We start from the raw sequence: 115,268 nt of genomic DNA, 5'->3' as shown, positions 1-115,268 counted from the left end.
TTCTTTCTCTCTCTCTCTCTCTCTCTCTTTCTTTCTTTCTTTTTTTCCTCTCTTTCCTTCCTTCCTTTCTTTCTCCAAGATTTCTTCTCTTTTCTTTCTACAAGTTTCTGCTCTGTCACCCAGGCTGCAGTGCAGTGGCATGAACCTTGAATTCCTGGGCTCAAACAATCTTTCTTCCTCAGCTTCTGGGTAGCTGGGACTACAGGCACATGCCACGACACCCCACTAATTTATTTTATTTTCTTCTTCATTTCTTAAAGTAGAGGCAGGGTTTTGCTGTGTTGCTCAGGCTAGTCCCGAACCTCTGGCCCTCCCACTTTGGCCTCCCAAAGTGCTGGGCTTGCAGGCATGAGCCACCATGCCCATCCTCCAGTTCCAATTCTGCCTTGGTTTCCCCATCTGCAAAAGAAGTATTCTGTAGTGAATGTTTTTATGCTTCTTTCAATCCCAGGCTCTGATCTGTTCTGGCATCTAAACGGATATCAGCTAGCTCACATTCAAAAACCTCAGAGAAGAAAATTCTGGAGTCCATGATTTCTTTTCTTTAATTTTTTACGCCTAGTAACTCTGTAAAAATTTCTTCCTCTCATCGCATATATCCTTTTCCATTCAATCAAATGTCCCTGAAGCAGAAACACACGCCTACTTGTGTGGCCACACAGATACTTGGCCTTTGCACACTGGTTGATATAGGGTTTTACTCCTCTTGTTCATGAATGTTGGCTACCATAATATTCGGATTTTCCCAGAATAAAGATTATAGGTGTAATGGTATGAAGCAAGGAGGCTAGGCTTCAGCTGGGGCGGCTGGCCCTTCATTTTCAAGGTGATCTTGGCTCTCTGAGTTTCTCTTTCTCCAGGGCTAAGGTGGGGGCCTGCCTCCTGGGCCGCAGGGCTGTTGTGGGGATGAACGGAGATGCACCAGAAACGTGGCTGTCTTCACGGTATGTGATGATGTTGCAGCCTGTCACCTGCTGGTCCAAGGACAGGGATCTAACTGTGTACTGAGACCCCTTGGGAAGTGCTTTTAGATCCTTATGGAATCCTTGGTGGAATGTGATGGGCTATAAATACATGAAGAAAATAGGTAGAATGAAAATAGAGACTTCCAGAGAATCTGGCTTCGTGACTTGTTTGGGGTGCTTGGCGGGAGTGCTTATTCAGAGCACGGAGAATTTCCTTGTGCCTCCCCTCATTCCCTCATTCCCCTATTCCCCAGGGTAAAAAAAAAAAGAAAGAAAAAAAAAAAGAACTTTCCCCAAACTTTCCCATTCCTCTGCCCTGGCTGCAAATGCTGAAATTCCATCTTGTGTTTGTTGTCACCCGCAGGTCTGTTTCCATGGTTACCCAAATTCCAGGCACTGGCCCCAGGCCCACCACAACGCATCCCTCAAAGTCTCTTTGGCAGAGAAAAACATTTCTCCTTGCCTCGGCAAGTCAGAGCCAGAAACTCGGGCTCTCCTGCTTCCAAAGCCCCCACTACACTCTCATTCGTGTGTGATTTGCGTGTTTAGGTGGCTCTGCTCAGTGTTGTTTTGGGGGGAGGTGAGTAAGCACAATATAACAGTTTTCTTCATTTCTCTTCTCATTTGAGCTAAGAAATTACTTTTTTGTACCAAATGTTACACCCTTGGAAAACACTCCAGATGGTTCTTATTAAAATTCCAATTCCTTTTTTTGCAATTCATTTTTCCCCATTCTCCTCAAACTACTATCTCAAAAATGAACACAGGCTGAGGGGCAAGTGAGGGGTTTGTGAATAGCAGCTCCAGTGAATGGGATCTTTCAGAGACCCCTGGTGTGACCCTGAAGGGGCTTGCAGCTCCTCTTTTTGCCAAGGGTCACCTGGCTCTTCATAGGGATGCCAGGGGTAGCAACCTCATGCGCTGTCACCAAGGAGAGTACAAACACACGTGGGGGTGTGTTCATACGGATGAGCATGAACACAGGGATGCCAAGTGCAGCAGCCCCGTGCACTATCACCAGGGAGTGTCCAAACACACATGGGGGACATGTTCAATGGCAAAGGTGCCCTAAAGGGGCCATGGGCTCTGCTGCCTCTGCAGGAAGAGGGGCAGAGGACCAGCCAGGACTCTGTTCTCCAGTAGTCTGGGGCCTGACTGTGCCTTGAAGAAGGGCTGTCCACCTTCTTTAGTGTACAGTGAGGCTTCTATGGATTTCTAAAGATATTGGCCACAGGAGAGAGGCGATACTTAGTCTAAAAAGCAGACAAGGAGAGATTGCCAATGGCTTTTGGCCATAATTGCAGCTGAGTAAGCCACAGGCGTTGCTCCCACATCTGGAAAAATCTGCTTGCACAGGAAAAGTATGTGTGTATCCAAGGATGTGTATTTGATGTGTTTTTACTTCCAACTTTATGTTATAAAAATTTTTAAAAATACAGAAAAGATGTAAGAATCGTACAATGAACAGGCATATCACCTAGATCCAATAAATGTTACGTTTTGTCATATTTCCTTTCCCCCCTCTCTTTCCAGATACACAGAGAGATAAATACATAACCTCGCTTAGACATTTGAAAGTTGGGATCTTGTCCCTATAGCATTTTATAACCTGGTAATTTATTCATTAAAGCAGTCATATAATGTAGTCATGCACTGCATAACAATGTTTTGGTAAATGACAGACTACGTGTACAAGGGTGGTCCCATAAGACGATAATACCAGGCCAGGAGCAGTGGTTCACACCTGTCATCCCAACACTTTGGGAAGCCGAGGTGGGATCACCTGAGGTCAGGAGTTTGAGACCAGCCTGGCCAACGTGGTGAAACCCTGTCTCAATTAAAAAAAAAAAATTAGCTGGACATGGTGCTGTGCACCTGTAATCCCAGCTACTGTAATCCCAGGCAGGAGAACTGCTTGAACCCGGGAGGTGAAGGTTGTGGTGAGCCAAGATCACCTCACTGCACTCCAGCCAGGGTGACAGAACAAGACTAAGTCTCAAAAAAATAAAATAAAATACCTTTTCATGTTTAGATATATTTAGATACACAAGTAATTACCATTGTGCTACAACTGCCTGCAGTATTCAGTACAGTAACATGAGGTGCAGGTTTGCAGCCAGGAGCAAGAGGCTTTACACAGTGCCCAGGTTATGTAGCGGGTTCTAGCACCTACGTGTGTGTAAGTGCACTGTGTGATATTTGCACAACAAAATCACCTAATAATGCAAATTCATTTCTCAGAACATATCCCTGTCATTAAGTAACACGTGACTGTATATGAATATATTCTTATGGTAAAATATTCTAACATCCGAATAGTACAGACACGTAGAGTATAAGCAAAAGCCAGGCGTGAGCCCTTCCTCCTCTCACCTTTCCACACCCCAGGGTTGCTTGGCTTGTGTCTCTCCTGAACTGTGTGTTTATTTAGACATGTGCGTGTTTAGACAGAAATATATATTTTTGTTACATGTGTTTTTAAACATAAATGAGATAATATTATGTGTGCTGTTTTGCGGCTTATTTTCCACTGGGAAATATGTCTGGGATCTTTCCATATTAGTACTTGGAGCTCTGCCTCATTCTTTGACTACTGCAGAACATGCCAAAGTATGGTTGTATAATAATTTTCTTAAATATTCCCTCTTGATGGGCATTTCAGCTACTTAGTATTATTTTTCCATTACTCACAATGATGCATTTAATATCCTTGAGAAATGCTGTCTTAAGGACATGTACCAATATGTCTCTTTGACAGATATCTAGAAGTGGGATTGCTGAGTTAGATGAGATGCATATTTTACACTTGGATAGATACTGCCAAACTGCCTTCAAAATGTTCTCCAGGCTGAGTCTGGTGGCACATGTCTGTAATATCAGCACTTTGGGAGGTCGAGGCAGGTGGGTTGCTTGAGCCCGGCAGTTTGAGACTAGCCTGGGCAACGTGGTAAAACTCTGCCTTTATTAAAAATATAAAACAGAAGTTAGCCCGGCATGGTGGCTTCTGCCTGTAGTCCCAGCTACTTGGAAGGCTGAGGTGGGAGGACTGCTTGAACCCGGGTAGTCAAAGGTGCAGTGAGCTGTGATTGCACCACTGCACTCCAGCCTGGGTGACAGAGCAGGACCCTGTCTCAAAAAAAAAAAAAAGGCTTTCTGAGACAGCCCATTTCCATTTCCCCACATCCTCACCAATGTTGAATTTTATCAGTCATTTTAAGTGTTGACTTTGTAATGAATGAGAAATAATATAGCATTGCTGGTTTAGTTTGAATTTCTTTGATTATTATTAAGGTGTCAGAGTTCAGCTAGAGACGACAAAAGCCACTCCCTTAGTTTATGCAGAAAGTGATTTAATATAGGGAATTGAGTGTTAAACATTTTGTCAGATAAGGTGGAATAGCAGGTTCAGGATAAGCTTCGAGGACTGACTCCCAGAACTCGCGCTCAGAACAGACCCACCAAGGGAGCTTTCCCTTCCCTCATGACCTGAAAGCTGGGGATTTGGGAAGCTGGGCCCCAACTGCTAGCTCGGCAATCCGGAAACCAGGAAGCCTCAGCCATACCTGGTCTCCAGAATGATACTGCCTCAGCTGTGTGGCAGATGCCCCACGTCCTGGCCACGACGCCCATGAAGCTGGAGACTGGATATAGACACTGAAGTCTTTGCCGTTGTTAATGCAGGAAAAAAACAAAAACAAAAAAAACCTCAATCAAAACACAAAAAGCAAAGACCTTCTCAACTCTGTCTGCCAGTGGAGTTAGTAGCTTTCTCCAGGTTACATCCAGTCAGAAGCCAGGTCACAGGCAGAAGCTCAGCTCTAGGTGAGCCAGGACGCTACAGGCTGACGCTTTCCAGGCTCCAACATGCAGCGAGGCAAGCTGCAAGGCGGCAGCATGGAAAGTGGGGAAGTTAGCCTGAAATATCTGCCACCATCGTGTTTTCAGGTCTTCTTTTTTCTATGAATTGCCTGATGGTGCTCATTGCCTATTTTTCTATTGGGGTTATATTTTTCTTGTTAATTTATAATTTTATGGGTTATCTGGAACTTTTTTTGCCTTTAAATATGTTATGAATACCTTCTATTCTTTTAAATTTATATTTTTTGTCATGCAGAAACTTAGTTGATCTATTTTTATGCTTTCTGCTTCCTGGGTTTTGTAACTTACTTAAGAAGGCTTCTCCTACCTCAAGGCTCCTAAAGTATTCAACTACATTTCCCTCTAACACCTTTAACCATTTTTTCATGTTTAATTCGTGAAACCCTAACTTGGGTTCTTGATTTTTCCTAAATGGAAAGCCAATTGTCTCAGCATAATTTGTTGAATAATTTGTCTTTCAAATTATCAAATATTTTAAAAATTAAATTTTAAAAAATTTAAAGGAGAGTTTTAAAAAATATAGGATGAATTATTTCTGCTTTCTGAAGCAAAGCCAGGGTGAAGCTTTAAAAAATAAACTTGTTATCATTTCACATTTTGGCTCCATAACAGGCTCAAAAACTAGGGGTTTGATATTCCCTCAAGTACAGATATGACAAGACTATTCCCTTAATTACAAGCCTTGACTGGGCCCCTTTTCCTGAAGACCAAAGTTCAGTCTCTGTAGACTGGTCCTCTCTCTGCTCAGCACTGCTCCCGCCCCCATTATGGGCCTTTGCAATCTTATTTCCTTGCTCTTTTGCCTAGAAAAGAGATCACATCATCTGAACTGGCCAACAAAAGCGGAAAACTTGTAAAGATATATATGTCAGCAATTTTTTTAAAATGACATTGCAATAATCTATTTATGATGCTTCTCTCACTTACTGGCGTTTCTGAATGTGGTCACCATCAGTGTTTTGGATAGAACAATTCTTCTTTGCAGTGTATTTTATAACCCTGGCCAACATCTCATTAAATGTAGCAGCATTCTCTGATACATCCCCTCAACCAAAAATGTGTGACAGCCAAAAAAATGCTCCCATATGTTTCTAAATACATCAGCCACACCCCTTAGTTGAAAAGAAGGGAGAGAGGAGAAAGAAAATCAGAAATGACAGAATGTCACTCCCATAAAGTAGTGTCCTAACTCATCTTCTAACCTCCAGATGTTCAGATCTGGCCTTTATTTCAAAAGGCTACCTTCTCCACAAAGCTTTCCTAAATTCCTTCAGCTGCAAGAGATCTATTTCTCTTCTGACTTCCCTCTTCCACGTTATTACCATCCATCCATCCATCTCTCCATCCATCCATCTCTCCATCCATCCATCCATCCATCCATCCATTAAATCATCCATCTCTTTGCCTATCTATTCCGTATTTCTTTAGCATTTATTGTGCACTGGGCACACACCACTTTCTTCTTACATTTTGGCTTTTTATATGAGTGTCTTACCTGGTCTAACATAGTGTAATCTCAGGCAGAATTCAGACTTAGTTTGAGACCAACCTGACCAACATGGCAAAACCACATCTCTACTAAAAATACAAAAAGTAGCCAAGTGTGGTGGCGCATGCCTGTAATCCCAGCTACTCAGGAGGCTGAGAGAGGAAAACTGCTTAAACCCGGGAGGCGGAGGTTGTAGTGAGCTGAGATCGTGGCACTGCACTCCAGCCTGGGCGACAGAGCAAGACTCTGCCACAAAACAAACAAACAAACAAAAAAACAGCTTTTCTGACTTTCAGAATATCGACATTATTATTTGAAAAAATTATCCACAACCTCATCACTTTTTCAGAAGGATATAAAGATGGGACGATTTCCTTCCTCATCAGTTTAATCTTGTCCCTAGAAGTAACTACTGCCAATAGTTTCTTTTCTTTTCTTCCAGACTTTATAAAACATGTTTATGCAGATTCACATACAGATACGCCCATGTGTACATTTCTTAGGTTTAAATTAGCACATATATTAAACACTACAGGAAACATGAATTTAAGAATAAAATTACACACTTATCTAAGTAAATAAATCATGTTTAACTTAAACATGTAAAGTTCTTTATAACTACAAGACAGTTTTAAATATGTTTTTCCTCTCTAACCCTAGGAAGTAGGCTCAGTGAAGTTAATAATCAGGCTCCTGGTCACACAGTCAGTAAAGGATGGAGCCAGAACCAGAACCCAGGTCTTCCGTTTCCTAATTCACTGCTGTTTCTGCTGTGTAAAAGAATCCCTAAAGATTATCTGGAAGTTACTTTTTATATAATAAAATTATTCTTTGCTTGACTTCAGAGTGTCAATGTAAGCTTCTTTGAAATACTTACTGTATTACATTGAAAACAAAGGCTAATATTTACCAAGTGCTACCATGTGCCAGAAACTGTTCTAAGCACTTTATTTGCATTGTCTCATTTACTCCTTCAAGAAGCCTTTCATGTAAGCAGTATTATCAACCCCATTTTCAATGAGGAAATTGAGGTTCAGAAAGGCAAATAACCTGTTTGGGAATGGACTGGTGTGTTGCCTGGCTGGGTTTTCAACCTAGGTCTTTCTTGTCTCAAAGGTATGTACTCTTAGTTTTTTTTTGAGACTACTTTGAAGCAGCCTATATACGTTTTACTTATACATAATTTTAAGTAAATAACTATTATGTAAAACAAAATGAGATGTGAATTTGATGTAAGTTCTACTTTAGAGACAATTGCAATTTGAATGACATAAGAGAAGTCAAATGTGTAGAGTAAGATATTTAGATAAATGCTTCAATAAGAGCAAGGGAGAAAACACAGTAAACAAGAGGGAAACAGAAACATACATGGACTGACTGACTGAGAGAACCTGGGTGAAAGAGGCAGGCAGCAGAGTCAACACGAGGGAGAGGGACTAGAGCTTCGGCCCTGTCCACCTCTGCCTCGAGTCCATCTGGGACTCTCCAAGCCAGCCTGGGACTCATTTTTCTTGCACTCCTGGAGCCCTTGCTGCCTGCATGCCTGGACTAAGATATCAGACTAATAGGCACCTAATCTCCCGGCCCAGAGGAGAGCAGTAGGGTAAGTGGGGAGAATATCCGTAACACCTACCCATCCCTGAGAGTACAGGCTGGGAGGCAAGAGTGGTAACAATGAGGCCAGGAAGAAGAGCCTCATCAGGAAGACCCACGCCTCCTGTCTGTCTGTCTGAGTACAGGGAGGCTGCATGGCTGAGTAATGGGGTCTTAGTCAATCACAGGTGTCAGGCATCCTCACTGGCCAAGAGGCAGGGATGCAGCCACCTCACTCTCCCTCTAGAAGCCCTGCCCCATTAGACTGTGTACCACTTAGAGTGAGTACCACTCTGTCGGCATGGTGGAGGGGAATAGGGGAACTGCTGGAGACTAAGATGACAGATGGGTAGGAGGCACAGGCAGAGATGCCAAGAAGGTAGAGGAGTGCACGGATGGGCAGAGGAAAACCCCTTTTGCCCTTGAGTGGTAGCAGCATGATAAAGGGGATCTGAGTCACCAGGGAAGGCGTGGAATAACTGGGATGGGTCTGTACGTCAACCTCTCCGCCACTTCCTTTGGAGTCATTTGGTTGTTTTCAAACTCTCCACCCTTTGCCTGTCCCCCTCCCACCCCCGTCAAATCCAGTTTATGTGTATTATGTGTGTTTTTGTATACATGCACAATTGGCTCTTGGTAAGAATATTATCTGAAAACACAGGAAATAGCATTTATCTATTTTTGATTTATAAAAACAGCTTTTTCATATGGTTCAACCCAGTTGGTAAACTAAAATAAAAATCTAGGTGGAAATCCTTATAGTAATGAGCAGAACTAATGAACGAATGGGGTTCATCAGTCCCAGCTCTGTAGTTGTGCTTCTCACACCTCACAGCACTCAGAGGCTCGATTCTGAGACAACTGCATTGCTGTGACCAGGGTGATAGAGTACATATAATAGTTGGCTGAGAGCCAGAGGGTGGAGGGAGGGAGGGGATCAGGAGAAATAACTACTGGGTACTAGGCTCAGTGCCTGAGTGATGAAATGATCTGTACACCAAACTCCTGCGACCAGAGCGTGCCCGTATTAACAAACCTGCATGTGAACTCCTGATCCTAGGAGTCTTTTTTCTTTTTTTTTTTTTTTTAAGAAAAATAGTCATTTTAGAGCCTAATGGATTGTTCCTGGATGATGCCTAGATTATCCAAATGATTTAATACAAAGATCTGGGAAATAGCTTAATGAAAGGGCCCCAGGTCTGACTATAAGTTCGGGGCACAGGTGGGCAAAATTCCTGGTTCTAGACCTTTTTAACCAAAGTGCTAAACTGCTCCCCCCACCTTTTGGGTGCCCTCACTTTGCCCCCCAACAAAGCATGAGTGAGAAGCCTATTAGGTGAGCTGCCCAGTCCAAGCCTGGCTGGCCAGAATCCCAGGGAGACTGTGCTTTCCTCACATAAGCCCCTACCCAGCATATTTGGGCAGCCCAAGTATCCAGAATCACTTTCAAGCAAAAGATCACATGTATTCAGAATCTTAGTATCCAGAATCACTTTCAAGCAAAAGATCACATGTATTCAGAATCTTCGGTGTTCAGAGCAGAGAATGAGTCAGTGATTCAAACTTTCTAAAAGGAATTGGGCGCCCCCTACTGGGTATTGTAGCATTGACATTAAACTATCCTCTCCAATACACCAAAAATCTGAAACTGCAGATTTATCTGGTATAAAACCCAGTGGCAACAGGACTTATGGTGACAACATTATATATGAGTTTGATAAAAGGTTGAATCTTTAAATGTTTCATGACTCCCATACTCCTATTAAAAATGCTTCTAGTTCTTTGTCTCAATTTTAGAAACAAGGTACATATTTTAAAGTTCTAAGTATTCTGATAGGATTTTCTTCCCACGTCACAGAAAGTTTTACAGGAAAGGTAACATGGTCCAGGGAGAGGACATGGGTTTTGGGATCAGAAAACCTAGGCTGGAATTCATTTACTATTTGAATGACTTGGAATACGGCTTTTGTTTTGAGACGGAGTCTCTCTCTGTCACCCAGGCTGGAGTGCAGTAGCACCATGTTGGCTCATGGAAACCTCCAGCTCCTGGGTTCAAGCAGTTCTCCTGCATCAGCCTCCTAAGTAGCTGGGATTACAGGCACCCACCACCATGCCCAGCTGATTTTGTTTTTAATATATTTTTAGTAGAGACGGGGGTTTCACCATGTTGGCCAGGCTGGTCTCGAACTTCTGACCTCAGGTGATCTGCCCACCTTGGCTTCCCAAAGCACTGGGATTACAGCACCCGGCCTGGAATAAGTCTTTTAATGTTAACTTGGAGTAAGTCATTTAAGTCACCATCTCCTGATCAATGACGACAATGCTATCTACCTAAAGGGTGAATGTCACGGCTGGAACTCATGTGTGTAAAGTGCATAGAAGTGCTTGATTAACCATGGTGTCATTGTTGCGATACTATTACAATGTGAGTCTGAGTTGGGCTTCAAAGGATGGGCATACCCTGCACTCAGACCCTGTTTCTAGAGAATAGGGGCTATATCTTCAGTCCTGTGTCTTGCTCAGAGATCTAACACCTGGGTCACGAGGGCAGTGCTCAAACCGGACAAGTCTGGGCAATTCCATCTGTTCTCATATTGAACAGATATTCCAAGTCCTTCTACTTCTAGCTCTATCTTGCCAATCCAAGTCACCATCATCTCTCATTTGAGCCAATGCAAAGCTCTTCTCATTTGTCTTTCCACTTCTGTTCTTACCTCCAAAGTGACATAAATATCTCAAAAAATCCAATCTGATCAGGCCACTCTCTAGTTAGAACCTTTCAATAACTTAGAAAAACTTTTTTAACCAGACACCTGCCTACCCACCTTGCTTATAATGCCAGTCCTACCTCCTGGCTTTATGCAGTTTGCTCTTTCCGTAAGCAATCCTCATTTCCCAATTCTTTCCCTTGCTACTACTACCCATCCTTCAGGTGTGGGTTCACACGCTCAAGGAGGGTACAAGAGATAGCACATTTTCTTTCCTTCAAAGCAAATTAAGTCCATCTGGCCTCATTCTGCTGCACTGCAAGCAGAAATTAATTCTGTGGTCATTGGGACGTCCTTTCCCCTTCTTAAGGCCTTGCAAGTATTTAGGATACTCATGAATGACCTGGAAAAATGGGTAAAGACCTCCACTCTTCAGTCTATCTGGGTCGTTGCTATTATCTTCACTGGCAAGTCTGTGGAGGCCCTTAAAAGAGGTGGCTCCAAGCTCGGAGGTCTTTGCCTTGTCTGGAAGACCTAGTGTTGAGGTGCAGGTTTCCTCTGCAGCACACAACAAACCATGAAACTCTGAAGTTCACCATCTCACTGTGGTACAAACAAGTGGCACACGGCTTTCCACTACTCCTGAGGCTCCTGTCTGCAGACCCTCTTCTCTCCCACTCTCCTCTGCTTCCCAAACAAGGGCTAGGGTCATTATTAAGCATGTCCGCTTCCTGCCATGCATGAGAAGCACACAGGAGCTGGTTACTTCCTTGGAGAGTGAAAAAAATTCAGAGACAAAATTAATATTTCAAATTGCTATAAAAGCTGCTAATCACAAGGTCTCCCCTGGATTATTCAATATAAATCAGGTTCCGTCCAGTCACATTCTCCTATACTGCAGTAGCACTGTTGGTACCCATTCCCAGCTACTGTGTATTGGTTGCCAAAGGTTCACAGCTGTACTGTCCTCTGGAGAGGCGCAACACCTGGCAATACCTGGGAGGTTTCGCTCTCACTGGGGAATTGTGGCAGGGGCCAAGCTAATGACTGACCAATTCATACTCAGTACAAAGGCCTAATCCCTTGCCTCAAGGTGGGAAAACTCAATGTCTTCATGGTCCAGAACTCACATGGGATCAGATGGAAGCTAGACTTCAGCTCAAATCAAATCTTGGTTCAGCTTCTTTCCCTGCCCTATCCTGTTTCCCTCGCAGGTTTCTTGTGAAAGCACCTCAAGAAATCACTTGCACAAGAAGTCCCTGCCTCAGGCTTGGCTTCTGGGAACCCAACCTAAGTCACATCTTTATTTTTCTTTCCTAGCATATGCCCCAAATTGAAATCATGTGCTTGTATGGCTATTGGTTTAATGCCTATCTCCCCAACTAAAGGCTCCATGAAGGCAGAGGCCATGCTTACTTTGTTCACTGCTACATTTCCAGTGCCAGGCATGGTGCCTCCCACAGAGAAAAGCGATACGCAGGCTCTGACCTGGAAGGCTGGCAAGACCAGTGGGTCACACAGCCTCTTGGTCTCCCTCTGCAGAGACTTTCCTTTCTGTGTATTTTGGTACAGACGGTTGAAGAAAGCTACCCTGTAACAGCAACTTAGCATTTCTTGTGCCCATCTCCTCAAGCCAGTCCTAGATAGATTTCAAAGCCCTCGTTGACAAAATCTGACTAGCCCAGATTAGGTCACCTAATTCCTGATACGATGAGCTACAGTTCTGGCACCATAATGCAAGTTACGAACTTGCCCAAAGAGGCTATTCCTGGGGGTGGGGCAGTTCTAAGATGAGTGTCATAGACACAAACCAGCCGCTGTCTTACAGGCATCACATTCTGATTCAGCAGAAATCAAGAATAGCTTTCATATTTTACTGGCCTACTAATATTCCAGGGAAAGGCTGGGCAGAATTCACATGAACATTTGTCAAGTTCCTAGATGTTAGTGTCTGAGAGATTACATACCACAGGTAAGCTATAAAATCTCCATTTCACAAGAATGTGAAAGAATGGTAGCATTCTAGGTACTTTAATTGTTTGAAAAGCTTTTCCTGTTGGTATAATTTTATTTTTTAAACATCATAATTCTCTTTTCTATTAGGTTGTCTTTCTTTGCTTATTGAAGGGACTGGTGCCTTGGGGCCTTGATTCTGAAGATGAATGCCTTCCAGGGAGAACTACTGATGCGGAGAGAAGAAATCAGCTTGGATGTGTTTGCACTATAGGATAGCTGTGAAAATTATGTTTCTGATTGAAAACATGAAATAAGCTCATTTGTTTTTTCAGGTACCTTTTCCTCCTAAAGGCTAGGTAAACAAAAAGACCCAGCATAAAAAGGATGAGAAGAGATTTTAGTTATTTAGTATTTTCAGAGTTTCAACAAGGGATACAGATACAAGCAGCCAGGGCTGCTTCTCACAGAGTTTAAATCTAGGCAGAGAACATGAAAAACACTGTTTACCAGGCAAATAATTCCAGGAAATAAATATACATGAATGTGTTTTTCAAAATACAGGTTCTTATACAAATATGTAACTAAATGCTGATTCCACAGTGGTGTGGTTATATCTGAACGGGCTTTGAGAAAATAAGAAATGCCATTACTGAATAAAACTAGTGGTTCACCTAGCCAAAGATCCTTTCCAGCAGCATAAAAGGAAGTTGTAGGGAGGACAGAGGTAACTGTCAGCTATCTTTCTAATCTGTAAATTCATCCAAAGTTTGAAAACACCATGAAGAATCTTAGGAATGCCAGTAACCAAAGATTGGAATATCTGCATATCACAACAACTACAGGCTAAATCCACTCCGAATGCTTCTCAATGTGGGGGAGTATGAGAAGTTAATAATTCTCTTAGTGTCTGCTTCCTTTTTCTTTGCCTTTCCCTCTCATACCTCCAATCACCTGTGTTACAGGACACACCTAAGTAGCTGGTAGGTGTTAAACTTTGACGGCAAAGCAAAATCAGAGGTAAAGGCAAATGTTTAACTAATCATGTTCAAATACAAGCTACTCAAGGAAGAGTTTTTAAAGAGCCAAATATTCAGCATTACTGAGAAATCTATTTCTCATTCTGGTGAACATTTTCACATTGTACTTTGCTACCACAAACTAAAAGGGTATACATTTTTGAGTGCTGATTTATTACTCAAAGATTTGAAGTAGGAGACTGAAACAAAACATTTTTTAATCTGTGTACTTTTAGAAAATTCGTCAGCAAGAAAGGAGCCAAGTGTCAGTTTCCAATGGGGGGCACGTTCTCATGGAGGTACTGTAAAGCTAAGTCTGTCCACTTCATTTCTTGTTCTTTGACAGATTCTGTGGTGCCACCATTGTCTTGTTCAGGTTCAGGAAGCTCATTCTGAAAAGGTACAATGGAAATTCGGAACAGCAATTTATTCTGCATTTTCTTGGAACTCAAGAACACTTAGAATTAAAGCTTGTGAGTTCCTAGGAACAGGCAATATCATTGATACACGTATTCTAAAGAAAGAGCTGAAATCATACATGTGAGAAAAATATCAGAAGTATCATTCAAACATGGCCTGGGCCTTCTTCAGTAGGGGATGATGGGCATTTTGACTCTGACATTTGTGAAGGAGGCAGTGTGGGAGAAGGGTTAAGGGCAGAGGCTTTTGGAAGCCAACTTAGGATACAAGACCACAACTTTCCCATTTGCTGGGTTACTTGGGCAAGGTATACAAACCCTTGGGGACTTTGTTTCCTCCTTGGCAAATGGGAGAAAAAAAGGGCCATCACTTCATAGGACTGCTGTAAGGATTAAGTGAGGTAATCTAGATAAGTGCTGAGCACTGTGTAGAGTATCCAGTGCTCAAGGAATATTTGCTATTATTAGTAGTGGCTAGGAACACTGAGAAGAGCCAATACTAAATCTTCTTTTGGGGGAATGTGCTTTAAAAGAATACTAGTTTGTTGGCATATTCCTTAGACACAAGAAATGTATCAAAAAAAATTACCCTGGACCTCCCACATCTGTATTATAATTAAAATGGAGGTGGCGCAGGAAATACTGAAAATGCAACTACTGTAATAGATGAGACCTCCCCCTAGTGGTGGAGAACGGAAACAAAATAACACAAGTGACCAATTCACACCCTACCAGTAATTTTCTGAAAATGGTTAAGTCATGGGGTACACTTGCTGTAGAATCTGGAATCAATTACTTACTGTATTACTACTGAAGCTCTACTTTGTAACAGAGTTCACTGATACCAATATATTTCAATTATCTTAATTTATGTTTTGTTTCATGGTTAGCAAACTATTAGGTAATATCCAGACTTAAAATTTTCCACTAGATTCTAATTTTCAGTATGTGAATATGTTCTCCCCTTTAAAATTATGCTCAATATAAATTAAATGATATTTACTTATCTATATTTGAATCACATACATCTTGTTCTATAAGACAGATTCAGACATACTTGAACAGATTGAAAAGAGCTATCATTTATTGTAAAGCAGTAATATATTATCTTAAACTTAACAAGAAAGTTCAGTCCTAATAATTACTTATAGATGACAAAAATTAATTAGGTCCTTGGTTAATGAATTATTTAATTCAGAAGCAGGCAACTTGGCTTAATTTCTTCCTATCTGTGGTATGCTTTCTAAAATAATGTGTCTTTCATTTGGTGTCTATTGTTCTTTGCAATAAATGCCAACATATAAAATTGCATATATGACCGGGAAACAAAAATAAATGTATCATAAACACAATGCATCTGTTATGGTGTACTGTAAAAATGCCCTTAGTTCTCTGCAGCTACTCATATCAAAAGGTGAAATCTATTTCCCCAGTTTTGGATTTGGACTGGCCCTGTGAGTTGTTTTGGCCAAAAGAATGAAGCTGTAATGCCAGTGGGCCAGTTCTTGGCCTAAGCTCCATGAAGCTCTATGGTTTCCTCTCAGGCTGCTCTTGGAACCCTGAGACTGAGAAGTCTGGGCCGGCCTGCTGGATACCAGAGACCATGGCCTAGTCACCTCATCACCCAGCGGACAGCTTGCTAACTGCCAGATGTGAGACAGACCTAGATTACCCAGCCTCCAGACAGTCTGCTGGCTGCCTGCACAACACAAGCAGGCCCGACAGGGATCCACCGAGCTGGCACAGACTAGAAGTCCCTCCCAGCTGAGCTATACAATAATGAAATAAACAGTTATTCTTTTAAGCCACAATTTTTGGGGTGATTTGTTATGCAGCAAACCTTACTGGCATACACATAGCCTTAGAATCACAAGACAAGTGAAAGGTATGAATTAGCAGCAGGGCCAAGCCAAGTGCACCTGGAAGTCAGCAGGGAAACTTCCCTCTCCTTCATCCCCTGCCACACAAATGTTCCCCAGTCTGTGTGGTAAACTTCTCCAGAATTGGATGTCTCCTTTATTTTCTTGACTTTGTTCAGGCCCTCCTCCCTTGCCTAGACCACTATAATAGCTTGTCAATTGGTCTCAATTGCTCCTTTCTCCATGTCACACCATCTCTAACAATGCTGCTAAACTGATTTTCCAAAAGCCAAATCTGAGCATAACACTCTTGTTTTTTTTTTTTTTTTTTTTTAGATGGAGTCTATCGCCCAGGCTGGAGTGAAGCGGCATGATCTTGACTCACTGCAACCTCTGCCACCTGGGTTCAAGTGATTCTCCTACCTCAGGCTCCTGAGTAGCTGGATTACACCGTGCCTGTCTAATTTCTCTATTTTTAGTAGACGGGGTTTCCTCATCTCACACCCAGCGCTTTGGGTGGCCTCATGATCCACCTGCCTCAGCCTCCCAAAGCACTGGGATTACAGGTGTGAGACACTGTGCCCAGCCCAGTCTTGCTTTTAAGACCATTCATCCTGAGGATGAGGTCTAAGTGTGGTATCAAATACCACTTTCAATCTGATCCAAGCCCAACTTTTCAGCCTACTTATGTGACAAATGTATTCTACATCCACACTGAATGACTCACCATCTCCCAAAGCCTTTCAAACCTCTGGGCCTTTACACATATGTCCCCTCTGCTGCAGTACCCTTGTCTACCTCCACAAAACTTCTGGTCCTTCCTTATGACCCAGCTTAAACTTGACATTCTCTCAGAAGCCTTTCTGATGCCCACCAGGCAATCAGCCACTTCCTATATGATGTGGCTGTTCATGCCCCCACTTACAATATTTATTATTATAATTACTTATCTATAAATGTTGCCTTTCTAGACTCCTCAGGAGCAGGAACGATATCTTATGTTCACAAAGTCTTATGGCACACAGTAGGCTTCAAAAAAATGCTTGTCAAATAAATGAATGAACAAAAGTTCACAAGACAGGATTTGGAACTTCCCAGACCTAGGCATATGATATAGGAAGTCCTAGTTATCTGCTACCAGACTTTGGGCAATTTCCCCTTTCTGATCCTATTCTTTTCCTATAAAATGGGAATAATAGCACCTCTGTCACATAGTTGTTTTAAGAATTGGAGATAATGTATATTTTCAACCTCAGTCCATGGCATAAAACTGGTATTCAATAAATGACACCTATAATTCTTATTATGCTCTCTCTTTTGACTATTTTCCTAGGCTTGAACTAAGCTATGACTTGTTGTTTGCTATGTATATTTTTCATTGAACATATTACTATGTCTTATTCTTAAATGAAAAATATGGGTGAACTCTCATTTCTTTGGAAACAGCAGCAGCAGATATTCTAACTGTAAATTATATTTTATTTAATACTAACTACTCTTCTCAGGGCAGCTGGCATGCTTTAAAGTCCCTTGTTTTCCTTTTTTTAGGTCTCTATGACATAAATGGGATTTTTAATAAACATTTGTATAAACAACTTTTGGATCACTTATTACATGACGTTTAACAAACTCCTTGCAGCAGGTTTTCCAAAGATAAAGAAGAGTATTCCAGAATGCTGCTGGCCTAAATGCAAAAGAGTACCCAGGTATCTTCTGAATATTTTCCAGGGATCCTAAGATAGGTATATGCTCCAAGAATGTGAGTTTCTAAAAATGACAAGGGACTGATGAGCCACAGGCAGCAAAGTAAGAAACAGAGCTCATATGCTGCTGCTTCTTGCTCCTCCCATCTTGTGCATTAAACTCTTATTATTTGGTTTCTCTGGTTTTCGTGTGGTGGACAGAACATGGCTCAGAAAATCTGGGATCTATCCTGGCATGACTCCTAACTGGCCTGGCCATGTGAGCTCCCTGAACCACAATTTTTCTTCAAATAAAACACATGACTAGATGCTCTCCAGAGACTTCTAGAGTTAGAGAACTCCACAGCTTTGATTTCTTTGCCACACTAGTTTATCTTCCATTGATATCCCTCCTCCACTAGTTACTGCCAGATCAATACCTTTAACCCAACCTCAGCTCAAATCATAACCTACCAGTGGTATTGCGACATCCTCATAAGGCAGCTTGTCTTCTCGCCAAGCATCATCAATCAAATCCAAGATCCTTCCATCTCTCTGAACCTCACTGTCCATTTTCCTGCAGCTTTGATCTTGTCAAATTCTGAAAGCCAAAGAGGTTATTTCTTAAAGATGAAGACTGAGGAGATGGTATAACCCACTATTAGGATTCTCCAGGCTTCTTAGCCTGAGGCCATCTTTGGAAAGAGGTTCATTTTCTCATATGGGCTGGGTGACTACTTTGATCACAGTTCTTCTCTCCAAGCCCAGCTGATATGTACTTTATAGTGTTTGCTGGACAGACATGGCCCAATTGACAGACCAGTGTCATAGAGTGTGACAGGAGAACAACACATTCGTAACTGAGGCCCTGAAATATGAATATGTTGCATCCAAATGTAGCTCTTCTCTACTAACTTGAACATTCACCTTTTCCTGTTTGTGATGCCTTTGATGAGTCCCTGATTGATAATGGCCTGCTAAGTTTCCTTTCTAGCCCTTGGCTCAAACCTCCGCATTCTTAGGCACAGGAGCCACATGAACACATTGGAAAGGAAACTGCTTCCTTTCCTAAAACAGCACCCTGGCTGAGATCTGAACAAAGCACTTTTAGGTGAACAACAGTGGTAGAACCTGGCATTGCTCGTTTCTCGTTTCTGCTTCCCTATGGGGTAGCTCCTTCCTCTAATTCTTAACGTTACACTCCCTTCAATTTCTGGCCCAAATGGTCAGGCTGCTTATTTAGCTCTTTGGCCATGGCTGATACCCCATTTTTCTCCAAAACTGCTATAATCTAATCCAAAAAGCTGGCTAGCCTGGAGGATACTTTTGGATTCCCTGTTTCCAAAGTTGGGCCCTGACTCATCACAGGCATCATCCTATGGGTGCTCCCTGCTACTAAGTGACAATCCAAAAACCCTGGAAGCCACTGGCACCAAAGGTATTCTCAGTTTCTGAGACTATGGAGACTCACAGAAGAAGCAATTTTGGGGAAGCAGGGTGGAACCCACTACCTGGAGGTACTCTTTTCAGAGCTCAGCCTGGATGCTCTTTTAAGGAATAAAGCCATTTCCTTTACAAGCTCAACTTCAGACATTGTCTTGCCTTGAGGATTTGTGTCAGGTCTGTAGTTGGTCCCTTGGTATACTCCAGTGTTATCTCAGTATGTTCATGAGCTCCTGTGCTTAAGAATGCTGAGGTTTGGGCCAAAGCAGGTGGAAGCTTTTGTAAAAATGGCTCACAGATGTCCCCCATAGGATAACTGCAAGATATTCCTACTCCTTGGCAAAAATTGTACACAAATTGGTGTGGGAAAGGGTTCTTACCCCCATGATAAGGATCTGGGCAAAAGTTCAGCAAAATATGTCCTGCTACTTCTATCACTGGTGAGCCAGGTGAGGCCTTAATTAATCCAATACTCAGTAATTAACCCAGTACTACCCAGTGGATAACTCAAAGCAAGATGAAGTTTCGGTTATACTTTTGAAGTCCCTGTCTTACAAAAGCTCCCCACGTTCCTGCTGCTACTCCTTCGTCCTTGCTGCTCTGTCTCCTGGGATACCCTTCTCACTTTCCTCAGCTGATCCAAATCTGATTTCCCCAGGCCCACACAGATTTTCCACCTTTTAATAAAATTTTCTCAAATCACTTGAGCTTCATAGGTCTTCTATCCTTGAACTCTTGTTTCTTGTCCTAACTTAATCTTCTAAACAAGCTAGGTCAGCTTTGTGATCAACTATTCAGGTATTATTGTCTCCAAATGTTACGGGTACATTTTTTACCCATGATTTCTTAGATCTTTCCAGTTTGGCCTCAATCTTTTTCACCTGTCCCTTCTCCAAACACCTCCAACCGTGTCACATTTTCCAGCCTTGGCAATTAAAACCCCCTTTTCCACGTCACTAATGCTACTCTTCCTTTCAAGATCAACGCAGGCGTCAGCTCTTGGAGGTCAACATCCCATTTCCAGGGTTAAACGCAAAGGTGCCTTCACTCATAAGGGACCGGATGGATTGGAAGCATCAAGACAATCAATGCCCAGGGCACAGCCACCGTCCCAAGTACTCGTCACACAGTACGACCACTGTGTCCTGAACAAACTTTTCTTACGTTACAGTCCCAATGCCTGCAATGTTCTTTTCTCTCTTCCTTTTTATTCCAGTGAACCCAGTCTAAAAATCTTAGGTCCCAGGGAGCTTCCTGTAGGAGGCCGCCTCCAAACCCCAGGTTGAGCGCGGTCCCGGTACCTACCCCTCCTAGGGTCGCACAGTTCCCTGAGCACACAGCAGGGCACAAACTGGGGAGCTTGTCACACAGCCCAGCTGTATTTCTTTCCAAACACGCGGTGCCTGCGTTTCCCGGAACAGGAGTATGTCTTATCAATCTCTATGTATTATATATACAGCTTTATAAACATGTATTTACAAGGTCAAGGCAGGAAAGCCTTGTTCCTCGCTAGAAATGAGCCTCGCAGGCCACCACCGTCAGCACCGTACGTGAGGCCGCCCGTCAGCCGCGGCTTCCGGCCAAAGGCAGGAGGTGCCAAACGTGGAAGCGCGAATGGGGAGGTCTGGAGGCGCCACCCAATTCCCTTTCCTCCCGACGCAACGTGCAGTAAGGGAAATGGCTATGAGTTTAAAGTGACGACCTCAGCCGATGGGAATAAGGGAAAGTCTGACACTGAGGAACGAACGCATTTCTGCGCCCCTAAGACCTAGACCGGGGTCGCTGGAAACCCTTACCGCTATCCAGCACAAGCGGCTGACGCTTCCTGAGGCCACTCCCTCAGCATCACTAATCCCCACGCTTTTCCCTCGGATTCCCGGATGTGGGTGAGTCCATTTTCTTGCGGGCAGGGGAAGTCTGAAGAAGAGTTTCAATTAAAAGTGTGGGGGCAGTGGGCGGGACGAACGCGCCGACAGCAGAGGCTAGTTGTCTGCTTGGCGGTGGCGCGCGTGCGCTGCGCCGGTCCGAGGTAACGGCGGGAAAAGCTCGGGGGCGCGCTTGTGGCAGCCTTGTAACCGCTTGTGCGCACGTCGGACGGGCAAGGGGCGGGCGTATCCTGGTCTGGAGGCGGCCCATGCTGCCGTGGTGACCCTGGCTGCGTGGCCTCATGGCTTGCGGCCGGTTCCCGCCACAGCTTGCGAGTCACCAGGCGCGTCCCCGCCGGCTCGGGTCCGCCTCCGAGCCCCGCCCCTCGACCTCGTCTGCTGCGCCCCGCAGACCGGCGGAGTCTGGCTTGGCGCTGTCGGGCATGGTGCGGTCCGGCGCGCGGGTTCGGCTCCGTCAGGTGGTCAGCCCTTCCGCAGAGGCCGGGTGGTGGGGCGCACCTCAGAGGGTGGCCAGGTGGGCCGGTGTGCTGCGGCCAGGACTCACTTTCCCTGGCAGACCCACCATCCCTTTCAGCGCAGGGACCCCAGCGCCGCCTCGCTGCCCGGGCTGCTGTCTAGCTAGCGCAGCTGGGACTACTCATTCACCTCACAGGGGACCCGCTCATTTAGGGTGGCATGTTAAGATTGGCAGCTTTTAAAATAGTGAGTTGGTTCAAACGGTTATGTTAGTACAAGAGGTACAGCAATGTGGCAGATATCGTGGACTGAAATTGGAGAACCCTCAACTAACGGCTGCGTGCACACAAATCAGGGATGGAAAGAAATAAGGACAGTTTCTTAGGAACACTTTAATCATGGAGATTCTTGAAGACAGTACATCTAGGCTTATAAGGTGCTTTTTCTTATGTCCCTTACGACATCAGGAGAGTAAAGATGACTGTGATGTCACAGACTAGTCATCTTTTATACTTTCAGCACCGTACACTAATATGCATAAAATAGTTTTCCCTGAGCCTTATGTCCGATTAAACTGAACAAAAGAATTTATTCCTTTGAAAAAGCAGTATTGTAGGGTAGAAGCCCTGTATTTATACAGTTCCTCATGTGATTGCTTTTATTAGACAAGAGGAAATCATAAGGATCTTTGATTATATTTCTGTTAGCTGTAGCTTAATGATATAATAAAGTGTGTATATTATTTGGAATGCAGTATGATTTTTAGATCAATTTTTATTTTGATCTTTTTGACTGTAGTTATCAGTGATCAGGGTAGTAAAAAAGGCTCTGAAACTAAAATGGGGTAGAGATTTATAAACAGGCACACTGCCTTTTAAAAATGTATGTAGATTCAAATCTAAAAGTTGTAAAAATTATTTATGTTGATTGTACTGATGCCATTTCCTCGCGTTAAAAGGTGGAAGACCTTTTCTTAGTCCTTTCTGTTCTCATTTATGTTGTGCTGGCAGATGGTGACAGCATCAGTAGTCCACTCTGTCATAGCTTCCTGCTTTCAAAAAATGTCTACTTGACTTGAAATTCAGCTAAAGCCAACATTGACATAAGGTTTCAGGAACTGAATCTCTGATCTTTATGTTATTTTAGCACCCACCCCCCTCAGCTAGGTTTTTTTCAGTTTTACAAAGCCACAATACTGTCATTACACGTATACAAATTAATAAAAATTCCTTAATGTCAATATCCAGTCAGATTCTGAATTCTTCAACTCTCTCCTAAATGTCTTCTTACAGTTAGCTTGTTTGAACCAAAATCCCACATCTGCCTATTACGTTTGGGTGATAACACATTTGACATCTTTTAATCTGTAACAGTTTCCACATAGCTATAGCTATGGGACTAGCCCTTACTTTTCCTTACAGTTCTAAATTTAGCAGATTGCATTGCACAGTATCCTTTAACACGTATGTATGTTGCTTTTATGTCTTCTAAACTAGGGGTTCCCAACTTGCATTAACCACATTTTAAGTGCTCAGTAGCCACAAATTGCTTAGTGACTACTCTTTGAACAGTGCAGTTATAAAATATTTTCGTAATTGCAGAAAGTTCTGTTGAACAGCACTGATCTAGAAGCCTGATCAAATTTCACCTTTATTTTGTTTTGTTTTTGGGGTAGTTGGAGGAGTGGGCAGAAAATTTCACAGGTGATGCAGTATACTCCCTGTGTAATTATCAGGGAAGCAGTGTCTGAGTTGTTTCTCCTTTTATGATGTTCAGATTAAACATTATATTGGGTTTAGGTGTAGTTGGCTCCGTCCACCCACAGTGAAATTCCCCAAGACTCTCATTTAATGGTGAAGTCCTTTTGTGGCGTTATATTGCCTGTATCAGTTATTGTATTAGGGGTTGCAAAGTAGTGATTATCTAATTCTATTATTTCTTCAATATTTATCAGCTGAGAATCTTTTATGACGAACTTTCTCTTATCAGCTGTTTGACTACACTGAAATACAATTTGTACAGGAAAGGCAAGAAAAATGATTAATTCTTTCCCTCTATTTTCAGACTACAGTAATGAGTTGGTGGCCTAGCAACCTCCAAAGGTAACCATGAGGGTTTTTGCCTTTTTGTAAACCTATCTTCATGCACTTATAGACTTTATAATATAGTTTGACTGTTTCAACATAAGGCAGTTGTGTTGTTAATACTTAAATTGTTTCATCTTTGGCCAGTGAGAGTGCCTTACAGTTGGCTCCTATTCTATTTGATATGACCAATAGCTTTGGTAATTTTCTTGCTTTCTGGTAAATAATTTTCCTGGCTGATTTACAGATTTCTGGTCTCCAAAGAGTCCTGGTTCATTTGAGTCTGAGATAGTATTTGGAGACCACAGTCTAGATGGAAGAGGTGTTCTTGCTATTCGGTTAGTCATGGGTTCTAGGATTTATGGTGGCCAGAGTTAGAAAATATTATACATTAAAAAGCAAATATGCAGAGTTCCCATTGTTTCCAACATTTAATGTTTAATTTTCCAAAGTTTAAACTTAATTTTACAGTTTTTTGCCACATATTTGATTTATGTTTGTATCTTTTCTTCTGAAAATCTTGGTACCTAGTGCCATTAATAGAGTTAGTTTTTTTCGTCATCCCATGTCATATATAACAGTCTCGAGTTCGCAGCCCATTTTATTATTATCAATATGATTCCTGAATAGTGCTTAGGATTTCTTTGCAATTCTCTTTTACTCTTATTTTATATGTCTCTGGGGAAGTGTGTAGTAAAATTATTGTATTTTAAAGGCATATGAAGTAATTTATTGTATAGTTAGCCTGTCAGATTGATAGCTAGTTGGTAGTTGATTTATTTTGCTTCCGATTTTTCAGTACTGCTTTTTCTCCCATTTTGATTTGTTTTTTTATATGCAAAACCTTAGCATAATTCCCATAAAACAAGTACCCATAAAACAATTTAGCTTTCATCTCTGTTTCTTCCACTCTGCTTATTTTTCTTCCTTACAGATAATTGTTTTTACTAGATTTGGGTCTATTCTTCCTTTAAAAAAACATGTACCTAAAAGCAAATATACATGGACAAACACACCTTTCTTTCTGATAAAATGTGGTGTTATGTGTACTGTTTTCCATCTTATGTTTTGCACCTAGTGATTCCCTTAGATCCCCTCCTAGAAAAATGTAGAGATTGTTGTTCCTTTTTACAGTTTCATAATACTCCATTGGTGGATGAATATTTAACTCGTCCCCTTGGATAGATACCTGTGTTATTTTCTGCTATTACAAATAGTTCTGCAGTGAATATCCCTATGTATATGTTGTTTTGCCAATGAACTTGTGGGACAGAGTCTTAAAAGTTGCGGCTGGGCACATGGCTCACGCCTGTAATCCCAGCACTTTGGAAGGTCGAGTTGGGCAGATCACAAGGTTGAGAGATCGAGACTGTCCTGGCCAACATAGTGAAACCTCATCTTTACTAAAAATACAAAAATTAGCTGGGCGTAGTGGTGCACGCCTGTAGTCCCAGCTACTCAGGAGGCTGAGGCAGGAGAATTACTTGAACCCGGGAGGCAGAGGTTGCCGTGATCCAGGATTGCACCATTTCACTCCAGCGTGGTGACAGAACAAGACTCCGTCTCAAAAAAAAAAAAAAAAAAAGGGTCATGTTGTATAAAAGGGTAAATGCATATATCAGTTGTTAGATATTACCAAATTCTCCTCTATAGTAGTTGTATCATTTTGCATTCCTACCCGTAATGTATATGAGTGCCTGTTGTCCCACAGCCTTGTCATCAGAGTATATTATCAAACATTTAATTTTTGGTTAATCTGATACAGAAGAAAGGGTAATTTATTGTAGTTTTAATTTGTATTTCTCTTATGCACAAGGTTGAGTGTCTTTTCATATATTTAAGGTCATTTGTATTTTTCTGTGCATTGCTTGTTTATATCTCTTGTCCATGTTTTTATAGATTTTTTTCCCTAATCTTTTATATAAATTCCTTATATATTTGGTAATTGTTTGTAAAATTAATTTTGGTAAAATTGTTTTGGTAAAACTTTCAAGTACTGTTGTCATTTGTCCTTTAACTTTGCTTATGGCATTTTTTCATATAAAAGTTTGTTTTTATGTACTCCTATTTTTCAGACTTTCTCATTATTCTTCCTGGATTTTGAATTACAGTTTCGACAATTTTTTAAAAACTTTAATGTTTTGAAAAGTTTCTCTAATACTTTATTTACTGGTATCATTTCAAATAGGAGCCTTTCTGGAAAATGCTAAGTAATATCGATTGTTCATCGGAACAGCCGTAGTTTACTGGCCATGGTATGTTTGACACAACCATAGAGCTTTGTAATTACGGCAACACCAAGACAGGTAAAAGGACAGAGAGTATTGTTATCCTCCTTTAGACTTGAAGGTTAGGCATATCCCTTCTCTTAGTATGTACACATTTATTCATAATTATGCCTGGAGTTTTTATTTTCTTCCTGTGTCCCATTGGTGAATAATTTGAACTTGGATATATACTCTGATATTTTTTCTTATCTGTGAAATGATAAGGTTAAATTAGAGGTCTGAAGTGCTTTCTAGCTCATAAAGTCTATGTTAATGAATTTAAAAGATTTGTCTATTATAAGACATTCTATTTGTATTCTTTTTTCCCTTAAATTTAATTTAAAGTGTGCTTTACTTGCTCCCCACATTTGGTGAAAAAGCTTATATTTCTTTTCACAATTCCAGGTTTCATTGATTTAAAACTACCTTCATTCCAAAGGAGAGTTACAATTAATAAGTTCTGTTTGTTGATGTTTTGTTCTTACTACAGAAATGAATAAGATAGTACTGATGGTAGAGGTATACATTTTCCATTTAATCACAATAGTATTGCATGGTAGTGGCAAAGAGTAGCAGATTATCAAACAATGTTTTAATTTGTATTTAAAATACAAAGAATATCTAAATTTACATTGTTGTATGGCACATGCAAAGAAGAAATCAAAATGACATAGTGTATAGAGTTGAATGAGGGTCAGGTTGGTTAGAAAAAGAATCAGTGATAATAGTTATGAGCAACTCAGATGACAAACATCCACAGAAAGTCAGCCCTTACTATTTGCCTGATTCTGAGAACTCATGGTGTTTGGCACTACTCAGGCAGATGGTGAAGGTATTATTAAAGAAACACATTGCGCATTAGTAAGTTTATTTCTCATAGAGGATGTTGCTGGTCTACTTCCTTTCAGGAATCTCTGTCTTAGGCCATTTTGATTTCTAAACTGGCGGTATTTCTTATGTGACTATTTCATTATTGTGCTGCTGCCACCTGGTGGCCACGGTAGTGATGTTGTACTTCAGTTTAATTTCTTTTTTTTTTTTTTTTATTGCCAAGACACAATCCAAAAGATATGCTGATATATTTTAAGATATGGAATATCATAAAATATATAAAAATTGCACATTGGTTGTGACTCAGTAGCCACACTGTCCAGGTTGAATCCAAGACTGTAATTTGTAGTTTATCACAGTCAAGTTTAACCCTCAGTTTTCTCAAAGTAATAGTATCTGTCTTTTATGAGTGTTGTGAAGATTGAGTTAGACAATGTCTACAAGGCAGCTGTTGAACATTCAATAGCTTTTAACTTCTATCATAAATATATTAACTATTTAATAATAGTCATATAGAAAATATATTTATATTACTAAGTATATTAAGAATAGCATGACCTAAATAAGTATAATTTTACTAATGATAATTTTCAACAACTGTGATAGCACTGTCAATAAGAATAGCACTTTCCTACATGTTAATAAGTATCCATGTGTGGTGGTCAGGAGTGTGTGACTAACATTGGACATTTAATTGGTTATTAGAATCTATGAAAAAACTGGAAGAAATTTTAGATAATATTTTCATGCCCTTCATTTTACAGATGTTAAAACAAGTCCAAGAATATAAAGCTAGTTAGCTGCAGACTAGGACTGTATCCTGGGTCTCTATTTAGTACTGTGTAGACTGTGTACTGCCTCCCAGTTCTCCTAGAGTGGACCGAAACATGGAATCTTGGTTGCATTGTAATTTGACTGTGTTGTGATTTGAAAGTGGAATAGAACATAGGAAACTTTTTCTTTAGGTTTTTATTTTTGCAATTTTGGTATAATATGTGGGATAAACCAACTAGAAAAAAATCCTCCGTGTTACGTTTGTGCATGAATAATATCATACTCTGTTAGTATCTTTAGAAATAGATGCAAATAAGGTACAGTGGTTGTATTTTCCAGTTTTCTCATTCTCCTCTGTATCTGTGGAACACCCTAGGCATGCCTCTCACTATATTTGTCACACTGGGAAAGCCTTTTTGGCTCATTTTTTCTGTCTTGTACTAGATTATTAATACGTTCAAAAGGGCCATATGTTTCATCACTATATATCTGGTTGTTAGTAAACACTGAATTATGTGTTGAGTAAAATAAGTCTACTTCTTAGAGCAATATAATTTTTAGATGCGGTTTAGCCCAGGGGCAGAAGCTCTACACCACAGTCGTGGATTATAGTCTAAAGGTTTGAGGAAAAAGCAGTTTCTCAGGAGTCAAAAGTGGGTTGACATTGAACACTTTGAAGATTTATGATAAAAGATGAGAAGTGTACAGGACCTACTAATCAGCACTTCTGAGTTTAAGGGTCTTCTTTCCTTTCTCACTCTCACCTTTCTTTATGGTATATCTTACCCTTTTTAAATTTTATTTATTTGTTTGAGATGTAGTCTTTCTCTGTAGTCCAGGCTAGAGTGCAACGGCATGATCTCGGATTGCTGCAACCTCCACCTCCCAGGCTCAAGCAATTCTCCTGCCTCAGCCTCCCGAGTAGCTGAGACTACAGGTGCATACTACCATACCCGGCTAATTTTTTTATTTTTTTAAATTTTTAATAGAGATGGGTTTCACCATGTTGGCCAGGCTGGTCTCGAAACCCTGACCTCAAGCGGTCTCCATACCTGACCGTATCTTGCCTTTTATATGGCATTCTTCTGTCTCCCTTCTCCTTTTTCTCTAGTCCCCCAGAGAAAAGACCCTTCGTGTAGTCCTCCAGCTATGACCAGTTTGCATGGGCGAGAGGGTAGGTAAAAAAAGAAGGGGAGATAAGTTCAGCCAAAAGAATCTGCCACGTGCCATTTTGAAATGCTACATTGAGCTCTGGGGCTGCAGAGATGAATAAAATTGGTTTTCTGCCCTGGAGGGATGAATAGTCTACTAAGGAAAAATAGTTTGTAAAAAACTCACTTCCAGTGTAGTGTAACTCCTGTGAAAGAACCTATTAAGCACTAGGAGCAAATGAAGTGCAGAGGTGGGAGGGCCCTGTGGCTGCCTTTCAGTGGAGAGAGAATGTTGCAGGAAGCTCTTTGAGCCTATCTTCTGGGCCAAGCAGGCTTTCCCATGATGGACCAAAGAGTTTAATCTCAGTGTACTTCACATTTTTTATACTATCTCTTTTTTAAAAAAATGCCGAACTTTCCCTGTGACATGCGTGAACTCAATTTCTCATTTTGTAAGGGGGTTCATGTAGTATCCCTCTGCTAGAGAGATCCCATCTCCACCCCCACCCAGCCATACATTAGGAACTAGGCAGAGAACAGTGGGGTATTTGATAGCAGCTACGAGGAGAAGGTGTCAACGGTAATTCAGATAATTTAAAATTATTCTGTTAGAGTCTGAAGTATATTTGTTCCTAATATTCCTGAAGTGATATTCTTTGACTGCTTTTACAGTCATCTTAAGAAGTGCTGCATTTTCTCATTGTTATTTGTATGCTTTCATTCACATTCTTAAGATGTAAGTTAGAATGTTAGAACTGAAGAAATGAATTTTCTCATGACTGATATTTTTTTCTTTGTCAGTTGCCAAAACAAAGGGGATTTGGTGATGGAGGCTTTGTTAGAAGGAATGAAAAATCGAGGTCATGGTGGGTAAGTTTGCTTGTTTTTAATTTATTTTTTTGGTTGATATATAATTGTACATATTTATAGGGTCCATGTGATACTTTGATACATACATATAATGTGTAATGAACAAATAAGAGTATTTAGTATACCCATCAGCTCAAGCATTTATCTTTTTTTGTGTTGGGAATAGTTCAGTTCTTCTAGCTACTTTGAAATATATAGTAAATTGTTAAAATTTAAGGAACCTTACCGTGCTAGTCACTCTACTGTGCTAGTTATTTACTAGTCATCTTACTGTGCTATTGAACACTAGAACATATTCTTCTACCTAACTGTATGTTTGTAACCATTAACCAAACATTCTTCACCCCCAACCCCCTCCCAGCCTTTGGTAACCATCGTTTTACCTCCTACCTCCATGAGGTCAACTTTCTTAGACTCCACATATGAATGAGAACATGAGGTATTTGTCTTTCTGTGCCTATTGTTTCACTTAACATTATGACCTACAGTTTTATCCATGTTGCTGCAAATGACAGGGTTTCATTCTTTTTTATGGCTGAATAGTATTCCATTATGGATATCCATTTATATGCTGTTGGACACTTAAGTCAATTCCATATCTTGGGTTTTGTGAATAGTGCCATGACAAACATGGGGGTATAAGTATCCCTTTCACATATTGATTTCCTTTCCTTCGGATAGATACCCAGTAGTGTGCTTTCTGGATCACATGTGTTATGGGTGGTGCAAGGTCAGACATACCCAGGTCTGTACATGTTTGTGTCTTTCTACAAGATCAAACTTTTATTCATGCTATTTCAGTCATAAAAGGCACAAGCTACATGGAGTTCCCAAGGAGGCAGTTCCCCCTAGTACCACCAGTTCATTTGATAGTCAGAGCCATAGGCATACAGGCTCAAGCCTCTCCACAACTCACTCAATATTGTAAAGCATACATAATAGGATATTTAATTAACATATGTAAATGTTACAGATTAAACATTCCAGATCAAGCAAAGTAACATTTAACAGGAGAAAAGGGATAGAGAAAAAAGAGGGGCACTAAAAAACTACTCCAAAGAGAGGAAGTGGACAAAGAGAGTATTCTGGCCTGATCTGGACGGTTGTCAACATCTTGCAAGAAAGAGCCTTTGGCTACAGATGCCAGATGCTGATCAAGTGACAGCAAGACAGGGTCTTATCAAGACAGCTGTTTTGAGCTGATAAAGTCCTGCTCTTTTTGTGGCCACAGAGTCTTCTTATAAGAACTGATAGTGAAATATTGTGCTTGCTTATGTCGTTATCTGATTGGGTGCAGTCTTTATTGATTAGGTGAACATCTGGTCTCTGAGGGCATGATGCCTTTTGAAATGTAAGATGCAGTCTTTTTCTAAGATGGAGTTGCTTATGTTAAGGGTGCTATATACAATATGGTAGTTCTATTTTTAGTTTTTTGAGAAAACTCGATTTAGCTTTCCATAATGGCTGTACTAATTTTACATTCTCACCAAGAGCATATAAGAGTTCCATTTTGTCCATATCCTTCCCAGCATTTTGATTTTTTTTGTCTTTTTAATAATCATCTTAACTGGAGTGAGATGATATCATTGTGGTTTTCACTTGCATTTAACTGGTGATTAGTGATGTTGAGCATTTTTTCATATACATTATGTCTTCTTTTGAGAAATGTCTTTTCAAATCTAGTAGGCACGATATTTTAATAGGATTTTTTGTTTTTTTTTGCTGTTGAGTTGTTTTTCTTGTATATTCTGGATGTTCAGTCTCTTGTTGGATGAATAGTTTGCAGATATTTTCTCCCATTCTGCAGGTTGCCTTTTGACTCTTGATTGTTTCCTTTGCTGGGCAAAAACTTTTAGTTTAGTTTGATTCCCAGTTGTGAATTTTTGTTTTTGTTGCCTGTGCTTTTGAAGCCATAGAATCTTTGCCTAGTCCAATGTCCTGAAGTATTTCCTCTATATTTTCCTTCTCATTCTGTTGCCTAGGCTAGAGTACAGCAGCACTGTAGCCTCAAACTCCTGGTTCAAGTGATTCTCCTGCTTTAGTGTCCCAAGTATCTGGGACCATAGGCATGTCATCTGGCTAATTTAAAAACGGTTTTTTTTTTTTTTTTTTTTCAGAGATGAGATCTTACAGTGTTGCTCAAGCTGGTCTTGAACTCCTGGCCTCAAGCAATCCTCCTGCCTCAGCCTCCTGAGTAGTTGGGATCACAGGCATCAGCCACTGTACCCAATCCAAATGTTTTCTTCTAGTAGTTTTATACTTTGGGTCTTACATTAAGGCCTTTAGTCCATTTTGAGTTGATTTTTTTTTTTAATGTATGGTGACAGATAGGGATCTAGTTTCATTTTTCTGCATGTGAATGTGTATTTTTTTTTCACCACCCTTTATTGAATAGGGCATCCTTTCCCCTTTGTATATCATTGGCAACTTTGTTGAAAATCAGTTGGCTGTAAATATGTGGATTTATTTCTGGGTTATCTATTCTGTTCCATTGGTTTATGTGCCTGTTTTTATACCAGTACCATGCTGTTTTGGTTATTATAGCTTGGTAGTGTATTTTGAAGTCAGGTAGTGTGATACCTCCAGTTTTGTTCATTTTGATTAGGATTCCTTTGGGTATTCAGGGCCTTTTATGGTTTAGTGTGAATTTAGGATATCTTTTTTATATTTCTGTGAAGAATGTCATAGATATTTTGATAGAGATTGCATTGAATCTGTAGATAGCTTTGGATATAATCATTTGAATATATTAATTCTTCTGATCTGGGGGCATGGATGTCTTTTCATTAGTTTGTATCCCCTTCAGTTTCTTTCATCAGTGTTTTATAGCTTTCTCTGTAGAGGTATTTTATGTCCTTGGTTAAATTTAATCCTAGGTTTTTTTTGGGGGGGGGGGAGGGGTAGCTGTTGTAAGTGGGATTGCTTTTCTGATTTCTCTTCAGCTAGTTCATTATTGGTGTATAGAAACATTACTGATTTTTGTATGTTGATTTTGTATTCTGCATGTTTACTTAATTTCTTTATCAGTTCTAAGACTTTTTTGGTGGAGTCTTTAGGTTTTTCTATAGGTAAGACCATGTTGTACACAAAGAATGACAATTTGACTTCCTCCTTTCTAATTTGGATGCCTTGTATTTCTTTCTCTTGCCTGATTGCTCTGGCTAGGACTTTTAGTACTGTGTTGAATCGGAGTGGTGGAAGTAGGCATCCTTGTCATGTTCAAGTTCTTAGGGCTTTCAGCTTTTCCCCATTCAGTATAATGATAGCTGAGGGTTTGTCATATATGGAATTTATTATGTTGCAGTATGTTCCTTCTATGCTTGAGAGTTTTTATCATGGAGAGATGCTGAGTTTTATTAAGTATTTTTCCAGTATCTGTTGAGATGATCATATGGTTTTTGTCCTTCGTTCTGTTGATGTGATGTATCACTTTTATTGATTTGTGTATATTGAACCATTCTTGCATACCTGTGATAAATCCCACTTGATCATGCTGTATTGTTGTTTTGTTCTGTTGTTGAATTTGGTTGGCTAGTATTTTGTTGAGGATTTTTGCATCTGTGTTCATCAGGGATATTGGCCTGTAGTTTTTTTCTTTTGTTGTATCCTTGTCTGCCTTTGGCATCAGAGTAAAGGTGGCCTTGTAGAATGAGTTAGGAAAATTTTTCTCTTCTATTTTTTTGGGAATACTTTGAGAAGAATTGATGTTAGTTATTCTTTATGAAGCTGATGTAATTCAGCAGTAATGCCATCAGGTCCTGGGATTTTCTCTCTTGGAAGACTTTTTATTCCTGGTTCAGTCATGTTACTCATTACGGGTCTTTTCAGGTTTTCTAATTCTTCCTGGTTCAATCTTGGTAGGTTATATGTGTCCAGGAATTTATTTCCTCTATGTTTTCCAATTTGTTAGCATATAGTTGTTTATAATAATCTCTAATGACCCTTTATATTTCTGTGGTATCAGTTGTAATGATGCCTTTTCTGTTTCTGATTTTATTTATTTGGGTCTTCTCTTTTTCTTGGTTAGTCTAGCTAATGGTTTATCGATTTTATCTTCTTAAAAAACCAACTTTTTGTTTCATTGTTTTTTTGTATTTTTTGGTCTATTTTGTTTATTTCTGATCTGATCTTTGTTATTTTTTTCCTTCTGTTAATTGGGTTTTGTTTGTTCTTGCTTTGCTGCTCAAAGTGCATTGTTAGATTGTTTATTTGAAGTCTTCGTACTTCTTTATTTTTTAGATTTAGGGGTACATGTGCTGGTTTGCTACAAGGATGTATTTTGTGATGCTGAAGTTTGGGCTTCTATTTATCCTATCACCCAAATAATGAACATAGTACACAATAGATAGTTTTCCAGGCTTTGCTTGACTTCTACCTTTGTGCTCTTTTGGAGTCTCCAGGTTCCTATCTTTTTTTTTTTTTTTTTTGAGACAGTCTTGCTCTATTGTTCCCATCTTTATTTTTTTAGTTTTTGAGACTGAGTCTTGCTCTATTGCCCAGGCTGGAGTGCAGTGGTGTGATCTTGGCTCACTGCAACCTCAGTCTCTTGGGTTCAAGTGATTCTCCTGCCCCAGCCTCCCAAATAACTGGGAATGCAGGTACGTGCCATCATGCCGAAATATTTTTGTATTTTTGGCAGAGATGGGATTTTGCCATGTTAGCCAGGCTGGTCTCAAACTCCTGCCCTCAAGTGATCCACCCACCTCAGCCCCCCAAAGTGCTGGAATTACAGGTGTGAGCCACCATGTCTGGCTTATTATTCCCATCTTTATGTCCATGTGTACTCAGTGTTTAGCTTCCACTTGTAAGTGAAAACATGCAGTATTTGGTTTTCTGCTTCTGTGTTAATTTGCTTAGGATAGTAGCCTACAGCTACATCCACATTGCTGCAAAGAACATTTTGTTTTCTTTTATGGCTGTATAGTATTCCATGGTGTGTATGTAACACATTTTCTTTATCTAGTCCACCATCGATGGGCGCATAGGTTGGTTCTATGTCTGCTATTGTGATTGGTGTTGCAGTGAACATGTGAGTACATGTGTCTTTTTGGTAGAATTATTTTCCTTTGAGTATATACCTAATAATGGGATTGCCGAATTGATTGGTAGTTCTAATTCTATTTTTAGTTCTTTGAGTAATCTCCAAACTGGTTTCCACAGGGGTTGAACTTACATTCCCACTAACAGTGTTCCCTTTTCTCCACTGCCTAAACAACATGTGTCATTTTTTGACTTTTTAATAATAGCCATTCTGACTGATGTGAGATAGTATCTCATTGTGGTTTTGATTTGCATTTCTCTGATGATTAGTCATGTTGAGCATTTTTTCATACGTTTGTTGGCTGCTTGTATGTCTTCTTTTTTTTTTTTTTTTTTTTTAATTGAGACGGAGTTTCGCTCTTGTTACCCAGGCTGGAGTGCAATGGCGCGATCTCGGCTCACCGCAACCTCCGCCTCCTGGGTTCAGGCAATTCTCCTGCCTCAGCCTCCTTAGTAGCTGGGATTACAGGCATGTGCCACCATACCCAGCTAATTTTTTTTTTGTATTTTTAGTAGAGACGGGGTTTCACCATGTTGACCAGGATGGTCTCGATCTCTTGACCTCGTGATCCACCCGCCTCGGCCTCCCAAAGTGCTTGGATTACAGGCTTGAGCCACCGCGCCCGGCCGGTATGTCTTCTTTTGAGAAGTGTCTGTTCATATGTTTTGGATACTAACCCTTTGTTGGATGTATAGTTTGTAAATATGTTCTCATTCTGTTTATTGTTCACTCTGTTGATTGTGTGTGTGTGTGTGTGTGTGTGTGTGTGTGTGTGCGCGCACGCGCGTATGTGCGTGCTGAGCAGAAACTCTTTAATTAGGTCCCAATTGTCAATTTTTGTTTTCGTTGCATTTGCTTTTGAGGACATAACTTTTTGAGTCATAAATTCTCTCTGCCGAGGACAATGTCCTGAAGAGTATTTCCTACATTTTCTTCTAGGATTCTGATAGTTTGAGGTCTTAACATTTAAATTTTTAATCCTTCTTGAGTTAATTTTTGCATATGGTGAAGAGGTATAGGGGTTGAGTTTCATTCTTCATACAGTTAGCCAGTTTTCCCAGCACCATTTATTGAATAGGGTATCCTTTCTCCATTGTTTATTTCTGTCAACTTAATTGAAGATCAGTTCGTTGTAGATATGTAGCTTTATTTCTGGTTCTCTGTTTAGTTCCATTGGTCTGTGTGTCCATTTTTGTACCAGTATCATGCTATTTTGGTTACTATAGCATTGTAGCATAGTTTGAAGTAAGGTAATATGATGCCTCTAGCCTTGTTCTTTTTGCATAGGATTGCTTTTGCTGTTTGGGCTCTTTTTTGGTCCCAAAGAAATTTTAAAATAGTTTTTTCTAATTCTGTGAAGAAAGACAATAATTTGATAGGAATTGCATTGAATCGATAGATTGCTTTGGGCAGTGTGGCCATTTTAACTGTATTGATTTTTCCAATCCATGAGCATGGAATATTTTTCCATTTGTTTATGTCATCTGTGATTTCTTTCAGCAGTGTTTTGTAATTCTTTTTGTAGAGATCTTTCACCTCTGTGGTTAGATGGATTAGATTTTTTTTTTTTTTTTTTAATGTGTGGCTATTGTAAATGGAATTGTGTTCTTGATTTAGGACTCAGCTTGAATGTTATTGGTGCATGGAAATGCTACTGATTTTTGTACATTGATTTTGCATTCTGAAACTTTACTGAAGCTTGTTTATCAGGTCTAGGAACATTTTGGTAGAATCTTTAGGGTTTTCTAGGTAAAGAATCATATCATCAGCAAAGATAGGTAATTTGGCTTCTTTTTTTATTTGAATGCCTTTTGGCTAAGACATGAAGTACTAGGTTGTGTAGGAATGGCAAGAGTGGACATCTTGTCTTGTTCCAGGTCTCAGGGTGAATGCTTTCAACTTTTGCCTGTTCAGTATGATATTAGCTGTGGGTCTGTCATAGATGGCACTTATTATTTTGAAGTCAGTTCCTTCTGTGCCTAGTTTGTTGAGGCTTTGAACATAAAGTGATATTAGATTTTATTGAATGCTTTTTCTTTATCTACTGAGATGATCATATGGTTTTTGTTTTTAATTCTGTTTATGTGTCGAATCACATTTATTGATTTTGCCTATGTTGAACCATCCTTGCATCCCAGAAATAAAGCCCACTTGATTGTGATAGATTATCTTTTTGATGTACTGCTGGATTCAGTTTGTATTCTGTTGAGGATTTTTGCATCTGTGTTCATTAGAGATATTGGTCTGTAGTTTTCTTATTGTATCTTTGCCAGATTTTGGTATCAAGATGTGTTGGTTTCATAAAATGAGTTAGAGAGGGATCCCTCCTCCCCAGTGTTTTGGAATAGTTTCAGTAGAATTGGTACTACCTCTTCTTCATAGAATTGGTACTACCTCTTCTTTATCTGTCTGGTAGAATTTGGCTGTGAATCCATCTGGTCTGGGGCTTTTTTTGGTTGGTAGGCTTTCTATTACTGATTCAATTTTGAAACTCATTAATTTTTTCAGTGTTTCTCTTTATTACTGGTTCAATTCTAGGAGGTTGTGTGTTTCCAGGAATTTTTCTCTTTATTCCTGGTTCAATTCTGGGAGGTTGTGTGTTTCCAGGAATTTTTCCATTTCCTCTAGATTTTCTAGCCTGTGTACATAGAGATGTTAATAGTAGTCTCTGAGGATCTTTTATATTTCTGTGGGATTGGTGGTTGTAATGTCACCTTTATCATTTCTGATTGTACTTATTTGGATCTTTTTTTCTGTTAATTTAGCTAGCAGTCTATCAATCTTGTTACCATCTGTTTACTTCATTGGTTTTGTCTCAGTTTTGTTTATTTCTGCTCGGATTTTAGTTACTTCTTTTCTTCTGCTAACTTTGGGTTTAGTTCTTATTTTTCTAGTTCCTTTAGGTGTGACATTACGTTGTTTTAGGTTGTTAACTTGAGATCTTGATGTGGGTGTTTGGCGCTGTAAACTTTCTTCTTAACACTGCAAATAATTTTTTGATATCTGCCTTTTGTTTATCGAAAGTCATTCAGGAGCAAGTTCAGTTTCCATGTATTTTTGTGGTTATGAGAATTCCTCTTGGTATTCTTATTTTTATTACACTGTAGTCTGAGAAGATGCTTGGTGTGATTTCAGTCTTTTTTTTGTCTTTGTACTGTTTTGATGTAGGGCATCTGTTGCTATAAACATCCCTCTTAGCACTGCCTTTGCTGTATCCCATAGGTTTTGGTATGTTGTATTTTCATTTGTTTCAAGAAATTTTTGCATTTCCTTTTTAATTTCTCCACTGACTTTTTAATTTCTTCCTTTTAATTTCGCCACTGAATGACCCAGTGGTCATTCAGGAGCATGTTGTTTAATTTCCATGTATTTGTACCATTTCCAAAGTTTCTCTTAATCTTGATTTTTAGCTTTTTCCCATTTGTGGTCTAAGACACTTGATGTGATTCTGATTTTTAAAAATTTGTTGAAACTTGTTTTATGGCCTAACATATGGTCTATCCTGGAGAATGTTCTGTTTGCTTAAAGAGAAGAGTGTGGATTCTGCAGCTGTTGGATGAAATGTTCTGTAAATGTCTTTAGGTCTCTTTGGTCTATAGTGTAGAACAAGCTGGATGTTTCTTTGTTGATTTTCTGTCTAAATAATTTGTCCAGTGCTGAAAGTGGGGTATTGAAGCCCCTAATTATTATTGTATTAGAGTCTGTCTCTGTCTCTTTAGCTCTCATATTTGTTTTACATGTCTGTGTGCTGTGGTGTTATATACAGCTGTAATATCTTATTGCTGAGTTGATCCCTTTTCATTATAAAATGACTTTGTCACTTTTTGTGTTTATTTGACTTAAACTCTATTTTGTCTGATATAGGAATAGCTACTCCTGCATGCTTTTGGTTTCCATTTGTGTGGGATATCTTTCCCATCTCTTCATTTTCAGTTTATGTGTATCTTTATGGATGAGGTGAGTTTCTTTTAGGTAGCTTATAGTTGGGTCTTGCATTTTATCTATTCATCCGTTCTTTATTTGGTAATTGGGGAATTTAAACCATTTACATTCAGGGTTGTTATAGATAGATGAGGACTTATTCCTGTCATTTTGTTAATTGCTTCTGTATATCCTTTGTTTCTTTCTTCCTTTATTGTTTACCTTTGTAATTTGGTCTTTTTTTTTTTAAGATGGGGTTTCACCATGTTGGTCAGGCTGGTCTTGAACTCCCGACCTCAGGTGATCTGCCTGCCTTGGCCTTCAAAGTGCTTGGATTACAGGCATGAGCCACCATGCCCGGCCTTTTTTTTTTTTTTTTTTTTTAGTGATAATGTTTGATGTCTTTCTCTTTCTCATGTGTTTCACCCCTGCTAGTGAGTCTTATGCCTTTTGTGTGTTTCATGATAGTAGATCATCCTTTTGCCCCATGATATAGGACTCCCATATGCCTTTTTTTTGTATGGCTGGTCTAGTGGTGATGAGTTATCTCAGTTGCTTGTCTGGGAAAGACTTTATTTCTCCTTCATTTTTGAAGGATGGCTCTGCTGGGTATAGTATTCTTAGATGACAGTTTTGTTTTGTTGTGTTGTTGTTGTTGTTGTTTTCCTTTTAACACTTTGAATGTATCATCCCATTCTCTCCTGGTCTGTAAGATTTCTGCTGAGAAATATGATGTTAGTTTGATGGCAATATCCTTATATGTGACTTGGCATTTTTCTCTTGCTGTTTTTAGAATTCTTTGTCTTTGACTTTTGAAAGCTTGACTATAATGTGCCTTAAAGAAGACCTTTCAGGTTGAATCTATTTGGGGATATTTGAGCTTCCTTTATTTGGATGTCTATATCTCTTGCAAGAATTGGGAAGTTTTCAGCTATTATTTTGTTAAATTGATTTTCTATATCTATGCCCGCCTTTTCTCCTTCTGGAATTGCAAGAGTTTGAATATTTGGGCACTTTATGGTCTCCCATATGCCGTGTAGGCTTTCTTTATTCTTTTTTATTCTTTTTATTGTTGTTGTTGTCTGATAGGGTTATTTCAAAAGGTCCATCTTCAGGTTCAGAGATTCTTTTACTTGTTCTACTCTGTTGTTGAAACTCACTTGCATTTTTAATTTCATTTATTGAATTCCTTAATTTCAGGATTTCTGTTTGGCTCTTTTTAATGATATCTATCTCTTTGTTGAATTTCTCTTTCAGATCATAAAATTGTTTTCCTGATTTGTTTTTATTATCTGTGTTTTTTTTTGTATCTCCCTGAGTTTATTTAATAGCATTATTTCGAATTCTTTTTAAGGCATTTTATAAATTTCCTTTTCTTAGTGATCTGTTATTGAAGAATTATTGTGTTCCTTTGGAGGTGTAATTTTTCTTACCTTTTTCATTTTTCTGGTGTCCTTATGTTGATTTCTGTGCATCTGGTTTAACAGTCACTTCTTCCAGTTATATGGTTTGGCTTTCATAGGGAAATGGAAAATATTTTCCTATGGGTGTCTTTATAGTGTTGGTTGGGTAGGGTGCTTTGGATTTGATTCTCAGGGAGTGTAGGAGTGTAGTTTCTATGATTTTTCCAGCCATAATCTGTATCAGTGGTTTCTGTGAGTTCCTCAGTGACTTAGACTGTGGTTGTTAGTGGAGGATGTGGCAAGCCTCTGCTGGGGATAGGGGCACCAGGCAGACTGGTCATCATGTACCAGTCAGTGATGGCAGGATGGGCCTGCCCTCAGGCTCCCAGATGGCATGTACAGGCACTGGTGGTAGTGGGCAGGGCAGATCAATCTTTAGGCCCCTGGATGGCGTGCATAGGCACCAGTGGGGGCAGCAGTAGGTGAGGCAGGCCTCTCCAAGGTCCCTGGATGGCATTGTGCATAGGTGCTGGCAGTAGGCAAGATGGGTTGATTCCAAGGCACCTTGGTGGTTGCAGGAGAGGCTAGGCTGATCACCACTACTTGGGACAATGTGTGTGGTAGTAGTGGTGGGCACAGCAGGCCTGTTTTCAGGCCCCTATCTGGTGTGTGTGGACTCCCAGTATAAGTTTTCTTTTGACCTTAAGCTTCCCACTGCAATTTAAAAAGCCTATCTGAGTTATACCTCTGACCATATTGTGCTTTGGGTACAGAAGCAAAAGTGTTGAGCAAAAGCTAAGTTGAGCCATGTCATGGTTGTGGACAGTATTTTGGGGAGATATTTTTGGGTTGTTTGCTTCATCACAGCAGTGTGAAGCTAGATGTTTGCCTTCATCCTAGCTTGAGTTTTCCACTCTTAAGAAGCAAAAGTAAAAATACAGAGGTTCTTTCACACTAAGAACAGGTGCTTTTTAAAAGTATTTAAGCTTTAGTGATAGTGGTCTGTTGCTATTTCTGGAAACCTCTTTGAATTTAATATATCTGTGTCCACTTCCAATTCTCAGCAATATCTGGCATCCCCTGAAATGCCAGGACATCAGTAAGTTTACAATAGTAAGGTAGACTGCAGTAAGTTTCTAATAAAAAGGCGGGCAGAAATTGTTGAAATAAAACTGGCTGAAGGATGAATTTCTTGAAGCAGCTCTTAAACTTGTATTATCACTTTCCTGCATGATAGCCTGCTTTTTTCCAAGGCTTTTTTCTTTGATTAGATGAACTATGACATATCAGCTTGTCTGGATCCTTCCTGAAAGCTTCCCTAATATATTACAGAGGTACTTGTTAGCTGTGGCAGCCTGGCTCCACAAACCATCAATCTTGTGCTTAACGAAACAACTTGGGCTTTAGGTTCGCTATGAGAGGAAGACAAGATATTCTGTGGAATAGGTAATCATCTTGATATGAGCATTAAAAGCAAAAGGCTGGGCATGGTGGCTCACACCATAATCCCAGCACTTTGGGAGGCTGAGGCGGGTGGATCACCTGAAGTCGGGAGTTCAAGGTCAGCCTGGCCAACATGGTGAAACCCCATCTCTGCTAAAAATAAAAATTAGCCGGGCGGGGTGTTGCATGCCTGCAATCCCAGTTACTTGGGAGGCTGAAGCAGGAGAATTGCTTGAACCCGGGAGGTGGAGGTTGCAGTGAGCCATGATTGCACCACTGCACTCCAGCCTGGGCAACAAGAATGAAACTCCATCTCAAAAAAACAAAACAAAACAAAAAAAACACAAAAACTCAGAAATCATATACTTTGCTTTTAGTAATTTAATAATTGGCATTTTTATTGTCATTTAATTATTTCAGGTAGAATTACGTCTGCCATATTTTTACATGAAAAAGATGAAAAGCCACTTGAACTGTTTTCTTAATGATCTGTTCTTCTTTGTAGGGGATTTTTGACATCCTGTGAAGCAGAACTACAGGAACTCATGAAACAGATTGACATAATGGTAGCTCATAAAAAATCTGAATGGGAAGGACGGACACATGCTCTAGAAACTTGCTTGAAAATCCGTGAACAGGAACTTAAAACTCTTAGGAGTCAGTTGGATGTAAAACATAAAGAGGTAAAGCAATTTATTTGTTCATGTGTTTTTGGGGAGGGAGACAATTAACAGCCTTCCTCTGCCTTAAAATGCTTCACATTTTATGAAATTCACAACTGGAATGGAGCAGCTCCTAAAGTCGTCAGTATGCTGGGGAGGGAAATTGAGCACAGGAGCAAACTACTATTTCTTAACTACTTCACAATGCTCAGCTGAAGAAGTTTTCACTTAAAAGAGCTGTTGAAGTCATTTCTATTTTAGAAAAGTAGTATAAATGACTTTTTCTATGTATTAACTAGAATTAATGGTAGTAATGTGAAATGTTTTTCCATTTTTAAACATTAGAGTCTATATCTCAGCCAGTGAAGCAGCAGGCACTGCTGGATGTCATAGTCTAACACCTGCAGCCCACCAGTCTGTGTGGACTGTAAGCAGGTGTGGAGAGAATCAGAGTTCACCTGTCAGCAACACCACCATGAAATTGAGCCTTTCTACTATTAATTACCATATAGGTGCCTTTTTCCTGGTGTTTTGTTCCAACTGGAGGCTTTTTTATTAAGACTTGGTACCTGTGGACAAACTTAGGACACAACTTACTGTCTTCAAGGTGCAGGGGTGGAAAATTGGAAGGAAGCAAGAAGAGTGCACTCACTCTCCCTTCTTACTTTTCTGGAGCCCAGGCTTGTCCAGTGTGAAACTGGAGGTAAACCCAACCTTCTCTATCTACAGGGAGACTTCTCCCATGATCTTCTCTTGTGGAGATTCCTCTTCTTCTGGTGTCCTGCGCTGGCTGCAGTTCTGGCCCTGGAGGCTAGCAAAGCCCCTGGGGCAGAAGTTGTCTCACAGCTGTATTAACTCCTTCAAGGAGAGCAGCAGCTTCTTCCAGGGCAGGCAGCCCCTCCTCAGGAGGAAGAGCCACTTCAGGAGAATGCATCTCCTCAGAACTTTTCAGGAACATTTACCCCTTGCCCACCTTTGATTTTTTTTTTTTTGTAATGCTTTCTGGATTTACCAGGATATAAATCAGTGTATATCCATCTTTTGCTGAAAAAATTTTGCTTGTAAGAATGTCAGTTGCACAATGTGTTTCATGACATATTTGATTGACACTCTGCCTCAAGCTTCTTATGCTGGATTGCTGTTTGCAAACAACTTTGGCGAATCATGCTTGGTGGATCACTAATACAAGCAACTCATTTTGTAAGTTAAGGCTTTGTGTGTTTCTGATTACAGTGTTGGCACTGGGTTGGTTTTAACGGACATTCCTGCTGTTACTATCTTCCAGCTCCCTACAGGGCAGGTTGACTTTATAAAATGAGTAAGGAATTTGAAGTCCTGACCCCTGCCTCTTTTCAGCTGAATGGCCTTGGACAAATAACTTCCCTCATTCTTAGCATTTAATGGTCCTAAGCTTTTCTTCACCTTTAATATTTATACTTTTCACAGTAAATAAAAAGAAAAATGTTTCTACAAGGCTCATAAGAAAAAAATAGTAATCTTCCCCACCCCTCTGAACCTAGGATTCTTACTTTTCTGAGGAGTGATTTCAAGCCTTTAACTCTTGCTTTTGGCATTTTCCTAATGTTTCCAAGGAACCTTTTTTATTGCTGTATTTTAATTTTTAGCTTTAGCTGTTTAATGACTTGCTACTATGAAAGATGAGGGGTTTTGGTCTCTTACATACAATTACATACAATTTTCATCTCTTTGATGTGCTGTTGGATTTGGTTTGTCATTATTTTGTTGAGGATTTCTGCATCAGTGATCGTCAAGGATATTGGCCTGAAGCTTTCTTTTTTTGTTGTGTCTCTGTCAGGTTTTGGTATTGGGTTGATGTCTGACTCATAGAATGAGTTAGAGAGGAGTCCCTCCTCCTCAATTTTTTGGAATAGTTTTAGCAGTAATAGTACCAGCTCTTCTTTGTACATCTGGTAGAATTCAGCTGTGAACCCATCTGATTCTGGGCCTTTTTTGGTTGGTAAGCTATTAATTACTGATGTAATTTCAGAACTTGTTATTGGTCTGTTCAGGGGTTCAGTTTATTCCTGTTTCAGTCTTAGGATGGTGTATGTGTCTAGGAATTTATCCATTTCTTCTAGATTTTCTAATTCATGTGCATAGAGGTGTTTATAGTATTCTCTGATGGTTATTTGTATTTCTGTGGGGTCAGTGGTATCCTCCTTATAATTTCTGATTGTGCCTCTTTGATTTTTCTCTTTTCTTCTTTGTTAGTCTACCTGGTGGTCTGTTTTAATTTTTTCAAAAACCCAGCTTCTGGATTTGTTGATCTTCTGAATGGTTTTTTGTGTCTCAGTTGCCTTCATCTTAGCTCTGATTTTGGTTATTTCTTACCTTCTGCTATGTGTGTCACTGTATGTGAGAAGGGTCTTTTGAAGACAGCATACCAATGGGTCTTGGTTCTTTATCCAGCTTCTTCTGGGATTCTTTCCTTTGCTTGGTCTATTTCACTCTTAATACTTGTGATTGCATTATAAAATTCTTGTAGTGTTTTTCAGCTCTATCAGGTTGGTTGTATTCCTTTTAATTGGAACATTTAGCTCATTTACATTTAAGGTTAGTATTGATATGTATGTATTTGATTCTCTCTTCATGATATTACATGGCTGTTTTGCAGTTTTTTGTGTAGTTGCTTTGTAGTGTCACTGGTCTGTGTACTTGAGTATGTTTTTGTAGTGGCTGGTAACTGTCATTCCTTTCCATGTGCAGTGCCTCCTTCAGGAGCTTAGTTTGGCCAGATATGAAATTCTGGGTTGGAATTTCTTTTCTTTAAGAATGTTGAATATGCCTCCGATCTGTTCTGGCTTGTCTGCCAAGAGGTCTGCTGTTAGTCAGATAAGCTTCTTCCCTTTGTAGGCGACCTGTCTTTCTCTCTGGCTACCCTTAACACTTTTTTCTTTCAGTTTGACCTTGGAGAATTTGATGATTATGTGTCCTGGGAATGATCTTGTTAAGTATCTTACTGGGGTTCTCTGCATTTCCTGAATTTGAATATTGGCTTCTCTAGTGAGGCTGGGGAAGTTCTCATGGGTGATATCCTGAAATATGTTTTCCAGGTTGGTTCCATTCTCCCCATCTCTTTCAGGGACACCAATGAATTGTAGACTTGACATCTTTACATAATCCCATATATCTTGGGGGTTTGTTCATTCCTTTGCATTCTTTTTTCTCTATTCTTGCCTGTCTTATTTCAGAAAGCCAGTCCTCAGTCTCTGAGATTCTTTCCTCTGCCTGGTCTGTTTTGCTATTAATATTTGTTATTGCATTATGAAATTCTTGTAGTGTGTTTTTCATCTCTATCAGGTTGGTTACATTCCTTTGATACTGCATATTTTGTTGTCAGTTCCTGCACCATTTTATCATGATTCTTAGCTTCCATGGACTGGGTTTCAGTATACTTCTGTAGCTCAATGATCTTTGTTCCTTTCCATACTCTGAATTATATTTCTGTCATTTCATTTCAGCCATCTTAGCCCAGTTGGGAACCTTTACTGGAGAAGTGATGTGGTTGTTGGGAGGAAGGAAGCTACTCTGGCTTTTTGAGTTGTCGGAGTTGTTGCACTGTTTCTCATCTTTGTGGGCCTATGGTCCATCAGTCTTTGAAGTTGCTGACCTTTGGATGAGTTTTTTTTTCTTCTATCAAATTTGATGACCTTGAGTGTTTGATTGTTGTTTAAGGTGGATACAGCCAACTGGCTTTGTTTCAGGAAGATTTTAGGGGGCCAGTGCTCAGCTCCCAATTCCTAGACTGTGCTCTAACTCTAGGGGGGCTTGTATTGGACCCCTACTTTTTTCTTTGGCTCCTTGAAGTTAGGAATCTACTGCTTTGAGGGGGGTCAAGGTGCTCCCGGACTGCTGGTCACTACACCCCAATGGGTGGTGTCAGCTAAAGCCTTTCATAGTGTGGTGACAGTGGGATTCATCCTTGTTCACATGTGCCAGCAGCAGTGGTAGCAGCAGTGCAGTGGGGGACACGCTTGTCAGCTATGGCTGGGTTCCAGCAGGTGCCCAGCCTCCCTGAGGGCGTTTACCACAGTGGAGGCAAAACAGCTGGGGCGGTGAGCAGGTGCGCCTGCTGCTGACTGTGTGTGGTGGCACTGGTGGTGTTGGCTTGGGGCTGAGTGCTGGCGGTTGCTGGTCTGTGTGCATTCTCTGTGCACTGCAAACAGGAGTGGTCACTCAGTGTAGGGGAGGATCTGCTTTTTCTGTGCCTAGTTTCACTCCTCCAGCAGTGTTGGTGCAAGGGAGGGGCACTGGCAGAGGCGGGGCTGGCTGGCTTGTGCCCACCAAGGTTCTTTCCACAGTGGTGGTCAGCGGGGCCATGGGTAACAAACTGCACTCCTGCCACAGTAGTGGCAAGATGAATACATGCACACTTGCCCGTTGATGGGGCAAGAAAAGCAAAACCCATGGGCACAGACATGTGCCAGCAAAGCCATGTGGTGAGTTGCTGTGGGCCCAGGGAAGCTGCAGTATGGGGACAGAATGTATAGGCTAGGGGCCACTCAACTGGAGCTCTCTGCTGGTCAGGCATGGTCTACCAGCATAGAAACTATGATGCAGGGCCCTAAGCCACCCAAGGCTGCCCTGTAAGCATGCGTGGACAGGCTGGGGTCTTAGGAGAGGCCAGCAGGCCAAGTGGGGGTGAAGTGAGACTAGCCCCATCTGATGCGGAAGACCACCTTGCAGAGTTTGGGTCCGACAGTTCCCTTAGAGCTAAAGTACCTGGGAGTCAAGTACTTTACCTGGGAGCCAGGTAAGCCTAGGGGGATGACTGTCCCTGGCCATGCCCCACCCCAGATGTTCCCACACCAAACCCTCTGGGCCCCATATCAGCTGGCTGGCTGCCCCTGTCACTTCTCTAAGTGGCTTACCCTGTCAACTTGAGTGTTTATGTAGTTGACAAGTCTCCTCCTGCTAGGGTTCCAGAGGCTGTGGCAAGAGTGGTTGCTCCTTACCAGTTCAACTCACCCGTTTTTCCAGAGCTGTCTGGGCCAGGAATGGGTCCAGGAGTGTAGTTGCCCCATGTACAGTTCCCAGTTTCCTCTCCCTTCAGTCCAGCTTGTGTCTTCCCTCCACCCACTCTCAGTGACCCCCTATGAAGATCTGTTAGGAGCATGCCAGTTGTCTCAGTCCTTCAGTGGCAGCTGTTCCTCCAGGCTGTGTCAGTTAGCAATCTTGACCTCCCCGTTTTTTTTTTTTCCCCCTCCTTCTTTGTCTTCGAGTCTTAAAAGCCTTGGCCAAAGAACTCTTTAGGCTAGATTTGAGAACTCCCTAGTCAGCTCCCATGCTGTCAGCTGATCTTATGAAATCATTTAAAGTTTTTGTGATTCTGCAAGTCTGTCTTGTCTAACATGTGATAGAGGGCCAAAGGGCCACACTACTGAAAGTTTAAGTGGTGGAGGGGGGGGGGCGGGTGTGTGTGTGTGTGTGTGTGTGTGTGTGTGTGTGTGTGTGTGTGTGTGGTGTTTTGAGGGGTGCCTTTTCTCTTGGTTGTGGTATGCTTGTTAGGAGTAATGGCTATTATGTACTGATGCACTTTGTCTTTATGGGTTGTAGCAGTGTAGATACAAGTCTACTTTTGGGATAGTCTGTTTCCCTTTTTTCTTCTGTCTTTGCTGAAAGCTGTTGCTCATTTCTGCCGATCATTGTACCCCTTCTACCTACCATGCTTTCTAATTTTGTATCTTCTGGTGGATTATGGTCTAGGAAATATGAATAATTAAGACTCTTCAATTTGTGTTAATCAAACAGATGAATCCTCATGATCTTTATCAAAACAAAGTAGATGGCTTAGGGTCAACCTCTTTTCCTTTCTTTTCTTCTTTAAAATGTTCTTTTCTTGCGAATAAAAGCAATAGCTGTTAGAGAAAATTTAGAAAAGACAAACTATTAAGCAAAAAATAATGACCCATAATACCTTGGATCAGAGTTAACCTGTATTAACATTTGGTGTATATCCTTTAAGCTATGTTGTAGACTTCAGTAAAAATCCTTCAAAAAATTGGGATTTTAGTATAGTGTGCTTTTTTTTTAAATGGTAAGCATTTTGCATGTTAACTATTTTAATACAGCTTAATGTTTATATATTTTATCATGTAAATTCATTCATTATATTCATTCACAGTTTACTTTTAAACATTCAGATTTCTTCCAATTTGTCCAGTTTTAATAAAAGAACAACATTCCTACTGACAAATTCTTTTTTTGAGACCGAATTTCACTCTGTTGCCCAGGCTAGAGTGCAGTGGGTGCCATCTTGGATCACTGCAACCTCCGCATACCAGGTTCAAATGATTCTTGTGCCACAGCCTCTCGAGTAGCTGGGATTACAGGTGCCTGCCACCAGGTCTAGCTAATTTTTGTATTTTTAGTAGAGGTGGTGTTTCACCATGTTGGCCAGGCTGGTCTCAAACTCCTGACCTCAAGTGATAATGCCTCCCTTGACCTCCCAAAGTGCTGGGACCACAGGCGTGAGCCACCGTGCCCAGCCCCAGCAAATTCTTAACATCTACATTTATTTCCTTCTTTTCTTTTCTTTTTTTTTTTTTTTTTGCAGAGACAGGGTCTTGCCATGTTGCCTAGCCTGGTCTTGAACTCGTGCGCTCAAGCCATCCTCCTGCCTCTGTCTCCCAAAGTGCTGATTACAGGTGTGAACCACTCCACCTGGCTCTGCATTTACTTTTTTTTACATGGACTTCTGAAAGCAGTGTTCACTAAGTCAAGGTTAAGAATATTTATGAGTATTTTAATAAAGACTCCCACATCACTTTCTGGAAAAGTTATGTGCTTTCTATTTCTCTAAACACTTTATGGGTCTCTGATTCCAAATAACTTACCCACACAGGTCTTATTTTATAAGATCTTTGCTAATTTGATAGATGTAAAATGCCATTGGATGTTTTCCTTTGATTACTAGTGAAGTTAAGCCTTTTTTCATGATTATTGGACATTTATATTTTTGTGGGAATCATTCTTGTTCTTGAGTTATTTTTCTGTTGAGAACTTAATACTTTTTATAAATCCATAAGAGGTTTTTTTTTGTATGCTAAAAGTGAAAAGCCTTGTAAATGTTTTTCTGTTTATCTTTTAATTTTCTTAATTGGATGTTTTTTAAAATAGAAGTTTTACATAGTGAAATTTATCATTTTAAAACTACTTTTTCATTAGTTTTAAGCTCAGAAAGTTTCCTTTCATCTAGAAATTCGGTAAACACTCATATCTTTTTTTAAAAGTAGACTTTTCTCTTCTGTTTTATTGACTATATTTACCCATTCTTCAAGTTTGAACTTTAGAATGACTATTTCAAGTTCTCTTACAAAAATAAATTTCACCATAATTTTTTATTGGAATTACATTAATTCCTCATTCTTATAGGTAGTTTATTTCTAGTACTTAAAAAAAATTTACTGTTCTAGATTGTGATTGTTTACTCCCTCTTGCCCCCTATTTTCCCTCTCCCTCCCTACTTATCAGTAGATGAAATTCTAGCTGGTTATCAAAAGAAATACTGCTGGATACTCTTGGAGGTGAAGGCTTGGCAGAAAATAGATGTAGCTGGTATCAAATCATTGAAAAATGGGTTAGGACACCTTCCTTACTCTGGTTGGTGGAACTCGTTTCTCTGAAGTTGGGTAAATGGTAAAGCAGGCACAAGCCTTGTTTTTCTGTCTGATGTTACTATTCTGTACTTTGTTGTAGAGAAATTATTCTTAAAGTTTTCTAGATATTTTATAAAGTATTCTTGGTTTCCAGAGCTCTCAAAACTTTGTATTTATTTTATTTTATTTTATTGCATTTTAGGTTTTGGGGTACATGTGAAGAACATGCACGATTGTTGCATAGGTACACAGGTGGCAGTGTGATTTGCCGCCTTCCTCCCCATCACCTATATTTGGCATTTCTCCCCATGCTATCTCTCCCCAACTCCCCACCCCCCGCTGTCCTTCCCCTATATCCCCCCAACAGACCCCAGTGTGTAGTGCTCCCCTCCCTGTGTCCATGTATTCTCATTGTTCAACACCTGCCTATGAGTAAAAACATGTGGTGTTTGATTTTCTGCTCTTGTATCAGTTTGCTGAGAATGATGGTTTCCAGGTTCATCCATGTCCCTACAAAGGACACGAACTCATCATTTTTGATGGCTGCATAATATTCCATGGTGTATATGTGCCACATTTTCTCTGTCCAGTCTATCATCGATGGGCATTTGGGTTGGTTCCAGGTCTTTGCTATTGTAAACAGTGCTGCAATGAACATTCGTGTGCATGTGTCCTTATAGTAGAACGATTTATAATCCTTTGGATATATACCCAGTAATGGGATTGCTGGGTCAAATGGAATTTCTACTTCTAGGTCCTTGAGGAATCGCCACACTGTCTTCCACAATGGTTGAACTAATTTACACTCCCACCAACAGTGTAAAAGTGTTCCTATTTCTCCACATCCTCTCCAGCATCTGTTGTCTCCAGATTTTTAATGATTGCCATTCTAACTGGCGTGAGATGGTATCTCAATGTAGTTTTGATTTGCATTTCTCTGATGACCAGTGATGATGAGCATTTTTTCATATGTTTGTTGGCCTCATGTATGTCTTCTTTTGTAAAGTATCTGTTCATATCCTTTGCCCACTTTTGAATGGGCTTGTTTGTTTTTTTCTTGTATATCTGTTTTAGTTCTTTGTAAATTCTAGATATCAGCCCTTTGTCAGATGGGTAAACTGCAAACATTTTTTCCCATTCTGTTGGTTGCCGATTCACTCTAATGACTGTTTCTTTTGCTGTGCAGAAGCTGTGGAGTTTGATTAGGTCTCATTTGTCTATTTTGGCTTTTGTTGCCAATGCTTTTGGTGTTTTGGTCATGAAGTCCTTGCCTACGCCTATGTCCTGAATGGTTTTGCCTAGATTTTTTTCTAGGGTTTTTATGGTGTTAGGTCTTATGTTTAAGTCTTTAATCCATCTGGAGTTACTTTTAGTGTAAGGTGTCAGGAAGGGGTCCAGTTTCTGCTTTCTGCACATGGCTAGCAAGTTTTCCCAACACCATTTATTAAACAGGGAATCCTTTCCCCATTGCTTGTTTTTGTCAGGTTTGTCAAAGATCAGATGGTTGTAGATATGTTGTGTTGCCTCCAAGACCTCTGTTCTGTTCCATTGGTCTATATCTCTGTTTTGGTACCAGTACTGTGCTGTTTTGATTCCTGTAGCCTTGTAGTATAGTTTGAAGTCTGGTAGTGTGATACGTCCTGCTTTGTTCTTTTTGCTTAGAATTGACTTGGCTATGTGGGCTCTCTTTTGGATCCATATGAAGTTTAAGGTGTTTTTTTCCAGTTCTGTGAAGAAGTTCATTGGTAGCTTGATGGGGATAGCATTGAATCTGTAAAGTACTTTGGGCACTATGGCCATTTTCACGATATTGATTCTTCCTAACCATGAACATGGAATGCTTCTCCATCTGTTAGTGTCCTCTCTTATTTCATTGAGCAGTGGCTTGTAGTTCTCCTTGAGGAGGTCCTTTACGTTCCTTGTTAGTTGTATTCCTAGGTATGTTATTCTCTTTGTGGCAATTGTGAATGGCAGTTCGTTCTTGATTTGACTCTCTTTAAGTCTGTTATTGGTGTATAGGAATGCTTGTGGTTTTTGCACATTGATTTTGTATCCTGAGACTTTGCTGAAGTTGCCTATCAGTTTAAGGAGATTTTGGGCTGAGACGATGGGGTCTTCTAGATATACAATCATGTCGTCTGCAAATAGAGACAATTTGACTTCCTCCTTTCCTATTTGAATACCTTTTATTTCTTTTTCTTGCCTGATTGCTCTGGCTAGAACTTCCAGTACTGTGTTGAATAGGAGTGGTGAGAGAGGACATCCCTGTCTAGTGCCAGATTTCAAAGGGAATGCTTCCAGTTTTTGCCCATTCAGTATGATATTGGCTGTTGGTTTGTTGTAAATAGCTTTTATTATTTTGAGATACGTTCCGTCAATACCTAGTTTATTGAGGGTTTTTAGCATAAAGGGCTATTGAATTTTGTCAAAGGCCTTCTCTGCATCAATTGAGATAATCATGTGGTTTTTGTCTTTGGTTCTGTTTATGTGGTGAATTACGTTTATAGACTTGCGTATGTTGAACCAGCCTTGCATTCCCTACTTGATCATGGTGGATAAGCTTTTTGATGTGCTGTTGCAATTGGCTTGCCAGTATTTTATTGACGATTTTTGCATCTATGTTCATCATGGATATTGGCTTGAAATTTTCTTTTCTTGTTGAGTCTCTGCTGGGTTTTGGTATCAGGATGATGTTGGTCTCATAAAATGATTTTGGAAGGATTCCCTCTTTTTGGATTATTTGGAATACTTTCAGAAGGAATGGTACCAGCTCCTCTTTGTATGTCTGGTAGAATTTGGCTGTGAACCCGTCTGGACCTGGGCTTTTTTTGGGTGGTAGGCTCTTAATTGCTGCCTCAACTTGAGACCTTGTTATGGGTCTGTTCAGGGTTTCAGCTTCTTCCTGGTTTAGGCTTGGGAGGAGGCAAGTGTCCAGGAATTTATCCATTTCTTCCAGGTTTACTAGTTTATGTGCATAGAGTTGTTTGTAATAATCTCTGATGATGGTTTGAATTTCTGTGGAATCTGTAGTGATATCCCCTTTATCGTTTTTTATTGCATCAATTTGATTATTCTCTCTTTTCTTTTTTATTAATCTGGCTAGTGGTCTGTCTATTTTGTTCATCTTTTCAAAAAACCAGCTCCTGGATTTATTGATTTTTTTGAAGGGTTTTTTATGTCCCTATCTCCTTCAGTTCTGCTCTGATCTTAGCTATTTCTTGTCTTCTGCTAGGTTTTGAGTTTTTTTGATCTTGCTCCTCTAGCTCTTTCAGTTTTGACAATAGGGTGTCAATTTTAGATCTCTCCTTGCTTCTCATGTGGGCACTTATTGCTATGTATTTTCCTCTAGAGACTGCTTTCAATGTGTCCCAGAGATTCTGGTATGTTGTGTCTTCATTCTCGTTGGTTTCGAAGAACATCTTTACTTCTGCCTTCATTTTGTTGTTTATCCAGTCAACATTCAAGAGCAAGTTGTTCAGTTTCCATGAAGCTGTGCAGTTCTGAGTTAGTTTTTGAATTCTGAATTCTAACTTGATTGCACTGTGGTCTGAGAGACTGTTTGTTATGATTTCCATTCTTTTGCATTTGCTGAGGAGTGATTTACTTCCAATTATGTGGTCAATTTTAGAGTAGGTGTGATGTGGTGCTGAGAAGAATGTATATTCTGTGGATTTGGGGTGGAGAGTTCTGTAAATGTCTATTAGGTTTGCTTGGCCCAGGTCTGAGTTCATGTCGTGGATATCCTTGTTAATTTTCTGTCTGGTTGATCTGTCTAATATTGACAATGGGGTGTTAAAGTCTCCCACTATAATTGTGTGGGAGTCTAAGTCTCTTTGTAAGTCATTAAGAATTTGCCTTATATATCTGGGTGCTCCTGTATTGGGTGCGTATATATTTAGGATCGTTAACAATTCTTGTTGCATTGATCCTTTTACCATTATGTAATGTCCTTCTTTGTCTCTTTTGATCTTTGTTGCTTTAAAGTCTATTTTATTAGAGATGAGAATTGCAACTCCTGCTTTTTTTTGCTCTCCATTTGCTTTGTAAATCTTCCTCCATCCCTTTGTTTTGAGCCTTTGTGTATCCTTCCATGTGAGATGGGTTTCCTGGATACAGCACACCGATGGGTTTTGGCTTTTTATCCAATTTGCCGGCCTGTGTCTTTTGATTGGGGCATTTAGTCCATTTACATTTAGGGTTAATATTGTTATGTGTGAATTTGATACTGCCATTTTGGTGCTAGCTGGCTGTTTTGCCCATTAGTTGATGCAGATTCTTCATTTTGTTGATGCTCCTTACCAATTGGCATGTTTTTGGAGTGGCTGGCACTAGTTGTTCCTTTCTATGTGTAAAGCCTCTTTCAGGAGCTCTTGTAAAGCAGGCCTGGTGGTGACAGAATCTCTGAGTACTTGCTTGTTCGCAAAGGATTTTATTTTTCTTTCACTTATGAAGCTTAGTTTGGTTGGATATGAAATTCTAGGTTGAAAGTTCTTTTCTTTAAGGATGTTGAATATTGGCCCTCACTCTCTTCTGGCTTGTAGGGTTTCTGCTGAGAGATCTGCTGTGAGTCTGATGGGCTTCCCTTTGTGGGTAACCCCACCTTTCTCTCTGGCTGCCCTTAGCATTTTCTCCATCATTTCAACCGTAGTGAATCTGACGATTATGTGCCTTGGGGTTGCTCTTCTTGAGGAATATCTTTGTGGTGTTCTCTGTATTTCCTGGACTTGAATATCGGCCTGCCTTGCTAGGTTGGGGAAGTTTTCCTGGATAATACCCTGAAGAGTATTTTCCACCTTGGATTCATTCTCTCCATCACACTCAGGTACACCTATCAAACATAGGTTAGGTCTTTTCACATAGTCCCACATTTCTTGGAGACTTTGTTCATTCCTTTTTACCCTTTTTTCCCTAATCATGCCTTCTCGTTTTATTTCATTGAGTTGATCTTCGATTTCTGCTATCCTTTCTTCTGCTTGGTCAATTCGGCTGTTGAAACTTGTGCATGCTTCGTGAAGTTCTTGTGTTGTGTTTTTCAGCTCCATCAATTCACTTATATTTTTCTCTAAGCTGTTTATTCTCATTAGCATTTCATCAAATCTTTTTTCAAGGTTCTTAGTTTCCTTGTATTGGGTTAGAACATGTTCTTTTAGCTCACAGAAGTTTCTTACTACCCACCTTCTGAAGCCTGATTCTGTCATTTCATTACACTCATTCTCCATCCAACCTTGTTCCCTTGCTGGTGAGGAGTTGTGATTCCTTGTAGGAGCAGAGGTGTTCTGGTTTTGGGTGTTTTCATCCTTTTTGCACTGGTTTCTTCCCATCTTTATGGGTTTATCTACCTGTCGTCTTTGTAGTTGCTGACTTTCAGATTGGGTCTCTGAGTGGACATTCTGTTTGTTGATGATGAAGTTATTTCTGTTTCTTAGTTTTCCTTCTAACAGTCTGGCCCCTCTGCTATAGGACAGCTGAGGTCCATTCCAGGCCCTGCTTGCCTGGGGATCGCCTGCAGCAGCTGCAGAACACTAAGGGTTGGTACCAGTGTCGTCTTCTGCTATCTTTGTCCCAGAAGGATACCCAACAAATGTCAGTCTGATCTCCCCTTTATGAGGTGACTCTTTGGATATACAGGGGTCAGGGAGCTGCTTCAGGAGACAGTCTGTCCTTTATAGGAGCTCAAGTGCCAAGCTGTGAGTTCTGTTGTTCATTCAGAGCTGCTGGGCAGGTACATTTAGATCTGCTGCAGCAGAACTCGTAAACTGCTTTTTGTTCCCAGGTGCTCTGTCCCAGGGAGTTAGGCTTTATTTATGAGTTTCTGTTGTGCTGCTGCCTTTTTTTTTTTCAGGGCTGCCCTGCCCAGCAAGGAGGCAGCCTAGTCACTGTCTGCCTGCAGATGCTTTGCTGAGCCACTGTGGGCTCTGCCCACCTGCCGTGTGAACTTCCCTACAGTCCTGTTTATATGGGTGTAGTTATAACTGCCTTGGCAATGGTGGCCCACCTTTGTATTGGTGGACTCTCTGTAATGGCAGGTTGCCTTGGCAACGGCAGGCAGCCTCAGCAATGGCTGGTAGCCTTGGGAACAGCAGGCTGCCTCAGGAATGGCAGACTACCTCCGTAGTGATGGAGTGCCTCGGTAATGGTGGACGCCCCTCCCCCACAGCACTGGACTGTCCCGGTTTCAGCTGCACTTGCTGTGAAACTCTCAATCCAGAGAGTTTCTGAATGCTGTTCTTTTGTGGGGGTGGGACCAGCTGAGCCTGATCACCTGGCTCCCTGCCTCAGAGCCTTTTTTTTCTTTTTCAGTTGAACAGTTGACTCTATCCCAGGTGTTCCAGTCGCCTGTTTAAAAGGCACCGGGATCTGTGTGATTTCCCATGCGGGTGACTCACTGCGCTGGCGACTCACTGCCCCGGGACTCACTGCGCTGGCTTAAACAGCTGCGCTGAGATTGGTGGCGCTTTTTTTGCCCAGGAATCTCCTGGCCTGGCTCCCTGTTAAGTCCCCTCTTTAATCAGATGAATGGGCGATTTCCCGGGGGCTCCAATCACCAGCCAAAAGGGCACCCGGACCAGTGTATTTTGTACGAGAACCGTGGGCTGGGGCGCAGACAGAGCAGCTGCGCGGGGCAAAGCAGTAGCGCCAAACCAAATAACCGCACCAGCCAAAACAGCCACGCTGGCAACCAGTGGGGCTCCTCCGCCTGGGAATCTCCTGGTCCCTGGGCAATAAAAATGCGGTGTCCACTCACCCTCTGCGCTTTCACTGGGAGCTGCAACTCTGAGCTGTTGCTAAACGACCATCTTGGATCTTCCCCCCAAAACTTTGTATTTCTTATTGTCATGAGTTTGTTTTTGATGAAAAGGGTTGAGTAGAATAAATCAGATGGAGAATTTTCATCCAGACCTAGAAATTCTAAAAACTAGTTGTTTGTTCACTATTTTTTGGCAGTGTTAAGAATTATTAAATAACTGTGTGTTTGACTTCCTAAGAAGTGAGGTATCACCATATATATGCATTTGAGAACTTGAATTTGCAAATAAATACAGGGATTGTTTTATATTTTTATGTCTCAGGGATGTTGTTTCAATGCTAGTAATGAAAAATGCTACCACTTTTCTGCTTTTAGGTTGGAACGTTGCATCAGCGGGTAGAAGAACATGAAAATATCAAGCAAGAGATGACCATGGAATATAAGCAGGAGTTGAAGAAACTGCATGAAGAAGTGAGATTTTAGTTCTGTTAAATGTTGTATGTGTAGTTCTCTCTCTTTCATCCTTGAGAACTTTGTTAATAAAAGCCAGATTCTACTTTGTAAAGTGGGAACTACATATTCCATGGAAGATACAGGAGTGGGAATCCATTTCTTTGTATTTAAATCCAGGTAAAGAGTCTTGCCTAACTGTAGGTTTGATACTGCCTAGAAGAGATTCTAAAATATGTTTCTTGGTTGAATACCTGAAAGAAATAGAGCTGTTTTTGTGTAATATTGTAAAATATTGATACCAAAAAATATATTTAATATTTTAATTTTTGATCAGTTACTAGATTTTAAATAATGGAGGACCCAAAGATTTAAGAAGTGTTTTGGGATAAATAAAGAAAGTAAGGAAGTTCTATCCATTAACTCAATTTTATTCTTCAGATTTGGGAAAAAATGCTTTTATTCTGATTTAATTCAAAAGTAGTCTTCTCCTGCCTCCTGAATATCAGTGACCTGCAGAAGCATGGCTTGAGAATCACAGACCTAGAGGAAGGAAAAAGTTTTTATTTGGTGCTTTTACTCGGGGGGTGGGTAGTTGGGTCTTTAAGTGCAAGGCTACTGTAATAAACTTTTGTTTAAAAAATTTTTTTTTAAAATTTTTTCTTTGAATACATTTCTTTACTAGTGTTTGTTTTACGTATTTAATTTTTAGTTTCCTTTTGTGTTTTGGTTTGGAAATCTAACATGTTCACAGTAGTACTAGTTAGCACTACTCTTGTTTTCATCATACCAATTTGTCTCACCACTACTTTTTACAAATTCTTAAAGTATAGATATAATTGTTTCTGCAGTTAGGGAGACTGAAGAGAAGCTACGAAAAGCTTCAGAAAAAGCAAATGAGGGAATTCAGAGGAAATACCAAAAATCACCGGGAAGATCGGTCTGAAATTGAGAGGTTAACTGCAAAAATAGAGGTATGTTCATAGTAATAATTTGTTCGTAGTGATTGTCAGCCTTCGTGTAGGAAAATGCTGTTTCTTTTTTTCTTTTCTTTTCTTTTTTTTTTTTTTTGAGACGGAGTTTCACTCTTATTACCCAGGCTGGAGTGCAATGGCGCGATCTCGGCTCACCGCAACCTCCGCCTCCTGGGTTCAGGCAATTCTCCTGCCTCAGCCTCCTGAGTAGCTGAGATTACAGGCACGCGCCACCATGCCCAGCTAATGTTTTTTGTATTTTTAGTAGAGACGAGGTTTCACCATGTTGACCAGGATAGTCTCAATCTCTTGACCTCGTGATCCACCTGCCTCAGCCTCCCAAAGTGCTGGGATTACAGGCTTGAGCCACCGCACCCGGCCGGAAAATGCTGTTTCTAATGGCACTATTTTCTGACAGCAGTTTTCTAGCATCTTTAGGACTGCCACCAAGTTATTTCAAAAGTGAGAGGGTGATACGCCATATATTCTATCATCATCTGGTTCTCCATGGTTAACGGGGTTATTGGCCATCAATAATTCTCAAGAGGGCAGTACCACCCTTAGGGAACATTTGCAAATGTATGGAGGCATTTTTTTTGGTTGTCAAAATGACTGAGCATAATAAAACTGACACTTAGGGGACAGTGACCAGGGAAATTAAACATGCCTAAGAGTGTTCCACACAGGAAGAATTATTGTACCCCAAATGCCGTTATCTCTCCCATTGGGAAACATTGACCACTAGTTACAGGCGGTCCTCTATGGACATTGTTCTTGTCTTATATAGCATTGTGTCTCAAGTACTTAATAAAGCGGGGCTTAGTAAATGTGGAAAATATATGTCACTTTTTGTACAGAGCAATCTCCATATCAGATTATTCTCAGTTCCCATTTAGATATAGTAAACCATTCACTTCCTTCTTTGCTGACTTTGTTTTTATTAAGACTGATTAGCTCCATGATTAGTGTATATATTGAGGATGTAAGGGGAGGTGATGAGCTAATAGTTCTAAGAATAGATGAAGGAGCAGCACAAGGCTGTCACTCCCTTCTTCTGTCCTTGCCGTTAGTTCTTCAGTGGACATAAGAATTACCAGAGTGCTTTTAGGCTCTCAGCAATGCTGATCCAGTAGTATGGCATAGGACCCTAGGGGTCTGCATTGTATCCAGGCTCCCTAGCTGATTCTAATTTGAGAAACATTGTTCAACATCTTTGTGTGATCACTTACAAGTTTTTACTCTGGGTTACATGTCACCCACAAATGCCAGTATGTTATTATTACTTAAAAGTATAATTTCTGTGTTTAATATTCTTTTATATCAATCTTTTTATACATTTGAAGAGCTTAGAATCAGAAGGCCACAGATACTGCTTCCCCTCCACCCTTTTTGACAATACCTTTTTCCCCAAATCCTATATCCTTCTTGCTCCTCATTGCCACTTCCTGACCATTCTCTTTTCTTTATACCTCAAAAACCTCATCTTTGATTTTCATGTTACCAGCCTATACTGCCAACCAGTGTACATACAACCAAAGTAGTCATCTTCTGATCTCTGGGTTATTTCCCTGGCTTATAGATTTCAGCACCCAGCTCACTGTCAATTAAGGATGATGCTTATAATACTCTGACCTTATAGTTTCCTGGCTTTCTTTCCTCCGTAGAAGTTTTGATTATCTCCCTTGTCTTACCTACTTATTCCCATTACCATTCCTTAGCTTTTGTCATTATCAATATATGCCACACTCTAGAATCTCTTTTTTATGAATTTAATTATCAGACTACCAATCCCTGTCTACTCAGCTAACTCTCTCTAGTCCTTTGACTCTCAGAAATCATTAACCATCCCTTAAAATGATTGACTTCTGCTGCCTTTTTAGTACTCCATTAGTGTTCTCACTTATCGGTCCTTACCCAGCTTAAATTCTATGATTACATTTCTTACTTTCCCCTTCGTCTCCTGTGCTCCTCTCTTGCTTCCTCATATTTGCTTGGCAGAATCACAGCTCTGCTTAAGTCCACCTTTCTGCCCACTCTCTACCTGTTGTGTGTAGCTGAACATGACTGGAGAAAAACCTAACCATGCTGTCTGACCACACTTTAAATTCATGCACTAGCCTCAAATGGGTCCTAATGCTACCTGGAATCATACGATATTTCCTCTCATCTCCTACTTTCCACAGTGAGTATTTCATACTTTTGCTTTTTTCCTCAAACTTTCAACACCTTCCCCCACATCCTCAACTTTGAGTTATATCTTTCTTTCTGTTTATAGGCTTCCAACTCTGTGTCTAACCACCTATCTGCATCTGTGCCCATGAACCCTGCCTTCTTTCGTGGAGGAAACTACCCATGCCCTCCCTTTTCTACCCAAGACATTACTCAAGCAGTTCACCTTCTCTATTCTGCAGCCTTAATTTTTTTTCTCTCTACTAGATATTTTTTACCAGCATCCAAATTTCTCTCCTCTTAAATATCCTCTCTTGACCCCTCTCTTCTCTTCTGCCCCATTTTATTTTTTATTTTATAACTAAAAAAATTACTTCAGTCATCTATACTTGTCTCCAGTTCCTCTTGTCTCATTTTTCTTGTACACACTCAGTACAGCTTTTGTCCCCTCATTCACTGCAGAAGCTATTCACATAGAGATCACCAGTGACCTCCACATTCCCAAAGCCTGTGGGCTGGTCCTCGTCTTCCTCGTCCTACCTGCAGCTTTGTAGGAGAGCTGCTCTTTCCCGCCTCCTTAACCACTTTCTTGACTTGGCTTGAGAAAAGCCACATTTCTCTCATTTTTCTCCTTGTTCATCATTCCTCAGTCTCTGTTACATCTTAACCTAGGGTCATGTCATTGAACCTTTCCTTTTTTATTTTTATTTTTATTCCTATGTACGCCTACTCCCCTATTGATCCCATTGGATTTCATTGCTTTAACACTGTGTATATGTTAACAATTCCCAAATTTGTATATCTAGCCAAGACCTCTCCTCTTCATAACAGAATAATTTTCAACTCGTTCTTTCCTGTCTCCACTGTAATGTCTAAAACTGTCAGACTTATGTCCAAGCTAAAGTCCTGTCTTTCTCCTTTTCTGTCTCTCCAACACTGATTTCTGTTTTAGCTGATGGCAACTCAATTTGCTCAAGCTAAAACCTCAGGGTCATCCTAGACTTCTCTTTTCTCAGCACAATAGCCAGAATGATTCTGTTGTAATGTAAGTCAAATTATATCACTTCCTATACAAAAACCTTGCAGCAGCTTCTCTTAAAATCCTAAGTTATCCTAATGACCTATGTGGTCTTACTCCCAGTTATCTCTCTTACCTTGTCTTCTCCTACTTTCTCTTTCATTCATTTTATTCCAGCCACACCAGCCTCCTTTCTCACCCTCAAACACACCAGGATGCTCTTACTTCAAGCCTGTTCTTTCCACCCAGAATATTGTTACTTCACCCCCATCTCTAGGTGTTTACTTAAATGTTTTTCAGTCAATCTGGCCATCTCTTAAAAATTACAACCCCAACTCTGAACACTTCATGCCCTGTTTTCTCCAAAACCTGTATTACCATCTGCTATACCATACAAGAAATGTGTTGTCTCTTGCCCCCATTTGAGTGAGACTGGGGTTTTTGTTTGTTAAGTATTGTATCCCTGACACCTAAATCAGTACCTAGCATATGTAGTAGAATGATTGAATGAGTGAATAAGTGAATGTCAGAAATATGGTTAACAATGCTTATCTTAAGGAGACTGAGACTTCAGGAGTTGGGGGTCCTGGAAGACAGTGATAGAAAGATTTGAGTTTCCTTTCCTTTTGATTTGCCACATTATCATAAATATTGATTTGAAGTTACTATTGATTCATCATTAATTTTGAACTGTTTGGCTTTGGGTTTAAATATCTGTTAAAATTTAGTACAGATTTTCTTTGTTATTCAAGCCTTTGCAGTTCCTCTGTTAAGATAATAAATATTTGGATATCAAAGGATATTGTGTTATCTGAATCTACTTGCTTCTTGAGTTTTAGATGCTGAGAACTAAAATTTGGACTACCAAAGGACTTACCTGAAAATTTAATCTGTTCAATTTCTGGGTCTAGATATCAAGAATTTGGATAGTGAGGGATATCTGTAATCATACTTTGAAATTTTAGTTATCTTAGCATCAGTTTTCTGAAAATTCACTAGAAACTTATAACAACCCTTAGGTGGCAGCAAATCAATGGAAATAATCTGAATCCAGTGCTTAGCATCTGCGTTTCATACTCCTCACCATTAGGGTGTTAAATTTAGAAAGACAGATATCCAGAGGCACAGAATGTGAGGAATTTAGTATTACTCTCCAGCTCTGTCAGCTAAGTGAGTAATGGGGCTCCTGCTGTGGAGAAAGGTACAAGTGTATCCAGGGACATGGGGAGAAATTAAAGTAAAAGGGAGTCTGGGAAGTAAAGACAGTGAGGAGAAGCACTCAGAAATTAAGTACCCTAATTGCTTCCTTAGGAATTCCGTCAGAAATCACTGGACTGGGAGAAGCAACGCTTGATTTATCAGCAACAGGTATCTTCACTGGAGGCACAAAGGAAGGCTCTGGCTGAACAATCAGAGATAATTCAGGTAAGCTTAAGACATTTTAAAATAATGAGAAGCAGACAGGTTTTGATCAAGTTTGAACTACCTTAATACAGCCTCCTGGTACCATTCAGCCTCTTTCAGCTTCTCTCCATGAACCCTTCTTTCTTTCTTGCTTAGGAACCCTCTTCTCCTCAGTATCTAGACTCAGCTCCTCCGTCCTGCCCGCCCTCCCACATGCACGTACCCACTCTCCTGCCCAGGCTCATGTCCTTGTGCTGGTTTGCTGCTTTGCCTCCTTGCTTGTTTCTCACTTGCTCACCCACTCTCTGTCATTGTCTTACTTACTCAAGCTTGCTCTGTGCTTGTATCCATGTTCACTCTCCTCATCTTGGTCCCTAGCTTTGTCACCCTGTCTTCCTTTCCTCTCTTTCTTCCCTACCCCAATCCATTCCTCCCTCTGTCTCCTTTCCCAGGTCTTTCTGTCTCTGTTGTTGGGTCTCTTGGCTCTACTATAGTCCGTGCCTTGCTCCGTCTGGTCACTGGGATGCCTCGGCCAAGGTGCGTCAGCCAGGGAACTTCAGTTCGCCTGCCTGTGCAGACAGATGTGGAGAGAGTCACATTGCAATGGTGTGCACAGTAACTAAAAGTGGTGTCTTTGTAATAACAAAAGCAATTTTTTTTGGAACACTGGTAGAAACTTTTCTTTTAATGGCTTAAGTAAAACCAAAAAATAAGACACTTAATTTAGAAATACAGCTTCTAAGAACATATTCAGCTCATTCCTTTTTCAATTAGAATCAAGAACATAAAGGAAAATAAAGAAATTTGTGATCATCTGTTATGTGATAGATACTGTCCCAGTGCTTCTTCTAGATGCTTTTTGAATGTGTTCTTTGTTTAATATTATGATAATCTGTCAAGGTTGATAGTTATCTTAGTTTTATAGAATGAGGGGACAGATTGGGTAAGTTGAAGTTGAAACAGAGGGAAGGTGTTTATTTATTTTTAATTTAATTTTTTTTTTTTTTTTTGCTTTTTGGGTTTTAAAAAATAATCTGCATTTTTTGCTGTTTTAAGTCTCAATAATGCATTAACTTTTTGTTCGTCTCCCTGAAATATCAGCTGTCTGATAAACTACTGACAGTGGCTCTGCTGTGAGTGACTTCTTTCAAAATGATAGGAAAAGTCCACAACAACTGCAAGGCAAATTTATTTTCTATGCTGCAGCAAGCTATGCAGCCAGACACACCAGTGAAATTCTGAGATGTCTAGACCAGTTTTTTGACTTGAATGTCAAAGCACTATGTAGACCTAATAACTATAAAATATTGTTTTTTATATATATGTTTAACAAAATTTTTTTTTTTTTTTCTTGAGATAGGGTCTCGCTACATGGCTCAGCTGGTCTTGGACTCCTGGGCTCCAGCAGTCCTCCCACCTTGGCCTCCTAAAGTGCTAGGATTACAGGTGTGAGCCACTACAATCAACCAACATGTTGTTATATTTTAGTTGTAGCCTTCCAATTGACAAAAAAACAAATTGTGACTCAGTTTTTACAGTTCTCAATTCGTTGTCATGGAGTATTACCAATTATAGATTCTCTTCAAATTACTGTTACCGTATTTCAAATTACTATTGTGATTATTGACTCTACGTAATTAAAACTTCATTGTTAGTAAAAATGGGATTTTTAGTTACTGTAAATTAGCTAGGGCTAGAGTGAGAAGCCTTTCAACAGCCACCATTGGTTTTTCCTACTAAGGATGTTTGAATTATTCTTCTGATAGTTTTGTTGAACCTAAAACTATCTGATTGTTTAATAAAAATGTTACATATAAATGTATTTCTCTTTCTCCCTTAAGCAAACTAAATAAAATTAAATCTTTCTGTGATTCAATATATACCAGTGCTGCATGATCATTATTTTTTTAAACATTAAAATAAACTAATCTGTATCCATTAACCAGCATTAATAGTTGTCATCTTGTCAATCTTTTTTTTTTTTTTTGAGACAGAGTCTCACTCTGTTGCCAGGTGCCAGGCTGGAGTGCAGTGGCTCAATCTCGGCTCACTGCAGTCTCTGCCTCCTGAGTTCAAGCAATTCTCCTGCTTCAGCCATCTGAGTAGCTGGGACTACAGGCGCATACCACCACGCCCAGCTAATTTTTGTATTTTTTAGTAAAGACGGGGTTTCACCATGTTGGTCAGGATGGCCTTAATCTCTTGACCTCGTGATCCTCCTGCCTGGGCCTCCCGAAGTGCTGGGATTACAGGCATGAGCCACTGCGCCCGGCATCAGTCTTTAATTGTAAAATACACATAACAAAATGTTCCACCTTAACCATTTTTAAATATGTAGTACAGTAATGTTAACTATATGTACATTGTTGTGCAACAGATCTCTGGAACTTTTTTATCTTGTCAAACTGAAACTTTATACCTTTCCCTACTTCTTGTTTTTGGCGGGAATATTACAGAGCAAATCACAGATATCATCTTATTTCCCAACAGGTAAGGACTTAAAAAATAACTACAATATATCAGTATCACATTAATAGAATAATAACTTCTTAATATAATTTAATGGCCAGTCTGTTCACATTTCTCCAGTTGTCAAAAAAACTATCTTTTTACAATTGGATGTTTGAGTCAGAATTCAGTCAAGGTTGATATATTGCATTTGGTTGAAATGTGGGTCACCATTGAACAATAACAGTAGAAAACCTGGGAGACTGAGTAAGTGGCTATTAGCCCACCCTCCATTAAAAAATAATTCTATCATTTTTTCTTCTATGTTTTTAATATCTAAAAATATAATTCAGAAACTTCTCATTTTTTGACTTACATATTGGAATTCTTTTCTTTTAGTCAGCTATTAAAATTACATAATCCATGCTTATTTTAGAAAAATGAGAAATTGTAGATAAAATGAGAAATAAAAAAATCACTCATAATTGTACCATTTAGAGATTTACCATAAATAACATTTTGGTGTAAATTTCTTTTGACTTTGTGTATGCTTACATACAGTGTGCAATACATTGATGTACTTTTGTTAGGGGAAAAAAACTATATGCACTGTGTATGGGAAGGGAAGGGTAGTTGCAAACTTTAAAAAATAGCAAAGTGAGAGTAGCAAAGCGTTGATAATTTTTGAAGCTGTGTGATATATGTATATATAGGGATTCAACATCTTATTCTCTCTATATTTGTGTATGCTTGAATTTTCCATGAAACATAATTTTAAAATATGTAGAGTGCTTACTGTGTGACAGGTACTGCTGCTAAGCACTTCACAGCTTTAAAATTTTTCCTTTTCAAATATGACATGTCCACAAATTTGTAGTCATAATGATAGTGTAGAAGACCACCCTATTGTTAAATGTATAACGACATTTGTAACCAGCCCCTTATTGTAGAACATTTAGTTTCTCACTTTTCATTTTTGTAAATAATGTTTAGATGAACATCCTTGAATAAACATTTAGGAGTATTTACCCATTTATTTTCTTAGGAAATGGTCCTAGAATTGGATTTACTGTATCAGCGTACATTCAGATATTTTAATATATATTGCCAAAGTTTTCTTCAATGATGAATTGATAGACTTTCTCTAGCAGTATGTGACAATGTCTCTTTCTCATACTTTCCCCACATTGAGCACTATTATTTCTTTTGACTTTCCCCACTTTTAGGCTTGTCTTTGTCAATCTTATAAGTGAGAAAAATGATATCATTGTTTTAACATACGTTCTTCAATATGAGTGAAGTTGAGCACTTTTTTCATCTGTTTATGGCCATCTTCATTTTTCATAAATTGTGTCCTTTGCTCACTTTTCTTTTGGGATGTTTATATTTTATTTTTATCTTACTTTATTTTTTGAGATGGAGTCTCAGTTGCCCAGGCTGAAGTGTGGTGGCCTGATCTTGGCTGACTGCAACCTCTGCCTCCCATGTTCAAGCAATTTTCCTTCCTCAGCCTCCCAAGTAGCTAGGATTACAGCTAATTTTTGTATTTTTAATAGAGATGAAGTTTCTCCATGTTGGTCATGCTGGTCTCGAACTCCCAACCTCAAGTGATCCACTCGCCTTGGCCTCCCAAAGTGCTGGGATTACAGGCATGAGCCACCGCACCTGGCTGGATGTTTATATTTTACTATTCTGAAAGAGCTCTCCATACACTTAAGTGTGAAGTATAAACCGTTTGCTATTATGTTGCAGTTGTGTGTGTTTACTCAATTTACCTTAATTTTTGCCTAGTATTTTTTATGGAAATACAATTGTTTTATAGTTATTTAGACTTGCTTAATTCTATCAAGTTTTTCTTCAGCGTTTTTATCTTTGTTATCATACTGTAAAGTCTTACCTAAGCCAGTATTTCTTCTAATGCTTTATCATTTCTTTTTAATATATTTTATCTAAAAATTAATTTAGCGTAAGGTATTTGATAGGGATCTAAATTTGTTTTTAAAATGATTATATAATTTATTGACTATTACATTTTGAGGATTTGACAGAATGATTCTAAAATTCATGTGGAATGATAAATGAATGATACTAGCCAACATTTTTTTTTTTTTTTTGAGACAGAGTTTCACTCTTGTTGCCCAGGCTGGAGTGCAGTGGCGCAACCTAGGCTCACTGCAACCTCCGCCTCTCGGATTCAAATGATTCTCCTCCCTAAGCCTCCCAAGTAGCTGGGATTACAGGTATGCACCACCGTACCCAGCTGATTTTGTATTTTTAGTAGAGATGGGGTTTCACCAAATTGGTCAGGCTGATCTCAAACTCCTGACCTCAAGTAATCCACCCGCCTCAGCCTCCCAAAGTGCTATGATTACAGGCATGAGCCACTGCACCCAACCACCAACATTTTTTAAAACAGTAATGGGGGATGTTTGTTGTATCAAATATTAAAATATATTTTATTAAAAAGTACAGTTAAGCTGTGATGCTAGATGCAAGAACAGAATGGTGGTTATATAATATAGGAAAAGGATCAATTTAGTCTAAAACACAAGGTCATTTCTGTTTAGAAGACAAGGAATCTCCTGCTACTTTTTCTCTTGCCTACATAATGCAAAGGAAATGTTAGAGAACATTAAGAACATTTGAAAACAGGGAAATCTTAGAGAACATTAAGAACATTTGAAAAAGCTGATAAACAGCATGTAAAAAAGTAGAGATTGCTTTATATGTTTTCCTTTTAAAATATTTAGATGAGCTGTAAGATATTCTTGAAGTTAACTTTAAATCTGTTTAATTATAGTTATATAAATATATTTGTAAGTATATATATTTTTAAAAGCATCCTTTTCCTGTTTTGAAGAAAAAAATGATCCTAACTCAAATGTTAATCTGTTGTCTTGGTAGAATTATCAGAGTTAATTGAATTGGCTTAGACCTACTGTTTAAAAGTTCATAGTTGCATAGATACAACAGTGATAAGAGGATCTTACGGGGAGCTGTGTTGTTAATACGCTCTTCAAACTGCTTTCTAGTGGAAATGCTGCAAGGCTATGGCCTGCACTGGCATATTTGGAGTTGACAGTGATGGGGAGCTTGGTAAGGGATTGATGCTTACAATGGCCATACCTTCATACTGGGATTCCTTGGAAAGTGAAAAGCCCTGTTGCTTCATATCACATTGTTCATAGTAATCTCACTATCTGGGAGAGTAATTTTCTTGAAGCACCAGGAAGTACATACCACAAATGCAGAAGAGGATTTGAATTCAACCCCCAGACCCCAATGTCTTCTCCAGTTCTCCTTCACTCTTTAGCTGCCCACATTGGCCTTTTGTTTTAGTTTCTCTCCCTGATGTAAACTGCCTTCTTGATTGCTTCTTTTAACCACCTCTGCTGTGATTTGTGCTGTTGAAATAACTCTACCCACTCCAATAGAATGCCAAATGTTAGATTAATAAGAGGAATGCCTGTTTCTGGCTCAAATAATTAGTGGTTAGTATTAAAAAAAAAAAGGTTTAAAAATATGCCAGCCTTAAAATATCTTTAAAGCCAGATAATTATCAGAAATAATCATTATTTTAGAAGTGTTTTTTTACATTTATTTCTGACTTTCTTAGTATTGATGAGATATTCTTGAGATTAGTGTAGTGCTAATAGATATTTGTAAGTCACATGTAATATAAAATTTTCTACTAGTCACATTAAAAAGTAAAAATAGGTGAAATTAATTTTAATAATATAGTCAACTTAGTATGTCAGAAATATCATATTTACTTTACCTATTTTTAACTGAGTCTTTAAAATCTTTAACTGAATTTTTTTTTCTTTTTTTTTTAAATTTATTTATTTTACTTTAGGTGCATACTATATCTGGCATTTCTCCCCATGTTATCCCTCCCCACCTGCCATTTTTTCTCCCCTACCCGCCCCCAGCTGTCCCCTATGTGTGATGCTCCTCTCCCTGAGTCCACGTGTTCTTGTTGTTCAACACCTGCCTATGAGTGAGAACATACGGTGCTTGGCTTTCTGTTCTTGGGTCACTGAATTTTTATTTTACAGTGAAGAGCACATCTCAATTCAGATTAGCCACAGTTTAGTTGTGCGGTAGCTACATGTAGTAGTGCAGCCCAAGTGTATTCTAGGCAATGAAAATTTAGAATTTGTTTGAGTTGATTATGTACTTGTCACTATGCTTAAAAAACACTGTATTTTTGTGTGACCAAAATAGTAAATTAGTGAAAGAAGTTTATGTTCTTCATTCTTCAAAACTGAGAAGTTTATTGTATTTAGCAAATCTAGACTTAGTGGTTAAAATATACCTTAGTTTATTAGTTTATTATATCAGTGTTGAGTTTAAGATCACAGATTTGAGTTGATAGTATTAAGTAGCTATTGCAGTACTAAGAAGATAGTGTTTTGTAATTATGTGTTATCTGAGTGCCCATTGGGCAGTGGGTTTCTAGCTGTGTTCTGCCAGGGCTGCTGTACAGGTTAAGGGTTGGACTAAGGGACATTTAAGCAAGCTGGGCTCTAACCCTTTTCTCCTTCTCACCCTCACCCAATCTGCACATTTATTTATTCTGCACAGGATTCTATGTAAGATTTCCTCTTGGAAAAAAGGTTTATATTGTATTCAAAAGTTTGGAGACAGTTCCATGCTTAGCAATTGTTCTAGTGAATCTAAACCTAAATATTGATGTTCTTTCTTCATACCATTGTGGGGATCTGGTAAAAAGAAAAATGGCTCTTGGCACTGAAATCTTGACTTGTAATTTATACAAACAGCATTTGTCTGTCTCATCACCTTTCTTCTACACTCTCTCTGGCTTATGGGAACTTTTTAGCATACACTTTACTTGACTGCAGTATATAGTACAGTATTTGGACCTGTACTGTAAATAATAAAATCTTTAAATCTCCAAGTTTCCCAGAGATATCTCTACTTGTATTTTAAAAATAAAATTGTGTGTTTTTCCCTTTAGAAATATTTAGAATAAGGAATGTTTACCTCCACAGATGATTTATATTCATCTTAAGTTTGTAGATGAAGTACAAGGATGCTGGATTAAAACTTGTAAAAACTAGAAAGTTGGGAGCTGAAAACCAATGTTGCTGAGATGCATAGCCTACAACATAGTAGTCAGTAGATATGTCATTGAGAGAAACCAATTTGAGATGCACTGTATTTACCTCTTTTAACTCAGTAAGTGTCCAAAAACTGATGATAGAACCAGTCTCTTCTCCCTTATAAGCGCCTTTTTCTCTAATAAACAAAAGCCCACAATTTCCTCATTTCTCTGAATTTAAAGAGCATTTTATGGTCACTTTGATTAATCTAAATATGAATGTTTATAATGTTAAAACAGAATAATTACAACATGCTCTAAGTGGAAGGGGGGTGGAATTTAAACTGTATATTTAGTGATTTTAAAATTCTAATTTCTGAACTTTCATCAGAAATAGAATAATGCATTATAGCTCCTATTTCCTATGTTTTAAATAGGAAATAACTCCAGACAGGTTGTGGTTGAATTTCTGTGTAATTAGGTAGAATACTGTAGCATCTCTTCTCCTGAGGAATTCCTTTACTTTATCCATTCTTTTCTTTTATTATATTTTATTTATTTTTTTGAGACATGGTCTCACTTTGTCATACAGGCTGGAGTGCAGTGGTGCAATTTTGGCTCACTGCAACTTCTTCCCGAGTTCGAGTGATCCTCCTGTGCTGCCATGCTCGGGTAATTTTTGTATTTTTTTTTATAAAGACGGGGTTTCGCCATGTTTCCAGGCTGGTCCCCAACTCCTGAGCTCAAGCAGTCTGCCCGCCTCAGCCTCCCATAGTGTTAGGATTACAGCCACCATGCCCAGCCTCTCAATTCTTTCTTACCCCCTCTCAACATACGTATTTTATTAAGCCAGTGCTTTATGCTTTCATGGAAATAGTAGTTTCATTTTAGTCTTGCTTATTCATTATCATTTCCCTTTTACCTATTGATTGATAGTTTGTGTTTCTAGGCTCAGCTTGCCAATCGGAAACAGAAATTAGAGTCTGTGGAACTTTCCAGCCAATCAGAAATTCAGCACTTAAGCAGTAAACTGGAGCGGGCCAATGACACTATCTGTGCCAATGAGTTGGAAATAGAGCGCCTCACCATGAGGGTCAATGACTTGGTTGGAACCAATATGACTGTTCTGCAGGAGCAGCAGCAAAAAGAAGAAAAATTGAGGGAATCTGAAAAGCTATTAGAGGTGTGTTTTAAAATCACTATAATTGGGGGAAGTGTGTGTATGAGTGTTTTAAGAGAGTGTTATTAAGCTTGAACTAGGTTCTACAATCTATACTTTCTTTCCTACTTTATTAGAGTTAATATTGTAACTGTTATATAACTTTAAATAGTCTGACTTCCTTGCTTCTTCATGAAATAGAAAAATTGTAATAATATCTGGCTTAGAAATTTCTGAGTATTTTGCAGGTTCTGCAGGAAGAAAATGGAATTGAAAGAAAATTATAATCATATCTGACTTTTTTGCAGGCTCTGCAGGAAGAAAAGAGAGAATTGAGGGCAGCTCTTCAGTCTCAAGAAAATCTCATCCGTGAGGAAAGAATGCTAAAGGAGAAGTTACAAGAAAAAGTAAAGGCAGCTGACGCTCAACACACTGTAGAAGCTCTAAGGTAAATTTGATCTTAAATATTATTCACCTTAGCTGCTTAATGGCTAGGCATTAAGCACTAGGTTTATTTAATTTTATTTTTATTTGTATTTTATTTTATTTTGAGATAGAGTCTCCTTCTGTCACCCAGGCTGGAGTGCAGTGGTGCAATCCTGGCTCACTGTAACCTCCACCTCCCAGGTTCAAGTGATTCTCCTGCCTCAGCCTCCTGTGTAGCTGGGACTACAGGTGCATGCCACCACGCCTGGCTACTTTTTGTATTTTTAGAGATGGGGATTCACCATGTTGTCTAGGTTGGTCTTGAACTCCTGACCTCAGGTGATTCCCCCCAGCTCAGTCTCCCAAATGCCGGGATTACAGGTGTGAGCTGCTGTGCCTGTCCAGGCCCTACTTTTAATATTGCATATTCATAATTTTATGTTTGATCATATCTGAGTTAGGTTTTTAAAGTGTTATAAAATTTTGTTTGGTTAGTTTTCTTCTGCTGCCAGTCTGGGTTCCTAACAGAGACTCAGACTCTCATGTTTAAAAAGTTAGAAACCTCTTGGTCAGTTTGCATGCTTGGTGAAACTCCAAATGTGAAGGGAATTGTCATTCATGTCTTCTGTGTCATTCCTGTCTCCTGGAGGCCTCACTTTCTTGGTGGAATAGGACGTGATTAGTAGCTGCTTATCATTAGTAGCAGCCAGCCATTGGGCTAGCCTTCTTGTTTGATTAAAGTCTGTTGCACACTTTTATTTTTGCCAGAATTCTCGTGTAACTTTTCATTTTTTTGGTATAAGGTTTCAAGTGTCAATGAAGTGATTTTGCCATTTTGTCTTTTTCCCTTGAAAAATAGGCCAAATCTCAGTTAAGAAGGGAGTAAATTGTTGCTGACTTTTTAAAGAAGCAGCGTCTCTGGACTCTTTCTTTCCTTTCCCAATATTGTTTTTATAAAGCAGGAGGCAAACGAGTTCCAAAGAGTTTACCAAAAATGATTGGAAAATACAAACTAGACGTGCATTGTTTTTGTTGGCAGAGATAAAGGCCTTAACAATCATCTTATGTCTTTCCATAGGCCAGGGGAAGACTCTCCGGCAGAAAAGAAGTACACTTGTGAAGGGCAGGGGGACTTAGACAGTGTGCTGTCCCAGTTGAATTTTACCCATACTAGTGAGGAACTTCTGCAGGCAGAGGTGACTCGTCTTGAAAGCAGGTACATAATTATACACACATTTCAAAAATTTTAAGTTATTAAAATGAATTTTTGATCATATTTATAAAGTAAATGAATATAATAGTTCTAGTGAAAAAAATAAGATTTTTTTTCTAGCATCCACAAATGGCCTGTGTTCTTATTTATTTATTTTTTTGAGGTGGAGTCTTGCTCTGTTGCCCAAGCTGGAGTGCAAAGGCATGATCTCGGCTCACTGCAACCTCCGCCTCACAGGTTCAAGCAACTCTTCCACCCCAGCCTCCTGAGTAGCTGGGATTACAGGCACCTGCCATCATGCCTGACTAATTTTTGTGTTTTTGTAGAGATGGTGTTTTACCATGTTGGCCAGGCTGGTCTTGAACTCCTGACCTCAGGTGATCCACCCACCTTGGCCTCCCAAAGTGTTGGGATTACATGTGTGAGCCACCGCGCCCAGCCCTAAGTTCTTATTAGAAGACAGAAGCAATTAAAGGAGAACATCTTAATCTTTCTGTCATCAAATCTACTAGTCTGCCCACATCTGTACCTATAATTTTTACCTTGGATCTGTACTTCTAAGACCAACCACTCCACTTGTGTCCTGTTTCTGTAGTTGTATCCTTTCTCTTCTACATCATCAAGTTCTTTCTCTCTGCTGAATCATATCCACTGGTATAAAATGTGCTATAACATCACTCATCTGGGGGAAAAAAACCATCCCTTAATCCTATGTCTCTGTCAAGTTACTTCCACATTTCTGTATTTTTCTTTAAAACAAAATTCTTCAAAAGAGTTGTCTGTACTGACTCTACTTCTTTACCTTTCACCTGTTTAGCAGCCCTTCACTTAGGTTTTTCCCCCTATTACCTCAGAAGCATGGTAGGGATGGGATGGGTCACAGTTGACACATGGTGATTCTCCTTTTTTGTTCTGCCGTGGCGTTGATATTTCCTTGGGTGTTAATTGGATTCTGACTAATGCTGTACCATACCTATCTAAACTCATATCGTTGTCATATTTTTTTTTTTTGCTTTTTTATACCTCTGAACTTTTTGATGGAGAAGAGTGTGATATTTTGTTTTAAACACATTAATCATGATTATTTGTACACTGACATTTTCTGTATGTGAAAGATAAAAGTACTTTTAACATGAACTATTAACCTTAAGTCAAACAACAAGCGAAATGTCATTTTACACTTTTTAGGTTATCTTTAAGTAATATTTTTTTGTTTTTACATTTATTTCTGGTTTCGGAAACTACTAAGCATTTTCTTAATTTTATCTACATGTTAAATACACAAACATACATACACACACGTATTTTTTGCTTTATTCCTTTTAGAATATTTGGGGCACTTGAGATAGTCTTTGTTATCGTTGATGTATATGTGTACTCTTCCATTTGACTAAAATGAAGTTTATTATTTTGACATTAAGACAACAATTTACATTTTTATCAAAGATTTTTTTATTGATTGGCTTTTTAGTGATATTTTAAATGTAATACTATAAATGAGTGAGGTGATGTTTAAGATATTGGCTGGATATTTTTGAACATCAAGAATTAAATTAGATAGTCCAATTTATAGGTTTCAGGATTTTGGTTTTGTTTTAAATATGGGATCTTATTTTTGTCATTCAGTTTGGAATCTGTGAGTGCAACATGTAAACAGCTGAGCCAAGAACTAATGGAAAAATATGAAGAATTGAAGAGGATGGAAGCACATAATAATGAATACAGGGCAGAGATTAAGAAGGTAAAAATTTGCATACCTAGGATTGCAAAATTGTATGTGTTTATGGACTGAGCTACGGGTTGGGAGATTATAGAGGTTATTTTTAATGAGAGAATAATGTAGTTCAAGGGACCACTTGATATTTAGGAGTGGAAGAGTACCTGGAATGTGCATAGGGAAAGTGCCTTCTTTCTTTGGCATCCCCCAGATTCCCAGTACATATTTTTAAGATAACTGAAGGCTGCCCCTTTTGAACTCAAAATCTTTATTTTAAACATGTTTTGATGAAAAGTTTTCTAAAAGACATACACTTGGTTGCTTGCCAGAAAATGTGAACTGTTGTTTAATATTTTCTTATTTTAAAGATGAGTATTTATATATTGTCTCCCGTGTTGTGATGTAGTTAATATCCTTCTCGGCTATTGAGGTATACAGAGCTGTTTGTGTCTATATGAAAGGGCCCTAACTGTCCTATTTGTTGATTTGTATTTTTTATTACTTCTTTAAGATTACTTCTAGCTCCTTTCTTCTCTTGTCCTTTGTATTTGTTATCCTGTGAACCAAGATACCGTATATGAGCAAAACTTCTAGATTCGCAACTAAAAAAAGAATGAAGGTCACGCGTGCTGTCCTTTGTGTCCATGGACTTTGATTCTGGTCCTCAGCACTTGAATAACCCATCTCTCCCTGTTTTGAAGTATAAGAAATGATTGTAGGTATAACCACCTGACGTTCAGTATGGGTCTGTAACTTGGTAAATTGCTAATTTTTCTGTAGATTTAATTTATGAGAAATTTAATGTCTTGAGATAAGGTAAACTTTTATTAGCTATTAACATATTATTCTGTCTAAATGCTTTCTTTTAACTTTTGGTGCTTTCTTTTCTGCTTTATAGTTGAAAGAACAGATTTTACAGGCTGAACAAAGTTATAGTTCTGCACTAGAAGGAATGAAGTTGGAAATCTCGCATCTAACTCAAGAGTTACATCAGCGAGATATCACTATTGCCTCCACCAAAGGTTCTTCCTCAGACATGGAAAAGCGACTCAAAGCAGAGATGCAGAGGGCAGAAGAAAAAGCAGTAGAGCATAAGGTGAAGCCTGAACAAAAACTTTCTTAAATTTGAAATTTTTAAAGATGGAGTTGATTAAAGACATAATTTTCATAATATTTAATTCAGTAAATTTTTATTAGATGCCTGCTTTGAGCTGAGGGTATGCTGGTTAACAAAGAGTTTAGTGAAGATGGAGAGTAGACACAGAAAAGTAAAGTGACTATATCATTGGTGTATGGTGAGAATCACTAGCGACCACAGGCAGCCTGAATCTAGACCACTCACTGCGGAGGACTTCTAGAAGGTGTGATAGTGAAACAGAGTTAGGAATGAGCTGGGTTGAAGGGGAGGAAAAATGTTTCAGGCACAGGAAAATATAGAGGTCTCTAAGAGAGAGTAGAACGTGTTTACTGTGGTTGAAACTTGAAGTGGGAAGAGTAGAAGGCAGGAAACTGGAAAGCAGGGACTGGCTCCTGAAGGGCCCTGTTAGCCACATAAAGGAGTTATACTGTGACCTTGAGGTTAGTAGGGAATGACTGCAATCAGGAGTAAAATTGAATGGTCCTTAAATGGAGAATAAGCAAGGAGACTAAGGGAGCACCCAGATGCTGTTACAGGTGTAAGATGGTGGCCTGAGAAGTGGCAAGAGAGGGAGAGGGAAACTGATGAATTCCGGAGATACTGGGCTGGTAAAAATGACTGGGCTTTGTATTTGATTGGCAGGGAGGGTGAGGTAGGTAGAGTTAAGGAACAATGTTCCTCAGGATTTAAGCTTAGGCAGCTGATGGAAAGTGATGCTCTTTTTTTTTTTTTTGAGACGGAGTTTCGCTCTTGTTATCCAGGCTAGAGTGCAATGGCGCGATTTTGACTCACCGCAACCTCTGTCTCCTGGGTTCAAGCAATTCTCCTGCCTCAGCCTTCCGAGTAGCTGGGACTACAGGCGTGGGCCACCATGCCCAACTAATTTTTGTATTTTTAGTAGAGATGGGGTTTCACCATGTTGACCAGGATGGTCTTGATCTCTTGACCTTGTAATCCACCCGTCTCGGCCTCCCAAAGTGCTGGGATTATAGGTGTGAGCCACCGCGCCCGGCCTATGCTCTGTAATTAAATAGAGAAAAGACAGGGAGCAAGTTTGGTGAAAGATGATGAATTTGTGAAAAGTATACAGACTGGGGAAGCTGGTGGAGTGGACATTGGTTTGACACATTTGTTTGTAATAAAGGCTGGGATTTTGTATGGATAATAGTTCTACTGAAGGCCTGGAGTTTAAAATCAGGATTAAGCATTTAGCTTTGGGTGTCCTGTCTTCATGGTGACATTTGAAACTCCTTGAGAGACCCCTTAACGATTATAGTGAGAAAGCATAGCATAAGAAGAGAAGTGGCTCAAACCAAACTTAGGATACTTCTCATTTAGGGTGAAAAAGATGTTGGAATGAAGCTTAAAACAGGGAGCAATGAGGAGAGAAATTGGATAGTTTTTGCCAAGCCAAGGAAAGAAGGAATCTTTTCAAGTGGAAATGGTCAAGCATAAAAGCTAAGGGGAATGAGAACTGAAAGTAAGTTATTATTTTGTGAATGAAGTACAGTTCTATGTGATGTTGCAGGTAGAAGCCAAATTGGAGGAGGCTAGTACAGGAGAATGGGTAGGGATTTAAGGGATTTACCAGTGAATTGAAACTTTGCTGCTTCATCATCTGATATATCCTGTTAGAATGATATCTTCATCACATTCATCTTCATTCACCTTAATAACACCTAAAAAATCTTTTCAGAAAGTCTCTCTCTCTCTCTCCCCCCCCCCTCTTTATTTATTTATTTATTTATAAATGAAGAATGTGACTTAGCCTGATGAAAATTCCATGTGGAAAAATTTTGTAAGGTGCATTTGAGGCAGGGTGCAGTGGCTCACACCTGTAATGCCAGCACGTTGGGAGGCTGAGGCAGGAGAATCACTTGAACCCGGGAGGCAGAGGTTGCAATGAGCCAAGATGGCCTCATTGCACTCCAGCTTGGGCGACAGGGTGAAACTCCATCTCAAAAAAAAAAAAGATGCATTTGGGTTACATGTTGTATTTATTTTTTTCTGCTTTTTCAGGAGATTTTGGATCAGCTGGAGTCACTCAAATTAGAAAATCGTCATCTTAATGAAATGGTGATGAAATTGGAATTGGGTTTGCATGAGGTACATAAATAGAAACTTAAGTTTTTTTTACTATCCAAGCCTTCAAAAAAAACCACTTTGTAAATATTGATATTATAAAGAGAAGGTTAAGATCAACTTAGAAATTTTCTCAAAGAAAATGAAGGCAAAACAATGCTGGAATTGAGCAAAATATGCCTTTCCACTCCAGTAGTAGGAAGGTATTTTTTATATTATGTATGTGATAAAATATACCTACAGTCTGTGTTCTTAGTTGGAAGAATTTATATGACAGACTTAGCGTAGTACCTGGCACTTGGTGAGTATTATTGTTGTTAATGATTATTATGTTCATTTTATCTTTTTAGAAAGTATTGTCTTTAAAATAATTTAGTTTTAATTTTATTTCTACAAGATATAGTTCACATAATAAAATATTTTAGAATCTTTTATATTCAAAGAATTTTAGTACGTGCTATAATGAACACAGGATGAATAAGATAGCTTTCTTGCTTTTAAGAGAGATTTTGGATCAGCTGGACTCACTTAAATTACTCTAGGCTTTAAGAGACAAATCTAGTAGCAAGGGTAAGAAATGCATACAAGCTTCTGTGAAACCAAAGAGAACATGATTACCCAACAGTGAGTTACAAACAGTACAGATGCCCTTGTAACTATTTTGTTACAACATTCATATAATTTGCAAAATGACTCATCTATTCTGACCCATCTTTTCTTGGTGTAGGTCAGATGTCTCAAAATTGTATAAATGCTCTTTTCCTGCATTTCCAGAGAGTATTCCTCCAAAAAGATATATAGTTTAAAAGGTGCTTCCTCTTTGCTCTCACAAGTTCTAATTCTACAATCCTGGATTGTGGATACTGGGGTGGAAGAACATGCAAAAGGCCATACAGTACCTTATTTCAACTGGAAAAATGGGGGATTAATTTTGTAATCTTTCAAAAGGGTAAGATTCTGCAAACATTATGAAGCCATAAAGGATTTTACAACGTAAAAATGTGAAGGTTCTGGATGGCAAAAGGCCTCATTAAAAAAGAATAATAGGGAGAAAACAATCTATAATCAGACAGAAGGTTAATATGAATTAATATATAAAAATTTCTTACAAAGATAATAAGGAAGAGATAATCCAGTAGAAAAGTAGGCAAAGGATGTAAATAGATACTTCACAGAATTAATATAAATGTCCAGTAAACAAAGAAAAAACTCTTCAACCTCTCTAATAATCAAAGCAAAATAAATCTACATTCTTTTACTATTTGCTTTGATAATGACGTTTAAAAACTAAAGTGTGTACATATATACCTTTAAAAGCTAAGCTCTCTATATATATGTACTTTATATATATATATACTTTGGTGTGTGTGTGTGTGTGTATATATATATACTTTAGTGTATATACATATACATATATACACACACACTAAAGTATATATATATGTGTGTGTGTATACATATACACTTTAGTGTGTGTGTGTGTATACACACACACACACACACACACACACACATACACATATAGCGCCAGTGTTAGGAGGATGTAGGGAAACAGATTTATTGTACTGTCAATGAGAAAGTGATATGGCGTTTCTAGAGGACAGCTTAGCAATATCCATCAAATGTATAAATACATATAGCCTTTAAATTCCTGGGTCATGTGTGTTTCTGATTTTGATAGTCATTGCTGAATTGTTTTCAGAATGGTCTTACCTATTTACATTCCCATAGAACCCATTCACTAGGAGCAAATGTGTACAAAATGGTCATTGCAGTATTGTTTGCAATATCCAAAATTTTGAAACAAACTAAATGTTTATTTAAATCATTAATAAATCATTAATTTGTGATTCTATTAAATATTACAGTCATTGAAGGTGGCAGATGAAAACATTCGTCTAATCTTGCTATATCTTCAAATCCCTCTAAAAATATCATGAAAGGATTTACTTTTAAAGCACAAACCCACAAGGTTGGGACTAATAGGAGAGGAGACAATAGCTAAACATTTTGTAAGGCGGAAGATGGAAGGAAGGAAAGAAGGAAGGGTGGGAGGGAACTTGATATCCCCTAATAAAGCCAATACTAAGCTAGTAGTGGAGAAATCCAAAAACTAAACTGATTTACACCACAGAATTCTGTAAAGGCTTAGGATTCAGCAGTACTTGATTGAGAGACTTTTATCTTATGCAGTGATTATCTATTCATATTTAAGAATGGGAACTCTCAGGGAACTTAAGCCAGACCATGACCAGAAAGTCTGTTCAGCTTAATTTCTCCTGAAACTTCCAGCTATCAATAATAATGGTAATACTGTTCTTTCTTACACAGCTAGGTGTGTGCAAAACATGCCTGACAAAGGCAAGCGTTATCATGTTTTAGTAAGTATGTTTAATGACATCACACATCAAACTAGTGAAAACCCTGTCAGCAGTATAAGCTTTCTCTAGTTTTGAAATTATAGTGTGAATATATTGTAGATATTATTAAGAATAATTGTTAGAAAGTGCCCTTTTGCATTTTACCGTGTAGGAAGCTGATGTTACTTTTACAAATGAATGTTTGGGTTAAATGTCTATTTTAATAAATTACCTAATTATCTTAATAATGAAAGCAACAGCTCTGATAAAATAAATGATTTACCATGTTTTAAAAACTGATAATAGTTTCATCTTAACTCATCTGTCCTGCAAATGTTCTTCCCTGATATTTTACCTGGCATTGGCAGCTTGTTGAAAGCTTTTGTAGCTTGTAGTCACTACTTGTACACAGATAGTTCACAGGTATATTTTAAAGTTTTTTATTTTATTTTATTTATTTATTTTATTTTATTTTTTTTAACTTATGTTTTTGTTAGGAATATTATGTTTTTCAGACCACTGTTGACCAGCTTACTTTCAGATTTTTTTTTTTACAGAAAAGACCAAGCTAACCATGGTATTAAACTCCAAAGAAGATTACCATAACTTTGTAGAATACTAATTATTTTGTCATTAGAAAAAAAAAATCACCCAGACTGCCATTTTTTCAAGTAGTGTCTTACCAGGAAACATCTAGAATTGAAGAACAATAAAATTTCTGATACCAGATCAGAATAGTAATTCCCACTGTACACTTGAATCCTGCTTTATCATGTCCAAATTTATATATCAGTAGATGCCAACGTTGTAGAAAAGTGTTTAAGATTAGAGAGTATTTATTTAAAAGTTGTCCCTGCCAGCCAGATTTTTTTTCTCAGAACTTTTTGTTCAAATTTCTTTCCTTGAACTAAGTCTCTGTTTTCTTCCCTTGGTATTCTGGGGTTATTCAACCTTCACCTTCTTGCAGAAGAAACATGGCTGCCATTTTCCTTCTTTTTCCCTGTTTCTGATTCCCTCTTACAGCTTTCCTCCATCCTGGTTCCATCATTCCTCCACCTCCTTCGAATTCCTTGGCACATAAGGAAGCCCATTGTGCTTCTAGAGTTCCACTACCATTTACTTGAAGGATTCTTTATCTCTGTTAGTCTTTGGAGGACTAAAAAGAAAGCTTCACTTTTTCTAAATTAAAACCATAGGTTAAATAATTACAACTAAAAAATACTGAATTTTCCAACCAGCAGTATCAGAGATCATAAGTATTCTTGTACAGATTTAAGTGATTCTAGTATTCTTTTTTATTAGGCAAAAGAGATTTCATTAGCTGACCTCCAGGAGAATTATATTGAGGCATTAAATAAATTAGTGTCTGAAAATCAACAACTACAGAAAGATTTGATGAATACCAAATCTCAGCTGGAGATTTCTACTCAGATGTGCAAAAAACAAAATGACAGGATCTTTAAACCAACACACAGCAGAACAACTGAGTTCAAGAATACAGAGTTCAAGTAAAATTTCTTAAAAGTTTATTTAAAATGTGTATTGGTACAATATAATTGTTATTTCTTTGAAAATAATTTCCGACTTACAGAAATTAAATCTTCATCAAAGGACTCCGTGTTTAATTCTGAAGTATAGTGTGCACAAGTAAAGCTATGATCATGTTAAATTAATGAGGGGGAGGTGTATAGCATTTTCATTAAAGCTTTAGTTTTGTACACTCTGGTTGTCAGTATAAACAACATGTGTATTACATGAGGCTTTTCATGCTCCCTCCCACCTCTTCAACTCCATTTGCCCCATAAGAAGTAGAATTTGGCTTTTTATAAACAGCTACCTTTGTGATTTTAGTCAATTTGTTATAGGCTGTTACCATAAGCAATAAGCATTCAGTGAAAAGCCACCTGGCTTCAGCTCATACTATAAGTCTTACATGTTTTCCTACCCAGAGCATTTGCTGATACCCTCACCTCCATTCTTGTACCCACCCCAACCTGCTAGTGAGGTAAGGTGCCTTCTTATGTGCCCAGTACTTCTGTCCCAGCACTAACCACACTAGATTACTCTGGCAGCTTATCTTTCTTGGCTATATCATAAGTATTTGAGGGGGCAGGGACCTGGTAGTGGGGATTGGATCTTTGGGGCCTGAATGAGTGAAAGAACACCTGATCTGATTAGGTGGCTAATTTTGTAAATTCTAGCCTTATTAGTTAGGCTGTTTACTTAAGTGAAGTTCCTACATTTTTGTTGGAAAGAGAAAAGTTATTACAATTTTTCTATTTGTTTTGTTTTCTAATCTACCATCCAGGCCAACCCATGGCCAGCACAGACATGATGGAATAAAGATTGAGCACTACAAAACAGGTCTTCATTCTCCAAGAGGACGCGCATTGGATAGTATAGATCCCATGTCCAGGGTGCTAAGCCCCCTGAGTCCTCAGATCAGCCCTTGCAGCTCTACCAGGTCTTTGACTTCCTACTCTCTGTGTAAAACTCACTCTTTGCCTTCAGCGCTAGATACAAATGAAGCCAATTTTTCTGACACTGTGTCTGAGAATATGAATGACCAAGAAGAGTTTATGTCTTCGGTATGGAAACTTTCTAATCTTATTAATTTGTTATTTTTTTTGGTTTGATTTTATTTTTTAAGGGTGAAGAGGGTGATTTTTTTTTTCCTTACTGGTTCTTTTATCATAGGTACTCTTCTCAGGTATCCCTGTCATACAGTTTTTGCTTATGAAGATACATTTGGCCAAGACTACTTTTTTCAAAATATATCCTAGTTCTGAAATATAAGTTAAAGGTATTAATTTGTCCTTAACCCTAATTGGAAATTCCCTTCCTGTCGTTTTCAGAGATGCTCAATTTTTTGCTGGAATGGTTAGTTTAAGAAATGTCTTTGGATGCCAAGATAGTCTTGAGGCACAGGCAGTGAAGGAGGAAAAGAGGAACTGCTGGAAAGGAGAAAGGGAGTATGGAGGTGGAAGAAGGCTGTGACTCTGATGTGTGCAGAGCATGGCTTGGGTGTCTGTGCTTAGGACACCATGCCATGCCAGTCCCTTGCTCCTTTCATTGCCGTGCAGGCTGCGCCATCTTTTTGCCTTCTGTGCCAAAGTACTTGCCATGGGCCCTTCATTTCCTGTCACCAGCTATGGCCATATTGCTGTGAAAATTTAGTATTTTTGACTTATTATGTGCCACCAAGTCCTTGAAAGGTTTACTTTTATTTCTTAGAATAAGTCCTCACTTCACTTTCTTCTTAAGTTTAACAGCAAAAATTGTTTGGCATTAAAACTTTCCCTGGGCTGAACTGATGTGTTAATATTCATAGACTTTCTCTATTCCAGTTAGTGTGAGTATCCATGTGTTTTGCTTCAGAAATGTCAGTGTGTTTGATTATGGGAAGTTCCCTTAGACTCCACTTGTGTAATACAGTTGATCCTCATTATTCATAGATTTTGTATTTGTGAATTTGTCTACTCCCTAAACTCTATATCTCCCAAAGTCATTCGTGGATATAACGCAGAGTGGCAAAAATTTTGAGTGACCAATTTGCACAATCTCAGCCAAGGTCGAACTAGGCAACACTCTGCCTTCTTGTTCCTGCTTACGTGGAGGTGACCAGAAGTTGGAGATGGCAGGAACAGCGTAGTGTAGGGAAAGAAGCTCAGCTCTGCGCCAGTTGGATAGAGTCTGAATCCCAACTTCGGTACCAGTTAGCGGGGTGGCCTCAGGAGAGTTACCACTTCGGAACCTCATGTCTCTCATGTAAAACAAAAAAATACAAAATCTACCAGAATGAGTTGTTCTAGGAGTTAGGATTATACTCTCTGTGTGTTGGGGGTGTGTATGTGTGTGAATTTGATGTATGTGTATATTTCCCCTGGGCCAAAAATTTTGTGTTTGCTAATTCAGTGTTTTGGGTGACTTCATAGAACACAACTACTACTATTGGGAATGAGTATTGACTACATATGGCATATGTTCTGTATTACCTTTCTAAAATCAGAATTCTGAAACATCACTAGACCCAAGGGTTTCAGATAGGGGACTGTGGACTGAAAATTTGGAGGAGAAAAAATATTGATTTTAGCTGGCATCTAATTTATTTTTGTTAAATTTTCTGTGCTTTAAAATCAAAGTGACATACTCAGGTTTTTAAAGTGAGTTTGAAATAATAGGCATTAACTACAGAAGGATATAGACGTCTAAATTGAAATATTCTTCAAACCGATAATTTATTTATGATACTTTACATTATTGCTACTTGGGTCAGAAAGGGAGAGATGAGTGTTAATTTTTGCAGAACTACTGATTTTTTTTCTTTTATTGCTCTTTTTAGGATAAAAACCAAAAAAAGCCTCTTCAGAGAAAAAAAAAATCACCTTTTAATATGGCTAGTTAGAAAATATCATGAACAGTGTGTCATAGAAATGTAACACTCATTTACACATGTCAAAATTTGTCTCTCTTCCAGTGTTCCTTGCCTGTATCTCCCCTTGGTTCAATAGCTACCAGATTTTTGGAAGAGGAGGAACTGAGGTCTCATCACATTCTAGAGCGCTTGGATGCCCATATTGAAGAACTAAAAAGAGAGAGTGAAAAGACAGTGAGACAATTCACAGCCTTAAAGTAGCCTCTTAAAAAATCACAATCTTGGAAATAAAAATAAACACCAAAGAGTTACTGTCATCTGAAGTAGCAGCTCTTTAAAAACATGAACAGATAAAATTATAAAAATGATACATCTAAAGCAGTGGTGAAGAAATCTGAAAAACAGGTACTTTTGATAGGCATTTTCTCTGCACTGGTTTGTTTGAAGGACTTCTTCCAGCAATAACTTGTGAGAATAAAACACTTGCTAGACTTTTTTCTAATACAAATATTTATTTTCATAAAGTGATACTTGCTGACTTAAATGTGAATAGCTATGTACTGTAATAAGGATTTTATGATACATGTTGAAAATAAAGTTAGGAACTTTCTTTAAGGGAAATGTGTAGAAGCATGAGTTTAGGGGTCAAACTTACCTGGATTGATAGACTGGTTTTGCCATTTACCAGCCAATCGGGTTGATTATTTACTGGGCTGGTAACCCTCCTAGCTAAGGGGCTGGTGATGTGTCAAATTAGGCTGGCAGTGAATAAGGGGAGTGTGCTGAAGAAACTTGGCAAGGAGTCCTCTCTTGCTCAGCACTCAAACAGAGGAGAGAGGTGGGGAGGGCAAGGTACTGGCTTTAGCGTGCGATACCCATGGAATATCCATTGGAAATACATGTTCAGCATCTGTGCTGCTGAGGACAAGTTTAGATGGGAGACAAAGATAGGGATGTTGACATGCTGGAGGCATTTGAAACCATGGGAGTTGATAAGATCCACCAGGGAGGCTGTGGGGAGGGAGAAGAGCAGGAGGCTGAGTTTGGGGCCCTGAAAGATACCATCATCTGAGGGTCACAGGAAATAGATCTAACAAAGGAACTAGAATGTGCAGTTAGAGATGAGGTCAGTGTAGTGTACTTGCCAGCTCAAGGGTGTGGCTCCATGTGAATCCTCTTTGCCTAGTGGATCTTTCCCATCGCATAAAACATCCTGTTATTTACCCTTTTTAAAAAAAACTCAATTTTTTTCATGTTCTCTGTCTACTGTCTGTATGTTTATTTGCTTCCCTTTACCCAAACACTTCTGGAAAGAGTTGTCTGCCGTGACTCTTTCCAGTTCTTCACCCCGCCCACCACGGTTATCTCGTAACCCTCTCCAACACCACTTCCATCCCCAGGCTGCTTTCTTGCTCTTGAGTTTACCAGTGACCTAATCAGTGTCTGAGCATCATTCAGGACAGTTGGACCCTCTTTTGGCTTCTATGACCTAGAACTTCTGGTTTCCTCTCTACCTCATCCTTCATTCCATCTCATGGCTTTTCCTTATCTAACCTCTAAGTCAGAGGGCCTCCTAGAGCTCTGTCATTGGTTTTCTTACTCTGTATCCTCTTCCTTAGAAGTTTCCATTCCATTCTCAGGCTCTTCATACCACCTGTAGGCCAGTGACCCTTATTACTAATCTTGACCTCTCCCCAGAGCTGCTGTCTTATGTGCTATCTTCACTTGGATGTCGGACAAACATCTTGTTTCCGAGAGAGAACTCTTTATTCCCCCTCTTGCTAAGATTCCATGTCAGGACATAGCATTATGTCAGTTCCTAGGAGTTATTCTTAATTCCTTCCTTACCCACATCTCCATATCCAGTCATTTGGGAAGTCCTGTCATTTCTTCCCCTAGAATCTTATCTCAGACCCAATCATTTCCCCCTGCACTTCTACCACCTGATCCAGACTACTTCTTTTTCACCTAGATTCTAGCAGTAGCCTCCTAACTGATAATACTCACACCAGTAACTCACGGAGCTTCCAAAGTTATCCTTTAGAATTGTAAATAAAACAGTGTCACCACTACTTCCCTTCAGACTCTTCAAAGGCTTCTTTTTTGTTACATTTGAGACTGAGTCTCACACTGTCACCCAGACTGAAGTGCAGTGGCAAGATCTTGGCCACTGCACCTTACGCCTCCCAGGCTCAAGTGATTTTCTTGCCTTAGCCTCCTGAGTAGCTGGGATTACAGGTGTGTGCCACCAGGCCCAGCTAATTTTTGTATTTTTAGTAGAGATGGGTTGGTCGGGTTGATCTGGAACTCCGGACCTCAAGCAATTCACCCGCCTCAGCTTCCCAAAGTGCTGGGATTACAGGCGTGAGCCACTGCGCCCTGCCCCAAGGCTTCTTACTGCACTCAGAATAAAATCCAAATGAATTATAGCCTACAGGGCCTTGATAATCTGGGCCTGCCCAATCACCCATTGCATCATCCTTTACTATGCTCCACCCGTGCTGGCCTCTTTTCTGTTACTGAGTGCAGCAAGCTTTCATCTGTTAGGGTCTTTCACTTTCAGTTTACCCTGAATATTTCCTTTGTCCAAATTTGTCAGAACATTTGACTGTAGTCTCTCACCTTCATTTTTTAAAAAAGATATATTAATACCAAATATTAAAATGTATCAAAACTAAATTTGAGTTAGTGTCTTAACACACATTTTACAAAATCTGTCAGTGATCAGGGTACCCAAATGAGATGAAAAGATTAGAGACCTGTAGTACACTTTTGGTGTTTACAGGTAATGTTTTATTGGGCAAGTTATCTCATTCCTCTTGTCTTGGATTCCCAATGAATTTTCATCTGGATTCCTGTGCAGATTTTAGCTGAAGAGGGCAAAGTTGACTTCCCGCTGTGAGCTGGACTTTACCTTCCCTTGCAGCCTCATTTGATCTCAACAAGTGTAGAAAAAACATTACACTCTGTGTTTCTATGACGCCTGCTTGACCCTAGACAATTCTTACCTTCTCTTTCATACATACACATAACACCTGGTAAACTGTGGGTGATGATTTTCTGTTTGCAAAACACTCAAGTCCAGTACCTAAATGTTAACAGATAAGAAAGATAACTACAAAATAAACTCCATGGTATGAGAACATAGGTTAAGCCAACAATTGTCATGAACATTGAAGTGTAGAATGACAAAGTTAGAAATGTGTCAGCTTGTTCCAAAACAGTTTGAAATAGTATATATAAATGTATCGAAAAGAAACAAACAGTGGAATCAGGACAGGGAAAATGAGGGTCGTAAACATTAATTCACTAATGAATCCAGTTGTCCAGTCCAGTTGCTAGAGGAAGTCAGCCAAGTTTCCCCTGAGCTTCAGTGGGGGGAAAGCAGAGGAGAAAACATTTACCTAAAAGTTTTATGGTGTCCGTGAGATTAAAAAAAAAAAAAAAAAAATCATAGGCTTAAGAAAAGCACAGGTTTTTTTCTGTGTGTTTGAATAAGCGTTTTGTAAAGTATGTGAACATCCAGAAGAGAGGTCCAACATTTTCATAACTGGTAATAATAATCTGCACAGCTCCCCCACAGTGTGCTTCACTATAGGTTGATGGCATAAGGCTGACATCCAATTCAGAGGAAACGGCTCTGAGAGGGCCCCAAACATAATGCTGTAAAGCTCTTATGAAAGGGGAAAATTTAGAGGGATGATGGACTGCTTTAAAGTAATCTTTTGTAAAAGCTGTTTCTCCAGGGTGCAATTTTGATAATTCAAACAGTGTAGTTCACATCTTTTTTTTTTTTTTTCCTCTGTGAGGACCTAGAATTTGGGAATTTTATGTTGCCCATTAAGGCCAGGTTCAATGATCTGACAATCATCCAATCAGAAGAACTTTTGCACTGCTCTTACGGAAGGCAGTAGTTGATGGGGGAAGGTCTAGGAACTCCTTGATATTAAATGCAAAACATATAAATGTGCATGTGTGCATTTTTCTGGGGAGAAGATTCATAATTTTCATTAAATTCTTGAAGGTGTCTGTGAATCAAAAAGAGATTAAGAACCATAGCTTTAGGGACTAGAGTTCTCCCAGAATGGTATTCCAATTTCTAGAGGGAGACATAAAATTGGAGGAGTCCAACCTCTCCCTTCTGGGGCTGAATTTTAAAGTGCAGTTGAATACTCATTCAAAATTTAAGCTTTTCAATAATAAAAAGACAATTCAAAAATGGACAAAAGATTGGAATAGACATTTCTGCAAAGATATACAGGTGGCTAATAAGCAAATGAAAAAGATATTCAACATCATTAGTCATCAGGGAAATGCAAATCAAAATCAAAATGCGATACCATTACACACCCACTACCATAAAAAAGATGGACAGTAACAAGTGTTGAAGAGGATGTGAAGAAATTGGAATGCTCATATGTTGCTGATGGGAATATAAAACAGTGCAGTCGCTCTGGAAGACAGTTTGGCAGTTCCTCAAAAATTTAGAGTTAACCATATTACCCAGCAATACCAATCCTAAATATATGCCTAAGAAAAATGAAAACATATCTACACAAAAAGTTGTACACAAATGATCTTAGCAGCATTATTCACAATAGCACCAAAGTGGAAGCAACCTAAATGTCTATCACCGATAAATGGATAAATAAAATGTATATCCATGTAATGGAATGTTATATGGGAACAAAAAGGAGTGAAGTATTATACTACTGATGCCACAACATGGATGAACCTTGAAAACACTGTGCTAAAGGAAGAAGGCCAGCCACACAAAAAATCGCATGTTGTATGATTTCATTTATATGAATTGCCCAGAATAGGCAAATCTGTAGAGACAGCAAGTAGATGGGGAGTTGCTAGGGGTTGGTGGAGTGGAGCGGGGGTGGAGGATGGGGATAAGAGGATGAGGAGGTGAAGCCTAAAGGGAATGGGGTTTCTTTTTGAGATTATGGAAATGTTCTAACATTGTGATGGTTGCATAACGCTGAATATAACAACTAAAAACTGAATTGTGTACTTTCAATGGGTGAATTATATAGTATGTAAATTATATCTTAATAACTGTTACCAAAAAAAGCCTCTGATGCATGGCAGCACCTTAAAAATATCAAGTTTATATTAAGGAAATATCACGTATAGCACAAGCTATTCTAAAGTTTTCTATTTTCAGCTCTCAGTTCACATTCAGGAGTAACAGTGCTACCTTTCTTTAGAGAGTGGATGATCAAGCTCTGTCAATCATTGCTTGTGGTGTGGGGCGGGTCTGCAAGTGTGTGATATTGTAGGGCAGAGGGCCAGGGGCCTGCACACCACAGAGGTTCCTGCTCCTCCGGGTGGGAGTTCAGTTTTGGTGCTGCTGCCTGCTAGGCAGGGGTACAGGCAGCAAAGTTCACTCATCAGCCAGGCAGTGTCTTAGCTAAGTGTATTCTAAGGAGGAGCTGCAGGAATACTTGGCACTAACCTGAGTGCTTAGAGGACTGTTTACAGAGCACTTTAGAGAGGGTTACAGACCACTGATGTGGAAATGTGAGCATATTGAACTTCCGCCCTAAGACTGCTTAACAAGACCCTCAATATTTCTATAAGCATGACTGGGCAAAGTAGAGAAAGAAAAGCCAAGTACATTACCTAAACCTGCTTTATTTCTTTGGCTGTGAGAAATGGATCAGCTATGACACTGTTTGAAACTAGTCTTCCCAGTCCTTTTCTGGAGTGGCTCCTCCTTTGATAGGCATCTAGTGTGGATGGGCTAATCACCACTTCTTCCCTGAGCTGTCCTGGCACTGGCTTTGGGAGGCAATGGAGGCCTCTCAGTGGGCCAGCTCTTGGATTTGTCTTGCCATTGATGTGTAGCATAAACCCAAACAGCCTACCAGTCCCTGATTTTTCTGCAATCTAGGACATGTGTTTCAGATCCTCAGCTTAAATGAAATACAATAAACAAGACTGGAAGTATTATCTCCCAGTTAGTTTCTTCAGCCACAGTCAAGCACAGCCTTTGGTCCCAACAGGAGCACGCACTTCAACCCTCCAAGTCCCTGTGCAACCCAACAGGGCAGTGGCTGGGGCAGGAGCCCAGTGCTTCCCCAAGGATCCCCGCTCCTGGAAGACGGGCCCCTCAGCCCAGCATGGAACCCCAGCAGTAGCCTGCTCATACTAATAAATTCTGGACTGTGAGCAAAGGATGGGAAAGGTTCAATGTCTATGTAGACTAAGAAGGCATCACCTGATCTGTTTATTTTGCTCCAAAAAGGTTTAACACCTTTTATTGTTATTGTTTAATAACACCAAGCAATTCCAGACTTTTCTCAGGCAAAGTCATTCCTTAAATCCACATTCCTTAAATTCTACATTTCTCAAGCTGTTTTCCAGAGATCCAAAATATTTGAAGTATTAAGTGTTTTATTAGTCCATTTTCATGCTGCTGATAAAGACATACCTGAGACTGGGTGATTTACAAAACAAGAAAGAGGTGTAATAGACTTACAGTTCCACATGGCTGGGAACACCTCACAATCTTGGCAGAAGGCAAGGAGGAGCAAGTCATGTCTTACATGGGGAGGGCAGCAGGCAAAAGAGATCCTGTGCATAGAAACTGCTTTTTAAAACCATCAGATCTTGAAGACTTATTCACCATCACGAGAACAGCATGAGAAAGATCTGCCCCCATGATTCAACCACCTCCCGCTGGATTCCTCTCAACACATGGGAATTCAAGATGAAATTTGGGTGGGGACACAACCAAACCACATCATTCCACCCCTGGCCTCTCCCAAATCTCATGTCCTCACATTTCAAAACCAATCATGCCTTCCCGACAGTCTCCCGAAGTTTTAACTCATTTCAGCATTAACTCAAAAGTTCATAGTCCAAAGTCTCATCTGAGACAAGTGAAATCCCTTCTGCCTATGAGTCTGCAATATTGAAAGTGAGTTACTTCCCGATACCATGGAGATACAGGCATTGGGTAAATATACCCATTCCAAATGGGAAAAATTGGCCAAAACAAAGGGCTACAGGCCCCATACAAGTCCAAAATCCAGTGGGGCAGTCAAAACTTAAAGCCCCAAAATGATCTCTTTTGACCCCATGTCTTGCATCCAGGTCATGCTGATGCCAAAGGTGGGTTCCCATGGTCTTGGGCAGCTCCATCCCTGTGGCTTTGCACAGTACAGCTTCTCTCCCAGCTGCTTTCATGGACTGCCATTGAGAGTCTGGCATTTCCAAGTGCACAGTGCAAAGTGTCAGTGAATCTACCATTCTGGGATCTGGAGGACAGTGCCTCTTCTCGTAGCTCCACCAGGCAGTGCCCCTGTGGGGTCTCTGACCCCACATTTCCCTTTTATACTGTCCAAGCAGAGGTTCTGCATAAAGACCCTGCCCCTGCCGCAAACTTCTGCCTGCGCATCCAAGCATTTCTATACATCATCTGAAATCTAGGTGAAGGTTCCTAAATCTCAATTCTTGTCTTCTGCATACCTGCAGGACAAACACCACATGGATTCTGCCAAGGTTTGGGACTTGCAGCCTCTGAAACTATGGCCTGAGCTCTACGTTGTCCCCTTTTAGTTACAGCTGGAGTGGCTAGGGCACAGGGCACCAAGTTCCTAGGCTGCACACAGCATGGGGACCCTGGGCCTGGCCCATGATACTGTCTTTCCTTCCTAGGCCTCCAGGCCTGTGATGGGAGAGGCTGCTGTGAAGACCTCTGACATGTCCTGGAGACATTTCCACCATTGTCTTGGGGATTAATGTTTGGCTCCTCATTACTTATGCAAATTTCTGCAGCTGGCTTGAATTTCTCTTCAGAAAATGGGATTTGCTGTTCTATTACATTGTCAGGCTGCACATTTTCCAAACTTTTATCCTGTTTCTCTTTTAAAACAGGGCTTTTAACAGCACCCAAGTCACCTGTTGAATGCTTTGCTGCTTAGAAATTTCTTCTGCCAGATACCCTAAATCATCACACTCAAGTTAAAAGTTCCACAAATCTCTAGGACAGGGGCAAAATACCACCAGTCTCTGCTAAAATGTAGCAAGAGTCACCTTTGCTCCAGTTCCCCCCAAGTTCCTCATCTTTATCTGAGACCACATCAGCCTGAATTTCATTGTCCATATCATTATCAGCATTTTGGTCAAAGCCATTCAACAAGTCTCTAGGAAGTTCCAAACTTTCCCACATTTTCCCGTCTTCTGAGCCCTCCAAACTGTTCCAACCTCCGCTTACTGCCCAGTTCCAAAGTTGCTTCCACATTTTTGAGTATCTTTTTAGCTGCACTCCACTCTACTGGCACCAATTTACTGTATTAGTCTGTTTTCATGCTGCTGATAAAGACATATCCAAGACTAGGTGATTTACAAAAGAAAGAGGTTTAATGGACTTACAGTTCCATGTGGCTGGGGAAGCCTCACAATCATGGCGAAAGGCAAGAAGGAGCATGTCACATCTTTTATGAGGACAGCAGGTGAAAAAGCTTGTGCAGAGAAACTCCCCTTGTTAAAATCATCAGATCTCATGAGAACTTACCATCACGAGAACCCCATGAGAAAGACTTGCCCCCATGATTCAACCACCTCCCACTGGTTCCTCCCACAGCAAATGGGAATTCAAGATGAGATTTGGGCAGAGACAACCAAATCACATAGAGTATTTTTTAAGAATGTGCCAAAACAGAATGGAAAACATGGGAAGTCAAATTCCCCAGGGCCAGGTCAGCCTCTGAGCGGGATTAGGAGAGCCTTCTCTCCCTCCCACCGGCAAGGATCCTGCCTCAGATTCCTCTGTTGCTTCCCAAATGGAATGCGAGCTGGTGGCTTAGTTACTTAGAGATTTTTTACCTTCTGTGTGTCAGGGACTCCTCTGGCAGAGTTGGGAAACCTATGGATCCCTTTGAATAATGACTAAGTGCATAAAATAAGATTCAAAGCATTAAAAGGAAAATAAATTATCATTCAGTTATGAAAACCAAAGGAAAAACAGATTTGTTATGGACTTCTTTGTTAACTTATTAAATAACAAGACTGAGTGCCAGGACAGGTCTATCACCTACCATGCTTTTGAAGTGGGGACACATGAAAGTGATGTTTTAAGATGTCCACGACAATTGTAATGAGCTATGACACTATCTGTGATTTCTTTTGGAATAAAACTACAGGTAATGCTAGCACTGTGGCCTATGCTCATAATGAAAGAAAAGCACATTTCAGTCAGAGGTTATTGAAAATAAGGATGTCAGTTTTTCCCATCCAAGTTCATGAAGCTCTAAATTTTATCTTTGGATCCCTTGGGGAGTGTCTGTGGACTCCAGGTTAAGAGTTTAGAGGCTTACTTATGTTTTGTCTCATGCCTGGTCATGTTGGTTCCCTGTGAACATTCACTTATTTACAAGGGGCAGTACTCATGCTTAATGTCAATCATTACTCTAAGAACTTAGTCTTTTTTAAATAAATAATTTCAACTTTTATATTAAATTCAGGGGGTACATATACATGTTTGTTACATGGGTACACTGCATGATGCTGAGATTTGGAGTATGAATGATCCCATCACCCAGGTACTGAGCATAGTACCCAATAGGTAGTTTTTCAACCCTTCCTCCCCTCCCTTCTTCCTCTTTGTAGTAGTCCCCAGTGTCTCTTGTTGCTATCTTTATGTCCATTACTACCCAATGTCTAGCTCTCACTTGTAAGAGAGAACATACAGTATTTGTTTTTCTGTTCCTGCCTTATCTTGCTTAAGATAATGGCCCTTCGCTGCATCCATGTTGCTGCAAAGGACAATTATTTCATTCTTTTTTATGGCTGTGTAGTATTCCATGGTGTATATGTACCACATTTGCTTTATCCAATCCACCATTGATGGACGCTTAGGTTGATTCTGTGTCTTTGCTATTGTGAATGGTGTAATGCTGAACATAGGAGTTCACGTGTCTTTTTGGTAGAATTACTTATTTTCTTTTGTATATATACCCAGTAACGCAATTGCTGGATCAAATGGCAGTTAAGTTCTTTGAGAAATCTCCAAACTGTTTTCCACAGTGGCTGATCTAATTTACATTCCAACCAACAGTGTCTAAAGCATTCCCTTTTCCCTGCAACCTCACCAGCATCTGTTGTTTTTTTGACTTTTTGATAGCCATTCTGACTGGTGTGAGATGGTATCTCATTGTGGTTTTGATTTGCATTTCTCTGATGATTAGTGATGTTGAGCATTTTTTCATATGCTTGTTGGCTGCTTATATGTCGTCTCCTTCTTTTTTTTTTTTTTTTAGAGTGCAAACGCAGTCCCCCACTACTACAAATTATGCAGTTGAGTTTCCCACATTTGGGGAAATCGCAGGGGTCAGCACATCTGGAGTGCAATGGATAAGCTTCACCCTGGGAGAACCACCTTCGTGATTATGGTATCTTCTCTGCCACGTAAGTATATATGTCTTCTTTTGAGAAGTGTCTGTTCATCTCTTTTGCCCACTTTTTAATGGGGTTGTTTTTTCTTGTTGAGTTATTTAAGTTTTTTGTAGATTCCGGATATTAAACCTTTGTCAGATTGTATATATAGTATAAGAATATGTTCTCCCATTTTGTTCACTCTGTTGATAGTTTCTTTTGCTGTGCAGAAGCTCTTTAGTTTAATTAGGTCCCACTTGTCAATTTCTGTTTTTGTTGCAATTGCTTTTGGGGACTTAGTCATAAATTTTTTGCCTAGGCTGATGTCCAGAATGGTATTTCCTAGCCTTTCTTCTAGGACTCTTATAATTTGAGATTTTACATTTAACTCTTTAATCCATCTTGAGTTAATTTTTGTATGTGGTAAAACGTAAGGGTCCAGTTTGAATCTTCTGCATATGGTTAGCCAGCTATCCCTGCACCATTTGTTGAATAGGAAGTCCTTTTCCCATGGTTTATTTTTGTTGACTTTGTAGAAAATCAGATGGCTGTAGGCATGTGGCCTTATTTCTGAGTTTTGTATTCTGTTCCATTAGTCTATGTATCTGTTTTTGTACCCTTACCCTGCCTGCTGTTTTGGTTACGGTAGCCTTGTATTATAGTTTGAAGTTGGGTAGTGCAATGCCTCTGCTTTGTTCTTTTTGCTTAGGATTGCTTTGGCTATTCTGGCTAAATAAGAGCTTAGTCTTTAAATGGGCTGAGATAATAAATTAACTTACCTAAAGAAGGTAATATTAATTTTTTTATTCATGACATACTTTTTGGAATTTTGGAGAACTATTTTTCTGTATCTGACAGATCAGAGCGTTCTACCTCTGTTATAGTTAGGCCCTGAGGTTTTGGAAGCCCTCAGCATTTGGGGCAGTGAGGTCAAGCCTGTGATGGGGGGTGCTCCTCTCCTGGGGCTTCTTGGAGGAAGACCAAGCACACTACCGTCTCTGTAGGTCACAAGCCCAGTGCTTGACATGCAGCCTCGTGGGCTGACTGCATATGACCAGTGAGAAGCTGGACTACTCAGACATTTTCTCTGCAGAGTTGTAGAGTATGCTCCTCTGTGGACAAAGGGCCTGTGGCACTACTGGAGGAGCTGGTGCTCTGTGTGCTCCAAGATAATTGCTCACTGCCAAAGTGCAGTCCCTTAGGACTAGGGTGAGAAGAGAGATGGAGGAGGGACTTCTGCAAGAGACCAGGCAGAGTTCAGGTGGGCACAACACTAGAGAGCAGTCCCAAATCTGTCTTTACAAAACAATCCAACAGGTTCTGAATCTTTCTGAAATCTCAAGATGCATTTTGGATCCTTGACCTAAACTTAAACACTACAAACAAGGCCAAAAGTATTATCTAGTGATATGTCAGACAATTATGTCTGTCTACTGCTGGCATACTCTGCTGCCTGTCTTGCCAAGCCAGCTACAGGGTGCCTGCTCCAACAAGAAATATAATTCTCCAAATAAGCGTTTCTCATTATTTTTTAACACTGGATCTAAAAATATCTGATTAGATTTAAAATTTATTCATCATATTGCTACGAATTTGTGTGTGTGTGTGTGTGTGTGTGTGTGTGTGTGTGTGTGTGTATGTATGATAGAGTCCCATTCTGTCACCCAGGCTGGAGTTCAGTGGTACGATCATGGCTCACTGCAACCTCCACCTCCTGGGCTCAAGTGATCCACCTCAGCCCCCTGAGCAGCTGGGACTTCAGGCATGTCCCACCACACCTGGCTAATTTTTTGTATTTTTTGTAGAGATGAGGTTTTGCCATGTTGCTCAGGTTGGTTTTGAACTTCGGGCTTCAAGTAATCAACCAACTTCAGCCTACCAAAGTGCTGTGATTACAGGTGTGAACTGCCACTATTGGCAGCTAAAAATTTTAACAATTTGTCAATGAAAGAAGGGGAATCTCAATTAGAGTCTTTATATGCAATCTGTACTGTTGTAAGTTTCAAATAAATATTGTAAAGAAAATTAACAATATTTTGGCAAAGCTTCTCATCAATACGGATTATGAAGAATTTAAAGATTGTTACTAAAAATATCAGGAATTTTCATGCTAGAAAACTCAAGATTTTCTTTCTTTCCCTTCCTCTCTCCCTCCCTCCTTTTCTCCCTTCCTTCCTTCCCTTCTTTTCCTTCCTTCCTCTCTCCCCTGCTTCCTCCCTCCTTCTCTTCCTGCTTCCCCTTTCCCCTCCCCTCTCCCCTCTCCCTCTCTCTCTTTCTCTCCCTCCCTCCCTCCCTCCCTCTTTCTTTCTCTCTACCATTTCTTTCTTTGCTTTCTTTCTTTTCTTTTCTTTCTTTCTCTTTCTTTCTTTCTTTTCTTTCTTTCTTTCTTTCTTTCTTTCTTTCTTTCTTTCTTTCTTTCTTTCTTTCTCTCTCTTTCTTCCTTCCTTCCTTCCTTGCTTCCTTCCTTCCTTCCTCTCTTTCTTTCTCTCTCTCTCTTCCTTCCTTCCTTCCTTCCTCTTTCCTTCTCTTTCTTTCTTTCTTTCTTTCTTTCTTTCTTTCTTTCTTTCTTTCTTTCTATCTCCTCCCTTCCTTCCTTCCTTCCCTCCTTCCCTCCTTCCTTCCTTCCTTCCTTTCTTCCTTCCTTCCTTCTTTTCTTTTTTTTCTTCTTTCTTCTTTCTTTCTTTCACAGGGTCTCACTCTCTTGCCCAGGCTGGAGTGCAGTGGCATAATCATGGCTCACTGCAGCTTCAGCCTCCTGTCCTCAAGCAATCCTCCCACCTTAGCCTGCCGAGTAACTGGGATTACAGGCACCTCCCACCACATCCAGCTAATTTTTAAATTTTTTGTAGAGATGAAGTTTCCCTATGTTGCCCAGGCTGGTCTCAAACTCCTGGGCTCAAGCAATCCACCCTAGGCCGCCCAAATTGCTAGGATTACAGGCTTAAGTCACTGTGCCAGGCCGTAGGATTTTCAGATATTTTTGCAAAGATTATATTAGAAGTTTCATATAAATTCAATATTTCTTAATACTTGCATTTTATTTTCATTATGATAATGATATACTGCAGAGAAATGCAATGAATTTTACATATAGATCCCTTTAAATTCTCTCCAGTTTACGCTGCAGGGGTAAATACTGTCATTTGTGCTTTTCACAGGAAGTCTTCTCTTGAATGTTGCACCACTAGATGAAAGTGCCTTGGTGGCGAGGCCCTGGTACGGTTTCTGGGACATTGTAGGCCAGCCCTTCCTCCTCTTCCTTTATGCTTCCACTAAAATGTTTCGTAGTTAAAATTTATTTTGATTAATGCTTAAACATACATGGGCTGCTCAGAATGACAGTTTATCCATTTATTAATCCATTCATCAAACATTAATCAAGCAAACCCCTTATCTTAGAAGACTGAGCTCCTGCTATTCCCTGAAGATGCCAGCACAGAAGGCACAGATGCCAGCTCCCTTTCTGCTCCAAGAACCTCTGACAGGTGCACACGGCAGGACTAGTAACACACCTGTGCCCTTAGCAATTTGCATCACCGATGCTTGAAGGCAGCCCCAGTGCCTAGGGCAATGAGGCCCAGTGAGATGAGACTGAGAGCAAAGAGGTAGGGCCTCAAAGCCAGCTTGCCACTTAGCAGCTGCGCGCCCTTGGGCAGTTTCTTCATATGCAGAATGTGGACTATGATCCTAATTTGTCAAGGCTATCACAAGGCCAGGTGAGATGCTGAACAGTAAGACAATAAAAAAAGCTGTAGATGGGACTCTGCATATAACATCAGCCGCCCAAGAGGGCAGCTGTAGGAAGGCATCCGGGCAGGAAGCTGACCCTGGCCTCGGGGTCTGGGAGACAATAGAGGGGCACATGTGGGGTGACTTGGAAAGCCAGCACATCCAAAGGGAGGAACTAAAACTTGGCTCTCTGTGTTCACAGGCTTCCCAGGAAAAACTGGCTGGTCGGATTTTTAATTCGGTTTTCCTGGTTTTTAAATGTTAGCACCAATTAACTTCAACAAACCAAACAAAAAACAACACTGTTCAGGCTGAACAGTAAAGTTTGTAACCTCTGCCCACACTAGTGTTGGGGTGATAAAGATGACCTGGGGCCATGGTGCATTGCTGTAGGTAAGACTCCCAGGAAAGGAAGTGGTGGCCAGTAGGAGGAGAGTCATCTCCCCTTACCTGCAGGGCTCCAAACAAGACTGGAACCACAGAAACTGGCCACCCATCATGTGTCCCTTCAACCAGAATGGGGCTCATTTTGCAATAGACTGACATCTATAAAGAATCAAAGCCAAAAAACTTCTAGGAAAAAAAAAAAATCACAAAAACCATAGGAGAAAATTGTGACCCTGGGTTAGGCAAAGCTTCTTGTTTAAAAACAGTAGCATGGATGGTTTTTTTCTCTTGGATTTAACAAATGTCAACCTTTCATCATATATGCTTCACATCTGTATGGAAGAAAAGCTTACAAAAACTTTTCTATGGCCTTTTCTAATCCACTTTTTTTTTTTTTTTTTTTTTGAGATGGAGTCTGGAATATTGGCTCACTGCAATCTCTGCATCCCAAGTTCAAGCAATTCTCATGCCTCAGCCTACCTGAGGAGTTGGGACTACACGTATGCCCCTGGCTAATTTTTTATTTTTAACCTTTTTTTTTTTTTTATTTTGAGTTCTGGAATACACGTGCAGAATGTGCAGGTTTATTACACAGACATACGTGTGCCATGGTGGTCTGCTGCACCTATCAACCTGTCATCTAGGTTTTAAGCCCCAAATACATTAGCTATTTGTCCTAATGCTCTCCCCTCTCTTGCTCCCCATCCCCTGACAGACCTCAGTATGTGTTGCTCCCTTCCCTGTGTCCATGTGGTCTCATTGTTGAACTCCCGCTTATAAGTGAGAACATGGGGTGTTTGATTTTCTGTTCCTGTGTTAGTTTGCTGAGGATAATAGCCTCCAGCTTTATCCATGTCCCTGCAAAGAACATAATCTGATTCCTTTTTATGGCTGCATAGTATTTCATAAGATATATATGCCACATTTTTTTTGTCCAGTCTACCGTTGATGCCATTTGGGTGGGTTTCACGTCTTTACTATTGTAAATAGCGCTGCAATAAACATATGTGTGCATGTGTCTTTATAGTAGAATGATTTATATTCTTTTGAGTATATACCTAGTAATGGGATTGCTAGGTCAAATGGTATTTCTGGTTCTAGATCCTTACAGAATCACCATGCTGTCTTCCACAATAGTCGAATTAATTTACATTCCTAACAACAGTGTAAAAGCATTCCTATTTTCCCACAGCCTTGCCAGCATCTATTGTTTCTTGACTTTTTAATACTTTTTTTGTTATTTTTGTTTTTGAGACAAGAGTCTTGCTCTGTCACCCAGGCTGGAGTTCAGTGGTATGATATCAGGTAACTGCAACCTCTGCCGCCTGGGTTCAAGTGATTCTCCTGCCTCAGCCTCCTGAGTAGCTGGACCTACAGGCATGCACCACCATGCCTGGCTAATTTTTGTATTTTTAGTAGGGATAGGGTTTTGCCATGTTAACCAGGCTGGTCTCAAACTCCTGACCTCAGGTGCCTTGGTTTCCCAAACTCCTGGGATTAACAGGTGTGAGCCACTGGCCCGGGCCCTCATTATGGATTTGATTTGCAGTTCTCTAATGATTAATGATGTTGAGCTTTTTTTTTTTTTTTTCTTTTTTCTTTTCTTTGGAGACAGAGTTTCGCGGTCACCAGGTGCCAGGCTGGAGTGCAGTGGCGTGATCCTGGCTCACTGTAACTTCCACCTGCTGGGTTCAAGCAATTCTCCTGCCTCAGATTCCTGAGTAGCTGGGACTACAGGCATGTGTCATGCCCAGCTAATTTTTGTATTTTTTGGTAGAGACGGGGCTTCACCATGTTGACCAGGATGGTCTCGATCTCTTGACCTTGTGATCCACCCGCCTTGGCCTCCCAAAGTGCTGGGATTACAGGCATGAGCCACCGCGCCTGGCCGAGCTTTTTTCCATATGTTTGTTGGCTGTATGAATGTCTTCTTTTGAGAAGTCTCTGTTCATATTCTTTGCCCAGTTTTTGATGGGGTTGTTTTTTTCTTGTAAATTTAAGTTCCTTGTAGATTCTGGATATTAGACCTTTGTCAGATGGGTAGATTGCAAAAATGTTCTCACATTCTATAGGTTGCCTGTTCACTCTGATGATAGTTTCTTTTGCTGTGGAAAAGCTCTTTAGTTTGACACCTGGCCAGTTTTTATATTGTTAGTAGAAATATGGTTTCATCATGTTGGCTAGGCTGGTCTTGAACTCCTGACCTCAAGTGATCCACCTGCCTTGGCCTCCCAAAGTGCTAGATTACAGGCGTGAGCCACTGTACCCGGCTTCCACACCATTTCTTTATCAGAAACAACTGCTATCCTGGTGATAGTGTTGACACTTGACAATCATATTTTTGTGTGTGTACACATTCACAGACAACACAGTGTGATTTCATGTATTAGAAGAAGTATAATATATAAGGCAACACCGTACATAAAATTTGCAATCATTAAATGAGTACCTTGCAAGGTAAATCATATGTTGTCCTTGGAGTAGGGTTGGCTTATACAGAGTTGGTTTTTACACTTTCCTGGGAATAATATGCTGAATTGCTGGGTTTATGTTTAACTTTTAAAAATACCAAGCTGTTTTCAAAAGTGGCTAAGCTATTTTACATTCTCATCAGCAGCGTTTGAGGATTTTCGGTTTAACCACATCCTCACCAATGCATGATAGTAATTAGTCATTTAGATTATAGCCATTCTAGTGGTTGTGTACTGATAACTCATTGTGGTATTAATTTGCATTTCCCTAATGACTGAAGATGTTGAACACCTTTTCATGTGCTTATTAGCCATTCATATATTTTCTTTGGTGAAATTCAAAACTTCTGTGCAGTTTTTAATTGGGTTGTTTATTTTCTTTTGAAAGGATAAGAGTTCTTTATATATTCAACACAGCAAATCTACTGCTAGTTACCTAGAAATGAGACTATATATCCATATATATATATATATATGTTGATATAAAGACATAATTTGAATTCCATAGCAGCATTACTCGTAATAGCCAAAATGTAAATGTCTATCAACTGGTAAATGAATAAAAAATGGTATATCCATGCGAAGAATACTATATAGCAATACAAAGAAATGACATACTCATGCATGCTGCAACATGGGCAAAACTCAAAAACATGCTAAAGGCCGGGCGCGGTGGCTCATGCCTATAATCCCAGCACTTTGGGAGGCCAAGATGGACAGATCACCTGAAGTCAAGAGTTCTAGACCAACCTGGCTAACATGGTGAGGCCTCATCTCTACAAAAATACACAAATTAGCTGGGCATGATGGTGGGTTCCTATAATCCCAGCTACTGGGGAGGCTGAGGCAGAAGAATTGCTTGAACTTGGAGGCGGAGGTTGCAGTGAGCTGAGATCGCGCTGTTGACCTCCAGCCTGGGTGACAGAATGAAACTCCATCTCAAAAAAAGAAAAATGCTAAGTAAAAGAAGCCAAAAGATTATGTATTGTATGAATCCATTTATATAAAGTCAGGAAGGCAAATCTATAAAGTAGTGGTTGCCTGGGGCTGTGGGTATGTGGAAGCTTTTTGAGGTAACTTAAATGTTCTAAAACTGGATTGTAGTGATGGCTGCACAACTCTAAGAATTTATAAAAATTATTGAAATGTGGACTTATACAGAGTGAATTTTATGATCTAAAATTTACATCCCAATAAAGCTATTTAAAAACAAACACACAAACAGAAATAGTAGCAACCATACCTAAATTCATGTAGAAAGTAGAAGAGAAAGAATTCTTTTCAAGTTCTTCTATTAGGCTGGCAAAACCATGGTATCAAAAGCTGACAAAGACATTATTAAAAAAGAAATTTATGGACAAATATTCTTCATGAACACAAATGCAGAAGTCATTAATAAAATATTAGCAAATTCAATCTATTAATAAAGAACAAGCTTAATACATCATAACGACATGCAGTTTATCTCATGTGAGTGCCAGACAGCCCTCCAAAAATGTCTGTGTCCTAATAATCCCTGCAATCTGTAGTTATTTTGCATGTCAAAGGGAAATTAAGGTGCCAGTGGGAAATTGAGGTAGCAAATGGAATTAATCAGCTGACCTTAAAATATGGAGATTATCCTGGATTATCTAGTTGGGCCTCATGTAATCACAGGGACCCAAGTGTGGAAGAGGGAAGCAGAAGAGTATCAAAGTGATGTGGTATGAGAAGGACTCCACTGGCCGTTGGTGGCTAGGAAGATGTATGGGGGCCACAATCCAAGGAATGCAGGCAGCCTCTAGAAGTTGTAAAAAATACAAAAACTAATTCTTCCATAGAGCTTCCAGAAAAGAACACAGTCCTGTTATCACCTTGAGTATAGCCTAGTGAACCTCATTTTGTACTTTTGAATATTCAATAAATTTGTGTTAAGTCGCTAGTTCTATGGTAGTTTGTTACCACAGCAATAAGAAATCAATATCACATTGATGAAATAAAAAATTATATAGGCCAGACATGGTGGCTCACACCTGTAATCCCAGCACTTTGGGAGGCCAAGGCAGGCAGATCACCTGAGGTCAGGAGTTCGGGACCAGCCTGGCCAACATGGTGAAACCCCATCTCTACTAAAAAATACAAAAATTAGCCAGGCATGGTGGTAGGTACCTGTAATCCCAGCTACTCGTGAGGCTGAGGCAGGAGAATTGTTTGAACCTGGGAGGTGGAGGTTGCAGTGAGCTGAGATCATGCCATTGCACTCCAGCCTGGGTGATAAGAGTGAAACTCTGTCTCAAAAAACAAAGAAACAAGCAAAGAGAAATTATATAATCCCTTTAATAGATGGAGAAAAGCATTTGACAAAACTCAATACTCATTAATGATGAAAACATTTTTTAAAACCAGAAATAGAAATAGAAGTAAAAAAGAAGAGATTTAATGATGATAAAGTGTCAATCTGTAAGAAGATAAAAAATTCTAAATTATATGGCACTAATAATATAGGCTCAGGGAAAAAAACTGGCAGAAATAGAAGGAAAAGGAATTTATAACTACAGTGGATGTTTTTAATACCTCTCTCTCAGTAAACATAAGTAAAAATGTAAAAGATTTGAGAAATAAGATTAACAAACTTCAATTAATGGACTTATGAAGAAGATTCCATCCTAAAATTTCAGAATATGTCCCTCTTCAAATACAAATAAAACTAATATTGGCTGGGCGCAGTGGTCACTTCTATAATTCCAGCACTTTGGGAGGCTGAGACAGGTGGAACACTTGAGGCCAGGAGTTCAAGACCAGCCTGGTCAACATGGCAAAACCACATTTTTACTAAAAAATACAGAAATTAGCCAGGTTTGGTGGCACGTGCCTGTAATCCTAGCTACACAGGAGGCTGAGGCATCAGAATCGCTTGTAGCAGGTGGGTAGAGGTTGCAGTGGGCTGAGATTGTGCCACTGCACTCCAGCCTGGGTGACAGAACGAAACCTCATCTCCAAAATAAATAAATAAATAAATAAATAAATAAATAAAATATTAAACATATGTTGAGAAGAAATGCTCAACAAATTCAAATTATTAAAGTAATATAATCTTTGATGGAGTAGAATTAAAGTAGAAATAAATTTTAGATGGTATTTTTAAAAATACCTAAGTGTTTGAAAATTAAGCAAAATTGAGCAATTTACCATGTAAATACACATGGGTGAAATGAAATTACGATTGAAAGTACAGAATATTTTGAAATGAATTATCATGAAACAACTGTACTCTGTGTGTGCAATTGAAGTTGTGCTCACAGGGAAACTGGTAGCCTTAAGTTAGTATTTTAGAAAAGAAGAGCACTGAGAAAATAAATGATCTAAATACCTATCTCAAAAAGAGCAAATTAAAGAAGAGCAAAAGAAAGAGCAAATTAAACCTAAAGAAAATAGAAGGAAGGAAGATATAAAAAGTAGTAATGAATTAGAAAATGAATGTACAATAGAGAAAACAACAAAGTCAAAAGTTCTTTAAAAAGACTAGTAAATTTGATCGAACCTCTGACTAGACTGATCAAGAAAAAAGTAAAGATACAAATTACAAATGTCAGGAATAAAAATAATAAAAAGCAGACAAGTGGAGATCTTACCAGACTCTAACAAAAAGCATAAACAATTCTTTGTTAACAACTGTACAGATTTAAACACAATGAATACATTCTTTTAAAAACTCAGCGTACCAATATGGACACAAGAAGAAATAGAAAATATGAAGAGTCATATATAATTTTAAAACTGATCCTTAATTGAAAACATTTCCACAAAGAAAATATCAGGCTCATTTGGCTTCACCAATGAATGTTTCCAAATATTTAAGGAATAAGCCTACACAACAAACTCAGAGAATGATGAAAGGGGAAATAATTCTCTTCTCATTTTATAAGACCAGCATAACCTTGAAACAAAGTCAGAGAAGGACATTTCAAAAAAAGAAAAGTATAGACTCTCATGAATACAGATGTTAAAATTCTAAACAAATTATGACCAAATCAAATGATATATAAAAGGTGATATATAAAAAGAATAATATATTATGACCAAGCTGAGTTTATTCCAGACATGTGAGTTTTGTTTAACATCACCTGAATAGCGAAATATTGAGCACTTTCACCCTTAGATTGGGAACGCACAAATAATACCTACTACCATCATCACTTCTACCCAGCACAATCAGATCTGGAAAAGAAATAAAAGGTAGAATGACAGAGAAGAAAAAGATACTTATTCATCACCTCATATCAATCAGAATGGCTACTACTAAAAAGTCAAAAAATGACAGATATTGGCAAGGTTGTGGTGGAAAGGGAATGCTTATACACCACTGGTGGGAATGTAAATTGTATCAGCCATTATGGAAAGCAGTTTGATGATTTCTCAAAGAACTTAAAACAGAAATACCACTTGACCCAGCAATCCCATTGTTGGGTATATCCCCAAAGGGATATTAATTATTCTACCATAAAGACACATGCATGTGAATGTTCATTATAGCACTATTCACAATAGCAAAGATATGGAATCTACCTAAATATTCATCAATGGTAGACTGAATAAAGAAAATGTGGTACATATATACTATGGAATACTATGAAGCTATAAAAAAGAATGAGATCATGTCTTTTCAGAAACATGGATGGAGCTGGAGGCTATTATCCTAAGTGAACTAACATAGGAACAGAAAACCAAATATCGCATGTTCTCACTTACATGTGGGACCTAAACGTTGAGCACATAGGGACACAAAGAAGGAAAAAACAGATACTGGGGCCTACTTGAGGATGGAGGATGGGAGGAGGGTGAGGATTGAAATACCTATTGTGTACTATGCTTATCACCTGGCTGACAAAATAATCTGTACACCAAACCGCCATGACACTCAATTTACTTACATAATAAACCTGTACATATACCCCTAAACCTAAAACAAAAGTCAAAAAATTATTCATAGGCAACATGATTCTGTGTGTAGAAAATCCAAAAGGACTTCCCTATAAATGATTAGAATTAATTAGTAAAGTTAGTAATATCATTGAATACTAGGTCCATGCATGACAAGGGTTGTATTTCTATTCATTAGAAATAAGCAATTAAAAAATGAACTTAAAAATGAATACCATTTACCACATTATCAAAAATACACGTGCAAATGCCCAGAAACATATCTAATAAAAGATGTGCAAGACTCCATAAAAATCTACCAAGCATTACTAAGAGAAAGTGGGAATTTGCTTGCTCTAGAGTGGAAGACGGGAAAGGGAGAATGGGGCTGGAATGGCTCCAGATAGATGTCCAAACACAGTGCCTAACACATCAATACTTGGCATTTACATTATTATGGCCATGTAAATATCAACATATAGTACACTACAATTACATTTTTTTGTACAAATTTTCCCCATGGAGCTAGCATTTGCTTAGTTTTCTGCATACCTTTCACCAAACGGTCCTCTAAATTCCTTAATAGCAATGTACAATTCCCCCAGTAATGTCAAGTATATCAGGTAACCACTTTATCAGTCCCATTTTATTTTTCCCTATGACATGCCTCCTGGACGGGTCTGCCCTGCTCCTGTCTGGACTGTGTTCATCCTGCTCACTGCACAGCTCTTCTCCAGACACATCCCATTACTGTCCTCTCAGGAATTCCCTTTGTCTCTTCTTTGTGAAGGAGCTTCCTGGTTCCAGGCAGACCTCTTTCTTGGTCTCTGACCCTCACTGGGTGGAGCTCTCCACCAAGAGAAATGGCTCATGAAAGGTAGATTTTCTTTGAGACATTGAATGTTTCTAAATGTTCTTATTCTGCTCTTACCCTTGATTGAAATTTTAACTGAGGATAGAACTCTAGGTTGGAAATTATTCTGCAGAATGTTGAAGGTATGGTGCCACTGTTTTCTTACTTCCAGCATTGCTAGTGTAAAGTCATTCTGATTCCTGATCTGCTCCAGGTGACTTGCTTTATTTCTTCTCTGGAGGACTTGTTTGTCTCTAGTGATCTGAAATTCATAATCACAAGCCTTAGCATGGGTCTGTTTTCATTCACTGCTCTGTGAGTGTCTCACAATCCTGGAAAATTCATTGAAATATGTCTTTAATAATTTAATTCTCAGCAGATTCTGGCACAAACTAGGCATGATGACAGTGTTTGCTAGTGTTACCATTCTCTTTGTGGGGCTCCTGTAGGTCAGACATTTTCCTCAAGTCTGGGGATCTTTAGAAGTCCCCTCAAAGCCCTTTTTAAGATCGAGATACAGGTGAGGCACAATGGCTCATGCCTGTAATCCCAGTACTTTGGGGGGCCGAGGTAGGTGGAATGCTTGAGTCCAGGAGTTCAAGACCAGCCTGAGCAACCAAGTGAGACACCATCTTTACCAAAAAAAAAAAAAAAAAAAAAAAATTAGCCAGGTGTGGTAGCATATACCTGTAGTTCCAGCTACTTGGGAGGCTGAGGTGGGAAGATAGCTTAAGCCTGGGAGGCAGAGGTTGCAGTAAGCTGAGATTGCGCCACTGCACTCTAGCCTGGGCAGCAGAACCAGAGCCAGATCCTGTCTCAAAAAAAAAAAAAAAAAAAATGAGATACTAAAATGCTGTATTAGCTATTTATGGCTGTGTAACAAATTACTCCCAAATTTAGCAGCTTTGAACAATAAGCTTTTTATGATTTCACAACTTTTGAGGGTCAGGAATTTAGGAATGGCTGAAGTATGTGGTTCTGGCTCTGGGTCTTTCGTAAGATTCCAGTCAAGAAGCTGGCCAGGGCTGCAAAATCCTCACAGGATCTTCTTCCAAAATAGCTCACTCACATGGCTGTTGGCAGGAGGGCCCTGTTCCTCACCATGTGGGCCTCTCCAGAGGCTGCTCGAGCATCTTTACAACATGGCAGCTGGCTTTGTTGAGAGCAAATGATCTGGAAAGAAGAAGGAGGCTATAATACCTTCTATATCCTAGTCTTGAGTGTCACACACCATCATTTCTGCCACATTCTATTTGTCAGAAGAGGGTCACTAAGTGGCCTCCACTTAAGAGGATGGGAATTAGGCTCTACCTTTTGAATGTAGGAGCACCAATTCAAATCACCACAAATGCCATCTGCAAAGTGTGTGTGTGTGTGTGTGTGTGTGTGTGTGTGTGTGTAGGAATTGACTGACTGGCTTCCCAGAGATGGGCAGATGGGTTGCTGGTCCTTTCACTGGGGTGCTGCTCACAGATGGTATCTGTGGGCCTTTTTTTTGGGTTGATCCATTTTTTTTCAGTGATATCCTCCAATTTTTGCTTTGAGGACAGAAGTTAGACAGCCAAGTTTGGGGAGTTAAGTAACATCAGGGTTTGAGGTGGTCTCACCATTCACTATGCAGATTGTATTTTTGAAAACCATTCACTAATTTTTTTCAACCATTAATTTTCTTCATGTGGTTTCTGATTTATAGCTATCTTGAGTGGGAGGTTTTCTTTTTCTTTTCTTCTGCTCTTTGGGCTCCCTTCCTCGTCTGAGCATATTGCAGTTGCTCCTACCTAGTCCCCAGAACCCCCAGACTCAAGCTAAGCTTTGTAGTGGCGACTCAGGGCTTCTGCTACATGGTTGTTGTGGCATGTAGTAGACAACTCACCGAGCCTAGTGGGTGGATTGGTTCAACTGCCCTAATTTAAGGCAGTTATGTATATGTAAGTCCTTAACATAGGTGTCCAGTAATGAATGGCTGCCTCATGGTGTGGGGAGCTCCTGGTCCCTGGAAGCATTCTAGGAAAGGCTGATTGTATATTGTATATAGGATTTCTGCATTGAAATCAGTGACTGCTATGATTTTATGAGGGGCTTGAGACTTTTGGATTCCTTAGGGAACAACACATCATGTCATCCTCATTATGCTGACAATGACTGCTGTGTCATGATGGTAGCCAATAGTTACTGAGTACTTACTATGTGCCAGGGACTTTTCTAGTCATTGTACCAGTGTTAGCTCATTTAATCCCCATAAGAAGTATACACAGTAGGTGTTATTAGTATCCCTGTTTTACTGATGAGGAAACAAAGGCAGGGAGGTTCAGTAACTTGCACAAATCAGTTGGGAGCTGGCAGAGCTGGGGTTAGGAATCAGGTGGCCGGCTCCAGGTGTGTGCTTTTAGCTGGCACACTCTCCTGCCTGCTGTCAGACAGGAGCTGAGCCGCAGGCCTCCCCAGCCTCCTGACAGCCAGAGCTGAGGAGGGGCCCACAGGGCTTCTCCAAGTCAAATCAGTGTGTATAGAGGAAAACTCGAGGCTTCAATCATGCAGTAGTGGCTCCTGACCACACAAGACAGATTGCAGTCAAACAGGGGACCAGCGGCTAAGAGGTCATCTTTCCAGAAAGAAGCCCATTCGCTTCTTTTAAAGATAGACTTTGACACTCTTGTTGAGCTTTAAAAATGTCAAGTGAAGCTTTTACTGCCAGAGTGGATGCCCTGCCACGATCAGGTTAACGTGTTCTCTCTACTGTATTGCTCCTGGGAGATGGAGAAGGGGATCTGATACTCATGAGATGAATGCCAAATTCATCTCATGGTGCCCTAGGGTGGGGCTATCACAAAGGGCTCGGAGGAGGGGATGGCCTTTAAGTGCCGCCAGTGTCTTGGCTTCATTTAACTTTTTAAATACAATAAAATGGTGGATGTTAATTTGCAGACCTCTTTGGTATTGACATACATTCAAATACATATATAAATATCAGCAAAGTGTTCACTAGGCAATCTGTATTCCCACCATCATGTTGTTTTAAATAAATGCTTCCTCATTTTTCCTCACCAGCATCCTTTACCCAGTTGAGAGCCGCCAGGGGCTCCCCACTCCTAGTATCTGCACTTCATCAGTCATGCAGCCCAGCTGTTCTTGTGCACTCGTGGTTGCGGCTGCCCCTCTGTCCTCATGCCACCAGTCTCTCTATAGCTGCCCCTGCCACCATAAAGGGGGACGTCACTGCCTTGGTCCTCCCTGCACAGCCAGGGCAAAATGATGGCTGATTCCTTGTGTCACAGAGGCAGTCAGCCATTCCCTCTGATGGAAACAAAGCAGTCTCAGCACATGCTCAGGGCGGGTGGATTCCCCCGAGAAGAACGGCATTCCTCCCATCGATTGGTTGCCCATGCCCTGATTGTTTCCCAGAGGCAGACAGCATGAGCACTCCCAGCCAGGTGGCAATTTTTCTTTTCCTGTAAATATACATTTCCCACAGGGGCAAAGGAGTACACTGCTGTGCATATGCTTTCCTAGTTGAGCAAAAGAAGGAAATGACTATTTAGGATGTTGTAACTCAACAGCCTTTTTGGTCAACAGCCATGTAAACAACCTAGAGATCTATCATTTCTTTTTTGAAAGGACAAAGCAATGTTCACTTCAAAAATTTACTGATCACTTATTCTAAATTCAAGGCACTGTTTAATCATGGAGATAAAAGAGCAAACACACTCAGCCTGGGCTCCTTCTCCTTGGAGTGATATGCCTGTGTGCATTTGTGTCCTCCGAGCTGGGTGGCATGTCTGCTAGGTAGAATCCAGCTGGAGCCCAGGGGATGTCAGGAGGCCCCCCGCACATCCTAGGACCTTTGGTTTAAAAGCTGACTGGTTGTCAGTCCATGAGCTAGCTTGTGGGAAGCCAGTGCTCTTCACTGGTCTGAATAGCCTCTGATACGGTTTGGCTGTATCCCCAACCAAATGTCACCTTGAATTGTAGTTTCCATCATCTCCATGTGTCATGGGAGGGACCCAGCGGGAGGTAATTTAATCATGGGGGTGGTACCTTCATGCTGTTCTCATGATAGTGAGTTCTCATGAGATCTAATGGTTTTTTGTTTGTTTGAGATGAAGTCTCTCTCTTGTCTCGCCCAGACTGGGGTGCATTGGCACAATCTCAGCTCACTGCAACCTCCTCCTCACAGGTTCAAGTGATTCTCCTGTCTCAGCCTCCTGAGTAGCTGGGATTACAGGTGCCTGCCACCACGCCCGACTAATATTTGTGTTTTTAGTAGAGACGGGGTTTCACCATGTTGGCCAGGCTGGTCCTGAATTCCTGACCTCAGGTGATCCACCCACCTTGGGCTCACAAAGTACTGGGATTACAGGCATGAGCCACCACGCCCAGCCTGATGGTTTTATAAGGGGATTTTCTCCCTTTTTCTCAACACTTTTCTTGCTACCACCATGAGATGAAGGACATGTTTGCTTTCCCTTCCATCATGATTTTAAATTACCTGAGGCTTCCCCAGCCATGCCGAACTGTTAGTCAATTAAACCACTTTCCTTTATAAATTACCCAGTCTCGAATATGCCTTTATTAGCAGTGGAAGAACAGACTAAACAGTCTCCGTCATTATTTTGGTCTCAGCCCTGATTTGGCTACCTTTAAGCTAGGATTGGCAAATACATAGCACACCTTACCCTTCAATCCATTGTCTATGACTTACTAGCTAGTCATGACACTCTTTCCTGCCGAGCCCAGATATGGCCTCAGAATCTGTCTAAATAAACCCAGTACCTCAGGCAATGATGAGCAAGCTGGTTTAAGTCGGGAGAGGGACTTTCTTTAGACCATAGATAGCTACGTTTGCATTTTCCAGCTCTTTCCTGAGAAAACAGGTTCTTCTGGGGCTTTAGAAGCTTTCCCATGGAAAGGTTTGTTTGTCAGTCTCTGGGTGGGTGGGATTGGGATTGACAGGTGCCCTCAGCTAAATTTTTATGTCATTCTGGGTTAAACAGAAGCATCAAGCTTAGGTTATAAAATCTTCAAACAGAGCCATGGGGAAAGTTTGGAGCAGGAACAAATCTAGATAAAGGAAAGAAAATTCCATTAAAACTGTTCACAGCCAAAGAATCCCTGACCACCCTCTGCTACCCACCTTCACAGACAAGGTGCCCATCCTTCTCTAGTCAGGACCAAGTCCTATTTTCAGGATTTCTTCTATCTTCTACATAGTCACTGTGTGTCTTCTTTTAGACATTGGACTTGGTAAAGGGCCTCTTCCTTTGAAGACTACCATTAGCTGCATCCTCAGCCTCCTCCAGGGTGGTTACTCCATTCCCAGCTCTCCCCAGGATGGAGCCCTCCTCTGAGAGAATCTTGGGTTCTCCTCCTCAGTGTCCAGGATGTGGCATCCCGAGTTGGGCAGAAAGCACAAGGGCCAGCCCTGGTGAAATCGGAGCATGCTTTGACAAATGCTCAGTGGGTGGTTATGGACTGCTGGGCGATAGTACTTCCCTGGCCCTGTCTTCCTAGCCTCTCTGTTTCCCCAGTGAAACACTTGCCAAGCATTTACGAAACAACTACTGTGTGCCAAGGAGCAGAACCAAAGCATGTGTTTTGAAGGAATTCATACCTTAGGGGCAGAACCTCCAAGTACCTCCTCAATCCCAGAATCTTGTAGAAGGTTCTGGGTTAACAGATAAGCAACAAAGTGTAACATGAACATGGAATATGGGCAGATAATTCCCCCCATAGCTTGGGCAGTGGGAGGGTTAGGCAGCTCTGACAGAGGGGTAGGCTGGCCTGATCCATGAAGGCCAGACAGAGCTTCCTCAGGCTGGAAAAGGCATCCTAGCTAGAAGGGATAGCACGTATAAAGGACACTGGTGGGAGGTTCATGGCCTGCCTGGTTGAAGGGGCTCTTAGGGAGAGTCATGGGAGACAGAGTGAAGAAAGCAATGTAAGGCCAGAGTGGGGGTCTAGTCTCATCCCTGAGCAATGGGAAACCATTCGCCAGTTTTAAGTAAGAGTGGAGCATGGACCAATCCTCTTGGCTATTGTGTTCAGGTTTCCCTGGGTGTCAGGGGCAAGAGGCAGAGAAGGAGAAGTAAGAAAGAAGCTGCCTTTCATCAAATTAGTCCACAGCACCTTGAGGGTAAGCCCTTGGAGTACATATGTCTCCTATGTAGTGGCCCGTCCCTTCTATAAACCATCTTCTGAAACCGCCCCAGTGATTGCTGGATCCCAGATGGCTTTGGGTATGCTGACTCCACACCCAGAACTTTCACCCAGTCTTTCCTGAACCCCCCATCGCATAGGCAAGTTAACCTGTGTGTGCTGCACAGGTCTTCCTTCTGGAAGCACTTGCTGATTCCCCGCAAGGAGCGCAGGTAGCGGAGAGTCTCCAGTGGTTAGCACCTTCGGGGTCTGCCTGAGCTTTTGAACTAGGGCCAAGCTCTTGCCAGGCAGCTGCAGCAAGTGGCTGAGCATGATGGTTTCTCTAGGGCCTGTACATTTCTGTGCATCTCCAGACTCTTCTAATAAAAATCTTTGCTTTGAAACTCCCTGTTGGGTTGGTTGGGACTTGGTCAGACTTGCACCACTGTCTGAGCTTTTCCCTGCCTCCTCCTGCTTCCCCTTTCCTTTTGCCTTCCACACGTATTGCCCTCCAGCACACTGCTTGCATTCCTAACTATGTCTCAGCATCTGTTTTCCTGGGAATACAACTGGCCCACCTGAACATATGATCTATGCTGCTGCTGGTCCAGGAGGACAGAAGGAAAATAACCTGGGAGCCATGCATGTGGAGAGTCTGGCTTCAAGATGGAACTTGTTTACCTGCGGGTGGGGTTCCACCCCTGCACCCTGTTGAGTCCCCCGCCTGGGTGTGGTATGAAGAGCCACCTTGCATACCCTCACCCAGTAGTGGAGTAGGCCGAGGCAGCCAGTGCGAGGTCCAGTGAGTGACATGCATCATCGAAGGCACTATTTTAATGAAACACATTTCTTTCAGCCCATAAAATCAAAGGGGTGCAAAAAGGCTGTTTTTAGGGTATACAACTCCCCTTATTTGCCTGTGGTGGTGCATAGCTATTGTGCCTCTGGGACCTTTGTGCATTTTTCAGGTGTGACATGAGGCTGGCTGGGTGGTCTTGGCACCTTGTCTCTAGAGAAAAAAGAGACAGGGCTTCTTCCTGATACCCTATAAAAACCAGTTTTTGTTTGAAGACCTACCTTTCCCGCTAGTGCCTAACACCAATTAGGTCTTTCCAGAGATGGTGAGCTTCTTCTGGAAGGATTTCTTGGAAACTGTGTCGTAACAACCCGATCATCCTAGTGCTACAGGAATATATGAATGGGAGGGCAGTGTGGACAGTGATGGGGCTGGGCAGCATCATCTCACCATAGGAAGTATAAAACATAAACAGTATGGCTGAGATGATGAGAACCTGGGTGGTAGCGGGTCGTGGGAAAGGAGCGAAGGTAGAGTTGGGAGAGCAGGTAGGAGGTGAGACACATCCGGAAGGGACTGGGTTTCATCACCAGTGACCGCGATGCGTCTAACTTAGTTATCTGGTTGGATAGGATGCATTTACTGAACTGGGGGCCCAGGAGGACTTGGGAGTAATCTGGGGGAGAAAAGAAACTTGAGTTTAGCATCTTTGACTTGGAGATGCCCCTGGGACACCCCAAAGAGAACATCCCAGTTAACTTTCAGTTTCCTTTAGTTCTGCTTGCAAAATCAGACAGAACCAACATCCTGTCAGAGGTTGTTTTTCTCCTTTGGTCCCTCTGCTGGGCTTTCTCCAGCCCCTTGCCCTCAGGCAAGAGAGGAGCCAGCAGTGCAGTCTGCTGGGGGCTCCAGGGGCAGGCTCTTAACACAGCAGGGCCTTTCAGATGTTCCACAGCAGGGCCCTTCAGATGTTCTATAACTGACAACCCCGGGCCCACTGCCTGCCAGCATCTGTTCACAGAGACACGACATCACAAACTCTCCGGACTGGAAGGGACGTTGGAGGTCATCCACTCCAGCGTTGGGGATGGCGTTTTCAGACAGTTCTAATAACTCAAGAGTTACTCCTTCTTTTGTGTGGAAGACTGTTTCTTCTGACTTCCTCTTAATATGCTGTCGGGTCTCCTTCCTAAGGAGAAGCATGCTGGGCCTCGTTTTTGTGGATCTAGCAGTGAGAGACATGACGAAGCCAGATTTGGGAACACAAGTTCTTTTTGTCCTTCACACTACAGCTACGAGAATGGTCTCCATGGTTACAGGAGCTTCTCAGAAATGTCTGGATTTTCATTTTCTGTATTTCTCTAAATGTCTAATTTATGAATAATCTGCTTAGGTGACCTGCTGGAAAGCTTCTGCATGTATATGAATATCAAGAAGTATATATTTACA

General features: G+C 40.0%; 2 protein-coding genes and 1 non-coding gene across 19 annotated transcripts; 1 reads left to right on the top strand and 2 right to left on the bottom strand.

Annotated features, from left to right (window-relative positions):
* Nucleotides 1-12,968: 12,968 nt before the first annotated feature.
* Nucleotides 12,969-20,520, bottom strand: ANAPC13 (anaphase promoting complex subunit 13). 2 transcript variants are annotated; one of them, XM_032266030.1, is made up of 3 exons: nt 20,315-20,520; nt 18,041-18,166; nt 12,969-13,998 (listed from the first exon to the last, which is right to left on the bottom strand). In XM_032266030.1, exons 2-3 carry the CDS (start codon nt 18,137-18,139, stop codon nt 13,873-13,875), a joined length of 225 nt encoding a protein of 74 aa, XP_032121921.1. In that variant the 5' UTR covers nt 18,140-18,166; nt 20,315-20,520; the 3' UTR covers nt 12,969-13,872. The 2 variants fall into 2 exon arrangements, with proteins under 2 accessions (XP_032121921.1, XP_032121910.1); XM_032266019.1 differs by lacking the exon at nt 20,315-20,520 and adding an exon at nt 20,174-20,303.
* A 69-nt stretch (nt 20,521-20,589) lies between these two features.
* On the top strand, nt 20,590-84,784 carry CEP63 (centrosomal protein 63). Of its 16 annotated transcripts, XM_032265908.1 has the most exons (16): nt 20,902-21,038; nt 23,416-23,453; nt 29,260-29,328; nt 41,642-41,819; nt 56,541-56,636; nt 57,467-57,589; nt 62,088-62,201; nt 70,643-70,876; nt 71,161-71,300; nt 72,357-72,494; nt 74,118-74,232; nt 75,107-75,304; nt 77,366-77,452; nt 81,091-81,296; nt 82,097-82,376; nt 84,266-84,784. In XM_032265908.1, exons 2-16 carry the CDS (start codon nt 23,425-23,427, stop codon nt 84,422-84,424), a joined length of 2,166 nt encoding a protein of 721 aa, XP_032121799.1. In that variant the 5' UTR covers nt 20,902-21,038; nt 23,416-23,424; the 3' UTR covers nt 84,425-84,784. The 16 variants fall into 16 exon arrangements, with proteins under 16 accessions (XP_032121772.1, XP_032121809.1, XP_032121799.1 ...); XM_032265881.1 differs by lacking the exons at nt 20,902-21,038; nt 23,416-23,453 and adding an exon at nt 20,590-20,895 and having other exon boundaries at nt 84,266-84,778; XM_032265918.1 differs by lacking the exons at nt 20,902-21,038; nt 23,416-23,453 and adding an exon at nt 20,760-20,895 and having other exon boundaries at nt 29,260-29,324.
* A 9,649-nt stretch (nt 84,785-94,433) lies between these two features.
* Nucleotides 94,434-94,593, bottom strand: LOC116545048. The gene has a single exon (XR_004266165.1). It is a non-coding gene; the product is annotated as a U1 spliceosomal RNA (small nuclear RNA).
* Nucleotides 94,594-115,268: the final 20,675 nt, after the last annotated feature.

Source organism: Sapajus apella, unplaced genomic scaffold (assembly GCF_009761245.1).
Source record: "Sapajus apella isolate SASKATOON/1434 unplaced genomic scaffold, GSC_monkey_1.0 scaffold4, whole genome shotgun sequence".
Taxonomy (NCBI): Eukaryota; Metazoa; Chordata; class Mammalia; order Primates; family Cebidae; genus Sapajus; species Sapajus apella.
This window is presented reverse-complemented; position numbering and strand designations above follow the sequence as displayed.

Excerpts from the sequence above, each read along its gene's own strand:
- ANAPC13 (XM_032266030.1), bottom strand. The coding sequence starts at position 18,139 with ATGGACAGTGAGGTTCAGAGAGATGGAAGGATCTTGGATTTGATTGAT. Across the intron at positions 13,999-18,040 it reads AGGATGTCGCAATACCACTG|AATGAGCTTCCTGAACCTGA; the intron begins GTAGGTTATGAT and ends GTACCTTTTCAG.
- CEP63 (XM_032265881.1), top strand. The coding sequence starts at position 20,720 with ATGGGAATAAGGGAAAGTCTGACACTGAGGAACGAACGCATTTCTGCG. Across the intron at positions 56,637-57,466 it reads TGAAGAAACTGCATGAAGAA|TTAGGGAGACTGAAGAGAAG; the intron begins GTGAGATTTTAG and ends TTGTTTCTGCAG. Across the intron at positions 62,202-70,642 it reads AACAATCAGAGATAATTCAG|GCTCAGCTTGCCAATCGGAA; the intron begins GTAAGCTTAAGA and ends TTGTGTTTCTAG.